Here is a 144,179-nt window from a genome sequence, read left to right as displayed (position 1 = left end):
ACCACACCAATGCATTTTTCTCACGTGAATCTATTCTTCCTTTTCCCTTCCTTTCCAGGGACTTGAACCTACCAGAAACAGAGGGGAAGTGAGAGATGCCACACAGGCTGGAATGCTGGAAAGCCCACAGTGCCCTTGAGGGGTTGGAAAACCAGGAATTCCTGGGCTCTAGCCTCCTACTCACCTTCAGCTTTTATACCTTTGGGCTGAACACTCGCATTCCTCCATCAGATGGCAACACAGCGGCTGAGAGCTGCTCGGCAGCGTTGCTGTTATTGTTCCACCTTTCTGCTGGCGCATCAGACCCCGTGCAGAACAAACGCCTGGGTGTCTGCCCAAGACACCCCCGTCCTCACAGCCCCCTGGCAGCGCTGGGGCTCGGGGTGCCAGCTGTCCCCCGCTCCGTGTCCCTCCTGCACGGCGGCCAGCGCAGGCACAGCGCAGAGAGACGGGGAAAGGCGTTTGGAGAGCTGGAGCGGCACCAAGGGAGCGGGGAACAGCGAGCGAGGAGAGCTCTTCAAAGAGGAACATCAAAGCGTCAGAGATGGGGAGAGAGCTGGGAATGACAGATCTGGTTTAAAGAGCCATCTATCTCGCAGCTCTTACTATGTAAATTGCTCCCGCTCGCTGGCTGCCGCTGCTGCTGAGGTAATTGCTGATGTTTTTTGGAAGCATTTCCTCCGTGCCAGGACACCAGGCCTTGTGGCCTGCTCTCACAGAGCTGGTGGTGGCAGGGCAGTGAGTTCCTCCTGGGGATGGCAAGGGTGGAAGGCTGGCAACTTGGTCTTTGCTTGGCCCGTTCTCCATCTGCCCTCCTTGGCTTCCAAGCTTCTCCAGAGCCTTCTCACTGTGCTGTTACCCTCACACTTCCCATCCCATCTGTCCACCTTATTGTATTCACTCCTTCCCATCCTACTCCTGCTTCCACTTCCTGCTCCTCATTGTCTTCTTCTGGGGCTCCCTCCCACCCTGGCCCCTTTCTGCCTGCCCAGCTGGGCACAGGGATGCCAAAAAGGCAGCTTCCTCCACAGCCTGACCAGCACAGTGCGGGGAAGGATGCTGGCCAAGGCTGGAGCAAGGATCATTACAATGGAGAGGCTGAGGAAAGTCCCTGCTGGCCCTTGTCAGGTTTATGGCAGTTGAATCTCTCAGTTGAAATGGGGTTAGAACATAGCACCCAGCCCAGGAGCAAGGAGGTGAATATTGTTTTTTGGAGTCTCTCAGGAAGCCTGTTTACCAAAGTCAGTTTCTTTCTTTGGAGAAATAGAACTAAGCATTTTGCCAGTGTCACGGCTTTGAAGCGAGCCAAGGCAAAGCCCTTCAACAGAGACCTCCCCTTTCCCTCCCAAGAAGACCTGACTCCAAGGTCAACCACACAGGCCCTTAGTGAGTCCTTCCTTTCTCTCCACTCACACATTTTTCTCTTTCAGCTCCAGTGTCTTTAATGAAAACTAAATAGCTTCCAGCTTCCTCACAAGGGCATATTCCCATGGTCACTTTGCCCCCTTCCACACCTCCAGTGCCCTCAGGATCAGCATGAACTGTGGGGTTAGAGGGGAAAAGCAGGTGAATCTCTGAGGAGAGTGGGAGACAGGGTGTTACTGCATGAGTAAGTGGAAGGACACAAATCTACTGTCTCTGGGAGTCTTCCTCAGCCTTGATGAAAACTCAGAGATAATGGCTCACCCCGACCCCTATGGAGAGCAGTGAGTTTGGATGCAGAGCTCTCCCAAGGGTTAAGATGTAACACATTTCCTTCCCTAACTTCATCTGTCTCAGTGGAGGGAATGAGGTCCTGAAATTCACCTTATGGGCTGAAAATGAGCATGAGAAATTGCAGCCCAAAGGGTCAATTTTCCAGAAATATCTAAGTACCCAGGAACAGGGGCTCGAAATGAAAGTGTCTCTTGAGCCATCTCTTTCCTTCACTGCTGTGGTGTGATAATAAGGTGCTTTTTATGTAAGTGACCTATTTTCCAGGGAAGCCAGTTCTCCAAGTGGGGAATTGGAAAATGACTAGTGCAGCAGTTTTGTACTTTAATATGTTTTCATTCTCTGTGAGCAACAAGCAGCTACTGTACCCAGAGGACAGAGGAACTGTCTGCTCTCATCAGGGATGCTCCCTGGTGCCCAGCCCAGACAGGAGGTGGAAGGCAGGCCCATGCCATGGGCTGTGCAAGCCCCTGGCAGGCAGAGCTTTCCCCTCATACCTGCTGACAGAAAAGCCTTTCCTCCCTTCCCAGCTGTTCTTCTGTGAAAGCTGCTAACGTGAGGCTAGAGGAAGAAACTGAGGGGACAAAATTGCATGGAAGGGGAATGGGTTGCTGGCTGTGGGCTTTGGGATGAGTTGGGAAAGAAGGGGTCATGGCTGGCTGTGAGCCCTGGCTGCCCACCCACAGTAGAGTCCCATGTCAGGGAAGGTGGCCAGGAATGCTGAATGAACAGGGAGGATGTAAAAAGAAGGAAGGTATGGACATCTCTGTAGGAGGCTGAGCACCAGACAGACACAGCCTGCTGGGAGACAAACTGGTGTGCTTCCAATTTGGTATAAGCCCAGAGCATGGCTTTAGGGCACAAAAAGGGTTACTTCCCCATCTTCCCCAGAAATCAAGCCAAACTCACTGTCCTCATCTCCCAGCATTGCTGTGTGACCTGAAGGCCACAGAACACCAGAAATCAGCGCTCTCATGTCCCATTTCCTAACCAAACATTTCTATAGTCAGAACACTGCCCATGAACCAGCTAGGTGGCACAACCAGATGATGCTCACAGGGAAGATGCAGCCAAATTTTCAAGACACGAGAGGCCCTGCTAAGGTTTGGGGCCATCCCATAACTGCTGGCAAGAAGGAAAGCGTAAAGGGGAGGGATTGGCACAAATGCTCTGTGCTGAACACCTGTAGTTTACTCCCACAGCAATTCTGGCTGAGGTATGGCTGTGTTCTCACACCTCCCCATGTGGTGCCTCTGCCTCCAATGCTTTGGCAAACACAACAGACTCTCTCTGCTTAGGAGAGGTCTAAGGAAGGAAGGAAGCTATTTGTGGTCCCCCAGCATCCTTCCCCACGGCTTTTGGAGAGCTGTGAAGCCCCCTGAGAGGAGCGTTGACCTTCTTTGCCTTGTGCAACCCCTGTTCTTGCCCGCTGCTGGCAGCTTGGCAGGAAGCTGCAGGATTCATGGCACTGTCCTCTTCCCCTCCACACCAGCCAGGCAGGAAACTGCAATTAGATTTTGCCCAGCAATGAAATAGTGCCAGAATTATATTTCAGTGCACCCCCAGGAGAAGGGGGAGAAGCATGGATCTCTCTCCCAGAAGAGCTCCCTTCACATCCAGGCACGCGGCACTTATGTCCCGCTCACATGCTAAGGGTTCTCCCTTCGCTAAAAACTTACATTTTTAAAAATTAAAAGCCGTGATTCTGGCATGAGAGATGCATTCACCAGGGACAAGTTTCAGCTCACCAAGCTGCTGTGAATCAGTAGACCCCTTCGCCCCTAGGCATCAAGAGAGATTAAAAACCATTAGTACACTAGAAAGACAACTGCGGTTTAATCAAAACATCTTGGGAGCAGCTTATGAATACTGTTAGCAGGCAATATTTTCTAGTGTATTTGTCTCTCATTAAGAAGAGCCTAACTTAAGCAGCTTCCTTTTGAGTTTCTGCTTTCTTAGGCTCGAATTTGTTTTAATTGCTAGCACACAGGCCTGGCTGACCATTCACTGCCTTCTGTTCCTTCTGTATCCATCACTGCAGTCCAACATCCCACAATTTTAGCCACGATGCTGACTGTGGCCTCTTTTGTTTACTGGCTTCCTTCCCCTGGTATTTGCAATTCTAAATAAATTGAATATTTATTACCAGCTCATCACTTTATACTGAGGACTGAGCTTCCCCCAACATGCACACCCAGACAGGCTTCCTGGGGTGAGGGGCACCTTCCTCTGCTCTGGACCCTGGGCTCCCTGCTCCCTGCAGGGGAGGGCACAGTGTCACTGCTGGGCTTGGTAGGGCTGCCTGCTGTGGCAGGGTGTCCAAAAATAAAGGGGCTTGTTGCTGGTACAGCAGTGGGGAGAGTCAGGAACTGGCTGTGGGTTGAAGGAGGCTGTTGCTGGAGAGAGAGACACCCTTCATTTCCAGCACTAGAGTAAGGGCTGCTTTTGCTCACTGGCCAAATATTTCCTGCTGGCCTCTCCTCCAGGCTGAGCTGACAGCAGCTGGCAGCACCATGCACAGGCTGGGAAAAGCCAGGCTGGCACTATCTGAGAAGCAGGGACAGGTCAGAAGAGTAAGGATGTGTTCAGGGATGGCTTCACAAGGGAACAAGGCTGGGAAATCACCGGGCTGTTGCTTCCCTTGTCCACTGTGCTGTAGCTTTCCTGTACATCCATGCACAGAGAAAACTGGACAGCCCAAAAGGAAGCTGCCACAGGGCAGCATCCAGCAAGGCGGCACCACCCTTGTTCCATGCACCAGCTGATGGGTATCCAGTCTGTGCCAGTTCCAGTCTGTCCCCTCCCATTCCTGCATCTGACAGCTGCAGAGAGACATCCTTCAGTGTAACCAGCAGGGACCATGTCCAAACCTCTGCTGGGGGAGGTTGTCCCAGTGGGGTACAAGTTACCTTCCTCCAGTGCCTCTCGACTCCACAAGAAAGTGCACAAGCTAAATACTTCAGAATTAAAATATCTCTTTTTTCTCTAAGACTGACAACTAAAGAAACCTCCTCTTCCCAAACACAAAATAATGAAACAACCTGCTTCCTAACTCTCCAAAGAAAAGTAAACAGCATTCAGAGTAATGCTGCTAAAAATGGAACAGCATATCCTTCTGTCATCCTTTTTCTGACAGAATTGCCATGATTTTCACAGCACTAGGCTAATATACACCATCTAACATTTGTCCAATCTTTTTTTTAATAATCCAATCATGGAGAAGTTTCCATAAGTTCCTCCAGAATCTATTTTACAGCCCTGATCTCACCACTATGAAATTCTCCCATTTTTCAGTCTACATGTTGTTATGCTTTATTTCATTGCTCTAGTTAGTCCCCTGCCAGACATCCAAAACACCATCAGAGGACTGCTCACTTGCAGCACCTTGACATGCCACGGTGTGACTTCTGTGAAATATAGGACTGAAATTTAATCTATATGCCTGTAGCCCCAAGCCATTAAGAGCAGGTTGTAGATTTATAACAATACACTTTTTCTCCTTGTCGCTGGCCCAAGGACTCGGCGGCTGCACCTGCCCTGCTGTGACCCCATGGCTGTTGCAGCCTGTGCTGCCTGCTTGCCTGCTAAATGCTGGCCACGGTGGCTTTGGGCTCATTGGCAGGCATGCAGGAGGAGCAAGGGGATGAGAACTCTTGTAAGTGCCACCTATACCCCAGCAGGCCTGTCCTGCCTTCCCACACAGTGGTATCAGCCTGGAATCCCTGCCAGGCAGGCAGTAGGCACAGAGGGATTTGGGCTCAGCCTGATCCAAATGGGAACAGCATGGGAGACACAGCCCAGATCACACCAAGACCAAGTCTGGCAGTTTAGTGGTACAGATGTTTGTGTGCTCTGGGTGACTGACAGCATGGAAGGTTCACACTGACCCTCCTTCCTTGCTAAGAGACTCACCAAGCTCAACACTCACATCTCCAGATAGGTCTCAGCTCTATGTGTCCATCCTGCTTTAAGGCACAAGACCGTGAGAAGTCTGAGAGTCGCTGCAGCAGCACTATGGAACACCCCAGGAAATAGTGAATGTACAGGAGGTCAAACTTATGACACTGCTCATCAAAGAGGCTCTGGGTATTCAAGGCTCTCAGTGGATAAGCTGGGCACCCCTCTCCCATCACCAGAACCACAGAAGCCTTTTTCCTGCTCCTCCCAGCCTAGCATGCTGTAGGAGAGGCTGATCATCACACAGAAAACACAAGCTATTTTATTTATCAAGTTATAACCCATGTTCTGGCTTCTTCAGTAGATCTCATCTCAAAAAGTCCTCAAAATCCAGATCAGGGTAAGTCCCGGGGTAATAGTAATGCTCCTGAGGTCTTTGTACTTTCTGCCAGCAGAAGAAAAACCCTCTTCTCTTAAGGAAACTGCTTTTGTGCCATTTTACATTTTGTGATCTCCCAAAGAACCATGTGCTAGGCAGGAGTTCAATCATTCTGAAATTGAGCATCTTGGGCATCAGTCAGGGCACATGGAAGCTACTGAAGAAAAGAGAGGCTGTTGCATGTGTCCAAAAGGCTTTTAATTAATGCCAATGTGGAAGATCAGGACACAGGAGTGGTGGATCCCGGATTACACCATGGCATGTCTTGGCACTCACAAAACCTACTTGGCGCTGTAGGGCACAGCATGCCACTGATGGACCTGCACACCCCAGGCCCAAAGTAGCGCTGGCTGTGCAGATGAGCCTGAAATGCTTGGAAACCCCTGTGGCCTTAGAGGCTGGGATTAGCCACTCCTGCCTCACAACAGAAAGCATTTTGTCTAGGAATTAGGGGTGGCATGGGGAATTTCCAAACACATGAAAGAGCCCAGCTCCTTGGAGGCACCATCTAATCTGCTTGGCTGCAGCTTTGGCGCTGGTGGGGCAACTCCACCCTGCAGACCTCCTCTAATGAGAATTCCTTCTGCACATTTCACAGATCTGCCACATATAAACAAGTAGGTCATTCCTGTAATCTCTTCATCTGGGTATTAAAAAGCTTGTCCAAGTTTAAGCTTGGGGTGTGTCATTCTTATTATTCCCAAGGGCTTCTGTTGAGTTTGCCAGGGGAAGCACCAAGGCTGCTAATGTTAATGAGGGCGCTCCCAATGGCAGGTGGGTGCTCTGCTTTCCCAGACTCTCCACCCAAAACGTGCCTGCAACAGAGCCCACCTGCCCCAGTCCCAAATTGGAGAGCAGGGATCTGGGAATTGGACAAGCAAGCTGCTTTTTTTTCCAAATGCAGAATGCTCTGAGTCTACAGTGAGGGACTCCCAGGTTCCTTCCAGTAACACAGGGATTCTTTATGAAAGAAATACTACCTGGCATTTAGCTGCAAAGTCCCTGATTTTATCAGAGAATATAGATGTGTGTGAACGTGTGGTGAGTGATGGTGTGTGAAAGCAAGAGGGCACTTTGTTAGCAACCCAGCCTCAGGAAACCAGAGCCCATAAGGGAGCTGACTCCAGCTTAATATTGCACAGCAAATTGAGGGTGCTTGTTGCACACAAAGCAATAATTGTATCTAGTCCAAATGAACTCAGCCATCACTCCAGGATATAGTTATTATTACTGTTAACGGGAAGCTAACACCAGTTACTGCTCTGAAATGAACTCTTTCCTTGTCTCCTGATTGGATGCCATCACTCTCTAGCCCCTAACAGTGATTGCTTTCCACAGCCTCCATCCGTTTTCTTTGCAACAAATACAGCTGCCTTGCTTTTTTGACTCCTTCCTCATTGCACTGATCAAGCTCACATTTCTCTCCCTCGATCCCACAGGCACCCATGGCCTCCAAAATGTGAAGCCCAGGCCTAAATTCTAAGCAGTGAATTTTTGCCAGGCAAAGGTACATCCATATGCTGTCATTCAAACACAAAGAACATCAAGCCACAGTCAAAAACTCACTCACAAGCCAGCAAGTGCTTATATCCAAAGAACGGTCTCCGAATGGTTTTCCCTACATAAATCCTGTGTTCTAGCATTTGGAATTTTATTGCTATTACACTGCCTATTGTAGTCTTCTAGACTAAGTCCAGAGACTTTTCTGCTCTACCCTTCTTCCACAGCACACAGGTCAGAATTAATGTCACCCCATGCCAAAGAGGAGAGCAGAGCCCCAGAGCTCAGAGGCCCCCGAGCTCAGTGGCTCTCTGGGGGATGCAGAATGGGTTGGTGTCACAAACCCTGTGTTGGTTTTTCCCAAATGCAAAGCCTCTACTTTTGACCATCCACTTTCAAACCCCGTATTCTCTCTCAAGGAAAAGACAAAAAGATTTCAGAAATCAACACGAAATCCTTTTCATGCTCTGGCTGAGATTCTCCTCCAAAGTACACACTGACCCTGGCTTCACCTTAAGTAATATATACATTTCCATAAATGTATATATTACATTTCCATAAATGTTCCTCTCAGTGGTGCAGACAGCTGTTTCAAGAGCAGTTGGCTGGTTTGCTCCATCAGGGAGCAGCACCAGCGTGGCTTATGCAAGCCTAGAGGGTGGCTGGGTGCTTCAGCTGGTGACAGTCCCTGCCTTGCCCCTTGAAGGTGCAGGTGGAGCTGGCACAGGACTCACCTCCACAGAGGAAGCTGGATTGGACATTCCCTGCCATGGCTCACGACCAGAGGGCAGTTTAGGACACAGACACGGCCTGTCTGAGGCTGGGGGAGAGAAAGGCAAAGGAGAGCCCTGCTCTGTCTTCATCAACCTACACAAGACACGGTCTGTCGTCCCCAAACGCCACTCCTGCCCTCTTCCTGCAAGAGTAAGAAAGCCACCAGGGAGCATGGGGAATAACCACTCTCCTGGCCCCTCCACCAGCAGCCCGCTCCACACACACATGCAGGGAGCACCCACGAATATCTGGGATGCATGGAGAGATAGAGCATGTGCTGCTCCATCATTCCGGGCACAGGTAGGCAGGCACCCAGCTGTTGGAGCCGACCAGGCTGTGCAGCCATCGCAGCCACAAAGCACTGCTCGGCCCTTCTCAAAAGCACCAACCCCTTCCCCCTGTCTGCAAACAGAGACGAGAACCGAGAGCCCCGTGTGTCGGAGCAGCTCTGCCCCTCGGGCTCGTCCCCAGCCCGCCTCGCCAGTGACAGTGCCTCTGCGCCATCTCTTGGCAGCTGAATTTGCATTTCCCCTACTGCAGCAGCCGCCGCCTTCTACAGTAAGGGACGGCCGGGGATGCTGACCGGGACCAGCCGCTTCGGCCACAGAAAAGCAGAGAAACAAGTGGGAAACGACCACCCAGAGCGAGGAAAGATACGGGGCCCTTTTCTGTCAGCCGCTAGGTGTTAGCCGCAAAGAGAAGAGGACATGGACCTGCATTTCCCCCTGCTGTGCGTGTAGAACAGGACATGTGCATTTATACAGGATGCAGGACATCAGACACCCAGCCGTAGCAGGCAGAGGAGCTGGGCAGTGAGCGCTGGACAGCGGAGGGTTTGACCCTCGCAGCTAGCTCTGACAGAAACATCTAGAAAGGGGAAGCCGTCTCTTTCTGAAATCAGAGGTTTCCTAAGCTCCTTCCCCTGTAAAACAGAACTAATGCACCGTGGCACTGGCTGACAGGTACCCCCTGGAACAGTCTGCAGGCTACAATTAAAAGCCCAGGCTGCCCAAGCCAAGCCCTGGCCTGGGACGTGCCAGCGCCTGGCTCAAGAGCTGCATGGCAGCTCACTTGTGATTCATCTGTGATTTTTTTCCTGGGCAGTCCTCTGCCTCCCCCAGGCTTGCAAGGGATACAACAAACGAAAGTACCTTGTGTCATCGGCTCCCTCTGTCAGCTGGCAAGACAGCCCTGCACACCAGCCAAGTAAGTTAATCAAGCAATGCTTAGGGGACCATAAATAGTTTGCACCAGTGTGATTTGTCTGACTGCACGGGATAGATATGCCATCAGCCAATTTGCCCACGGAGTCAGAAAGGAACCAGGCAGAGACGGCTGGAAAAGCCCAAGTGCAAAGTGAGGCTAAGAGAGAGAGGGAAAAAAAAACAGAGAAAACACTCTGACAACAACACTGACAGATGAGGGTTTTGGCAGCAATCACTGTGCGTGCTTTGTGTATCTCACAGCATCATTGCAAGGCTTAATTAAACAGTAAGGCTCTGGGAAGTTCAGGTGCTATGGGAGAACAAAGTGATGGCACTGATCCTGTGACCACCTGAAACGTGAGCTGCTCTGGGGAGAAAGGCGGGGGGAAAGATCTATCTTATTTAGATCAGGGCAATGCCAATGGGCTTGACTGACACAGGAAGAAGAATTGCACCTCTACTTCAAGAATATTTTTTATCTGCCCGTTTTGGGTACAAATAAGAGTAGAGAGATCATTTTGACAGCAGCGATGAGATTGCTTAGAAAATGAACCTGTGAAAATTGATTTCTGAGCTCTCTGTTAGGAGTGGAAAAGAAGAATAATTTCAGGTTGTCCAGAAATGCAGATTTTCCAGTTTGCTTGCTGACACCTACCATGGAAAAAAATAAACACCGTGGGTTGGCTAAATCCTTCCTTTGACACAGAAATTCAGTACCATTTACTTCATTTGGAGGGCTTATGTTTTGTTTTATGTTCTTTTTTTAAAAAATCACGTTTCAAAACAGAGCATTATTTCAAAATGAAAAAGGGAAATGTTTTGTTTAGGAACTGTGGGAATAAAACATTTAGATTGAAAAAAAGCCACCCTCCATTATTTAAGCCCAAACTATTTGTCGCACTTGACATACATTTGCAAATGGATTCAGTTGCCCTGAAAATTGAGGGGTTTTTTCCTTGCTGATAGCTGCTTCAGGGGGGTAGAGGGAAAATAGCCTATTTCTGCCTTGGAGTTCATTTGTTCCTGAAGCTCTTTAACTCAGCTGGAGTCAGAAATGTTCATCTTCACTGTGGGAATGACCAGGCTGTGCAAACAGCCTGCAGGCGAGGGGTGGCAAAGGTAGACTGTTCCATGCTTTGGCATCAGGAAGGCTGCAGTCCCTGCCTTTGCTCTGGTATCCTAACAGCCCAGGACATGAAAAAAAAATTGGGATTGCGCATAGAGACCTGCTGGGAAAGCCTCTGGCAGCCTGGAAATGCTGTTTTGCCACAAGGGCTGCAAAATGCACGTTTTTTTTCCAAACAGAGCAGCTCATCAGAGCTCCCCTCAGCACAGACCCCTGCACCACAGCATTGCTGGGCAGCTTTGTCAGGAGAAGCAGCAGCCACGTGTGAAGCCCAGCTGCAGGACACAACACCCCTTCCTACCAGGAGGGCAGCATTTCTCTTTATGGAAATGATCTTCAGCACTTATCCAACATTTCTGCTGCTTATTCTACTTTTGCACTTCTAATTAAGCTCCTTATTAAAGCAATTAATTCTCCAAACACAAAACTGCAGTGAGTGAAAATTATTACCAACCGAAGGCTGTTTGGTGGAGTGTGGTAAATGAGTCGTGGAGTACTGTAGCTTAATCCTGGTCCCCACGGATAAGGATTGTTGGAAGAAAGCCTTCCCCCACTGCTGGAAGGGTTTTTTCTGGGGCTCAGCAGGTGACAGGAGAGAAGAGAAGCGCACACACACCCCTCCCCTGAGAGCGGCACTACAGGAGCCTCCCAGACTCACTCCTGACAGTGCAGCCTAGGCATCCTCTTATTTTGTGGAGTGCTGTGTACATTAGGGTTTAATAACAAGCTCAAGATTTAGGACTCCAGGGCCTGAGGGCTGCTCTTCTACATTAGCATAACAGCCATGCAAAAACAGACAGGGGGCCATTCCTCCCTCCAGGAGCCTTCTCTTCCTCTCCACACCTTTCTCTCCCCAGGCTGCCAGCTCGTCTATACTTCACCCTGCCGGGAAGAACTAAAGCTTCTTCTTTCTCTATTTAGGTGTGATTACCTTTAAGAGCATAAGGAGCCTTTGCCCTACAAATCTACCATTCCCAAAGGCAGGCTGTGATAAACCCTACCCTTAATTCTGGTCTCCCTCAAAAGAAGAGGGGTGGGAAAGAAACAGCAATACAAGAAGGATAAGAAGTAGCTGAGGCTGACAAGCAGCTCACCTGGCACAAGGAGGGCAGGCACAACACTGGCTGCCTGGCTTAGAGCATCCCATGATCTGTCTGAGCCACAGGCCAGTAGGAAATACTTATAATACCTAAGAGACAAATGTAAGAAAAGTCCTCTTCCCCTCCTCACCCTGTTGACACCCATTATGTGGTATTCAAATTGTACCTGCTCTTTTTTTAGGGCAGACCCACCTGACCATCTAAAGTTTTCTTTCTCTCCCTTAAGCAGCTTCCTTCTCACTCCAGACGTATTGGTGTGAGCAAAGTACCTTTCCAGGCACCCACAGCAAGCATTTAGCAACCACAGGGCCTATCAGCAAAAAGGAATGAGGATGAGCTCCAGCACTGCTGAGCCAAAAGTGGTGCCAGCAGCTATCCTTTAACTTCATCCATCCCTTCCCAAAAGCTTTTGTTCTCTGCCTCTACTACAGTGTAACCTCCAGTTGGCAAAAATCCCTTTCCCACCACAGCTCCATTTTCCAGGGGGACATTCTCTGCTGTGGTTTGGCAGAGAAGGCAGTCCCTGAACTGGAAGCTGACTCAAGGCTGATTTGTTGCTAGTCCAGGGCAGTGTTTCCTATTCCTGTGTCTAATCTTCATCCCCAGTTTTACTTTCTCCAGTATCTGAACACAAACAGCCTATAAAGGCCCCATCACCCACACGATTTACCTTGTCACAGCCTTGATTCTGCAGCAGCTCAGGTGGTGTCCCACAGAGAAGAGTGGATGCCACGTGGGGTTTGCCATCCAGCAAATCCTTGCACCAGCCCAAGGGTGCTATTTTGATTAGCCAGCACACAAGACCACTGCAGAAAACGTGTGTCTTCAGCCAGGAAGGAGCCACTGTTCTCTCTGTGCATGAGCACATTGCAATAAGAATATTTCAGTTGTAAGAGGCATAAAAGGATCACCTAGTCAACTGCCTGAACACTTCAGGGCTCCCCAAAGGTTAAAGCATGCTGTCAAGGGAATTGTCTAAACGCCTCTTAAACACCGGCAGGGATGGGGCATCAACCAGTCTAAGGAGCCTATTCCAGTGCTTAACTGCCCCCTCCTTAAAGAAATGCTTCCCAAGGCCCAGTTTAAATTTCCCCTGGCACAGCTTTGAACCCCCAGCAGGCTCTACTCCCAGTCAGGCTACAAGCCCACATGCCCTTTCTATTGATTAAAGGCTTTACATCGATTAGTGCCTTCACCTGTCAGTACTGCCACACCAGCACCCGCATGCAAAGCAGAGATTCATTTTTCCTACCTATCAATAGTTCATGAGAGCTGGTGTTTTCTCCCTCCTCCTGCTTTTACCTGAGAAACACAAAGCCTTTACCCCACAGCATAGCCTGGCCACACTGCCATTGTCCCACCAGGGCATAGCAAAACGGGACACATCTCCAGAGATTAACAGGCTCTCAGTCAGTTAGGAGCAGCTAAACCTGTGCGAAACTCCAGAAAGACCCTATCAGCAGGTGGAATTTTCCTCTGGATTTCTGCTGTCTGAGCATTGTCATTCAGAGGAAAACCAGGCTGGCATCACAGCTGTGATGTGACATGCTGTGCCATGTGTTCCCTGGAAAGGGTCCTGCCTCTTGCTCCAAGCAGAGAAGCAACAGATCCTATCCGATTTTATGGCCATTTCTGTGTGCCAGACACAGAGCAGTGGTGCAAGGGAAAGGCTGCCGAGGAGCAGGCTGCAGCAGGGCCAAACTGGTGTCCAACTTCTAGAATTCCTGACTGAAGGCTCACCTCGTGCATCATCTGCAGGGTTGTGAAGGGGAGCCAAGCTGCAGAGGGTCTGCCTGCTGCTATGAGTGTTGCTGCTTTCCACTTGAATTTAAAACCAAATACTCTGGGCCGTTCTGCTAGTTGTTCTACTTGCATGCTTTGGGCTCCTCAGGCAAACACAAGATGGGCAAGTGTCTGTGGAGCTGCAGAAGGGAAGCCTCTCAGACAGCTGTGCCTAGAGCACGGGGGAGGCTTTACAAAGCATTAAAAACATGTGTTAAAGCCTGTCCAGTCTGTGGCCATGTGGATCAGATGTGATACACTGGCATCGTCCTCCAGCCTCTGCAAGCAAAAGCAGGAGGGAGCTGCCAAGCCCTGGAGCCCTGCTGTCCTCGGAGCCAGGAGGCTGAGGTGACAAAAGCCAGCTCAGGGCAGAGTCATTAGTCAAATTTCCTGCTGGCATTCCCTGCCGTGCACCATGGATGGCTTACAGCTGCAGTCAGCTTTTCCTTGCCTTGCAGGGCCCCCTTCTCCCAGGGCCAGTGATAAGGAGCACAGCCCCTGCCAGTGCTGTGCATGCAAGAAAAGGGCTTTGCCCTCCTTCTGTGCCTGCAGGTACCACAGTTGCTAAACTCGGGGACAGAATAAGATAAAACCTGCCTAAAGTGCTCCCAGACCACACAGATATTCTCTCCTGTCTCTTATGTTCAACAGTAGCAGCTGTAGCTCCAGATTTCCGTACATGGCCCTAGCCAATGCCAGACCTCCAGACTCTTTGCTTGAATGGTTAACAAGTAGGGGGACTTCCCAGAAATGCATTGCAAGTGTTAAGTTCCTCCACAGTAGACTGTGGCATGCTGAGGACCTCTTTCCCCTCAAGGTTTGAGTAATCCTTGCTTTCTCACCCCAGGCAGAGCCTGAGCACAGCAGCAGGGGATCTGCCTCGCTCAGGTGCCCCAGAAGTTCTGGACTCCACTGGCCCCTGGCTGCCAGGGGCTGCCCTCATGCGTCCTTGAGCAAAAGATGTCAACTTCCAACCTTGACATCAGTCCAGGGGTCTCTCCAATTTTGGTGGAGCTCAGGAGGTTGATGCCAGCCAAGGGACTGCCCTGTTGGATGTGTCAGTGCCTTTCTTTCACTGCCAAATGGATGACCCTGTTCTAAGGCTGCCACCAGAGAGACTGGTGCTAGAAAAAATCTCCTTTAGCCAAATAATCCCACTCATCTGTCTGTCAGGAGAGGAAAGAAAGCAGCAAAACACTTTGGGATGTCAGCCAGGCAACTGTCATAGAGCAAACAGCTGCCTGGCACTCCCCCAGTGACAAAAACATAGCAGCCTTGGCACAGGGAGGAGGAGGATGCAGTGTGAACCAGGCATCAAGCATTGCTTGGTCCTTGGTGTCTGGGGGGAGCACTGTGCCCTTCCAGGTGCTGCTGTACCCCCAAGAGCAGAGTCACATCAGTGCTGAGTCAAATCTCTCCCTCCCTTGTGCCCTGCCAGGGCTCTGAGGAGCCATGAAGAGAGGAAAGCAGCCCTTGTGAGAGCGGCCAGGAGAGACACAGGCAGCATTCCCGGGGGTCACTCTGTCTAAGGAGAAAGTGAGCGTAGGCATCAGCTCTTCTACTAAAAAACAGGAGTGGAAATACCAGTGCTTCCTGCACCAATGCCTCCTCCAAGGCTGAGGTCTTCCCATAGCATCTGCAGATTCTGAGAAAACCAGGAGGCAAGAATCCCTGAGGCAAGCAGGTCTCAGAAACAGACAGGATCATGCCCTCTAGGACACGCTACTGCATAGGGAAGGGGGTGGAGGAAAGGTGGCCAACCCAAACCAGCTGCCATCCTTTTGTCTTCCTTTAGCTGGTTGTCTCCTTGCCCTGGGGAAGAGGCAGGAGCAGCCAGGAGTTCTTCACATGACTCCCAAGTAAGTGCTTTACTATAACTCAGAAAACAAAGAATCACTACTTTGGGAGGCAAGGCAATAGCAAGGCGCTCATCTTTCATCAGCCTTTGATCTCCCACAGCTCTGATTGACCCCAGCAGAAAACATGGATGCACTGCACTTTAAAGGAAAAAAAAGTCTCTGTGTTATCTTAGCTATTCCCAGGAGAGGTTATAGCCACAGAAATTTGGTTTTTCACACATATCCACAGGAGGTTTGCACCCACAAAGACATTTCTGTTGGGTTTCTGGCTGATACCAAACACACTTTTGGGTCAATGCACACCAACATCCTCCAGGTCCCGTTTCATCCTGCAGGAGCCAGGGAACCACTTCTGATGGGAGAACTCATTTAAAAATTACTCCAGAAAGCTGATGTCTGTCTGCACTCTGTACCCCCTGGGAAAATGGGACCCAGCAGGCATCCCAGGAGGTTTGCTGCTGCTCCTGGCTCTTAATCCTTACTTGGCATTTCTTCCCACTGCCTAAGACCTCCCTGATGCAGAGGAGGTTTGAAGCCCTTCAGCTTTGAGCAATGCCAGCTGAATATTGAGGCTGATTTTCTTTATATAGATGCTGTTTTTCTCTTTCTATTAATGGTCTCTGAAAACTCCCAGGCCAATTGTTTGAGAGCAGATTTTATAGCTGCATGTGACAGTAAGGAGAGAAAATATGCTAATACATTCCCAACACGGGAAGAGAAATGCCAGGTCAGGCTGTGGGAAAGGCAGCAGCTTCCCTCAGGCAGCAGCCCTGCAAGGAGAAGCAGCTTTGCACAGGCAGGGACAGCAGGTCATCACCATGCCAGTGGCACACCTGGCTAGGAGGGGGCCTGGCTTGCTGAGCTTTCAAGAAAAGTGTGGCTTTCACTTGTGCAAAGAGTGGATTTATCATGGAATGAGTGTGGAGGCAGGAGGGAACAACAGACACTCCCAGTGAGTTTGCTTGGTCTCCATCCCTCTTGGCTGTAGGCACTGGAGTGAGACACAGCTGGTGACAGGAGAGTGTGAACACCTCAGGTGCACAGCCAGGAATGGCACCAGACATCATTTCAGACTCAAAGGAGAGAAATGCTTATTCCCTGCAGCTCAGAAAGGCAGCATTGAGGTGGAGATAAGCTGCTGAGGAAGGGAAATCAGACAAGAGGTTTCTGGACAGCTTTGGGGGTCAGATGGCTGTTGGGAGAAGGAATACTCCAGGCTGAATTTTCCCCACACCTCCTGCCTGCATGTAATTCAGAGAAACCTGAATTTTCACAGACTTCCCAATCAAATAATCCATGGGTTACATGCATGGAGGCACACCAACTTCTTCTCTGGTTTCAAGGAATTCAAAAGGTGAAATTGATTCTGCATATGTTAGGGAGTACTGAGTGCAGGATGTCATGTTTTCAATCACTGCTTATGTCTTGTTTACCATTCCAGCCCTGGGAAGCTCACTGAAAAGCTCTTCATCCCTCACATCTTCATTCATCAAGTAAGCTGTCGACAGAAGCCTGTAAGCACAAAGCTCAACCACAGCAATGGGCTTGGGAGACTGCTTTATTTTTAGAAAAAAAAACCCAAAAACACTTAAAACAACCATATTCCTCTAGAGAACTGACTCTAGAACCATTACTAGTAAAAGCTGCCTTGAAATAAAACTGCTTCTAAGGATAGCGTTTAGCAGCAGTTTCAAGAGCCCAGTACTCTCACAAAATTATCAGAGGGGAAGGCATTTTTGGGGAAGACATTCAGGGCCAGTGAGGGACTCCAGGGTAGGCAGCATAACTGGCCTTAGCTTGCCTGTCACTGCTCACAGCAATCTGTGATGCCTTTGCTCACAGGACCCAGCATTTCCCCTCTGGCTCTGCATAATGCACCGAGATCTCCGATTCCAAAGTGGTCTGCAGTGCACAGTTCTTTTTTCTCAGTAACTCTCTCATTATAGGCCAATTTCAACTTATAAATTCATTTATAAGCCAGTCCATTTGTGCAGACCGTCTCGCTGGAGGCAGATTTCTGCCTTTCTCCATCTCCCTCCCTCCCTGCTTCACTGGAGCCTCTAATAAGGGCTGGTGTGTGTGAATTCGGGACATCTCTTCTCTGCTGCTTGTGTGGGGCAGAGGCTGGGGCCAGGCACAGCCTCATCCAGCAGATGTGGACAAATTCAGGAAGGGGCAGTGTAGCTGTAACTGGGAGGTGTTCTTGCTGCCCAGCTGCCTCAGGGTACTGGCAGTAGAAATGATGGTGGTTTTTGCAAACACAGCCATGCCCAGCCCCTGCTGCCAGATCACGAGTCAGGGATGTGTTCCTCAGTGTGTGCTCACCTTGCTGCTGCTCCTTCCCAGACCTCCCCGAGGGAGCAGTGCCAACCCCAGGACATCCCCCCAGCAGGGACCCACCTGGCAGAGGAAGCACTTGCTTCAGATCACTCCATCATTGCCAGGACCCTTCCTATTCCTGGCCCTGGCCCTGGGATGCCTTCCCATTGTTAACACAGCTTCGGGGCATAGATCAAGAGTGTTTGGGCAGAAAACCAGGGACTGGGAGAGGAGTGCCCACCACCTTTGAGCAAGGAGAGGCAAGAGAAAGGGAAAGGATATGAAGGAAACCCATCAGCAAGAAAGTTGACCTTGCCAGGCTCAAAAAAAAAGGCAGGCAGCTTCTCCAAATGTGAATGGCCCCAGCCCCTCAGCTAAACCAAGTGAACCAGGAGGGGTTGACCCTAGCTGGAAGCTGACTCCAGGTCTGTAAAAATGGGCCATCATTCACCTTTGCCACTGTACTACTGAGGACACACTGACTGCAAGGCAGTGACCAGGAGGAGGAGAAGAGGGTGAAGTAACAAGCCATAGGAGAAAAGGAAACAGCCTCCAGTTGTGTGTGGGGCAGCTTTAGTTAAAGAGTCAGGAAGAGTAAAAAGGCTTACCTGGGTGTTGAGGAAAAGCCTGGTTAAGAGGGGTGAATTCATGCTGTGGACAAAGCCAGGCACAAAACATGACGAGCACCAGGGAAGGCAACTGTGCTGATGCCTTAAGAAGGCTGACCTGAAACCGAGATAGGACAGAGCTAGAGAATAAAGTAGGTATTTATTGAAAGGCCTTTAGGATACACCTTGGGCAGGACAAGAGCCTGACCAGGGCTACACCCAAGGTGGACTAAGAATGGTCACAAAATGCCTGAATGGTCACAAGGTCTTACACTTTTATAAGTTTTGGTCCATTTGCATATTGGGGTTTAATTGTCCAATTACAGCTTCAAGTTGTGAGGTCCCGTCCTTCTTGTTCCTCCCTTCAGCCACCATTGTCTGTGCTTTTAGGCCTGAAAATTGTCCTTGGTGTTCATCAGGAAAAGGATTTGTTTTGTCTACCTCCTCTGCGAAGAGTTGCTGGCACTTAATGTGAGCCTCAGAACTGCACCCCTGGGCAGCACAGAATCTGAAAACATGAAAGCTAAAATTAGGGCATCAGTACGAGGCCAATCTTGCACCCATCACACTGCAATAGCACGACTGTCACATGGCCATCACATGGCAATCATGCACTAATCAGAAACTTATTAAGCCCCAATCATGCAACGATCCTGAGTCGACCACGGGATGATCACAAGCCTGTCCTGTGCAGAGCAGATGCCAATGACGCACAGATCAGGTGAGATCATTCACACATCACCATCAACCATGAGCCCTTCACGTGAGGGTCACAAGAGGCTCACACAACAATCACATCGATGGCGCATTAATTGCGTGACCATCACACGACTGCGGCCTGTCCATCCTGCCGTGACCCTGCACCAGTCCAGCACCCCTCGGCCGTTCATCCCGTGCCGAGCACACGCCAGTGGCACGGTGGTTGCGCTGTCACCGTGGCTCGGTGTGCCCCGGTGCCCCGGCGGCGCTCGGCCCGTCCCGGCCTCGGGCACCGAGGCACCGAGCAGCGCCGAGCGGGCCCTCAGTGCGCCCGGCCTGGGTACCGGAGAACCCTCTTCCCTGGAGGGGTGACTACACACTGGAGCGGGCTGTCCCGGCAATCAGGGGACGGCCGTCCCCGCAGGAGTCCGAAAGGCGTGTGGATGTGGCGCTCGGCGAGCGCTGGGGCGGCGGCCGGGCTCTGAGCGCTCCTTTCCAGCCGAAAGGACTCGGTGATTTGGGGATCTCCGGCTCCCCGGCAGAGGGCACGGGCACGGCCCCGGGAGCCGCCGCTGCCAGAGCCCGCTCCGTGTCCCGGGAAGCCCCAGCAGATGGTGCCAGACTGTCAGAAAGCCTCCGGGAGCCGGCCCGGCTCTGCCGGGAGCTGCCGCCCCGCCTGCCCGCGGGCTGCCAGGGGCCGGGAGCGGGCCGAGCTTTCGGGAGGCCCCGCACCGAGCGGTGGTAACCCCTCGGAGCTGCGAGAAGGTCGGCATCCACCTCCTTCACCTCAGCCAGCGCTCCTTGGCCAGCGTCTCGTTGTTTCCAACGTTTTTATTTTCCACTGCGATGTTTGCTCCTCGGAATGACCAGAGCAATGCAGTTCCCCCCTCCCTTCTCTTGGATGACTTTGCTTTGGGCAATTTATCTCGATGCTCAGTGTAAAATTTTCCTTTGCACCATTTCATCCTATTATTCCAGAATAAATCAGGATCATTTCCATGTCAAATGCCAGCAGAGGAAGGAAAGGGAGAGTTTCATTGCTAAGGCAGCTCAGAGACTCCCCTGTGCTCAGGCACAGGGACAAACAGGCCCTTCCTGCTGACCACAGGGCTCCCTGGGCTTTTTGGGCTCCCACAGCAGTGATACCAAAGCTCTCTGTGAGCAGGACTGTGCCAGAGGCTGGTAAAGATGCACGAAGATGTGCCATCCCAAGGACCAGCTGCCTGGGAAATCTCACAGGGGTGTTTCAAGGGACAGCCAGAGGAATACCTCAATAGCCAGCACTGGTCTGGCAGGACTCAGCAAACCCATGGGCCTCCGACCCCCAAAATCAGGACAAATGTCACCAGGGACCTGCACACCAGGGACGGAAAACTGCTGGCCTTGAGCATCCACGTGGGCTTTGGTGCTCCCAGCTGGTGGTGATGCAGTCACAGCTAAACAAAAGCCAGCTTTTAAATTACTGAGCAAGGAGCCCACCCATTCCTCATCTACGCCCAGCTGCTAAGCTCACCCATGTGTTACTAAAACCATGACACCACTGTTCCAGGCACGCCCCTGTGACCAGGAGCCCGGGAGAGCTGAGTGAGCAGAGCCCCCTTGGAAAGCAGGGTTGGGACCAAGAGCCAATGCTCCAGGAGAGGACTTAGTGCTGGAGCCAAATGGCAGAGAGCTGCCTGCCCAGCTTTGCTTTCCCTGGCAAGTGCCCTCACCTCCCTCTCCACTCCAGGTCCTCATGCAGGGAATTATATCACCAAAGCCTGCTCTCTGCTCTGAGGGTTTGTCCCAAACCTGCCAGCTAGAGCAGCTGGCTTTGCATGCTGAGGACCTTCCCCAGTCTGACAACCAAACTGCTGCTTCTGGAAAGGCTGAGGAGCACAACAGCCCCAGCCCTCTCACACACAGCAGCCTCTCTTCTCTCTGTAGACACTCCCAAGCAGCGCCATCCCAGCCCTCTCCTCCAGCAGAAAACTCAGCTCTGTGTCCCCAGCCTTGACCTCAGGACGCAGCTACCTTACCTCTCCCCTGCCTTGCACTCTACAAGCACCAGCATCCATAATGCTTTCCTGCTTTTGGGGGGAATGCAAGTGCTTCAGCCTTGCTTTGTAAACATCCCTGTCTCTTCACGAGGCTGGGCCCGTGGTGCCTCTGGCTGCCAGGGTCTCTGTCCCAGGGCTGGGGTTTCTCCCTCCCCTCCAGCCCCTCCTGGCTGACACATCTGATCAAGTGCTTGGCAGCTGCAGCCTGTGCACGTTTGTGTGTCAGTGCAGGCACCAGCCTGGCTGGCAGTCCCCCTAGCAGTGCTGTGAGGTGTTTGCAGCCACCCTGCAGCTGCCAGCCTCAAAAGCAGCCCCAGATGAAGCCTCGCTCCAGACAAGGTTTATTTTCAGGCTGGTTTCATGGGTAAGGAGGCCTGATAGAGTGTTTTGTCCCTCCCCATGGATGTGTTCTCACTGCTCTTTCTTCAAGTTACAATCAAATTCGATAGAAAAGCCTGCAGTCTCAGCTATATTAAGGTCTCCCTGATTTACATCCCATATTTCCACAAATATGGGTAAGCAGAGAGAGGACTGAGACCCCTACCATCACACTGGCCTTTGCTCAGCTGCCACCAGGCAGCTACAGCTCTCCAGGGCACAGTTAAGTTTGTCCTCCCTCCCCACAGGGGCCTTTTTAATCAGAGGCTTCAGCATGTTCATTTCTCTCTGGGTCACTGCCACCAGCGGGGCCCTCAACCACAAACCACGACCTTCGTGCTGCAGTGAGAAAAGGTGAGACATCACCCAGCAGGAAAACTCTCGAGCTTGGACATTGCCACAGCAGAGGAATCGGGAGCAGAAAAATTGAGGACACCAGTGTGATTTCACATATTTAACCTCCTGATTATTCCCTCTGTATTCTCTCAGCTTCCAAATCCTCAGTTTTGCTCAGAGAGAGGGAGATTTCTCTCAAGGCTTTAAATCTCGGGATTAGATTCCTAGGAAATGCCTATTCACACTGATAGGCTGCCTAGCCTGATCTCCCACTGTAGCCATGGGAAAGAGCACACACAGGGTCGACCACTCCTGGGTTCTGTCCCCACCATCCTCCCACAGCTCCCATCCTCTCAAAGCCACGGGTGTGAGAGGGCACTTCCCATCCCTTGGAGTACCCCAGTCCTGAGCCTGTTGTCCTCAAATGCCTCTCACCCTGCCCAAACCTGCTGGGGCTGCCTGCCTCCAAGGGGCAGAGGACCAGGTGTCCAAGACCTGCTGCATGAAGTTGTGCTTCCTCTTGTAGCTTCTTCCAAAGAAGTGTAGGAGTTTCAGTGAGTGTCTCACAGTGGCTGTGCTGCGGGGTTGGGTGAACAGCTCCCTGTTTGCTGCCTGTGTGGCTTAGCAAGCCTTGCTTGTATTCCTTGACAGCCTCCTCCTCTTCTTCAAAATACTTCTTCAAAAACTGAAGTATTTTCACATCCCTCAGCTTTCAAAGGACACAGTTAGGGTTATGTGAGCCTACCTGCATCCCTGAAAGTGCCAATATAACCGTATTTAATTCCATATCCTTGCCTTGGTAGTCAGGTAGTGGCCCCAGGTGGAAGGCAAAGAACATATCCAAGGTGACCAATGAGACACATCTATGGAGATGTGAGAGAACTCAGCCTGAAAATCACTGAATAATCTGGTGTAGGTCTGGCATGCCCCCATCAGCTCAGGAGGCAACTCTTGACTGTGAGGACATAGAAGGTTTTAAAAGAAGTGAGATAAAGTCATTCTGAACACTGCTGCAAGACTGGAAGTGTGGCATGAGCAGCTTGTGCTGTGCAGCATGGTTTCAGTTGCTTGCAGTTTGTGTCGAGGTTTTGTGTCACACCGCAGGACTCTCATCGCACGTAGCCTGACATTTCTAGAGCAGGCAAAGGCAGCAGTGAACATTAGTGCATACATAACATGCTGGAGATATTGTCTGACTCTCCAGATGGGTTACATGAGGCAATAATGAAACTCTGAGCTGGCTAGACATCTATGACAATAGCAAGCAAGAAAAAAATTCAGTAGCTTGTTGGCTTTTCCCTGCACTTCAGGCCTTTGAAGGGACAGAGGTCATTTCACAGTGGTCCTTTCCTGGAGAATCTTCAAAAGTTTTTGTCCCTCCTTGATGAGTTCAGCCCTGCTGCAATGATATCCTTGATAAGGAGACAACAGGTAATAGTACCAGGAAACCTCTTTTTCCAGGCTGACATTTAAACAAAGGTGTTTCATGTGTATGCAGGGTGTGGAAGAGAAGCAGAGGGGACAAGGACAGGTGTTGTGCAGGGCTGGTATGAGAGATTTACCCTGGCAGTGAAAAGCAAATATGCATGACACAGCTGAAGGGAAGCTTATATGTCAACAGACAAACAGGAACACAAAGTGAGATGAAAAGTGAGCTAAAGAATATAAACACCATGGAGTTCACAGCACTCAAAGATGTGGAGTGATCCTATACACACATCTGTGTGCTGCTGTGCTCGGCCTTGCTGGGACAAGCCTGCCATAAGAGGGAACACCCTACCTTCCCCTGCTTCTTGCAGTGCTTTTATCTTTGAGACATTAAGGTGCTGCAGTAGCTGGGACTCAGCACCAGGTTCCAGGAGTTATGGCCAGCAGAATTCCCCCTACACCTGCTGGCACCATCCTGGTGGGTTCAGGCCTCCCTGGGAATTCATAAGGCCTGCTCCTGAGGATCTGGGTGGCTCCAAAAGTGAAAGGTTTTTAAAACACTTGTAGCCAGAACTGAGGCCAGAATGCTGCACTTGAGAAAGCTTGAGGAAAAAAACCATCCCAGAGTCAAGTCAAAATTATATTAAGAAACCCCAAAGTTTGGTAGCATGTCAAGCTCCAAATTAGTCACCTCTCCAGCTCAAAGAATGTGAAATCCTCTCTTGTCCTTGGAAGGAGAGCACCCCAGGGAGAAGCAGATCAAGAAATCCTTAGAAGCACTAAGGAAGCCTCAGCAGGCTGCCAGCAGCAGGGATCTACCTTCAAGGGCATGAAACTTTACTGCCTGAGGTAAACCAGCAGGTCTTTCATCCTGGGGGCGGTGGTCAAAATGAGTGATGTTCTCTGAAGCCCAGAAGAGGGATGTGAGCTGTCAGTGTGTGCTGTGCTTGCCATGACCATCAGCCTGCCCAGGATGAGCCCAGGCTCCTCTCAGGTTCCCTATGAAGGGCACCACCAAGCTAATGAGCTACTGAGCTCCTCATCACGGCTGGCCCAGCTACCAGTGTCTTCACTGGAGAGTTTTCTGTATAGACACACAGCTTCTCCCAGTTCACAGCCACAGACATTCGTCCCCTTCCGTGAAATAAATTTGTGTGCTGAAGCTGAGGAGGTTGGCAAACCAAAAAGCAGGGCACCTCTGGCCTTGGTGAAGCAGGTGGCTGATGGCCAGCACTATTTCAGACTGGCAGAGAAATGAAAGCTATCATTACCTGATATTCCAACAGCTCATGATTTAACTTGCTTGTGCTCGCCTGAATTCAGTCTGCTGCAAATCATAAATCCATAACCTCAGCCAAAACTAAGGGGTTTGAAGGAACTTGGGAAACTTGGGAGCAGCAAAAAACCTGGGGCCAGAACAGAAACATTGCATACAATTCACCTTACCTGTGTGTAAAGTCAGTCATACCCCAAATGTCGCTGCAGAAGCCCAGGGGTCCCAATGAGCACCTTGAGGTGGGGAGAATCCCACATTCACATGCTGGTGTAAAGCCAAAAGAGACGACATCACCACAGCAGAGATGGCAGGAATAAGGTGGAAAAAACATTTTTCATGGCCTTGACAGTGACCCATAGTCCCACCACAAGAGGAATTGCTTTGGAAAGCACTCTCACTGGGGATTTATGGGCAAACATGACTGTATATTTTACAGTACATTCTTATGGCCTCATCGGTCAATAATCTGCATTTAACTCAGTCCCTTCAGAGTGCGATGGGCCATAACGCTTGTGAAGCAGCTGCTACATGCTGAAATAATAATCAAGGAAGCAGAGGGCAGAGCTGATAATTGACTCTGCTAATGTGCAAGTCGGGACTTTGAGTTATTGATCAGATGTGCTTCAGTGGCTCAGCAAGAGCCTGGTCTCTCTGCCTGGAGGTTATCGACTCAGATGTTACCAAGAAGGGGGTACTCTCTTCCCCCTACATACTGCTTTTTTGGGTTGTCTCCTATTCTGGGTTTTTTTCAGCATTTCTCCTGGGACTGGTTTAACACAGACCCCTGAAATTGCCTGGCAAAGCAGTTTTGTCCCTGCATCTAGCCCGCTGGTGTCCTGCACACCCAGATCTTCAGCATCAGGGACATAAACACAATGCTGAGGAGACAACAACCTTCACCCCCTAGTACCTCTTTATAGCACCATCCTTGGCAACGGTACCCCTTTGAATCCATTGCTTCCTCCTTCAGGTCTTCAACCTACCTCTCTTCTCTTTCTTGAGTCACCTTCTTGAGCTTCACTGCAGGTTTGGCATGTTTCTCCCTGTCCCCAGAGGTTGCCATGGCTGATCAAGGCATGTCACTGACACCTCGTCCCACACCAACACTGACCACCTGCTCACCCATGTCTTGGCCTGTGTCAGAGCACAGTGATAAGCCACTTCCTCTGATGTTGGCCAGACATCTGCAGCCACATCTTGAATGTGTACTTGCAAAAAGTCTGCCAAAAAAGGTAACTAAGTTATGTCAGGCGGTTCTTCTTTTCCAGCTGGTTCACTGGTTTGTTCAAAGACTTGCACAAACATAGAAAATGTGGTTTCCTTTTACAGAATCTCTGCAGGTTGCACCTCTGAGCAGTCTTACCCATGTAAACTTCATGGCCAGTTCTCCTAATTTGTTAGGCATTGCATTCATTTGCATGCCTGTTTAACAGGCATGTGATTCTCCAGATCGGCCCAAGAGCTGATAAAAATGTGAGTAAAACATTCTCCAGCCTTTTTTTCTTTCTTTCTCTTTTTTTTTTCAATGTGTCTGGGGCTCTTTTTCTTCGATGAGAGCAATATTTCTTTTTGAGATATGGCCCTTTCAAGTTCCCTAAGACCTCTTGGCTGTACACCATCATGACATGGAAGTTTAATGATACTTACTGGTTGTTCCAGCTCCTCCTCTCTCAATCTCTGGTGCTATTTGCTCTTTGTGCAGAAAAGGGCAAGATCTGAGCAAGCACTTCTAGAGCCATGTTCATAGTGGATACTGATGTGAAGGAATTATTCAGCCCTTCAAGAACATATTTAGTTTCTTTAATTGCTGTCTTTTAAGTACAGGTGACTCAATCCTCAAATATTTAAGCAGACTTCCCGGTATGGGTTACTTGGGAAATCAATGTATTTATACCTCTAAGTTTCTGCATGCTTAAACTCATCTTCATCTTCTAAGACTGGGAAAAAATGTTTTCCAGTGAAGAGCATGAAAAGCTTAGTCTGAGTCGTCCAAAACCAGTTGTGAGATGCTTTGAGCAAGTGCTTTCAGAACAGTCTAAGAATTCAATGGAGAAAAGTAAAAGAGGATTCAGTTTCTGAAAGTTAGAGTCAGAAAAGCCATGTGCTCTTAGCAGGGGAAGGTAATGACTCACTGTAGTTCACTCCAAAAGAAGGGCTGGAGACTGTCCACCTTAGCTTCTCCATCACTGCAACATTATCTAGACCTAACACAAGGCATCCAAGTGAAAAGCCAAAACGTTCTGGAGGCCTTGCAGGACTAACCAAGACCCAAAAGCTGCAAGGTCTCAGGAAAATCTTTTAGAAGGTGACTAAAAGAGATGTGATGTGTGGCCTGGTAACAGGGTGGGGAAACAACCACAATGCTGAGCTGTTTGTCAGGTGGCAGCTGCAAGTCCCACCACAAGGGACAGCTAGTGCCAGTGGCAGTCAGTGGCACTGGGTGCGAGTCTTAGCTGCTCTCCAGCTCCTGGCACACACAGCTGTGGCTGGGTGATGAGCTGCTGAGCAGCACTGTAGTGCCCAGACATGTCCAGGCATAGGAGGTATTGGACATTAGCCCAGGGGATGAAGGACTCCTGCCTGGCAGGACAATATCCATGTGTGTTGTGAACCCAGCCACAGTGAGAGCCAGGGGCTGCACTGCAGGACAGAGACTGCCTCATACTGTGCCCCTCCTGACCTAGTGACACTTCCTCTGAGTTCTGGGTTGAGCAGGTACTCTTCCAGACCCAGACAGAGCCCTGACAAGGCAAACAAAATACTTCATTCTTGTGATGGCTCATGAGGCTGGAGGTAACACTGATTTTCAGCTATGAACCCCTACAGCCTGTCAGGTTCCTGCAGATAATAATGTTGGTTTTGACCACCAAGCCAAAAGCCCATTGACTCTTTCAGACAGTGGTTCCTCCTAGTTCTGCCATGGTTTGCTGATTCTCAGCATCTTGAAGCAATAAACTATGGTTTTTGTTTGAGTTTCATGTAAATCGTCCTGCAGCCTTCCTCTCCATTTCTTAACCAGACACCACAAGAAGGCTCTCATTTCCTTGTATGGCTCTTCACTGCTCTGTGGGTCATGGCTCTGAGGCCACTGTCCTGGGTCCCCAAGCCACTCTTTTTCACTTCCTCCTGAACAAGATTCAAAAGCAGAGGCGCATCTTCTTTAATTTCAAAGGAAAAGATGGGATTCAAGAGCCAGCTGAGCAGGTAACAGCTATTGGACTTCAGCTGGAAGTCTGGCATTCCTCGCTGCCCACCATCTCACCTCTTTGAGGGGAGGATGGCACAGGTTGCATTCCCCAGAATCTCACTGCAGAGTCCAAGCATTGCTTCCATCAGGTGATTGATTGTCCAATGGACTCTGCTTCCCCTCTGTTTGCGGAAGAGGAGCAGGATAGCTCCCAATTCAACCACAGCCTGCTGGATGCTGTGGGATGTGCCTATGTTCCTAACAGCACTTCTCATTTTCCATGTTGTCTTTCCAGCCAAATTTATCTATTGCCAGATGTTGCTTACCTTGCTGAGTCTGCAGCTCATGCAGGTGCCAGATTTTCATACGGATTTGTAGCAAAAAGTTGACAAGTCCTTGCAGGGTTGCTGTCACTGGCAAGGTGCTGAGTTGCAGCAAGGGAAACAGGAAGGCTCTTGTTCCAGTTACTCCCATGATGCATGAAAATCCAAGAAAAAGCCAGGCAGGCAGGAAAGTTATGGTTCCATATGGAGATTCAGGATGCCAGGGGTCAGATCTGCCACTCAGAGACGTGGAAGATGGGGATTTTGAAAAGAAAAATGGCATTTTACAACCATCAGAAAAATGTTTTCCAAATGCCAATGCCAGCTGGACAGAGCTTTGCCTGGAAAATGTGTAAATACAGGGCCTGCAGCAGCAGGCAGCGGATTTGCAAGGCAGAAGCCACAGCTTGGGTGTTGTTGGCCTCCCCCAGCCCCCCCACTTCCCATGGGAAAGGAGAAGCTGCTTCTCTGCAGGAATAAGAAGTGACACATCATGGTGCCTCAGGGTTCCTGTTGCATCAAACCCTTCCTGAGCGATGTTGCAATTGCTCTGTCCACCTTCAGCGTGTGAACAAGCCCTGCCACCCATGGCCAGCTGCCCTCTCTGCAGGGGGATGTCGAGGCCTGCAGCGTGGCAGTGACACAAACCCTGCACAGGAACCAGCTGCTCCCTGGGGTTCTCCTGGCTTTGGCTGCACGGGGGCATTCAGAGGGCCAGGGGGTCCCAGTGGACAAGCTGAACATGAGTTGGGAGGGCATCACTGCAGTGACAAAGGCAAACTGGACCAGGGGCTACATCCACAGGGACACTCCCAGCAGAAATACAGATGTGATTGTCCCATTCTCCTCAGTGCTTGTTCAGATCACTCCTGTCATCCTGTATCCTCTTCTGGTCCCCACAAGACGTAAAAACCAATGTTGATAGAGTGAAAAAGGCCAAAGGATGGCCACAAAGATGATAAAAAGGGCCGGAGATCCTTCAATATGAGGAAAAACTGAAGTAATTAGGTCTTTTTTTTCCTGGAGAAGGCTCAGAGGAAAACCTCCTCACAGTTTTCCAGGACCTCCAGGGTGGCTACAATTTAGACAGAGTTTCTCTCTTCACGAGGAGCCCCATGGAGAGCGTACAAGTTGCAAGAGGAGAGATTTCATCTTGATCTAACAAATACATTTTTTACAGTGAGAACAATCAATCACTGGAACAACCTCCCCAGGGATGTGGTGGAGCCTCATCACTGGAAGTTTTCAAGATGTGACTGGACAGGGTGCCAGAGAATCTCATCTGCACTCTCTCTTTACCATGAAAGGTTGAACCAGATGATCTTTTAATGTCTCTTCCAGCCTGGGCTGTTCTGTTCTGAGATTGGTCTCATCTTCAGACCCCAGCCTCCCTCCAGGTCCTTGCACCTCCTGACCCCTGTGCTGGCCCCCTCCCAGGCATTTCTCCTGCTACTCAGGGACACTGCCTCCCTCCATCCCTCCCAGAATTCCCTCCCTTGCCTCCTAATAGAGGGAATCATGACTGTGCCTTGACATGACAGCAGTGCTCTTGACAGGAGAAGATTAGTCTCTGCTTGCAGACCTCTTTTCTGCTTCTTTTCTTCTGCAGAAATCATTCTCTGCTTCTACTCTCACCTCCTCTTGAAAATACAGAGAATAAAAGGGGAGACAAACCTGCCACTTTGTTGCCCCTAACCAGAAGGGTGCAGGGAGTGGAAGAGGATGTATTTAGAATGCACCTGAAGGATTTTGGATATCCCACCCACATCCCCATTCAGCTCTTGGATCCAGAGTGTCATTTATTGCAATCTGTGCCTTTGCACTTCACGGCAGTCATCCTTTGCATGAGATCACACAACTTCTACACCCACAGCAGCACACAAATCACCAGTCCCAAGCCTATCCCAAATAAATCACAGCTAGTCTACTTAATGTAGAGAAGAAGTGGCACAAATCACCCACTGACCAAAGGGACCAGGGAAGTTTGAAACATGCCAAACATAGAAACACAGACTGCAGCTACAGGGCAGCTCCCAGGATGGGAGGGATGGCGTTGGTGGTTACCAAAGGGTTTCCCTATATATGTGTGTACACATTTCCACTGCCCAAAATTCCCTACCTGAATTTGGAAACAGCTCCACTCCAGCTCAGCAAGGAATATTTCTACCCTGGAGCTTCTGAACTCTGTCATATCAACAGGCACCAGATCTGGGGATATTGTTCTGGATGCTTCATCCCACACTATGGGATGCAATCTACAAATGGGATGGAGGCAGAAATGTCTGATCCAAACTAGCTGCCTCAATGATTCAGGATGAGTTTTTGGTCTTAATCCATTACTAAAAGCTGGACAGTTCTGAGTGCCTTACACGCCTGCTAAGGAAGAAAGTGCACCAAGGAGAGAAATATGAATCCCGTTTTTGTGCCAAAAGTAAATTCAATTTTGTAGAGAAACTGCATATTCAGTACAGTGCATCCAGTGATCTCTCAGCTCCAGTCTGCTCTTTTCCTTCCCTAACAGGATTTTCCCAGCACTACTTACCTCATCAGCTTCTCACTGGGACTAAGCCAGGAATCCCAGACAATCTGTCCTGTTGCCTCCAAACAACCTTCTGTCTGTAACAGGTCGGCAACATCCATATGTCCCACAGCCTTCATTGCTAACAACAGTCTTAGTCTTCTTCCTCTACACCAGTTATCAAAATATCTGAGGCAGAAATAGATGCTAAATTTCAGATCATTAGCAGAAAACAGAACCAATTATGAAAAAAATAGCCAAGAGTAAGAGATCTCACACTGGATTAAAAATAGGTTGGTTTTATTCATTCTCCTTGCTTCAACTGAGCATGCAAACTGCAGGCTTTGCAAGTTCAAAAGGGAAATGTGTCTGACTTGGGGGCCAGCAAAGCTGGTCTGTGTGGGGATGAACTCAGGTCTGAAGCACAGAGGAGGGTGTGTGCAGCTCCACAGTTTGTGTCATGGGCCTAAGATGCCTCGCAGGGAGCACCTGGGCAAGTCTGCCTGGGAAGTGGGCAGGGTTGGCTTTTGCACTGGGTGCCCATCCCTGCTGGGCATGAGGGGCCAGAGGTCTGAGGAGGCAGAAAAAGGGTGGCAAAAGTTGCTTTTCCCATGCAAATCTATTCAACGTTTTGGTCCCTGACATAGGTCATGGCCTCCTGAGGGATTTGAAATCATCTGAGAAGAAAAGCTGTCCATTAGGCTTCCCTCAGGTTTTGCTGCAGGAATGTAACATCCTTTGACAGCATCCTTCCCTCACACCTCGAAAAGTTTGGAGCTGAAAGCACCACCAAAGGAGAGGCATAACTTCTGCCACCACTAACGCGTCCTTTTGATGGTACCAGCATGGCAGGCACTGACTAAAGAAAAGAATCTGTCCCAAAGCAGAGAGGAGGGGAGGAGGAGGAGGGGAGGATGCCAGCAAAGCGAGCGTGGCTCTCAGCAAGCACAAGTAACAACCGAGTCTCCGAGAGATGAAGTGTCTTCCATCTCCCTGCCAGAGGAAATTTTGAGAAAGAATACTTTCCAGCTGTAAGGGAAAACTGAGGCTCAGAAGTGCTAGAGGACAGTTTCAGCTGCTGTTGCCTCTCTACTAAGGATTTGGGCTCCGGCACCAGGTTCACCATCAGTGACCACCACCACCCCAGGGCAGGCAAGAACCCCCTGCAGCCACAGCCTGGTGGGCAGCAAGCAGGGGGAAATGATTCATCTGGACCCAAGCAAGCCAAGAGCTTCCACATTAAGATGGAACACTGACATGAACATTACATGAAGATGGATTGTTTAAATGCCTTGAGAGTTTATTTTGGCTGGGACAAGCACAAGGACTCAGAGAAAGGAAAAAAAAAAAAAAAAGAGAGACAGAGAGAGAGAGAGAGAGTTTCCATGAGGATTATTTGTTCTGCATCATCTCAACAGAGTCCCAAAATACTATTATCACTAGGCTTAAGTTCATTTTTCGGACTCTGTAGTGCTGCTGGGAAATGCTTGGAGGAGGGTCTACAAATACATACCTCCCCAAATAAAAAGCTGGAAGATGATGTGAAATAGGGAATAAGAACACGGAAAGTTTTCACAAAGAAAAGTAGCTGCAGCTTGGCTACACAAGAGTTTCATGTATTCCAAGTCCAGTAAATGGAAATAAAACTGAGTCAAACCTTACACGTCCTATTAATTCAGCTAAGGATAAAGTCACAACAGAGAGGGAGGAAAAAAGATATTCAAAACAGTCTTAAATAGCTTAAACTAAACCAAATCACTTACCAGAACATACTTACAATAAAAGCAATTAGCATGCAAAATATTAAGAACCTATCCTGTCTTTAAAATATCTATGGGCCACAAATAGAGGTGCACAAAAGACAGATTATGAGCAAATCTCAACCTCTTATACCATCACTTCCCAAATTAATTATCTGATAATCACCATGGCATTCATTTACAGAATAAGTATCCCATTTAAAATTAAACCTCCACGTAAATAGAAAAGAAGTTAATTAACAAAACAATAAAGTACCCAGCAATGTAAAAACTCTGCTGACTCCACTTCCCAGAAGTGGCAAGAGTCTGATGGAACTTTGTGCTGAAAACTCTCAAACTGAGGCACTGGGGCCTACACTTCTGGCAGCAACACATGCTGTCATAAAAAATAAGTTCAAAGTTTGTCAGTGACAAGGAAGCACAAGAAAAACTGAATCCCACTTCAGTGCAGCTTATCCTTATTTCTACCTCCATCAAATAAAGCACATAAGCCTCCATGGAAATCACATGCTTGCATCTTGAGCTGAATAGGGATAAGCAAAGAACATGCTTAAATATTTTGCAGAATTAGATCCACAATCTTAATTTCATACTGCAGTAATTCATTCTCAGAAAAATCTGTTTCTATGGAAACTTATTTTGAATCCAGCAGAGAGATTTTTCCCTTTGATTCTCACTATTAGAATCAGTCTTTTCTCTTGTCTCTTTCTCTAGAGATATTCTAAAAAACCCAGATTTCCTATTTCTTTGCCTGTTTCACAGCAAACCACTATGTCTAAGTTCCCCTCCTTTGTTAAGCAGAAAAAAAAATCTCAACTATCTTATTGTGATAGTGTGAAGTCCTTGAATAGAAGATGCTATAGGAAAAGAATGGATAGTGGATAATCTAAAAGCTTCGTTTTGCCTAGTGGCCTACAGATTAGCATGATTTACTGTACTGAAAGGGGATTCTAATGCTTTTAAAAGCATTTTTAGAAAAAACTCCAACTGTTTGCCAGCCCTCCCTGTGCCCTGGCTAGGTGTGCTGTCCTTTCTGCGGGAGCAGGAACAGCCCTGCATGGAAGGTGTGAATGCTCTCCAGGTGTACACAGCAGCCAAATTTCGTTTTGTCATTATTTCCTGATAACTCACTCCTTTTTTTTTGCTATCTTGGCTGCTCTGATCATCATGCAGATGTTACATACACCTGGCTAATCTCACATGAAGGTTTTGCTTCTGAATGACAGTGGTCAGCTCAGACCTCATGGTTTCATACCTGCAGCTGAGAGTGGTTAGTTTTTGCCACCATGTCTAACTTTAGTCACCTGCACAAACACCATCTCCTGTTTTGTTACTCAGCCACTCAGTCTCATAATACCCTGTTCATTTCATCATTCAGCCCTTGTTGCTAATGCCTTGATTAACTTAATATTATCTTTCTTTGTTTAGCAATCATCCTCTTTTCCTGACCGTTTCTGTGTTCGTTGAGCAGCACAGGCCTCATCACTGGTGGCCTCCCTTTTCTGTCAGAACCATTTACTTTCTTTTCTGCCTGGTATTTTTAAGAAATAGCTTAGCCCTGCAAGGAGCTGCCACTTTTGTCCTATCATTACTTAGTTTCTGTAATAACGATGGACACTGTGGAGTCTCTTTTGGCTCCACACAGACTACAACCACGAGATTTTTCCCATTCACATGCTGACTCCTTCAAAGAACCTAATAGATTTGTGAGCCATGCCTGCCTTTTTCAATAGCCTGACCATTTCTTCCTTGCTCAGTGCAGAGGTCAATCCTCCCTGCAGGTCCCTCAGATTTCTCATGTCTGCCTGGTCAAGCACAGCAGCTTGCAGAGACATCCAAAACCTCTGAATACCCACAGGGGACATAGAACAAACTCCAGCCTCATCCTAGGACCCAAAAGTCTCGTGTTTTTGAAGAGTATAATAAATATCACCTTAGACATTCATTCTTCAAGACAATTCAGATCTTTCCCCAAAAGAAAATCAAGAAGCTGCCATTGTCCAGTATCAGCTACCAGTCTGCCAGGCCACTGCTTCTGGATTAATGACTCCATCCCCAGGAGCCTCTGGGTCTGTCCCAGAATATCTTTGTCGGTTGTCTTGCTGGAGTTCTATTAAAAACCCAAATGATAGCACAAAATGAACACCACCTAACCTCCCAGACCTTTGCCTCACCTGGAGAGCTCCCCAAATTGATGTCCATCCTGAGGAGGAGGATGACCTTGCATTGTCTGCACAGGGTGTGTGCCTTAAACCACAGGCATGTGACGCCAGGACAGCCTGCTCAGGCTTTCTCTCCAAGCACAGAGGGGCTGGAGGGGGCTTAGCCACAGGCACGGCTTCCCAAGGACAGAAAGCAGAGGACAGTGTGCCAAACAGAGTTAGCCTGTGACATCCCCCCTGTCCTTGCTCCCTGTCCCTTTAGACCTTCAGTAATTCCTCTCTGAATTGCCTGCCTCTCCTAACATTACCAGGCAGCAGCGTACGTCCCACTTCATTAAGCCTGTAAGCCACTGGCTGGATGATATCTGACTTGCATCCGTTTGCAATTTAAAACGGGCATTTGCTTCAGATCAAAGCAGCAGCGGCAGCAGGAACAGAAATTAGCATCTCGCAGTCTCTCTCTCCCCGGTTTCATTGCCACAGTGTGTCTCCCTCATTACCAGGGAAATGAAATGTCTTTACAGTTCAGGCTGCCTCTGCCTTTTTATCCCGCGGCCACCGCGTGAGGCATTACCGTCACATTTAACATCGATTGGTCATGGCCCTTCTCTTTCAAATGGGACAGTGGACCTCTCCTCCCTATTAGCATCCCACGAGGGGGCTGGGAGGAGTCACAGCCCCTCCTGGTATGCCGTACTGCTTCCAGCATTCACCCATTAATTCCCTCATGCTTAAAATAATGATAAAACCAGTGTTCTCCCCACAGCAGGTCAATTTTCACACTTGGTCGGCAGCCCTAGAAATGAATGTTCCTCTCACCCCTGTAAGGAGCGGGTACATCACAGGTACACACATTAACCTTGTCAGTCCCACACCACCACAACCAGCATCTTTTCTGGGGAGTGCAGCGGGCTAAAGGGACACTGAGCTGGTCCCTCCTGCCTGCTGTGGCAGCAAACTGAGCCAGATGCCACACTACCACCTCTCATCTCTCCTTCCCACCTTGAGCCTCACAGCTGCACTGCTTCTGCCCTGCAAAGCATTCCTCCTTTCCTGCCCTGTGCAACTGCGATTCAGTGTAACTGCAACTAGAACAATAATTATGTAATGCCATACTGTCTGCTGGAAGAAAAGAGGGAGGAGCAGGTGATTTGAGAAGGACCAAAAAATCCAGCAGCAGGCAGATCCAATGCAGCAGTTTCTTAATGGCTGAGGAAGGTTCAGAGTTCTATGAGTGGTTCTGCTTTGTCTAAGGTGCCAAAGACCAAGGCCAAAGGACACATGAAACACGCAGAAGCTGCAGGAGTCAGCTGGAATGCAAAGTGACATAAAGTGAGACCAAAGCACATAATAGTAAAAAAAAATGCTTCTTTTTATTTCCAGTTTTTAAATAATTTATCACAGGAAGAAAACTGAATGTCAGATTTCAAAACCAACTCAGAATTAACAGGAAGTAATGAAGAGATGCTGCCTGAGAGGGGGCAAACCAGGAGAACTCCAGTTCATTTGTTTTGAATAATTTATCAAAAGTTTGTCAACCTTCCTCCTCAGCAGCCTTGCCCTGGCAGTCCAGCACAGCACTGTACTCTTGTGCCCTCTGCTCCAGGGCAGCAGGGCAGGCCAGGAAACCCTGAGCCATCTGCCACAAACTATCTCCTTGCTTCCCACCCCTCCTGCCCAGCAACCAGCTCATCACCCACTGTCCCTGTTGCCAAAAAAGGTCCTCAGTGCAGGTGAGTCACTGGTAGGATCCTCTGTCCCACTGCATGTTGGATAAATCACTGAGCACAGGCTTTTTTCCTGCCCGAACGCAGGTGCCATAGGAGCATTCCAGGAAGGATACACAATGCAGGGGTTATATTCCCATCCATCCTGCCCTCACATCATCCATCCAAGCTGCAGGGGTGTGCTGGCCTGCCTGGGAGGCAGTGCTGTGCTGCTCTCCTCCTGCCTTACAGTTTCCATACCTTCCTATGAAAACCTTCCACACACAGCACAGCACTTCTGTTCTTATAGTCCCATGCAACCGCTTCCCAGTGGATTAATATCTCATGGACCAAGTTCTGCATTGCCCTGTAACCTTTCTAAGCTGCTTTCAAACCTGTGGAAGGACCCTGGATCTCCCTGCCACATGCTGCCCTCACACAGGACATTCATTCCCTGGGCAGGGTCACATGTGGGGGACAAGCTGCAGCAGGGCCACTGCTGTGCTGCTGCACTGTTTTCTCCCCTTCAGGTGGGGAATGGCTATAACAGCTAAATATATATTTTATCAGCTGTTCTAATTTATATCACAGGCTGAATTTGAACAAAAGATGGTGATGGGTGAAGGTGGTCAAGAACCTCAGCAGCAAAATCAACACCCTCCCCTGTCCCACCAAGCATCCACATCTCTCTCCCTTTTCATACATTTACCTCAGCTGACAGAATTGTTCTCTTTAAAAATAGGACTGTTTTGGAGCTTTTGCTGTGATAAGTTACAACTCTAAGTTCACTCATGGAAAAAAATACATCTTAAACACTTAGCTGAGAGGTCTGGCAGTGGCCCAGCAAAGCCAGTAGAAAAAATAGGGAAAAAAGCCCACCCATGCTAAAAACCACATTCTGCTTGCAGACCCTTTCATGAAGGCCCAAGGCACACTTAGAACTTAAATTAAAGCCTCTATATCTGCATGAATAGAAGGTTGCTGCTTCATGGGGCTCTGGTTAACTGAGCAAAAATGGCATAGAAGAAGAAAGTGCCCTGTTGATGGAGAAACCTCCCTCTCTCTGCCCACCTTTTTCCCCCCAGTCCACCAGACACAAAAATCTCGTGTTGCAGCAGTCAGCAGCTTTTTGTGTGCATATCAGATGGCAGAAAAGATGCCTCCACAGACCTACCAATGGGCTGCTGAGGTGGCTGAGTGAGGGGGACAGCACAATTCTGGGGGAAAACCCAGAACTCAGAGAGCTCACACAGCTTTAGGAAGCTGACCCACACATGTGGCTGCTGCAGCAGGGTGGGGGCTGTTCCCAGCACTCTGGGAATGAGTAGCAATTTAAATAATTCAGATTTTTGACTAGAAAGATGGTCTGGATGAGGTTCATCCTAAGCCAGATAAAGAATGGGCTGTCAAGCTATCTATTAGTAGTTTGCTGTGGTAATATCTGAGGAGATGTGAGACACCAAGTGAGGCAAAGAGGGCAAAATTACGTTTAAGAAGAGGTGGAAACTGAACACCATCTTTTTAACTATAATCTCCAGGGAGATACAGGGACAAAGTATTTAAAAATACTAAAAAGAATGCAAAAATACCCCATCTCACTACCTTTTTTGTTTGTTTGTTTTGAACAAAACCAAAGCAGACCTACCTATCTCCCTTGCAATAAGACTGAAAACCTTGTGGGAAGGGATAAGCAGCAGGCATCACGTATTCTTGACTTTACCAAGGTTTGCAGAGCAGGCTCCCAAGGTATTCTTGGGCAAACTAAGGAAACAATTCAAATGAAAACCTGGATAAACAGCACAAAATTAGCAGATAAGATGCGTGCATAGATTTATTGATAACAGTTGATAGTCAAAAGCAGTTCCTTCTTTCCTTTCCCATGCCCCAGCACACCTACATCTCTTTTCCATATTCCTTAAACATAAACCAGGCCCTGGGTGGCACAAGTCTCCTGCCTCCTCTCCTTCATCCACCTCCCACTTTCCACGAAACCTGTAGGAGTTTAATATCCTGGGAGCATCTGCTTCTCTGTCAAACAGACAGAAACCGGCCATGAGTTAAAGCTTAATGGAGACAGGGCTAAGACAGACGGCAGGATCTTCACAAACTGGTGCAGAAAGCTGTTCAACACCCCCATGAAAATGGGGCTCCAGTCAGAGAGGAAAAGCCAGCAGCCTCAACACACAGTGGAGACACAGCTTGCTAGACAGCAAATCTGCAGGAGAGGAGCCTGATGAGCAGGAGCCAAGCGCAAACAGTGCCGCGCCGTCACATGCAAAGAGAAAATCAAACATCCCACTGGGATGTGTAAACGGGACATAACCCACAAAGCAGGGGGGAAACCTCTGCAGAGAGTCCCACGTGCAGCTCTGTGCACTCACGCTGTGGGAGAGGCAGCTGGGGTCAGGGCAGCAAAGGGAAAAGCTCCACGGGGTCCAGAAAACATCCTGCAGGGAAAGGCTGAGCAAGCTGGAACCAGCCAGCACAGACAGAGGTGGCTAAACAGGGAAACACGAGCAGCAGTCTCCAGATGTGTGCAAAAACTGCATTTTCAAGGGACTGAAGCACCTGCCAGTTCTTCAGGATGAAGTCAAGCACCTCTCCTAATTGCAAAGAAAAGTGAAAGAATAAATCATCTAAAGGGGCTGTGGCGTCTCCAAATCTTTCTGTGGTCACAGGAAGCAGGTTTGTGTCTGCTGTGGTTTCTATAGAGCTACTTTGGTCTGAGGACAATGCTTAGATTGTTGCCCTGATTCCTGACCTTACAACTTCCTGGGACCACATCCCATTTTGCACAATTAGAGGTGGAATATCGCTTGGCTTATCAGAAGCCAGGACTGGACAGAAATCTGCTTTCTTCGATGCATCAGGCAGACATTCTTCAGGTAGCAGAGCTCTTTGGCCTTGAAAAGATGAGCCTGAGCTCACCTATACACCTTCCAGAGTATAGAGGAGCTGGCTTTTTTTATTACACACAGCTTTTTTTATTACATGGGACAACCTGGATGTGCCTAATACCAGGTCCCAGCTGTGCAGCTTCCTGACCCACAGACAGCCCAGGTACCAGGGGCTGGATGCTGTTTTCTCCTACAGCAGAAGCAAAGGAAGGAGCTGGAAACTTTGTACACTCATCTCTGAGATAGTTTGGTGTCCACATCTTCCTTCTGGGATCCAAGACTCCATGCAAGTCCTTTACTGGGTCAACAGGATTTGTTTTTTTGTGGATGGCTGCGATTCTTCTCCTCTGGACTTTCTCAGGCCCAGCCAGCCTTGCTCAGTCTTTATATTGCTGTGACAGGTTTTGTGATGAAGACCCATTTCATTTTGGAGATGATGCTCTTTGGGCACAGGCACTCTCAGAATGTGACAACGGGGATGTTCAAGAGCTTCCCCAGCAAAGAGTGGGCAAAGACAAGGACAGTGACTTAAATGGGACACTAATATTCCACTTCCAGGTCTTCCACTGGTTTTTAGCCTGGATACCACATAGATTTTGTCATGACACCTAAAATTAGCAGAAATGTGATACTTTTGTATAACAGTGCAGAAAGAGCCTTTTTTTCCCTTATTATTGTAGAGGAATAACACCACTTCCATCCACAGAGGGAGATGCAAGAACCTCAGAGGTTCACAACAAACAGAGTAGGAAACAGGTGAGTACCTAACCTAAAAGACAGAAACACTTGTTATGAAAATCCTATTTGCTTAGTAATTCCAGAGCTGCTTCATTCCATCAAAAGCAAGCATACAGTTTCAAGGATTTATTGCAAGATCTACTAAAAAACAATAAAAAGTCCCTCTGCAAGTACTCAGTCCTCCTCAGCTGTCCAGCTCTGCTCCCCCAAGTTACATCTGCCTCTACAGATCAGCTAAGTTTTTCTTGACCTCTTCATTCCCTTGCAGTTCCATCATCCATCCTGTCATGTTGCCCTTCTTGCTTTTCCTGGATTTGCAGTACCAGCAGAAGACACCAAGGACCAGGAGAAGGATCAGAACCAGTGGTAAGTATAAGATAAAGTTCAGCAGTGGTGGGGATGAGCAGATCCTAGACAACACAGTTGACTCTGAAGGAAAAAAGAAAGAAAAAAGTGAGGCCCCAAGCTAGTTTGAGTTTCTCTCTCCTACTGTTTCTCTAAGTTCTATTTTCTTAACACTTTTCCCTCAATCTTCAACAGCTACCAATTTTTAAGAATTCATACAGCCTACCTGAAGAGAAGGGGGAGAGAAACCAGGTAATTTGCCTCAATTTCTTGTCTGGGGAGGTCAGATAAGACCCTGTCTTGTTCATCTGAAACATCCCAACAGAAACAGCCCAGTTCTCCTGCTAACCCATTTCAGACTGGGCCCAGTAAGGAAAAGCAGCACTCCCTGCCTGGCACCAGTGACAGTGGGGTGAGGTAGAAGTCTGTCAGAGGCTGCACCACTGAGCAAGATGGGATAAGAGGAAAACAAAGGAAACCAGATCACGAGGTCCCTGTCCCCCCCAGACACCTGCCCCTCCTTGTGACTGCTGATCTGCTATCATATTTCAGCCCCACTGAGCTGCAGGCAGCTGGGAGCACCATCCTCATCCCTGGCAGCTCCTGCAGAACAGCTCCCCAGCTGAGGTGGAAGCTGCTGAGTACTTCAAAGATACCTGCAGCAGTGGAGGAACACACATGCACACACATGGCTGCCCCTCAAAAATAAGTTTTTTTTAAAGAGAGGGAGAAAGAAAAACCACCCAGCTATTATTTTGCCTTTTGTGGAAACCATGAAAACCTCTTGACAAAAGCGCTTATTCAAAAATTGGAGGAGAATTTACTAGCAGTTACTGAGCAATTTTAGCAATGGTTACTCCACCAGTAATGGGTAACAAGAGACAGGGGGAGCTGATGAAGGAGAAATCTTGAGTGCTTAAGAGAACTGTGATGGACAACAGCAGTAACACAACAGCAGGGGGGATGAAGTGCTGTCAGCCCCTCTCTGTGCAATTAAATCCAGATTAGCCCCACTGTAGGTGCAAAGTCATGAGAGCAGGCTCTGTGCCTGGCGCTGGGAGTAGCAGGCATAGGGGAGGGCTCTGCAGGGCCACTCTTTCCATGCTGGTCAGCACTGGGAATTGCTGCAGAAGCCGTGTAGGCACCCAGGCTGGCTTCAGGCATGGCAGCTCCAGAGCTGGAGGAGTGTACAAGTGCAAGATCCTCTCAGCTGGGTGCATCATGATTGATTTCACAGATTATATTTTTTCCTCCACATGGGTCATCTGAGCCTCCCATTTTCCCAAAGCAGCAACAACTCCTGCCTATTACCCTCCCCAAAACGCTGCTTGCCCCTGACCAAAACCTTTGCTTTTATTCAGTCGAACTTCTGCATGCAGAATCTAGTTCTACCTTTGCACCCAGGATGCACCCCCACTCCCCCCAAAGTGAACAGAGGCTTTTTTTACAGACCCTCAGTCTAGACAGACTTGCCAGAGAGTCACACCAAGAATTTTCCCCCCAGAACATTTAGGTTGTGTCCCCAGCAGGGCTCTGGGGAGAGGAGCCATGCAGGGCGATCAGCCCCTGAGCTCAGCAGTGTTACCTGGCGGGGTGGTGGCGAGCTGGGTGTACTCTGAGCGTGCCGAGGCTTGCAGAGCCCAGTCCTTCCCCTCGCTCTGCTGCTGCCATTTCTGCAGCCGGCAGTAATATTGACCCTCGTCTCCCCTCTCCACGGTGCCCAGCGTCAGGCTGAAGTCTCCGGCCGAGGGGCGGCGGAGGAACAGCCTCCGCGCCAGGCGCTCCTGGGGATACTCCACGGTGCCATCGCGCCGCACGCTCAGCAGGGCACTGTCACGGCCGCTGCTCTGCGCCTGGAACCAGGTGGCCGAGATGCGTGTGCCGGGCAGGAGAGCGCCCTGCAGCCGGCAGGGCAGCGTCACCTCCTCGCCCTCCCTGGCAGAGATGTTGTGGTTGGTTTTCTCCATCTGCAGCTCGTGCTCTGGGGGAAGAGTGCAAGCAGAAAGAGATGTTTGTAAAAACACTTCTGCCTGCATCCACAGGCTGATAGAAACCTTCTGGAGGAAAGTGTGAGGGGCTGGGATGGGCTCCTGCAGGAGCCTCTGCTGGACACCCACAGGCCCCTTGCTCCCATTCTCCGCGGGGCATCATGTCCCCACCCTCCCCATCATCTCTGCCCCCTGTGCAGTAATACTTCCTCCCCCCTCCAAATAAGTGATAAAGGCATCCTTTGGACCAGAAGCTATTTAGGAAGATGGAATTCTCTGATCCACTTTATTTAGGACCAGAGTGAGGCTGAGAGAGGGAAGAACTAAGCCAGGGAGACCCACCATGCATCCCAGAGGTGCAGTGATTAAGGTGAGAGCAGCTGAACCTCCAGTCTTGTTTCTTAGCAGCAATGTGCTGAAGGGTAAGGAAAACCAAATATTTTCCTTCAGGCTGCTCAGGAGCACCAGGTAAGGGCAGTTTCTCTATTCATGGCATTGTACAACCACCCAAGTGCACCAGGTGTTGCAGGGAAACGAAAAAGGCCACAATTCACTTTGTGATGAAGCATTCGACTACATCTGCCAGTAGCAAAAATAGCAGCTTGGTTGGTTTGGGAGGCTGTGGTAAATCTTCCTAATTCCCTATTTCCCTTTGAGAGGCACTGACAACTCCTGCATCCTTAAGCCTCAGATCAAACACAGGAGCTGCTGCTTTTCCTAAGCCCTGCCAGCTTAGGAGAGGCCTGGCAGGGGCCCATCCTAAGTTGATCCAACCTTCTTCAACAGCACCTATACAAGGGATAACACCTGCTCACCTCGGAGTTTGAACTTCAGTGTGGTCCTTCCCGACGTTCCCTCTCCGAGCTTGAACCAGCCATCCACCAGCCAGAGCCATTCCTCTACCACACAGTAGTACGTGTCCCCATCCCTGAGGTTTGCAGACAAAATATGCAGCTGGAATGTGTTGCTGGACACCCTCTGGCTCAGGAACCGGGACTTTTGTGCAGGAGAGCTGAATTCAGACCCGTATTCCAGTATGCCGTTGTAGTTGACCCTGACCATTTGCAGGGGTGTTGCATCTGCCAGGGGAGGCAGGAGGTACCAGGTGACAGCAAACTGCGAGTTATTCCGGGCCAACACAATCCTGCACTCAATGGCTGTGTTACCACTGCCAATTTCCACAGAACTGTCTTTCGTGGCAACCTGAAGCTTGCTTTCTAAAATGGAGAAACAAAACAATCATACCAGATGCAGCTGCCAGTACAGGAGAGGAATAAAGCTGTCCTGAGAGAAACACACTGAAAGGGGAGTGAGGAAGAGGGGGCACAGAGGACAAAGACTCATTAGGGGATGCTGGAGCAGAGGGTGGAGGATGGAGGGAAAGAACAAATCCACACAGCCTTGTTTGAACAATAGTAGGGAATCCCAGCTGGGTGTTACTGGGCAGGAGAGTAGCTAAGGAGGTGCCTTGGAGACCATGGAGCAGGAATAGGGGATAGAGGCAGCCATTGTGTTGAAGCTTGGAGGCAAAGCCTCTGTGTGAAGCAAATCTGTCTTCCATCAGCAGGTTCACACATACGTGATAAACCCAGCCCACAGCTTTGGAGACTGTGAACAAGTGCCTTTTGTCACAGAGAGACTACAGAGCCTCTGTGGGTTTCCCCAACAGTTGCCATGTCAGGTGTTTGCTGTGGTTATTAATCCAAAACCACACAACAGAGTCCTGCACACCCTCTGTGATCACACCTAGTCATTGCTCAGGGCTGTGCAGTTGAGGAGAGCAGAGGGATGGTGCTGCCTGCAGCTCCGCCCTCGGCAGCGGGCACTGCTGACACTGATGTGTCTGTGCTGCTCCTGCTTTGAGGGAACCCCTTCTCACAGCACATCACCTGTTGCTGGCACCTCTCCTCCAGCAGTGAAAAGGCTGCAAATCCGTATCTTTAAAGGTCCTTCAACCACTTCCATTTCCCCTCCATGCTGAGACTCTACCTCTGTCAGATGGAGTCAGCAGTCAGGGCAAGTAATACACACAGGTATCCACCCCTGGGTAGGGAGAAATTGCTCAGCAGGAGACACCATCAGGGTTTTAAGGGACTGCAGGCTGAGTTTCCATTCTTAGCACTTTTTGTTGCATATGAGCTGAGCAGCAGGACACCCTCTGCCACAGAGGCTGGGGACAACTGAGCTCCCATAAAGCCCCTGGGTGCTGGTTTGGGGACAGGCAGCAGAGGACACACTGAGATGGTCCCTCAGAATGTCTCAGACCCCTGCCCTTAGCCAGAGGCTCAGCAGGGCACTCTCCCAAAGGATGTGTTGGCAGCAGGTTGTGGAGAGGGCTTTGGGACAGGAGAGAGCTGCAGCTTCTCCCACAGGGGCTGAGAGGGAAGAGGGACACTGCAGGAGAAAGTCTGCATGTTTTCCCTTCCTTCAAGCATTTCTTCTCAAAACTCAAGCATCCACTTCAGAGGCCTTCACTGCCTCTCTTGAGACTAGTCAAAGCAAAATATCCCAACTGATATGTCTTTACGTCCTTGTAGAGCCTCTCTGTCTCTGTAAAATCTGCCGACAAAACCTTCCTGCTTATTCTTTTCTCTTTGTACCCCATTTCTCTTCCTTCTCTCTGCAGACCAAGACATTTTCACCAAAAGTTTGGCAGTTGCCTCCAGAGGCACTTGCCCGAGTTCCAGTATCCACTTATTGCCTCACTTCAGGGGTGAGGATTTCCACAGCAACACTCACTGGGATGTCTGGGAGGTCAATGCTCCCAAGGGATCAGAGTGCTGTCCTGCATTTCACAGTGTGTATTTGCTGCTCTGAAGAAACAAGTATGGGCAAAAAGCAGAAGAGAAGGAACCTTAACTAGGATAATTGTGAAAATTGTGCAAATTAATCAGATCCACCATGAAAATCACACAGACTTGAGCACACCTGGGAACTAGATGCAAGTTGATGTCTTAAACTCCAGTACTTAAAAGCATACCCATCCCAGAGCCAGCTCTGTGGAAGCACAGCCCTTCAGAGGGAACACTGGAGATACTCAAAAGCCATCTGGAGATGGTTCTGAGCAGCCTGCTCTAGGTGGCCCTGCTTGCACAGGGAGCTGGACTGGGTGACCTCCAGAGGATCCTGCCAATCTCCACCATCCTGTGTTTCTGTGACAGGTGAACTGATCACACTGGAAAAAATAAGACACTTAATTCTTAACTTCATCTGCTCAGTACCAAGGATACCACAGAGCCAGTCAGTGAACTGCCAGGGGACAAGGGGGCAGGCAAGGTCTGGCTTGAGTATGAAATCCACTGGGGCAGAAAATGCTCCAGAGAAAAAAAAAGCTACTAGAGCTCAGAGAGGCAAAGGAAGCACTGCCTTGAGCACTTGATTTTGATGAGGAAAATTGCTGTTACACTCTCGGAGATCACCTCGAGAGGAAGCAGAGCACTTGCTGCAAAGCCCCTTTGTTTTAGCTCCAGGTCTCCCCTCTCTCTACTGCCAAAGATCAATTACCAAAAGGGCAGAGCAGCTGCCTGCCTCTTCCTTTCTCACATAAAGCCATGGTGCTGTTTTTCCTTTCATTTTCAATTTAATTAACCAAGCTGAGCATCTCACTGCCCATCTCCCTGTGAGCCTTGCCTGCTGATGCTTGGCTTTCTCCTGGCCCAGGAGCAGTGGAGCAGGCAGAAGGGCACAGCCCACGTGGGCTGCTGGCCTGAGGGACACGACGTGAAAAAGACCCTGCAGCTCACTCCAGAGTGGGGGAAGCAGCTGCACTGAGAGGCTCATGGAGCACTAATTATGAGATCCCCCCCCAAGATGCTGGAAATGGAAAAGATCTGTCCTCCTTCCCCACCTGTTTTAATCTTTCATGGATGTCCCTCCCATCTGAAGATGGTCTGTAGACCACAGCAACACGTAAACTCCTAAAGCACCGACTGACATCAAGTAGTGAACAAAGTGCTGAACCAAAAAGTCAAGAACTCCAGTATCTCTGCAGGCTCCAGCTATAAGGTTTTACATGAGGGGAAGCAGGCTGGTGATTTTCATGATTTGCAGCTTCATTTTCTGCAGCTTCACCTCAACCCTATTGCTGCCTGAACTGGCTTCCTCCCCAGACTTCCCTACCTTCCCAAATATCCTTCACTGGCTCGTGCTGCCTTTCCAAGAGAGGTGGCACTGGAGCCAACAGGAACCTCCCACTGTTCATCACCCTCTCCCAGTTCCCACCATCTTTGCAGTGTCACAGTCTCCAGCAACAGCTGCAGTGTGTTTGGAGCCAAATGTTGTAGTCTCATGCTGCTACCATCTCCTCTGTGTAGATGCTCTGCAATTACACCTGCTCATTTTAATGCCATTTACCCTAGAGATGTGTGTTCAGAGATGCTGATTATTGTCACCCCTCAGTGCCACCCTGCCCCAGCTGGTTGTAGCTACTGTGTTCAACAGAGCATCCCAGCAGTCAGCTCCAAAGGGGCCAGGAATGAGTAACAGTGGAACAGGAGAGAGCATCAGAAAAAAGAGCCCAGACAGGGAAGGAAATGTACTAGCTTATGCCACAGGAAACCCATCAGTTAAAAAACATGAAAAATGCATAATTTCAGTTCACTGGGTTGTTATTCCAAAAATCCACAGATTTTAGAGGAAGGAGCACTTAATGCATGGGGAAAAAAAAAAAGGGGGGGGGGGGGGAGGGGGGGCAAGAATTCTCCTTTGTTGGCAGAACAGATACGAGGGCAAAAGAAAAAATAATAAACCAGGCCATATTCTCATGCCTGCCTCCAGAGAATCAGAGGCTTTGGCCAGGACCAACCCTGCAGTTCCTGCAGCAGCCCCAGCTGTGAGCAGGGCATGCTGACACCGTGGTGCTGCCAGGGGTGGCAGAAAGCAGGCACATGGCAGGGGGGCTGGGGTCTGTTTGCAACATCTCTCTTCCATAAGAGGACGAGGCAGGCTCCCAGCGGGATGCTGGCAGGAGGGATGGCAGCACAGACCCTGCCGGCAGGGGTGGCCATAAAAGGGAACGCTGGGCAGGGCCCTGCTGCAGCTGTGCCCAGCAGGAGAGACCTTCCCACGGAGTCCCTGGCACCCTGAGGCTCAGGGCTGGCTCCCAGCCCGGCAGAGAGGCCTGGTGCTTTCTCAGCATACCTTGAATATTCTGGTCAGGGAACACAGACATATCCCAGCATCAGCTTCAGGGGCTGCTGTCTCTCCACTGCCTCCCAGAACCTCACACCATGGGGTGTACCTTGTGCCCCAGACATTCAGCTGGGCTTCTTGGGGAGCACTACTTCTTTCCAGAAACCAGGCTTAAAATCCTAGTGGCAAGGCTGATCCCTGTATGCTTGGTGTAGTCTGCAAACAAATAGATACTGCCACTTGCCAGCACCAAATTTGCCTCCAAGGTTTTGTCAGGTGCTGAGGAAGCATTAGAACAGGCAGCACCATCTCCTGCAGCCCTGGGAGGTGACCCTGTTGGGGACACCCCAGACATCAGTGGTTCTGGTTGCCCCTGGTCATGTTTGATGGATTTAAAGTTGCAGGAGAGACCTCTGCTGAAGGCTCTGCTTACCTGGCAGCACTACCTTTATCTCCACAGCATTGGAGCTGGTGCTGGCTGCTGGCTGCCTCAGGGGCAGGATGTTCCTCCTCCAGACCTGCACCTCACACAGGTACCTCCCCTCATTGGCAGGCAAGGCGCTGTGGATGCGCAGCCTGAAGGAGGTGCCAGACTTCACCAGCTGGGCTCTCCACTGGAAGTGTGGCTGTGCTGTGCCCCAGACCACAGTGCCAGTGGGAAGGACCCGGATCAGCTCTTGTGAGGGACCCGTGGGCTGGCTGGGCTGGAAAAGCCACCGCACAGACACTGGCACCTCCTCCATGGCGTAGTTGGCGCTCACGTGGCAGATGAGTTCAAAGCTCTGCCCGTAGCTGACGGTGGGGATTCGGCTCCCCAGCATGGCGCGCAGACCAGCACCTGCTCGGGAGGAGAGAGCTCTTGGCGTGGGGACAGGAGTCCTGCCCTGTGCCACCCCACTGCCACCCTTCCCACACAGCCCCATCCCTGCTGCCCCGGGCACTGCACGGCCATGGCACCAGCAGTGCTGCTGCTCTTCTGCCAGTCCCACTCTCCACTTGGCTGCACTGTGCTCTGACAACCCCACGCAGCCCCTGGCCCTCTCCTACTTCCCACTTTCCCAGCCCAAATATCCCAGAAAACTCTGAGTACCCTCTTTTCCAGGGTCCCCAGTCCCACACCAGAGGAGCCAGGGATCCTCTGCTGATGCTGCTGTCCTGTTTGCTGCTTCCCTCCACAAAAGCTTAACAATTCCTGTGGCCTGACTGGTGGTCTCAGGCACCCAGCCCAGCAAGGAGAAAGGAAAACCACCCCAAATCACAGCCAAAAGCTGCCACTCCATAAAGCTACCCAAGAAGGAAGGACACAGCCACTGCACGCTGTGGTGATTAGCAGCTCCACACTCAGAGAAGGGCAGGAGAAGCAATCAGAGGCCAGCACCAGGGGTGTATCTCTGATAAATACCACCAGACAACTCAGCAAGTAGCTTTGTTGAACTTAATTGCTACACGTAATTATGCTACTAGAATAGATATTTTGTATTCCAGCTTAAGAAACAGGCCTGCTGAGTAAAATACTGCCCTTCAGGTCTCTGAGCATTTTAGCTATTGTCTCCCGAAACACACCATGGAGGACTCCAGCAACCTGGTAGAAATGGGGAAACTGAAGCACTGCAGGGCCAAATTATCAGCCCTAGGTCACTGTGCAGCAGCAGCAGCTGAGCTCAATGTCCTTTGTCCTACTGAGATGCATCCACCCGCTCCTCCATCACTGCCTCCATCCCAGAAACAGGGGTGGCTGAACTTACCCATGGAGCTGACCGTCACTGCTGCCTCCCCCTTCCCTGTCCAGTTCCGGCCTCGGGACCACTGCATTGCTTCACATCTGTACTGCCCACTGTCATCCTCGCCCAGGGTGCTGGGGATCTCCAGGGTGAAGGTGCTGGAGCTCTCCTTCTCCAGCCGAAGGCTTCCCCGAGTCTCCCTGTCCTGGTAGGCGCTGCCCAGGCTCCGGGTGCCGTCCTGCTCCATGGTGGCCACCAGCACCCTGCGCCCCGGCTGCTGCGGTGGCAGGTGCCACCAGCGCAGGGACACGGGGCCGGTGGCTCCCTGCACCTCGCACTGCAGGATCAGGGGGTCTCCCGCCGTCACCCGTGGAGTGCTGGTGGACACAGACAGGCGCAGGGGGCTCTCTGCAAACAACAGTTACCACCTTGGGAGGCTGTGCCCCCTAGGGAAAGCCAGAGCATTAAATGTAGCATTAAGTGGAAAGACTAGATAAATCTTGATGTTGGAAAAGGAGTTGGAGAATTGCACGAAATTTTCAGCAAGACTTTTGCTATAAATTTGGGGAAGGTTTTGTGGTTGCGGTTTTTTGTTTTAGTTTGGTTGGGTTTGGGGTTTTTTTGGGTTTTTTTGGGTTTTTTGTTTTGTTTTGTTTTTTTGGGTTTTTTGTTTTGTTTTGTTTTTTGTTTTTTTTTTTTTTTCTGTTTAATGTCTTTCTTGGGACATGGATACGTAAAGAATTAGTTAAAAAAACAAGTCCCAGCAGGAAGCTCCTGGTGCATCAGAACAACCATTATCTAGCTATGACAAGGAAACCAAGAGCCTCCTACACACTTTTCTTAGAGTGATTTCTCGCAAATCATCCATCCAAAACAGGGAGAGTACCCTGATGGAAATGGCAATGATCCCTCTCCCCTGACGTACCTGTTCTGCTGAGTTTTCCTGTGATTTTCAGGAGTAGCAGCAGATGTTGCTCACAGTTTTCAGTACCAAAGGCACAGGAGGACCCAGACTCCTCAAAATTCTACCTATTTGCCCCAAAACTTTCTGTGAAGAGACTGGACTAAAGGTTTACCCTTTGTTTGACAGCTACTATGTCTGTCACGCTAATATTTGCTAAAGCAAATGCTTTTCCCATTATCTATTAAAACTTTGGCATATTTGCACTCTTGCTGCCCCTGTCAAGATGAGGCCAGACCTAAAGCATTCCCCAGTCAAGGATCCCACAGACTTTATCCAGAAGAGCAGCTGTTAGGATTTACTAACCTACTGGCTTTACGTTGACCTGTATGCCTGATGACGCACTGGTCTGGACGCTGTGCAAGTCTCCAGGAGTCTTCATTTCTGACACAGAGCACTGGTATGTACCCTTGTCCTTCAGCCCCACCTCAGAGATGGTGAGGACATAAACTGTGTTGCTTTGCTTGAATGCTTGGAGCTGCCCCAGCTTGGCTCTCTCCTTGTATTCTTCCTCCAAAGTCAGTATCCCATGGGGGTCAACCTTGGCCACTTCCATCTCATTGAGGAGCCAAATCACTTCAAAGTGCCTGCTGCTGCTCTTTGAGGCTCCCACCACACAACTTAGCTGCAAGGTGTCCCCTTCAGAAAGGGAGCGTTCAGCAGCAGTGATGTCCACGGAGAGGTCTCTGCCTGTGGGCAATCAGAAATGGAGAGTGGTGGGTGGCCCTGCCCACGCTTCCCTCCTCCTGCCTGGCAGCACCTGTGGCCTGGCAGAGGGCAACAGGAGAGAATTCTCTGTTAAAACATTTTCTTTCACAAGAAAAGGGATCAGGACAGAAAACTTTGACCTGGGGAGAGGGTTGCCAGCTCTGGTGCTAAGCAGCAGCTGCAGGTGGAGCTCCCCCTTAAGAGCAGATAAACTGACAGAGCAGAGCACTCACTGGGACAACCTTTGGCCACAGCCACCCCCTGCTCAGCTCAGACATCCAAACTGAGCGCTGCCCTAACTCAGAGGCATCAGCTTTTGCAGGTGCTGTTCTGTCTCACATCCTGGAGCTGTTTTACCTCATGGAACACCTCTCCTGGAAGCCAAAAAGGGGCCGAAAGGGGTTTTATCACAGTGGTGGTTTTAACTCTGCTGCTTGTGCTAGAAAAAGGTGCATGAATTATGGGCATTAAAGCAGCTTGTCTGAATCTACTGTGGCTGTTCCTACATGCTGAAACTCCCAGTGGCTACTGTGGGTTGTGGGCAAGAGATGCTCTCCAAGCTGGAGAGGATTTGGGTTAAGTTGCTACAGAAAACAGAAAAGTCAAGATTTGTCACAGCATGGGGAGGTAGGAAGGATCCTACCCTATGGAGATCCTGCCCCCCATACCAATCAGCAGTAGGTGCTGAGCAAAGAAGGCAGTGACAGGGGGAAACTAAAGTCATCTTCCCCTTGGCAGACACTCTTGAGCAATCAGTCAGCTGTGTCCAAGCTAAGGATCCCATCTCTGGGTCCTATCATACCATTCACCCTCCTCTCTGGGCATTCAGCACCCCTGGCTCCTGACATCAGCCTGGCTGGACAGTGGCTGCAAGAGGAGACCCATTGGGTACCCCAAAACCCTGTGCCATGACCCCACAAAGCACTGGCATGGCCAAAATCCTGGAGGAAGAACTGAGCTCTGATTCCCTGGCTCACACTACTCTGTCTGCTTGGGTCACTGTGGTGCCACCTGAGTCTCAAAACAAGGGAAAGGTTACATGCTGCAGTTTGGAAGCAAAACAGAGCAGCTCCCAGACCACAAGTGGAAGGGCTCAAATAATTTATTGAAAGCAGAGTGCCCTGTGAATTTAAACACTGGTTCATAAACAGTTTGTGAACAGGAATCCCAGCTGCTGCAGATATGTTTGGCATTCCTAAATATTTGCTGCAGAGTTTATAGAAACTGACGGAGCAGTTAGCCATGGTCAGAGGGGTCGATGGCTCCCAGAGTGATGATGGGGTGATCAGCCCTGCAGCCTGGGTTCCCCCACTGGGTGCTGGAAGAAGAAACCAGCCCTGCATATTTGATGAAGGGCTTGTACACCCACTGCTGTCCCACCATGGCAATACCAGGAGCACCAATACTGCCACCATAATGCCCTCTCACCACCATCACTTCCCTTCTGCCTTTAATCATAACCACAGGATAAATACCAAACCCCGGCAAGGTTTCTCTATTTTGAAATGATCCCATGGCCCTGATGCCTGAATCCACACACTACCAGTCATGACAAGCCCTCTTCAATAAGAGGATGCATGGAAATGCACTGACTGTTATTTTTCCCTAAGCAGCAGCAGGCTTGGAAAGCCTTTGCTGCAAACATGCACAATGAGGGGAATAAAGCTTTGCCAGTCAGACAGGTTTCAGGAAGCAGACTGATAAGAGACCACACTTTCCTCCCCCTCCGCCTGATAACTTGCTCCCCTGAGCCATGTACAGAGTGCTTAGTTCTCACCCATCTGTTTCTTTGGTTTCCTGCTCTGACTCACCACCCTCACATGAGACATCAGTTCCCCTCACTACCCCAGCTCTGCTCTGCAGCCACCTCCACCCGCCCTGAGATGTGGGGACAGGGTATACCACTTCCACAGGCAAGGTTTCAGCGGGAAACTTGCTCCAGCTTTACTGCACGCTATGTTAAAAGGACACCAACTAGCCACATCCTTGCCTTGGCTGCTTTGAGCTAAAGCCTACTGGTGAGAGAGATTCTCCCTTCCCCTGAGCACAGCTACTCCCACACATCTGGGGGAAGAGCTGGGTGAGGGACTGCAGCCAGCAAGGTCTTGTGGCAGGAGGGATGGCAGACGGTGCTCAGAGGAATGGCCTAATAAACAGCAGCACGAGTTGCTCTGGAAACCAGCGGGCTGGTGGCAGCAGGGGCAGACAAGCCACTCTCAACAAGAGCCATGCAGCACACACAGCCCATCCCTGTGTCACTCCATGTCTGTGGCTGAGGCACAGTGCGGAGCAGCTGATGAGGGTGCACTTTTTTAAGGCCACAAGAGCCTGGAGGCAGTGCAACAACCCCATTTTCCACACGCTGCAGTTTAGCACTGCCAAGGATCCAAGTTGCTCTGGATGCATGCCTTGTAACACCTCGCACAGGTCTGTGAAGCTGGAGGCTTGCTGCTGGCATCACAGATCTGCCTGCAGAAACAGCCAAAGCACCAACAGCTCCTGAACCAGGGGCTGCCATGGCCCTGAACCCAGCCCAGCTCCTCAGTGCCCAGCCAGACCCACCAGTGTGTCCCTGGGCTGCGGCAGAGGCAGGTGAAGGAGCACTGAAATCTGCTGCTGTGGTGCCTTGAATGCACAGGGGAGGTAGAGTTTGCAAAGGCCTTACCCTGGCTCACAACTGCCAGCGAAGTCTTCTGTGTTTGCTTGCGGGAGATGTCCTTCCATGTCTTGTCAGGATCCTCAATCCACTCAGCTGCCTCACAGTACAGCTGCCCCTGGTCAGAAGGCTTCACTCCCCTGATGATGAGCTTGTACATGGTGTTCCCAACCTTGTTCAGCTGCACATCCCCCTCCAGAAACCTCTGCTCATAAGAGGGCCCTGGCTTCAGGATGAAGTCCTTGGAGAGGGTGAGGATCTCCTCAGGGCGGTGCTCTCCTGCTCCCTGAAGAAGGTACCAGCCAACTGAGAGATGAGTGTGCTGGGCAGTGGACTTGGACACCTCACAGGTCAGCTCCACTGAATCTCCTTCCATGAGAGTGAGGGCCTGGGGTGCCATGGAAGCTGAGAGTGTGTCTGGAATCACTGAGCATGGGGAAGAAACACAGAATCACAGAATATCCTGAGTTGAAGGGGACCCACAACAATCATTGAGTCCAGCTCCTGTCCCTGCATAGGACAATTCCCAAGAAACTGCAACCAGGGCCTAAGAGATCTGACAGCATAGGAGAAAAATCTTCTGTAGCTTACTGACAAGGCTTCCATCAGTTTATGTTGAGGTGTGAAGTGACTAAAATCTCAGCAAACAAACAAAAAAAACCCTAGTGAATCTCTTTGCAGTGCCCTCTTCAGTCAAACCACAGTTGGTATTAATTAGGCAACCCCAAGGAGATTAGAATCCATCCCCTCTCTATCCCAAATGTAGACTGGTGCAGCACCAAGATAAAGGAGAAAACAGGGCTGAACACCAAGTGGCAGTACCATACCAGCATGTGGACTTGGTGGGCTCACAGTAGGGCCTTTCCCCCTGTTTCTCCACCCCACTGGTCTGCAAAAGCTGCTACCTCCCTCCATGTGTGGGTATCCCACTTGGGTCAATTCCCACAGCCTGACCTGGGAAGACAGCAACAGTTAATGCACAGAGGCTAGAAACTCCTGCCTTCCTAAGTGCTCAGCTGTGACACGCTGTGTCTGTGTCAGGAGCTAGAGTCAGGCCATAGGAGAGCAGAGGCATCCTGTCCATCCCCTTGCTCTGGCTGAGAGGCAATAACCAGAGAACATGCAAGGGGATATCTGAACATACCTACCTCAGCCTCACTAATAATTCCTTTCCCCAGCTGTCCCTCTGACAGATGAACACTTCTCCCCAATGCAAAGGCAGGGACAGTAGAGACCTGCCCCACAGGTGATGGCCTAAATTTTAGCTTTCATGTTTTTCAGATTTAGGGTGCAGTTCTGAGCTACAGAAGTGCCAGTAAGCTCTCTTCACAGAATAGGTAGACAAAACAAACCCTTTTCCTACTGAAGATTAAGGACAACTTTCAGGCCCGAAAGCACGAGAGTGGGCTGAAGGGAGGAACAAGAAGGATGGCACCTCACAACCTGAAGCTGTAACAGTTAAACCCCAATATGCAAATGGACCAAAACCACTCATAAAAGTGTAAGACCTCATGACCAGTCAGCCATTTTGTGACCACTTTGCGTTCACCTTGGGTGTAGTAGCCCTGGTCAGGCCCTGTCCTGCCCAAGGTGGATCCTGGAGGCCTTTCAATAAATTTTTCACTAGCTTTATTTACCAGCTCTGTGACTAGTCCAGTCTCTGTTTCAGGCCAGTCCTCCCAAGGCATCACAGGGAGCAGGGCTCCGATTCACGACCCACCTGAGAGGTTGGTCTTGGCGCTGTAGCTGCCGAAGTACCTCTCGTCGGTGTTGGGCGTGTGGCACTCGTACTGGCCGGCGTCGCGCTCCTGCAGCTCGGTGATGTGCAGCAGGACGGCATCCCCCTGCAGCCGCTCCACGAAGATGCCGCGGCCGCGCACGCGCTGGGTGTAGATGGCGTAGGGGAACGAGGGGTCCACGGTGCTGACGATCTGCACCTCCCGCTCGGGGGCCGAGGGCAGGTAGATGGACCACTGGAAGTTCTGCTCCGCCGGGCCCTGGTAGCCGCTCACCTTGCACCACAGGGTGACGTGGGAGCCCTCCGTGCGGTACAGGGGCCCCTCCTGCACCATCACTTGCCGCTGGGCAGTGGTCAGACCTGTCAGCACACAGGGTGTTTGCAGGGGTACAGTTACAAGAACAACAGAGCTCTGAACTTTCTTGTCTCCTGTCACACAACAGAGACCAGAGCATCATGGCTGAGCTCATATGTGCCTGAAGAGCCTCTCTCAGGCAGCGCTACAGAGGAAGCAGCAACCAGGCTGAGATCACTGGAGGAAGCCTGTGGTGTGTTGAGAGGGCAAAGCTCTCAGGTCCTGCACTAAGTGTGGGAGACTGGGAGCAGGGGTACAGAGCTGATCACTGCTGGAGGAGGAGATGCAACGCAGAAGCTGAGGGACATGGGACAGTGGAGGTCAGCACCAGGCTGGCTGATACAGAGATGCTCCATAGGCAGAAACTGAGTAGACCACAGGAGAGGGAGTCAGCAAGAGCTCCTCTGAAGGCAGGAGGCAGCAGGAAGTATCAAGGATTCCCTCCATTTCTGCTTGCAGAGGGTCTGAGGATTGCAACCCACAGACCCTCCCCTTCCATATAGCTCCCGGCAGTGACATCCACTCTCTCTGGTGCTCAGCATGCACACCAAGCAGAATGCTCACAGGACATGAGTCCTGAGTAAAAAAAACAACTGTGATGGCCAGGGAAGGGAACTGGTGCTGGCACTGCCTAGGAAACCTTCAGAAATTCCCTCCCAGTGGAAGAGAGAGCAAGGTAATGCCCTCTACACCGCAATCAGCCATTCAATGGGGACGTGTATGTCCCCTCACCGAAACCCTCTTACGGTTTGGGCTCTCATTTTGGAGTGAAAACACAGTGCAAAAGGAGCACATGCTGATGCACCTCTTCCCATTGCCACTGAGCCAGAGCAGCAGTGGCTGAGCTCCCCCTGCCCTGCTTTCCCCACAACACTTCCAAGAAAGATCTGGCCATTGGGCAGGGCACTCACCCAGGAGGAGGAGGAAGAGGAAGGCATCTGCCAGGCACTGTGCCAGCCCCATGGGAATCCTCTGCGCTTGGATCCTCCCCCAGAGAGGCAGTGGTGGGTTCTCATGGACGATAGTGACAGCCACTCTGCTATTTAGAAAGTGGCTGGGAGGAAACTGTCTGTCAGTGGTGGTTTCCTCTGCTTAGAAGGGCAGGGAGAACTTACGGAGCAGGGTGCATCAGCAAAGTAACACCCTCTGGGAGGTGACAGCCAGCACCCTGTCCCCATGTCACCTGGGCCAGTGTGACGATGACCAAAGCCCCTTCTGCCACTGTGTCCATGCCAGTTGCCCACCTTTGGGCTCCTACTGGCTGTGGCTTTGCTGTCCAGCAGCAGCTCGTGGGCTAAACCTCTGCCTCATTCCTCCCACTTCATTGCATGGAGTAGCTTGGTCCCTGCTAACAGCGAGGAGGAGACAAGGGGCTGGATTCCAGGGAGCAGATTTCTAGGGCTGAAGAATTTCTAGGGCTCCAGCCATTTATTCCCCATGGCAGCAGACAGCAGCATAATGCTTTAGCTAGAGGTTAGCGTGGCACAGTGCTCCTTGAAGATGGCTTATGAAGCTCTGCCTCGTGGTGTAGTGGGGCATCTCTCCCACAGCACCCCCACCAGCCCATCCACTACACGATCAGGAGAATCATAACAGCCAGTCCAGCTTGCTTGTTGGTTCTTGAAGGATCACCACTGAGCCAGGAATTGGCCAGGAACTCTATCCTGTATGCACATCCCATGGGCAGGCACCTGGATGTGGGAGATCCTGGCCCAACACTTCCTGCAGGAACAATGAGAGCACAGGGAGCTGCACTGGAGGGCTCAGGTCAGGAGGCTCCAGCACAGTCCCAGGGGCTTGGCACATTCCCAGAGATAAGGGCTGTGGCTGCATTGCCTTGGACATGCTGCTGCTCCTGCTGGAGCACCAGGGGTGTCCTGGGACATGGTGGGAGGCTGATGGAGACACATCCTGGGCAGGGAAAACCCAGTCCCTGAGGTATGTAGCCAAAACACTAGAGATAGACTCAGTGACACTGCTGAAATTATTTGTTTGGGTTTTTTAGCTTGTTGGGGCTTGGGGTTGTGTTTGTTTGGTTTTTTGTTTTTTTCTTTTTTTTTTTTGGGGGGGGGGGTGGTTTTGGTTTGGGGGATTTTTGGGGTGGGGTTGTTTTCTTTGTTTTGGGGTTGTTGGTCCTTTTTTTTCCCCATGTGGCACAAAGCATTTATCCCAGAGCCCTGCTGCTCCCACTGCTGCCGGAGGGATTGACTGAATGACTTAATTAGCTCAGGGATTCACAAGCAAAAACCAACCATAAAACAACTCCTCTTGCTTGATCCCAGGAGACTTCCAGAGGGAATGAGATTCATGTAGCAACCCAAGACAAACATGAGGTCCCTCTTTTCCCCATTTATAAAACCAACTCATCTGACAGCCTGAGGGGCTGGGAGGTGGAGGCAGAGGCCCCTTGCTGCAAGGCTTGACCCTCCATCAGCCAGCTCCCCATCAGCTCCCCAGAAAGCCAAATCCAGACATGGGGATGGGCTGTGGCAGCAGGCAGAGGTCCCTGCAGGATTCCACCTGTACCCTGAGGAGGGTGTGTGCCCTGTGGCAGCAGGACACAGCCATGCACAGAGCCGTAACTGTGTGGTAGGCTTACGTTCTCTGCTGCAGGATTAAACCTCCCCATTTCAGAAGGGAAGGGATGGAGAGGTTTGCTTTCCAAGAGCAACCCACTGCCAGCAGTGCCCTGGGGGAATCATCCTGTTGACAGTAAGCCAACCCACTTACCACTTTGGAGGAGGGAAAAGCATCAGAAACATCTCTGCTACAGTGACAGAGTAAATGGAAAGGAAACTTGGAGTTCAACCTCAGTGAGCTTCCGACAGTCAGCGTGCACATAAACACACACTCGGGGACAGTTTAACTCCAAGCTTGCAACTCTAATGATGCATGAGTCACAGTTTACATTTGCAGTAGAGAAACTGGGAAGAATAGGATTGCCTGGGCCAGCCTTATCCCTGGCAATAATGATGCTCTGTGGACAAAACCAACAGATCCCTCTTCCTGGGACTGCACAGTCTAAAACGCACTCTCTTCCTCCCTGGGAAATCAGTGCAACCAGACATACAGCAGGGCAGAGTGAAGAAAAGGGACCAGAGAATTCTTTACAAAGACAGCATTGCCATTAGAGGCCACATCAGTGAGTTCAAATCTGTGGGGAGAAAGATTCCCTTGCCCTATTTTCCCAGGCATGACATCAGACATGAAATGACAGGCTAATATGCTTCCTGGATAGCACTGAGGGTCTCTGCCTGTACCTACACAGAGCAGAGGACTTGCCTCCTCTGAGCCAGGTGGTGCATATGCACAGGCACCTTCCTCCTGCCTCTCCCTCATCCCTTCAAAGGCACCCTTTTTGTATGTTGCTCAGCCACTTTGGGTCAAAGCTTTCCAGAAAAATGCAGCATGGAAAGTTTTATCAAGCCCACTGCAAGGAGGTGGAGGCTCTGCCTAAAAGAGCAGAGCACCCATCAGCAACATCCACTTGGAAACCTCTTGGCTAGACAAGTGTTGACACTTGCCTTACACACTGCAATGAGCCTGGGTGTTGGAGTCCAGGACATCCTCTTGGATGGCCTGGGACCTGAGGAAAGGAGTTTGAGCCCTGGACAGAGGGGTGTGGAGATGGTCGAGGGGGCTCGGAGACCTTGGCACAGAGCCCAGGAAGACACCAGGTTTGATTTTGATCCATGGGAAAAGCTTTCAACATTGCAGAAGTAATTACAAACTTCCAGGATGTGAAAATTGTAGTTTAGCACAGTAGATGATGTAGAATTTAATAGTTTTAGAATTTTTAGAATAGAAGTAAATGGGGACAAGATGGTGGAATTTGGGTGGTACCTTATGTACTTCTCCTTCTTCCTCGTCCTCCATTTTTTGGGGCGGTGATGGCACAAAGTAGTTAGAGTGGATTGGACCGAAGTAGAATGTCACTTCTGGTGTGGGCACTGGGCATTGGCACAAAATAGTAAACAACTAGTACGTAATTATCTGTATAAATGTTAGGGGACATCCCATCTGTGGGGCAGTCGCCTCGTGTCCCAGCTGCTGTGCGGACCTCGGCTGGGAGCAGAGAAAATTTTGAGATATCGAATAATAAACAACACGAGAAACGTGAAAACAAACCTTGAGGAGTCTGCTTTTTTACACGGACGCGACTCGGGGCTTTTTAGAGGGCCAAGGACTTTAAACCACCTAAAGCTCGTGTGAGGAAACCCCCCCGGCACCTGGGGAGAGATGGCAGTAAGGCAGGATCAGCCCCACATCAGGGTAGAAAGGCTGTTGTGGAGGTGCTGTTAAGGATGAAGGAGGTGACCCAGTGTTTATTTTTAGGGGGAGGAGTCTGTTGAGACCCAAAACTGATTAGGCAAGCACAGCGGAAAGGCTGTAACCCAGATCCCAGTCTGGTTTTATGGCTCCCAGGAGTTCCCTCACCCCATTTGTGTGCCTGGGGTTAGGGAAGCTGTGGTTTCCTGTGCCTGCAGCCATCACATTCATTGCTGGCTTCCACTGAAAAGTCACAACAAAAGCCACCATCCAAAGGAAATCAGACCTCAAACCATGTCACAGGCAAATCCAGCTTTGCACAGGAAGGGTTTTCAGCCACTGCCAAGGTTGCTTGCACTATGAGGAAATAAGACCTAGCTCATAAAAAGGAGCGTTTCCCCATGAGCTTTTGTCACTGTTATGCAATATCCCAGGTGAAAGCAAACTGCTGGAGGAGGGGCATGAGTTCCAGGGCCTCTGCTCAGCCCCAAGGATCTGCCACCTCCTGGCCCCATCCCAGCCAGCCCAGCTCTGCACAGCTCCCTAGGCACCAGAGCAGGTGGCAAAAGGAGACAGAGACTAATCTGAGACAGTGAGGTCCCGGCAGAGAGGCTGAAGGGGAAAAAGCCAACACAGGCCTTTTTCCAGCCCCCATGAGCTAGTGCATCCTGCCCTGAGGCAGCGTGGGTAGGAGCCCTGCTTCCCAAAGGCTGCCAGGAGGGGAAAGGCAGGGAAAGGCACCCGTGTGGCTGTAAACACCTCTGTGCCTTGCAAACAGCGGCTGCAGAGAGCTCCTCACATTTCAGGCTGCTCTTGTGACCAAACGGGGAGGGGGAGCACAGCCCAGGGGTGCAGGCTTTAGGCAGGCTCTCCAAAAATGCTGCCTCTGCCTCACAGGTCTCAGGAGCCCAGTCTCCCCCGAGAAATGCCACTGCCGTATGGGCACGGTGACTGTGGAGAGGCAGAAGGACAGGGAGGGATGGAAGCTGCAGCCTTGAAGCAAGAGGCTGGCGCCAGGCAGGGTGTGGGGACACGGGGAGGAGCGCAGCATTAGCCGGGATAATCTGGCAGTCTTGGGGGACGCGCCAGAAGCCTACAGATAATCAGAGGAGCTGGCGCAGCAGACTTTGAAGTCTGCCATCAGGTTTTCTCAGCCCGGCTCAGACATCAAAGGCAGCCGGGTACTGCCCCCAATTACCGAGCAGCCGGCCTGCTGCCTGCCTTCCCCAAGGCCGCCGGCTCAGCCGCGCTCCCCCGGGCACACTCTCTCGGCCACAAACCTCCTGACGAAGCAGAAATGCCCAAAGCCCTCCAGCTGCTGCTGGAGCCAGGCTCACCTCGCTGGGAGCTCGGCTCGCCGCCGCGTGGCTTTCACCTCGGGCTGCGGGAGCCGAGCGACATCTCGGTGGGTGCTGATCTCCCCACTGATGTACTGCGCAGCCTCTCGGTCCTAGGAAAACCAGACAGCCACAAAAAGAAAAGGGGAAGACTAGCAAAAGTGAAGAAAATAACAACCTTTTCTCGTGGCGGTGGGAAAGTTTGCCTCCTTTAGTCAAATCTTGCACAGCCCTCATGGGACATGGCTCCAATGCAGGGTCTTCATGAGCAAAACCCCACAGCAGCACCGAAAGGTTGTTGGGGCCAGTTTGCACTGAAAAAAACCCCACAATACAGTACAGCAACTGAAAATAAATAATTAAAACCACAAACAAAACAATTAGAAATTGAAATCTAAGAGCAGAACTGGTTGAGAAGCAGAGAAGCACCTGCCTTGTACAGTTGCAGCTTCTAAGGTCTGTGGTCACGCTGAGTATCAAACAGCCAAGAACATGCACAACTCCTTTTCAGTGAACTGGTGTTCACCCTTATTTGCACCATCCTTCCTACTGAAAAAAAAGAAAAAAGTCAAAGCAGAGTGCAGCCTGCCCTCCACAAATCCCGGTGATGCCCCTCTGCAGTGCACGTGGGGCCTGATCACGTCACTGTGCAGTCTCCAAGTGCAGCCCCCCTGCCCAGCCCGGCTCCTGCGCAGCACCAGGGGCTGCTCCACGCTGCCAGTTGAAGCAGCATCAGCATCTTTTACGCAAGCAGCATCATGAAAGGCTCTTTGAAGCAGAGCAGCAGAGGGAGATGCGCCTGGTTGTTTCAGTTCCCGGTGGACACAGCCAGGGCAGAGGCCGGGGAAGAGAGGAGAGAGGTTAACAGAGGGATAGGAGAGCAGGGGGGCTGTTGTTCAGGAGGAATTTCTGTGGGGGAACGCAGGACGCTGTTACGTGTTGGGAGAGAAACTAGGTTTTCATATTAAGCTGCTTATTTAGGTCTCTAAGTTATGGAGATTCTGCATTTCAAAACTAATTAGATTGACAGAGCTTGGATTCGATTACAGGATTTCCAGAAGCAATAGGGTTTGAAAAAAAAAACAAAATTAAAGAGCTGGCCTGGAAATGCTAGCAAGAGAATTAAACACCCATTGCTGCAACCAAGTTTTAAATACATCTAGGCTGGGAAAATGACAACTGCAGTTCCCAAAACCCACTGCACCAGTGGCTGCAGCAGGGGGATGCTCTCCTAACAAACCCAAGTGGAATAGGCACAAAACCATGTTTGCGAGTCCAAGAGGTAGGCAGAGGGTTCCAAGACACTTCAGGAAGCACATGCCTCTCCAGAGGCAGGGTGTGAAACTGGAAGTACATAGATTTTTCCCTGACCTAGGCTACTGAAGTGAGCAGAGCATCCAGGAGCTGTAGGCAGGTAACTGCAGGGCTGGAGCTGAAGAGGGAGGAGCTGGAGGTGCCATGGAGCAGCACTTGGGCTGACAGGGGAAACCTCACCACATGAAACCCCATCATCTATGTAGACAGAAAGTCCCATCCTTAGCAGCCAGGACACTGAAGTGTTTTCTGCACCAGAGGAGTGGGGCCAGCCCAGCACTGCTAACAATGTGGGATCATTACACACCTGTGCTCTTGAAATGACAAAGCAAGGGAGCAATGGCACAACTACACTTACAGCTCGCCTACCATCAAAGGCTTTGCTCATCTGCCTGAAAGAACTCCCTTTTTCCCCACTCCTCTGAGATCACAGGAATAGCAGTGGCTTTGCAAGGCCTAACAGCAGAGCTAGAGGGGCTCTTTTCAAAATCCCAGAACTGCCAGTTTCAGTTCCTGTTGAAGCTCCAGAAGCATCTTTTCTGTCTTTTCTTCAAGTATCCATATGCAGGTGTCCAAAGGAGCTCACCTTGTGGTCTGAGGGGTTTCCAGGAGAACCTTGCCTCCCAATGTAGTATTAACATGATGGGCTGGGTGTGTTTATCTACCAGAGAGCTGTACCTGGCCACACAGTACATTCTCTGCTTCCTGTATGTCACCCTTTCACCCTCCTTAGGTTTGGGAAGAGCACTCTGGACAACACCACCCCACGTAGCCCTCAGTGTCACACAAGCACCACAAGATCAGAGCACGCTGTAGGCAGTGCTGAGGCTGTTGCTGCTGCTATCCTCCATTTGCACTACAGAATCGTGTCTTGGCTATCGTCACAGAAAGGCTAAGTTATATTTACTCTGAGCCAAACAAATTCCCTTCAAACAAAAGGCAGGAGCTGCAGTGAACTCCAGGGAAAGCCTGCAGGGTACACTGCTTTGATTAAACAGAGATGGCAGGAAGAGTTCTGAATGTACACAGTACATCTCACTTGTTTGTGCTCCGATTGTCAGTCTCAGTGTGAAAGCAACTCCCCCTTCAACACTGCCACTGAACGGCTTGATAAAGGATAGGCTCAGTACTGCAACATAGCAGCAGCTATCTTCCTTTTGCCTGACACTTTCCACACAAGAGAGCCTGCAGAACTCCCCTGCTAACTCTCAGGGACTTGGAGAACACCTCTCACCACTGAAATGTGGGTCTCAGTCGAGCTGGGAAGAGGTGACACTCTGGCAACACACTGCTGCCACCACTGACACGAGGTAAAGGAGGGTTTAAAGACAGCAGGGCCATGCCCAAGGGTCCTGAGAGCTGCCTTGTTAACACTGTACACAGTCGGGTCGAGGAAAGGGAATTTAATGAATAGCAACTTACAAAAGACCTTTTCTGAAAAGACCTTTTCTGCATTCATCCATGCAGAGAACTGTAGGAGACAGAAAGAAGAGAGAGGAAAAAAAAAGGATAATGGCACAAGGCAAAGACATCTCAGCACGGACCTGAAAGGCTACAGGAAAAGCTAGCAACTTCAAAAGGACCTTAACATCTTATTTCTAATCAAATGTATAATTCTACCAGTCTGAGTGCTCTGAGCTGAAGGGGCTCTCCCTGAAAAACCAGAGATGGACATTTCTGATCTAGAGGAAGAGGCCATGCTTGTCAGCCTACAGTGATGGGGGCAGGGGAGAGAGTGGGCAGTGACACAAACCAGCTAGTAAGGTCTGCCCCTGCAGAAAGTCAAAACCACAATAACGTAGAAAGACACATTATCTCACTTTTTTTTTTTTTTTTTTTTTTTTTTAAACTGGAATACTCACCTTATGGCAATGATTTTGCTCCAAATACTCCAAGAAGCCTGGTTACTCAGTCTTGGTAAAGCTACTAGGAAAGACACCCTCAGAGGGACTGGACACTGTGGATAACACACATGGGATCTCAGTATGAGGCACAGTTGATTCCAGCAGCCACACAGCAGAAAAGCTGCCTGGCTGAACTCTAGGAGCCTGCAAAAGGATAAAAAACACAGAGTAGACTGGATTCATCCTGATAACCACCATCCAAGGACTCTTACACAAAGGCACACTTGTTGCACAAGTAACAAAATGGAGACAAAATCCATCCTGGAAGCGTTTTCACGGAAACATGGAGCTATGTTTGGTGAGAACTTGAGGACCCATCCATCACCTGCCTTTTGGTTGAATAATGACCACAGCTCCCTGCTGGGACTCCTTCTCTCCTCCCCAGGCCATCACTAGAGGGAGCTGGCATTACCTCATTTCTCTCAGCCCCTACCTGTCTGCTCAATACTTGTATAAAAGTATCTTGCCTAATTCCCATGCCTTAGGTGAGCTGTGCTTTACCCTACAACAATAGTGAGAAACAAGCGCCTTCAGGTTTTTATTCTGAGATGGGTATCTCGAGTAGCTCAGATAAATTACATTCTTTAATTACCTGTTTCTCAAGTCGAGGGTAGCTATCCTGGGTGTTAACAATGAATCACTTAGTTGTTATCCTGAAAAATGAAAATGTTCCGCACAGTGGTCGCTTGTCTGCAGCTCCCAGACACTGAGCAGAATTTGTGTTATGATAGCAAGCAGCTGGAGAAAGAAGGCTAAACCATCTTTCTTTGAAAGAAAAACTGTCCCTTCTGCTTTGGCAAAGGGAATATAAATGTCTCTTTGGAGTCACTTCCTCATCAAAAATGCTTACTTTCCTTGCATGTTGCCTGAAGTCCTCATGATGAAAGGGGCTACAAAACATTTGTGTGTATGTGCACAGGGTGCCAACCTTGCAGGTGATTCTGCAGTGGGCACTGGGCTGGAGTTCTGCAGCCTGAGCTCTCAGCAGATGATTCAAGAGCACACTCTAACAATGTACCCCTGCTCTCCTCCAGAGAGACCAAAGCCCAAAAGACCACAGTCCTTTAGATGCAGAGAGACAAAGGCAAGAAAAGGCTTCTGAAGGGAAGCATGAAAAACAGAAGAGGTAAGGCAGAGGGAAGAAAACACAGATTAAATCAGCAAACAAGTTTCAGGACAGCAAAAGGATGTATACTGAACACCAGAGGGGAGGTTACAACTACTGCATTTGCATTCAGAACATGCATTTGGCTGTAACCACACACAGCTTTCATACATCCAGGCAGGTGCTAAGCAGCATGGATATTTTCTCCATTTACCACAGTTCTAGCACCCCAGCCATTGGATATCATGCCAGGGCCTTTGTAGAGCTGAAGTCAGCACAGAGGCAGCAAGAGCTACAAAGGCAATACCAGTCCCATCCTCTCAGACATCCCTGGATGCTCAGATGCCCAGTAAGTGATATGTTCATCCTGCCAGCCCTGCTGAAGGAGCTCTGAAGTTCCTCCTCGTTCTCTCTAGCTCCACCCTTCAGGAAACTTTTAGGGACTTAGTGTCTTTGGCACTCCTTACCATCCATTAAGTATGTCAAACCATTGCCAGGATCATACAAGCAAGGAACTAAGAGGGCATTAAACCAGGTTTAAGTTGCCAGGAAGAAACAGAACTTAGTGTCCATTTGTCTGCAGTTTCATCACTCACCTCTGACAACAACAGAGGTATGCTCAGACTAAGTCTGTGGTCTGGTCTAAGGCCCAGCCTTTCTACCCCCTTGGCAGAGGTGGAAGCAGACATTCTGTTATGCTTCTGGTACTTCACGGAATGCAACTCTGCTGCCAGGGAGAGGAGAACAGCTTGTGTCTATGGCAGCTCTTCTGAGGGATCTGGGAATCCACAGGGCCTGATATCCTCAGTAACCCAGGAATTCCCCTGGAGCTCTCAGCATCAGTCATCTGCTGGCTACAGCACCATGCCATTTTCCTCAGTAGCAGAAGGAGACCTCCAGCAAAGGGCTGTCTGGCTGAAGGCTACACATGTGGCATTTAAGGTGTATTTGCCTCACATAAAAATGAGCAGTAGCTTTTCCTTCAGTTGGCACATCCCACAGCTTCAATCAGTCACTGAAGACTCTCAAAACACCATTTGTCCTGATACCTGCTGTGCAGACCTCAGCCCCCTGCAGTCACAGAAGTGTGAGAAGTCCCACAGGAAAGGCTAAAGCCACACATTTCCTTGGAAATTTGCATGACTGGGCTTCATCTGACAAAGAGGAGGCAGGTCTTCTCATGCATCCTGCTTGACCAGGCAGCTTCAGCCCAGAGAGGGATTTTGGACTGGCCCTGACCTGTGCAGGGCAGTCAGCCAGAGCCACAGCAACACCACCAAGCCCTGTCAGAGAAAAAGGACAGCCAAGCGTGTTGCCTGAGTCTGGTGTTATGAAAGCAGCTGAACTCTCAGGCTCTGGCACAGAAGTGCTTTTCAGACTGCCCCCATGGCAGCAGGCCATACATACCTCTGCCAGCAGCTGGCTGAGCTGAGCCCATGGCAGGTACAAGGTGGTCTTAGAGACTTGACACTCACTCATTCACTGCAACACCCAGGCACTCAACTTGGCAGGAACTCCTTTCATTTCCAGACTTACATTTTTCAGCTTTCTTTCTTATGACAAAACCCTAGCACATTTACAAGAACCATATTAAGACCCAGGTCATCCCAGGGGAAGGGGGAGGCAAGTGAATTTCATAAAAGCAAATTCAAACTTACCTGTGAGCTGTAACCAGCACAGCTCGAGGCCAAGGACTGCTGTCCCACACACACACACCACACCTTGCTGCTGTACATGTGTGGGCTGGACACCTACAGCTGGCAGAGGCTCTGCTGAGGGACCATTTGTGATGTTCCTGGATCTCAGCTGATGGCTCCTGTTGCTTCTTAAGGATTTAGAGCTTGGTGCCACTTCCCAGCCTCCTGCAAGCACACTCTGCAGAGCACATCTTTCCATCTAGAAAGAAGCCAAAGGTACACACTTTGCTGTCACCTGGCCCACACTGCAGCCTGCTCAGAGAGAGCATACAACACTCTGAACACAAACTCACCTTGCCAAAGCCTGCCTTGGCCTCCCAAAACCACTGCTGCCTCAAACAACTTCCTGCTGGAAAGCAAGTGTGCTGGTTTTCACTGGAATAAAGTTCTTTTTCTTCACAGTAGCTAGCATGGGGCTGTGTTTTGGATTTGTGCTGGAAGCAGTGCTGATAATGCAAGGATGTTTTCCTTACTGCTGGGCACAGCTTGCACAGACCCAAGGCCTTTTCTGCCTCTCACCCCACCCTGGCAAGGGACATGGCCAGGACAGGTAACCCCAGCTGACCCCAGGGATATCCCAGAGCAGAGGGTGCTGTGCTGGGCACATAAAACTGGAAGGAAGAGGAAGGGAGATCATTCAGAGTGATGGAGTTTGTCTTCCCGAGTCACCGCTACGCGTGACAGAGTCTTGCTCTCCTGGGGATGGCTGAACACCTGCCTGCCCATGGGAAGCAGGGAATGAATGCTTTGCTTTGCTTGAGTGCATGGCTTGTGCTTTCCTTATTATACCATCTTTATCTCAACACATGTATTTTTTTCACTTTTACCCTTCCAATTCTCTCCTCTGTCACACTGGTGGGGGAATGAGTGAGTGGCTTAATGGGGCTTGGCTGCCAGCTGAGACTAAACCATGACAGCAAGTCACCTCCTTGCTGTATGTTTTGGGTCTCTTTGCATGGTTGTTGGGAGTAAAAAAACCATCCTAAATTCAGCCATTGGCAAAGAAAGCAGGACATTTTCTTCTTCACTACTGATTTTCCTCTTGGTTCCTTGGAAACAAGAAGACTCATGAAGGGGTCAAGGAAGACTCAACATCCAATGCCAGGTTTTACAGCAGATATTAAATATACACTCCCAACTGTGACTCCTGGCCTTAGCTAATCAAAATAAAACTCTCCCAACAAAAAGGCTGACTTACAGTGGGGTAGAAACACAATAGACTCAGAAAATAATTATGCTTCTCAATTCATCCCAGAAATGTAGGCAAATATTTAAAACTTACTGTAAAATAGAGCTCATGCTTATTTTACAGGGTAAACAGTACTGGAATCAGGACTGTGAAGTTCACATTTTATACCTTCAACAATAGTGTCTGCATGCATGCAGGGAACAAGGGGAACTGCCCATAGCTCAAACATCCAGACCCACAGCACAGACATAATCAAAAAGGCTCGCTCTTTATTTTAAACACAAAAAGAAACATTTTACACAGCATTGTTAGAACTATTCAGTACCTGCATTCCAGAATTGTGCCCAAAACTTTATTTTATAACTCTGAAATCAAAACAAAAGAAAGAAAAAATATCTTGCCCTTCTGCTGTATGATGTTCAAGGTTGCCCTGGATCGAAATTCCAAGTGCCTGGAGGAATTTACCAGCTTAACCAGGAGATGTGGCAATGCAAACAGAGGAAGATCAATGTGAGCCCTTAGGATACTTTGACAATACCACAGGTTGCAGCAGGGAGGATATGGATGCTTGTACTGCACCACAGGCAGATAACTCTTCTGATACTCTGCAGGTTTAATACACAACCAGATGCACACACACCTCCACTCACACAAACCCTGGTCACACACAAAATAATAATAATAATAAAACAATAATAATAAAAACATGAAAAGTGACCTTGATTTTTTTTTTTCCCTTAGAGAGAAGATTCACACTCTATTTTTAAAAAAGGGGATAATACAAAATTGGCACAAATAGAAGGAAACCTGGGGGCTAAGTCTAGCCCATCAGCTTCTAGCCTTCCAACTACAGCAAATACAGGGTGGAATGGGATGCAGCATTGCCTTCCAAAGGGCTGTCAGCAGTACAAGCTAGTGGCAAACTTCCTTCACTTGGAGTGACAAAGGTGGCTTGTTATGGGCCGTGAAGAAAGGTCAGCATTAGATAAGGACACAGGACCTTTCACTAGAGAAGAAGGGAGCCCTGACCAAAATAACCCTGAGTTTTTTCCAGCAGGGAGAAAGTGTGCTATATTGTGTTTGGGAAGAGCTGGAGGTTTCCTGCTCATCCATTCCCTAATTATTGCATTACAGTCATGATCCTCTCTCCCTAAAACTTAACCAAGGGCATAGATAGACAAGGAGTCAGTCTGCCAGGACAAAAAGCAACTGATGCTGTGCTTAGAACTTCACCACCACTTCCACCCCTCCCAAGATGCCCCAATGGCACAAGCCTTCTGAGAAGGCAGATGTTAATGCAGGAAAGAAGCTGCTAGATCAGCCAGCATCCCAAACATCTGAATAGTGTTTTGTAACATCCAGGAAAAAGCAAGATTTCACTACTGCAGAGACAGGAGAGGAAAAAAGTCTTGCTGTCAAAGTAGTGTCTGAGTGAATCCCTTCCTGAACTCCCTTCCTTTGGAAAGCATTGCTACAGATTTCTGGGCTTTCACAGTGGAAGCTAGAGACTGCTTCTGCCCTGTTCTTTAGGAAAGGCAGCTAAGTCTGCCTGCAACAGAGGCCTATTCAGAGCTCTTCCAGAAAGAAAACATCACACCAGAAAGAAAAGTTCCCATGTACCTTCAGGCCAAAGTCTTTCAGAGGTTCATAGGTCTGGGGGTCTCAGTTTTGGAATACTACATTAAAGGTTTCAAAGAGACAAATAACAACTTGCAATCTCCATCTCTGCAAATTAAGCCCATTTTGAAGATGTTTCATATTCCTCTTTAAAAAATCCCTGGACAGCTCTATGCATACAGATGTGACTGCATGCATGTTTACACGCAGGACACAGAGCAGCCTTCTGGAAAACCCCTTCACATCAGCCTCAGAAAAAAAGTCACAATTCAAGATAGAAAAAAACATCCACACTAAGGAAACTTACCACAAAAACCCTTCATAGCCCAGATACCAGACCTGCAGTTCCCCTGGAACACGGAAGTGGGATGAGCTATTAGAAAAGCAGATTGTCTAGGACATAACTAATGTCTTATCAGGCAACTGCACACCACAGCCACTACCTTCCATGGATGCTCTTTACCATCTTTTATCTCTAAAACCATGGTAAGGATTGAGCCCGGGCCTCATCTCTGCATTTCTCACCCCTCCTGACGCAAGCCAAACCACGGCTGTGACATCAGATGGTGGTGAAGTCCTACTTCCTCGTTTGTTTGTACACAGTATCTTTATTCTGACCTTTATTGCTTAGAACACCAGCTGTGCTGGGAAGACAGAACTGCCTGGCAAAGATGCTTCTCCCTTCTCAGGAGCCAGGTCAGTGTGTTTGGAAGACCAAAGCAGGACTTCTGTACTATAGCACCGAGGAATAGGTCTCAAGCCCATGGGGAAAGCCCCAGTGCAGGCCCATGCTCAAGACCAGGGCCGTTGGCACCTGAAGGATTCTTGCTGCCCTCTTGGGCTTCCTCTTATTCCTACCCTGAGCTGCACTGCAGCTACTGCAGATCTCAGATTCTGCTCAGAGGTTCGAGGGTTACCAGTGAGTGACTGGCAGAAGCAGCACTGAAGTCTGGTCTGTGCATTTGGTAATACATAGTTTACACGTCTCTAAACATGATCACTTGGCCAACTGCAGATGAAGATCCATCTCTTATTATTTTCGTAAGTCACACCATCACCCGGGGAGCAAGGTCTACAGCCTCCCTGCTGAGGCCAGCAGAAGGCTGAGCCTTGTCCCTAGATACCATGTGCCCCCCTGCCACCAGCAGAACAGGGTCTCAGGCACGATGTGAGCAGCTGTAGTGGGGAGAAGAGAAGGTGGAAGGGTGGGGGAGAAGGTGGCCATAGGCAGACATCCATCAAATGCTTGTCTGAGGATTGACTCTTCAGGGTTGCCAAGTTAGTCCTCACTTACCACAGCTAACAGCTTTGAGCACTGAAAATAAAAGGTTTATAAAAAGTGCTTCAAAGACCTCCACCAGGCAAGTCACATGTCAGGATTAACTGCAATCTCTTGAAAAGCCAGGGAAGAGAAGGCATGCTGACAACCATAAAACAATTCTTTGCCGGAACAGCCTCAAGGTGGTTCCAGCTCAGGAACCTTCCCCAGCCTTCAACCCAACACAGAGAAGTGTCTGAGATACCAAGGTGGAAAGAGAAAGGGAACGGGATGGTGTGATGGGGACAGAGGGGAAAGGTAGATTGGTTAATACAGTGAAAGTCTAACACTTTTACCATCCTCTTTCCCATTCATCATCCTGCCCACCTTGCTTTCATACAGGGACAACTTTCCAAAACCACAGTGAGGGGGGGGGGGGGGAACAATGAACAAACAAACAAAACATTAATGAATTTTGTCACAGGGCCCTGCTGAAAGAAGGCTCAACTGTTTGCACATTAGAAGGACATAATCCCTATGCAGAAAGTGCTGCTGGAAAAGGAGAACTCCCAAGTTGCTAAATACGGCCTGATTGTTCTCAGGACTCAACGTGTAACAAGGAGAAGTTTGAGGTCCAGGCTGAAATCAGAGAGCAAACACATTGTATTGTCTGGGCCTGTAAGCAAGTGTCCCAACACAATCCAAGAGCCCTGTGAGTCTCTCCCGAAATGCAAGTGTGTCCAGCCCCGTGCTCAGTCCATTTCCATCGACATTAGCCGGCGACGCTCTCGCCTCGTTTCCTGCACTTCCTTCTTGCAGCACCAACGGGAGCTGCAGTAGCCAATGAGGCAGGACAGGAGTCCAATGACAGTGGCCAGCCCGATGCCAATCAACAGGGGGTACTTGAAAGCATTCAGAACTGAAAAAGGAAGGCAGGGTTGTTAGATATCACAGAGAAATTCAGACAGCCTCTTTATTTCCTCTTGCCTGAAAAAGGAGAAAATTCCACATTATTCAGTCAGGGGCAGATTAATTATTTCAGAAAGAAATTAGAAGGACTAATTTTCCTTCTTGATTTCCATCTTTCCAGATTTGAAAAATTGGTCTTTTAGTCTTCTCCCTTTCCTCTTCACCCTAATTCTTCCTCTATAATTTCAAAGCCCTGGAGAGGCTGGAAGCACCAGAAGAGCCTTAGACTGAGACAGCAAAGTAGAGTTTATTCTAAGAGTTATCCTATCACACATTTCTCCAAACAAAAGCATTGGATTGTTTCCTCATCAGAGGCAGAGTGTGGCTGCATTCTTTTTAACCCATTTCAAAAAAGGAAGGAGTGGACTCCTTTATGCTTTGAATTATTAGAATTACTATATATTTACTCTGTCTAATCAACCTTCAAAGCTGGTGCCTAAACAAAAAAAATTGATTTTGAAGTACCTACTGCTCAGTTAAAAGGCAGTAAGAGCTGAAAGGAGTTTAGAAAGTGCAGTTATAATAGTTATCAGCACAGTGGAGAGAACAAAAGCTTCTTGTTTATTTCAAGTTCAAGGAACTTCCAAAAATGACCTCTCCTGGAAATATCAAGAAAGCAACTAGTTCAAAACCCCTCCTGCATTCATTTTCCTCCTTAGCTACATGCTGAATACAGTATCTAGTCTGCAACCTCCTCCTCATGAAGTCTAGCAACACTTGCAACTCTGGCTGGAAAGTAGACAAGGCATAAAGTGCAGGGAGCAACATGTCTTGTCATTAGAGAGGGAAGGAGGAGTCATAGCTCTGATTTTCTCTTCCCAGATTTGACCCTGTGACAAATGTGACTAATCCACACACCCCATCTGCAAACCAAGGCATCCTCCAGCAGGCAGCAGAAGGGTTAACGTTGGAGAGAATACTGTGCCCTTGACTGAAAGATGCCTCACCTATGGAAAATATCACCAAGAGGTGATCAGGAAAGAAAATGCTCCAGTCTTATATCTATCAACTGTTTAGGCAGAACAGATTATTCTACTCTGAAGAATCTTGAATCAGAAATTGCTAACCATAAAAAAAAGATGACAAAATCTAATGAGATTACCAGAGGCACCTTTAAAAGTAGTCATGGGGAGTGTTTGCCACAAAAAGACATAATAAGGTGTTAAAAACTAAATTGACAACACATGTTTCAGTCTCTTACCATCCATTTTCACAGACAGAAAGATGGGTTTGGCTTTGATGTCCGGCTCCCGCTGCCACACGCCAGTGGCAGATCGCACCCACGGGGTCACCACGCAGTAGTGGTTCCCAAAGTCATGGTCCTCGCAGCCGTGCACACGGAGCCGGAATTCCAGAGGGCTGATCCTCTCCAGGCTGAGGTCACTGCTCCCATTCCTCCTGCTCTGTGTCACAATCCCCCTCCGGTCCAGCGAGGCCAGCAAGATGGGCTCTCTGTCCAGGGCAAAGGAGCGCACGGCGAACCAGGAGACATCAAAGGACATATCATCTGTGTTTGTGGACAAAGAAGAATTCAGATGTGTTGGTGAGTCCTGAAAAGCATTTTCAGGACCGTTTCTCAGCAGAAAGGTTAATCTGTAAGCAACACAGCCAGCACTGGTCAGACAGCAGAGAGAAAACAAAAAAAGAAAACAGAAAGAAAAAAGATAGAGTCCCCTGAATATGTCCTTTCTAGGAAGATTCAAGCAGTAAACTGCCATGAAATGCACTGACAGGAAGAATGGAGATGTACAGAAAGGGTGACTTACCACAGGGATGACACAGAAGCGATTTCTTGCTTTTCTGCCTGCAATTCTGAAATTTGTATTTAACTAAGTTTTTACCAAGCAGGCCTAGCATCATAAGAAGTTCTGCTAGATTCTTCTAGCATCTAGAAGTTCTATGCTGCACCTATAATGAAAGGGTTTCACCTATAGTGAAATATAAATATTTGCTAGCAGAGAAAGATTTGCAAGTCACCGTCTTCATGGGGGCCTACACAACCCCAAGATCAGAAAGCTCCATCCTGAAGGCCCCTTCCTTATATTTAGACTTTGCCTAAATGGACACGGATTCTGCACAGTGCACAAAAAATTACCTGCAACAGTATAAAATATTCAGGAGCAAAGCCTGACCAGGCTGCGTTAATACCTTTTTCCCAGGGTTGTGGGTTACTGTGACACATCAGACATGATGCCTTGTACAGGTTTCACCACCGAAAGACACAGTCTATAATATGGATTTGCAGGAACTTACACTTTTAACACAGCTGACAGGTAGTCAGAGTCTGTCAGCACATCCAGCTCGCTGTGTGTTCGTGCAAGGTCCTATTGATCTCATTAGCAAATCTCAGTCCTAAGCCTGTTAGGCAGTTGTAGCTGAGTATCTGCTTTAAAAATCACCACTATTCTTTGCTATCATGAGCCCAGCAACACCTGTCAGAGTCTGAAACCTGCCATGACCTACAGCACAGACAGGAAAGCCTGCTCACTTGCTTCCTCACCGGTCTTCCTCCCCGGAACATGAGCAAACCGATGGGCCCAAATTGGAAACAGAAGTTACTATTTCTGTCCTGAGTTTGGAGTACTGGTACAGTGTGTGCACACCTAAGGCAGTCCCAGTGATTCTTGGCAATGTATCAAACCTCCATTTTCTATTATTAAGAGCTCTGAAAAATACAGTACTAGCAATCTGAAATTTAAAACTGATCTTTTGTCTGAGTTTGCTTTTCTCTTAGACTTTCACATTTGGCCTCTAGGCTAATGGAGTAACTGAAGCCCTAAGCCTGCTGTTATACTGAAATTGTTTATAGATCTAAGTGAAGATGATTTTTAAGTCTCTATCAGGCAAGCTAGCACTTTGGCAAAGAAGGGAACCTTCATATTTTAAAGTAAAGGGAAGTAAAGGGACAGCCTCAGCTCTTTTACTTGAAGTATATTATCAGTCGGTCCTGTGCGACGTTCCTCCTTACTGCAGAAAAAAACCAAACAAACCAGTGTTTGGGGTATAAATAACTCCCTCCTAAGGTGCACTGGTTTTACACACATTTACAGAAACGAAACAAAAATATGAGAAAGCACATGTTACTACCAGAGGCAGTGTCTGACCAAACTGTTTTGGGATACCAGCCAGTTTCCTGCCCTGTCTGCCACAGCCTGGTGTTCTGGGCAAAGCACAGAACCTCGGGAGAGCACCTGGCCTACTTTGCAGCCCTACTGCAGGAGCTAGTGTCCCAATCCTACATGGGGCTGAGCATGTAGGTCACATGGACCAGCAGCCCTCAGAGAAATCCCTCTTGCCTCCCATCCTACAAATGCTACTATCAGTTACTTGGCAAAGCACCCGGATCACTTCCCTTGAAACCAAAGTTAATAAAAATTACCATAAACACATGTTCAGTCAAAGAGACCAAACTTTGACCTCTGCTTTGTGCACTCATCCAAGTGTCTATGGGAAATAGGGCCTCTGCTGGAGAGAGCTCTGTTTATAGAAACCACTCTTCATCCCTGCTGTCTGTTTATGCCAAATACGGTAATAGCACTGGTCCACAGGCAGTCACGTTGGGAATGACCAATTCCTTCCAAAGATCCATGACGCTTGCTCCTGTGTTTGAGCATATGGACACCTTTCAGGCTAAGTCAAATTATACTTAACACACCACTGACCTTGCTGGAAAGGGTTGAGGCAATAAATTTAGGTGTTAAAAGATAATAATAATCTAGTCTTCAGATCCTCAGGCAGCTTTGAAGAATTCTTTCCTCTGCATCTCAGATAATTTGAGGTTCCCCTCCCTTCACATGAATACAGGCACTTGCTGTCATTTTGAAATATTTGAATCTATCTTCTGTAATTACAACATGGGACAACAGTATTATGCCAACATATTTTATTAGCCAGTATACAGTTTGCAATTAGTGACTCACTACAGACAGTCAGAGGGAGGACTTGGCTCTGAGTACTGTGTCACTATCCTCCTTGAAATAGCTTAATACAGCAAAATCATCTGATTCATATCTATATATCTCTGGGTTTCATGCAATAAAAACACAGGCACATTTAGCAAAGCCAGTGCATAAATCAGGTCCTCTCTAAATATCAGAGATGAACATGCCTAGCAGCTACCAAGTGATAATAAATATGTAGATTCACTGACATAAAACAGGTCATACATCTGGCATCTGCACCATTCCACACACCTTGCATCAATGTTGACGAGTCACTCTCCATTTCTGACCCAAATCCACAAAAACTCCACTTCAAGAACCACACTCACACTCAATAAAGGTTTCTTTTCCTGGTTCTTTCTGTGCCACAGTCAGTAACATGGAATACCTGGCCAAGGTGCCCCACAGCGAAGCATAATATCCCAGTGTCCACGAGGGCATCAAGAACCTCAGTGCCACCAGGACATGCAACCCTAAAGCAACAGGGAGCACTGGGAGCTGTACACTTCAGAGCTCTGTGAACAGAGTTAACAGTGGTGCTGTGCTTCCTCCCCTCCTCAGCCAGTGAGGATCATCAACATGTAAAGCACATCTTTACGCACATTTCGATTTGACACACAGGGCTAAGCTGTCTGGGTCTTAGCTACTTCCCTGACCAATCACTCCTCAAAAGAGGGAATCCTATTTCTAGACCAGCTTCTTAGGAACCATACACTTCCACTGCTTAGAATGGAGCTCTCTCAGCATCCTGTTACAGTGTTGAATCACAAATTTGAGACCCTTTTTGTTTACTACATTTAAATGAGGTTGAATAGGGCTTCCTAGAGAGCTGAGCAAACCACTTCAAGCCATGTAAGAGGTAAACAAGCTGGTTTTGTTAAATTCTCTGGAGTGCCCACTGGGTCTGTCTGGAGCAGATTAAAAAAAAACCCCACATCTCCTTTCAGACACAGTAAGTAATACTTTTAAATCCCTAAGCACATAGCCCAAGAATGGGTGATTTGGGAAGTCCAGAGAGATCATTTGTGAAAATGTGTATTCAACAGAAGTATCAGAAGCAGCTTTTATATCTTCAGGGCACAGAAGAACTACTATTCCCCACTGACACACACACATATTCCCCTCGTATCAATTCAAAACACCAACCACAGCTGCCAAGCCAAAGGAGCCCTTTTTTAGATGGAGCAGTTGCTGCCATGTACTGGGCTTAGTAACACACACTCGATTTCAGCAGGGTCTCAAAGAAGCAGAGGAAATTAAAGCATGTACCAGTCACACCAAAACCTTTTCTATCCTTTTGAAAATTTCCCAGAGGGTGGATACACACAAATACACACTGCAAGCATTGTGAGTTGCCTCTACCAGGAAAGGATTCAAACCATAAGTGATGCCTCTAGAATAAAAAAATTAAAAAAAAAAAAGAAGGATAAATCTAACTAACAAATGGCACTGACAAAGATAACTGGTCATTTAGGTTTTCTTCAGCTCCTTGGAAGTACTTCATTTTTCTAATTGTGTCTACAAAGAGGGGGAGAAGAGGTGGCACCTGACACCAGTGTACTACAGGAGGCATACATACTAATCCATGTGTGTGCCTGCAAAGTTGAGCCTCTGTGTGCACAAGAGCAGAGCTGGCTGGCATACCACATATGGTCAAAGGGTGTGCATTTAACAGGACACCTTATGAAACATCCTGCTCCTCCTTTGCTCACAAGGGATCCCACATCACCGCCCTGCAGCAGGTCTGACACAACAAGTACAAATGAAAGCCACCATGCCCCTCAGAAGGGAGTCAAATGCATTTGCTCTTTTCTCCTTTCTCATCACATGCCCAAATGGAATGACCATGTCTGTACTGCAGTGATCTGTTTTCTTCTAGAAGATGCTGATAACTCGTGCCCTGTTTCTCTAAATGCCAGGTGCAGGCTTTCCCTAACAGCGTGCTTCATGTCCCCAGTGGGATGAGAGAGCCCTGTTATTTTCACAGTCTAACGTTCGGCACTAATTTAAAAAGCAAGTCCTCCATTCCAGTTGTGAATTAAATTGTGATACTGACACAGCACAAAGACAGTTCAGAGATGGGATACAGAGAAATAAGGTTACCAGTGAGGAACTACATCTGTTTGCTACCGTACAAGCCCTTCAGCCCTTCCTCTAACCTGCTCCATTATCCTCCTCCAGCTCCCAAGGCCAAATACACAGATGGATGAGGGAAGTCTGCACACCCTGTATAAATTCCAGCTGTTCCCTGCAGCTCCTCTGCCAGTCTCACCCAGAGGACCAGCAAGGACTGTGTTTCATCACACAGCATGACTGGTTAGGCCCGAAATCCTGCTCATCCTGCAACTGGAGGCTCAGAGCATGGACTGAAAAGCCCCCTCAAAGCACACCACAGTGCCACATTTTACTCCACTCTAGGTTCACTTGTCTGTGCCTCATCTGCTCCATTACTGACTGAAAAAGAAACAAACAAACAAACAAACCACCAACACGAAAGAAACAAGATAAAAAACCACCACAGATGGTAATGTCATCCAAGATGACATTACTCAGCTATGGAACAGATGACAGTGGTGACATTTAAGACTCTGTTCTGGTTGCCCATGACTGCTGGAAACAGCATCATCTCCAGATGATCCAGAGATAATCTATCAACTCAACAGACACTCACGAATCCCTGTGAAGTCATCAAGCTAAAACTTAACTGGGCTGATGAGCAGCTCCTCAAAAGACACCACCTTTTTACTTCAACCCTTTTGATTGCCCTTTTACTGTCCATGTTCCTCCCAGTCTCAAGGTACCAAACAAACCCATCCCAAACCCAACTGCAGTAAAGCACTGACAGGAGAGCCCCACTGCTACTAAGTGGCCTCTTTTCACAGCGTGGGTAAGGCTGGAAGGGACCACTGGGACTCATCTGATCCAACCTCCCTGCTCCAGAGTTATCCTAGAGCACATGGCACAGGATTCTGTCCAGCAGGCTTTTGAATCTCTCCAGAGAAGGACCCTCCACAACACCTCTGAGCAATCTGTTCCAGAGTGTGGTTGCTGTCACAGTAAAGAAGTTCCTCCTCAAATTCAGGTGGAACTTGTTATGTTCCAGTTTTCAAGTTTTAAGTGAGTCAGGGATGCTGAGGCCTCTTTCACAAGGCAACGCCAAGCTTATTTAGGCTGTCGAACACCAGCAGAAGCAGCAGCTGCTCCCTGTCAGCAATTACTGCTTTGGAAAGGAAGGCAGCTGCTCTGGGTACTGCCTTACAACAATACCTGTAAGAGCTTGAGCACACCTCAACATGGAAGGGGCTTCCTGCTGAGCAGAAGCCACAAGACAGGCTGAGGTAGATGCACAGGCACACATCGCTGCTTGCTGTGCCCAATATCCGAGGTTATGACTCTTTTGACAACAATAAAGTTTACTCAGCTTTTCCTCCCTACCAAGCATTTCAATAAAACAATCTACAGACTTCTATCATGTTTTCACAGGCAGCACACGACTGTAATCTAGCAAATTGCTTCCCTGCCACGCTCAGATTTAATGTAGAACAGGCATCTTGTAATTTCAAAGTAATGGGCCTTTACTAAGCCTGGTACTTCATCTCATCAGCTACTACATCATAAGTAATATTTTCTGCACAGCACCTCTTTTGTAGTGGTTTATGTGCAGGCTTTTAAGTAAGGAATGAATCATGACAAATTTATATTTAGATATATTCAGAGATATTTATATTTACATATATATTCGTAGATTTATTTTAAAGAGATGCTTATATTCATAAACAAACTATATACATAGTGACTCAACTCGCTCCAAACTCAAATTTTGGGTATAAGAGAGAGTTACTCTCACAGCATTTTGATGAAAAGCAGCTCAGACAATGCTTGGCAAGCAGCTAGGTTTTGAGCAATTCTCTGAACTTTTTAGCTCCCCATAAAAATTTGGTTTTTGTGTCTGCTACCCTTCTCACAGGAACTAGGTACTGCTTTTCTTTCTTCCACATAAAAAAGGATGCTCATCTCTGAAGGCAATAAACATTCATTTTGATATTTAGGCTGCAGCAGTCAATTATTATGATTTTTAGATTTACCTTAAGCCTTAAATACACTCTGAAGTGAGAAGCTGACTGGTCAGGTGCCTAAGATTTCTTTACAGATGAGAATTTTCTTCTAAATGGTTTAGCCAAAGGACTCCCTTTCCATTTAAAGGGAATAGGAATAGTTTTCATGGCCCATCTGATGGTTGTAGATTGAGGTTGCCTGAAGTGGGGTCAGTTGGTGGGGAAAGCAGAGGGGGATTTGCTGGTAAGAACATTTTTCCCATTCCCCTCAGGAGGTAAAACGAAAAAAATTTGCTTTAAATTGAGGTATGTTAAAGCAAGCCCACTGCCCTGTTTTTAACTAGTTCTACAAAACTGATGGTTCTCAACTCTCCAGCCTCATTAAAAGGGCATAGGGTTGTAACTTCTGAAGGCAAATGAGTTACAAGTGAAATAATTTTGCTGAAATACCTGGCTCAAGTGGCATTCCTTCCATTGTGATGATGCACAGCAAGTCTGCCACCTCACCCTGGTAAATCGTTGGGCTGTCAGAATGCACCGAGACATTGAACACAGGACCTAGAAAAGAGTAAAAAATAAAAGTAAATTATTCATGACAGGCTTTACTTCACTGTCCAACACCTTTCCTGCACATTTTTGAAGTATTTTCTCCTAGTTTGTGGAGACAGAGCTCTGAAGGAGGGATAAGCAGCCATTTAAGCTTTTTGTAAAATAGTTTTTCAGTTTTAGCCATTTAATCCTGTACTAAGACAAAGCAACCAAACTATCGTGCCAACACAGAGGCTGCTGCCCAAATCTGCCTTCTGCTCTCCAGCACAAAAGGAGCTGGTCTTCCACTGGTGACTTCTTTAAGAGCATGGGAGTTCAGATCTTCAGGCTAATCCAGAATGAATCTTTTTGTTGAGGCTGTGAACAGGAATTCAAGTTAAAGCAAAACAATGTCTTAACAATACCAATGGTTTTGCAGTGGAACTGGAACAGACAATACAAACAGTGCATCTGATAATACTTTTCTGTGGGTTTTGCTTCAGGCTCTGCTACAGATAGCTTCTTCTGTACATGTCTCAAAGCCCAAGGGTTAGTAACTCCTTCAGCTGCAAAGTGGTGATATCAATGGAAACCATTAGGCTGTTTTGAAATACTCAGATACCATGACAACACTGTGATGTTTTAAAAGACTTCTGACATACATAGGTTAAAAAAACAAAACTTGCCCGAATTTTGACAACAGCTGGATTTCTAGTGCAAAAGTAACAAAATCACAACTCCTCAGATATGTCAGCATTGCTAATACTGTCGATTTCACAGGGCAGAATCTGAAGAATGTACCAAAATATTTCTGTGATTTCTCTAACTGAGGTGAAGGAGATTAGCAGAAGGAAAGCTGATCCCAATGGTGACCTCCAGGATGACTTTGGGGGAAAGAGCAAGGGAACCCAAAAAGAAACTTGAGACTCAGATTACGAACCCTTTTTACACTCCCTAGACTCCTATTATTACCTGGCTCACCTACTTCTGGCACAGCAGCAGCAACAAAAAGCAGAGAAGGGTGGCTTGGGAGGAAAGAAAAGCTGTTTATTTGTTCTTCTCCACTTTCACCTGCTACTCTTTTAGTACAAGAATGTTACATTTCAAATCCACTGAAGATCAGTGGCAAACTGCTTTTGATGAAGAGCACTTCAGAAAATCATCCAAAACAATCCACTTGTGCCTTGCCCTCTCAACAGGTTTCTGTGGAAAGCTACCCTGACAACTGTGTACCATGGGGTGAGCTACTACATCATTCCCAAACTGAGGTTCTGGAGAGAAACTTGGATGTACCATGAAGCTAGAGCTATAACTTTTGGTGCAACTTTTAGACTACAAGGATCTGACTCTTTTTGCTCAACAGATAATACGCAGCATACTAAGAAATTCATTCCAATTACAATGCAATAATTACTTTTCCAGCTTTCAAAGTCCCCCCTCCCCCAATCTCCTCTGCCTCAGAAGCAGTTGTACTTTTGTACACAATGGTGGTCTGCAGACATAATCTGAGAGTTTGACACCATTTTGACACTAGAAGATCTTTCTTAAAATTAACACTGCAAATTACCCCCCAAACATGGATAAAAGGGTGGTAGAGATGCAATAGAGGTTATACATGGATTACCAACCAAGAGTCCTGTGTGTTTATGCAAGAACACATTGAAGGAAACAAGCGACAAAGAATACTGAGATCAGCTGCTCAGGTAGTGACTTTCACGAGCACAGCCCTAACTTAAGCTCAGCATGATGGGATCCTTTTCCTAGATGAACAGAGATTAATCTGAATGTTTCCTCAGCATCTATCTAAACTGGTTTTGTGTGAATTCAATTTGTTTCCTGACATTCACACACACACCTCCCAAACTATATTCCCCTTGCAGCCTATTTGATTATTTGTCCTCAGATAAATCCAGACATTTTCCATCCTTTTATTCTAAGTTGGGCAGACAGAAGTTCAAGGTCCTAGGGGATTAAAGGCAGCATGGACCAGGGCACTCCAGCCAGCTATAAGCAGAAACGTCTCAAGCTGTGTGTGAACTCTCAAAGAAAAGAAACAAAGAGTCCATCAAAATGTGCTAGGAATGTCCCTGCATTCCCAGCACAGTCACTGCTGCAGTGATCAAAGGCAGAACAGTACCATAATAATCCTGATGCTGTCCATAGCTCAGAGTCTATCCTGTAGCACGTGAGGTGACATCACATCAGGAATACAGGACCTGCTCTACTCCAGCAAATAGGCTGGATGCTGTGAGGGGTTGAGCAAGAGAGATGAACTGCATGATTCCAAGTCTGTCAGGCTAAGGATGGGCTACCTTATCCCTGCCCTGGCAGATTAAACAAGGAAAGACAGAGGGCACACAGGATTTTTCAGGCATTATTTCTAGGCTGGAAGTCCAGGTACCTCCTGAATTGAACAGACACTGCCTTCAAACCCTGGCAAACCAACAAACCCCTAATGTGGAGTGGAGTCAGAGCATTCCTGGCTGCTGGATGCCACAAGGGTAAAAGCTCAGTTGGTCACTTGGCCAGGGAATGATGTGGATCATGGAAACCCAGCACTCCCAACATACTCCCCCCGACTTGGTGACTCCTTTGGGTCACCAAGCACTTCTCCACCAGGCCTCCCCCATGAAGAGTCAAAACCTCCTGGCTGGAAGGCTCCAAGGCATCAGCTGCATTAGCATTTCAGGATCATGCTTCCCCTTGGTAAGGCACAAACAGCTCTTTCCTTTTAGTTATTTCCCTAGCAGGTAACATCTCACCTATAGTTATTTCTCTAGCAGGTAACAACTCTTGCAAATTACCATCTCTACCTCCAGGGAGAAATCACTGTCCTGTGCTAGAACTGGCTATCAATAAAGAGTCAAGAGATGTGTTGAGGGTTGTGCTCTTCCCTCTTCAGATGAAGAGGGAAAACATTTAATTGTTTTTTTTTAAACCTAAGCAAGATCAATTACACTGAAAGTTCCTCAGTTCAGTCTCAAAAACTGTGTGGCTGCAATTTCCTAGAGCTCTGTGTCTTCTTTGGGTGTATCTCAGGCCTTCTACCCACATGACCCATGCCCTGGGCCTCAGGCTGCCCTCAGGTACGAAAGGACAGAAAAAAGCACCTTCAGAGATTTTTCCTCCCCCCTTAAAAAACCTGAAAAGGCAGGAGGCTGTCTGAGTGCCCCATTCCCTCACCCAGTGTTCAAGAGGCCCTGGATCTGGACCACACCAAGCAAGGCTCAGAACACAAAAACCAAGTACTTTTCTTAAGTCTTTGCCCTCCAAGACAAAATGAACAAACAAACAAAAATACAGCCCCACACATGCACACACAAGAAACCGAGGCTAAACATCTCAATGCCAAGGTTACAGATACAGGCTTGTGGTAAAACAGGCAGCTCCCAGCAGACACTGATGACACTGGCTCAAGCACTTGTCAGTGGAAGGGTTGGGGAGGTGGCAGGAACTCTCTCCTTCAGTGAGATGTAAGCCCATGTTACATCAACACCGAGAAAAACAAGAGCTCTACAGACAGCAGATGATGTGGCTTTGGCCATCTTGCCACCTGCATTTAACAGTTTGAAATACTGTTATTGGCACCTACTGGCCACTGGGGAGAATAAACAAACCAGAGTTTAGTTTCAATTGCAGGGCTGACAGATCAAGCATGACCTGTAAAACTCATCAAGAACAAAGCAAAGTTAAATGCTGAAGAGCTGTTCATGAGCTTGAAAGCTGAGAAATAACTGGATTTTAATAACTTCAGATTTGAAGATAAGTGTCATTCCCTCAGACAATTTGGAAGCCGAAGAGCACAGATTTACAAAACAAAGCAGCATTCCCAAATCTAAGAGCTGAGCATCATAAATTGCCATATTCTGCTGAGACCTTTGATTTAAAATAAGCCAAAATATCTGTTCCTCACTATAAGTAAGGCCTTATATAAGCTTAGATAAAATCCCTAAAAGAAGTTTTCTTCTTTATTGAAGTAATAACAAAGTCATATTAATAATCATCTGCAGTCAGGATAGTAAGAGTTTTCAGAGCATTTCTTGACTCTTGAACACTTAAAAAACAGAAAGTGAAGAAATTGAGGTTAGAAGTTTACTAGTACAAATCCAGAAGTGCTTGAAGAGAAACTAGGTTCCAGAATCAGGATTTGTTCTGTGTACCTTTCTCTGAATGTTCTTTTATGTTTGATCTCAATGCTCAAACTGTTGATTTCATGTCACCAGGAAGGCAGCTCCAGGAGTCAGACCCTATAGTGATACAGTTTTCAGCTAAGAAATGCTATGCTAATTCTTCTACATATAAAAATAAAAGGAAAAAGTGTTTGTAAGCTGAACTAAGATTTGTTTATTACTTTGTGCTCAATCAGATTCACACTGAAGAGGCTGTAGGGTGGAAAAGAGGCATTCAAGTTGATAGAGTTAATTTACTCAACTTAAGTATTTACAAGTTAGAGACAAATTCTGAGCCCTCTTCACCTGATGTCACCCCATTTTCTCCCTGCTTTCCTTCCCTGCTCAGTAATCCACTTTAAGTCTGCAAGAAAAATGTGAAAAGGAAAGAGAATAACCGAGAGCCAGTTAAAATCCAGCTCTGTAACAGAAGAGGTCCTAATTATCTAGGGTCCTAGGTGATGTTTTGTCTTCTTTGATTGTCATTTTACACTATACTTCTCTGCAAAAATAAAGCATTGTCTCCCCAAAGACACAAGCCAGCTTTATTTCCCAGCCAAGTAGAGAAGAGAAAGGTTAAGTAATCTGATGATAACAGAGACCTAGGGCAGACTGTTCCCCCCAGGAAGCCCGTGCCCAGTCCATTACTGACCATGGGGGCTGGAATTCCTGCATGCAGCTTCCCTGCTTCCAATCACACAGCACCACAGACCACAAAGGGGGAAACAACTGAGGCAACTCACGAGTTCTGCATTGTCCAAAATATTACTCATCTCTGCCCTGGCACCAAATCATTCACTCTTCAACTGAGAATTCCATGACCTGCTTTTCTCCAGATCATAAGCTTCTTCACCTTCACTTTTCCAGACCCATGTCCTTTCCCAGCTTCTTCATGAAGCTGTTCCCTAACAAGCTTTGCCCCAAGCCTCATAATGGCTGTTACTGGAAGAAGCCCTCAGTAGTTAAGTCTGTGGTTTCTACTTCCAGCTACAAATTAATGCATACAGGCACAAAGGCACACAATGACAAAGCACGTTCCTGCCCATTAACAGTGGCTGGAAAATACCAGCCTTTCTTGCCAAAGAGTTTCTGCTGCACTGCTTTTCATTCATTTCCGTGATTAAGCTTTCTTTCCTTTAAGAATCTTTCTGCTCGCCTTTCTTGAAATTGAGTATCTCTTGGGGTCATTGCAGGGCATCGTTTCATTTTAATTGCAAGTTCAACATCAATACTCAGCTCATATTTCAGCAGCTCTTGGTTTATCTCAGCTCCCTCCAAACTGAATGATAATACATTGCTGTGCAATGAGCTCACATGCAGATGTAATCCAGAGCTGAAGATTTCATTGAGATATTTCCCTTACAAGTTCTCTTTTATTTTTGCCTCTCCAGAACTTTCTACCCTCTGCTGAATGGCACAGAGCGGAGACAGCTCAGAGCACAGCCAAGCTCCAAATTGTTCTCTCTCATAACACACTTCTCAACATGAGATTAAAAGCTTCCTTCTCCCTGCTTCCTTCCAAAGAAAGGAAAATAATTCACTTCTGTGGAAATCCATGAGAGTGTGTAGCAGGCAAAGACATTCTAAACACTAACCTGGGTTGCCCAGTTTATGGTGAAAGGGTTTGAAAATTAAAGGACAAATGCCAAAACAGAGCTTTTGAAGCTGTCTTCATACACTGGCTTGAGAAGAACAGCAAGAGACAGAAGACAGGCATGTTCCAGGCTGAAAGAAAGGCTCAACCAATAGCTTGGGAGGAGAGGATGCACTGGAGCAGAAACAGTGCAATGAAATTAAGAGAACATTTCAAGACACGCACTGGCAGCTGCTCTTGTTCCTCACATCACTGGGCAACCTTTTAAAAAAAAGACATGGCAGAACCTCTCTGTCCTACGCTGGGAAGACAAACAAAAAAGCACTGAGGAATATTAAATTCTTCATATAGGACAGCTTCCTCTGCTCCCCAGATAAGCTTATTTTGCTTACAGCAGCTGGACATACAAAAGGCATTCATTTTATGAAACTGGTCTAGTGACCCATGTTATCCATGAAGTCATACCAGAAGATTCACAAGATCCTCTCTGGTCTTAAAATATACTCAGCAGAGAACTATCTGCCGTTGACTGTTTGAAAACCAATGGCCTAATAGGCTTCTCCTCACCAAACTCCCCCATTCTCACTTTCAGTTCATATGGTCCAGAGGACAAAATCCACATTTCCTTTTTTTTAGTTCAGGTCGTTTCAAACAAATGCCTTTACATTAATATCGCAGATCCTTAAGCAAACAGAACAAATACGTCCCTCTGCAATAGCAAGTGGAGAAAGAAGAGGAGATGTCTGCTTGCAGCCAGCAAGTTCTGCCTTGAATGGAAAGAATCTGAGCAAGACATTTTCCACAGATGTTCATGGAAAAACATTTCAGAGCCCTGCCACATTTCAAGCCTATTGTGGCAGGAAACACTGAAGTTTCACGTGTGCAGTCCCCAGCTCATATATGAAAAGCTCACAGGCCCCTGCCACTCAGAGAGATCACATTGCACAATGTGTATGCATGCTTAAAAACCCCTCTTTGAAACATCACTCAGCTCAGAGAGATCTAGGAGAGAGTCGAATCGGAGAGAAGGATTTCCAGTCCCAGCAAGCCTCACCATCCCCCATCAAAGGGGAATCAATAAAAACAACTGAGAAAGAAATTCCTCCTAGGACTAAAAGCTTCACATAAAACCCTTTAAGGGCTTCCTTTTGCTGAAAATGCTGCTTCCTTATTGATCCCTTCCCCACTCCAACAGCCACGGTGGAAGCTGAAAATGCCGCCCAAGCCCAGGACTTCAAAGTATGGAGAAGACTGGAATACATCCTATTTTTCAAAATTACACTGCTGTACTATATTCCCTCCAGCAGTTATAGGTAAGTTGTCTTTCTGGTATTCTTTGAAAAATCAGTGCAACTGACTCCTCAACAGTTTTCCAATCAGGGACAAACACTCATAAGGTACCACACCCCACCCTCCATACAGCTCAAGATTTACTACACTGGTGCTCCCCAGCTTTTTTGCCCCCCCCCCCCCCCCCCCCCCTTTTTTCTTCCCAGTTGTCTGGAAAGCCGCACGTCCCTCTTCTTCCCTGCACTCTTCTGTTAGTATCTTCCCTTCAATTTTGGGGAAATTCTCCCTAGAAACAACTAGCTCCCTCAGCAGTTCTGCCTCTCACCATGCCCATTAGGGAAATTCTGGCACCAATTTTTTTTTTTTTTTTTGAAGAACAAGTTTGACAGCTGCTTGTGCCACAGGATGCAAGAGAAGGGTGTGATATCTGAGCTGTGCTTTCATAGCTGCTCCACCACTTTGCTATTTACCTCTGGCTCCCTGACTCAGTCTGCCTCAAAGACAGGAGACTTCAGCACACAAAACCAAAGTAACACACCCACAAACCATCTTCTGTCTTGTATACTTAATTCCAGATGATTTCCCAAATAATAACTCCACGGTTAGTCCATTCTAACTGTACTCATCACATGTTCTCATCGTGCCCAGAGGTGAATATCCAGCAGGGATATCTGAGTAACAGCTGAAGGACACGAAGTTCATCCACCAATTAAAGAAAATTGCAGGTATTTCAAGACAGATTTTGCTACATGCCAAGATTATTTTGGGAAACAGCACTCCAGCAAATTGTGCCAGGGATCTCATTTCTTCATTCTCTTGTAAAGAATGAAAGGCTGACAGGGCTTCAGGACCATCCCTCCCCCTGCTCCAGCCCTGCTACTGGAATTCACACATTCCCAGGGCACTTCTACACACTGCCTCCCTTTCTTCACTCCACGCTCCAGAAATCCTATCTGGGTGAAGGGGCTGGGAGGAGAGGCTGACAGCAAAAAGAAGTCAAGACTACAACACGCACGCTTCCCTCCCTTGCATTGCTCACAGGTTTCCCTCTGAACCCTGGGTGTCAAAGCATCCCAACAAACTTTTTGGATGGGAGTTCAAAGTGACACAAGAGAAGCAATGTTGGGAGAGGCACCAACCAACCACTTTTGAGCAGGGAAGTCTCCACATAAGAGCTTGGAGGGGAAGGGTTTGGGGCAGATTTTATTCTTGCTGGTTTCTTTTATCATCCCCTTTGCAAATACTATCTCCCACTGTGTCTGACCCAGATATGAGGAGTAATAAGGCTAAAACTGCAGCCCACTAAACCATCTTGAAAAATTACCTAAAACTGAAAGAAGCTGAGTCAATGTCCTCTGTCTGGCCATATTAGATCAAAGCTATATCTCAACGCCTCCTACAAAGTGACACCCTCATTGCCAGGCTGTCCTCCTATAATCAGCCCTTGTCCTTTTCCCAGTGTGCCTTATGAGCAAGTTCAGATCTTAGGAACCACATCATCTAGAATAATTACCTTAGACTGTGGATGCAATCAGAAGTCAGGCTGCTCTTGCCTAGACACAAACACATCTTCTAGATACACTACAGCCCGTTACTACCAGCAAAATATGAGCACGAGAACCCAACCAGGTCAAAACCCCACCTGCTCAAAACCCCACCAGCTTTGTTTATCAAATCATGAGAGGGACAAACTCTTCACTCATACATGCACCAGTGTTATAAAAACAGTTCCCACTGTACTTTCCAACAATATAACATGACAGAAGTCAGCGGGTTAACATCCATCTCTGATGATCCAAATCAATGCCATCCATCTCTCCCTCCCCCCAACATTATATTAGGACAGGCACATTTCTATGGAAAAGTCTCAACAGGCAGACTTTGTTACAGCTGAAGGTAAGGGTTTCAGTAAGCAACTGAGGAACAGGATGTCCTCCTGGGTACTGAAATTCATCCCAATTTGGGGAGCTTTGTAGTTCAGCCACTAGGGACCTCTAAGGTCTTGCAGTGGCTGGATACACTTACTGAGATGGCTAAAACGTTACACTGATCTGACCATTTTCTGCAATTACATCAACAGTGAGGTGTGCTCAGGGAATTTAATGCTATGCTAATAGAGTCTGTTTTGGAACAGAAATCCAGTTTATATTAATGTTCTTCCAGAGCAGCCACGGCTAACAATCTAGTGATACAGCTGGCAAATGCAGCAGCAGTTGCTCCATACTGAGAACCAGCTCTGAGCCTGCAGGACCATAAAAGCTGCATTAGTAGAGAAAAACCCAGGGGTTATGATTACAGCCAATTCATTAAACATCTTTCTGTAAACAATCAATAGCACAAAGGACACAAGTACCACCAAAGAAGACAAGCGCAGCTCTCAGCCATCAGGCCATTTGTTCCAAAGAGCAACCATTTCTGAGACACAGGGAAATCAACGGGAAAGCGTCACAGAATTCTCTCCCCTTCTGGCTTAGGCGCACGGCTGCCAGGTTCTGCACCAACCTGATGTCTGGAAGTCTATCTGGATAGGGTTGGATAAGCCGTTCACCGCCTCACGCCACATGCCGCCGCCGCCCGGAGACCAGGCGGTGACCACGCAGCGGTACAGCCCGGCGTCAGAGATCTGGGTCTGGTACATCCTGTAGCGGAACTCGTTCTCCTGCACCTTCTCCAGGACCACCCCGTCCACGCGGGTCTGGTCCGTCCAGTCTTCCAGCCGCACCACGGAGTCCTGGTTCAGGGAGATGATGCGAGTGGTTCCGTTGGGGCTCGACTGGTCCGTGAGGGGCTTCTCGGCCGTGATGAGGACGGAGTAGCGTGGTGTCTTGATGTTCTTGGAGGACACTTTGCATGTCATCTCAAAGGTGTGGCCTGCTACAAAGAATGGCTTCAATTTCACCGCCTCCACTGTAAGGGTGTAATCTGAAGAGGGAAGGAAATAAGCAGCAAGAGACGGTTAACAGATAGGTACGGGTATTTCTGCAGCACCATTCAGCCTAGAAGATTACAGACAGGAAAAGCTCCTTTTTTGGAGGAGCAAATCTCAGCACATTTATCTAAACATGTGGACAGCCCAGAATGCTACTCAACAGTGCACATGCACGCAAGTACACAATAGCTTGGGTCAAGATGCACGAATTCAAACACACACCAAATACTCAACAGATAACAGAATACACAGGTTGTAACAAGACAGGATTGTTTTATTCAGTATAAAGATATTAGACAAGATTCAGGGTCCCAGTTTTATACTGGATATGGAAGAGCACCCTCAGTGATGAGGTAATAAGGGCACTGCTGAAATACTCATGACTAATGACAAAAGCTGCCACTTGCTGAATTGGCAGCACTTAGTGTAGCATCTTTTATTTCCCTTGAAAATACACCCTAACAGCAATCCAGACACATTCAGCCAAAAACACACGACAAAAGTTGGTGGTAACAGAAGTCTCCACCCCAGGCATCCCCATACAGATTTACACACACCTCTGCCTCCGTGTCAGTCTTCCCTGCCCTTGCTTCTCACACATTTATTTGCATACAAGCCTACCAGAAGTCTTGACATTTCCCATTTGACATCAAGAATTCCAGTAACACTTACTGCTTAGTTTCCTTCCATTCTCTACTGGCTCCTCAAGCCAAAGAATCCCTTAATTACAGGGTTTGGGAAAATTATACATCTTGGAGCACAGCTCCAAGACACAAAAAATATAAGCTCACAGTGAAAAACTGAGAAAATGAGGAATGACTGAAGTCAGAATCAGATAAAAGGAAAGGGAGTTGTTAGTTTCCTAGCACTGTAATGAAAAGACACCCTGTAAATTAAGGCTCTTCTTAAGGAAGGGAGGGCTGGGGCAGAATACATAGAAGTAATAGTATTGCAAAAATACGGTCAATCCAACTCTCTGGACTTACTTTGCTGTACTTCCTTTATTTAAAAGAGTGTAGATCTGTTTAAAAGCGCCACAGAACCTCTTTATGCAAGTGGAAACTTCTCAAGAAAATGGAAATAAGCAATGGTGAGACTGAAACAATTTCTCAAAATTGAACTTAAATGCAGTAATATTTATGTCCTCCCCACAAGAGCAACAAGATACTTGTCAAGATTACATTTTGCAGTGTTTTGCCTTCAAGCAGCAGTTTTCACAATGAGTAAACACAGCCCACAAGATGAGAAACCTGGTATGACAACTTTAAATCAGTACTGTATAAAGCAGATCACAGTACAAAGCTATATAAAGAAACAGCAGGAGCATTGAAGGCTGAGATGCTTCTAGTGGTCTAGCTGAGCACAGAATTATTTGATACTCCACACCAAACCCCCCTCACACTTCCACCCACTAAGCAAGTGACAATACAACAGTTGTACATTTAGGCACTTGGTACAATCACAAATGAAGTTGTAGAGAGTCAGAGTCATTCGCCTCTCCTTTGTGAAAAGGCTCATCAGATATGAAATTCCAAACTTGAAATCCATTTTTTTCCTCATTCTGTGTCTGTGAGACTCTGATATTTCCTTCTTCAGCTTTTAGGAGCCCAGCACAGATCAGCTTTTCACATATTTTTAGGAGTATAGTAGGCAATTATATTTTGTCCCAAAAGCAGAAGCACAAACAGCTAGTTATACTTTTCTGGCACATATTGTTGCTTTCTAGGCCATATGAGGAGGCTCTGGGCAAAAATCCCTCCTTATTTAGATGTTCTTTATGTTGTTTATCTTCACATCCAGAGCACTGTGTGCTAGACACCAGAAAAGAAATCTTACATTTGGTCTCTGGCATATGTGCTTAGTATTAAACACCCTCACATGTTCAGAGTAGTTCAGCTACAGCTGAGATAACTCTCCCTACTACTTGGGCTTCAAATACCTTAACTTCCACTGTTCCCTGAGCCACAGGTCAGGCAGCAGCAGAAAGGACAGTGTCTTGTCCCCAAAAAGGGCGGAGCAGATTTTGTTCCTAGACGTCCTTTATTAGTTTTCCATTTGAAGGCAATAGCAAATCCTTTTACTAAGTATTTCGGCTAAAGGAAAACAAGAAAGGAGCGGTAGTAGCATGGGACCACAGCAGAAATGCCAATGGTAGAGTTTGTGGAAGAGAACAACTGGGGCCCAGAGATGCAGCTGGAAAACAGTTGATAGAGTTCAAAAGGGTTAGAAACTAGGATGCTGAACAGAGAACAAGGAGATATGTTCTTATGACAGTCCTCTCAAAGCATTTTTCTTCCTTTAAAAACTCCTCAGATCCTTAGTTTGGATGAACACACAAGGCAGGCACCCACTCTTTCTGTTAGACCATAAGAAATCTAGAACAGAACAGAGAAGGGGACACACAACCCATCACACACACCTTACTGAATGTTTCTTTTTGCAACAAAGTCAAAAAAAGATCAAAGGGATGTTTCTGTATGTGCCATAATATTAGAGATGTGCATATGTAGCAAAGTAAAACAACAACAACAAAGAAGGCACCATACCCTATCAAATAGAAAAACCTGGGTCACCACTCTTAATATTCTGGTTCTGTGCCAATATTGTTCTCTTTCAGTAGCAGATGAAATGTAATTAACACTGATTCACCCCCACCTAGAAAAGCATGTAGCTGTCTGTATGTGTAAGAGTGCACATTATGAGAGGGCAGCCCAAAGATTTGGCACTTATCTTAGAAATAACGGTAATCTGCACAGAAAATTAAGAGGGAAAGGAAAGTCTCTTCATGTTTCCTATGTTAGCAGAAATTACTCATCAGATCTTGCAGCATAAGATGAGCCAGAGAGGACGAATGAACGTTTTCTTCCAAGAACTGCAGCCTAAGGTCTCATTTCTAATCTTCTGGGAATTGCGAAGAAAGCAGTGTGTGTCTTGACCACTAATCTACACACTTGCCTGTCTGCATACATGCCTGCAGTCCCACATGGAGTTTCATCTCCTTCTGGTAAAGTCCATGAATGAAAAGCACAATAAAACACACTCTGCTTGGTTATATACAGGAGGCTGCAATCTGCAGTTTACTCTGGAAAGCACTAAGGGAAGAGTTCCTAAGTAAACCATACCCAAAGCTTGGGCACTACTCCAAGACAGAGGGCTAGCAACAGGAAAAATCTAGCCAAATGAGTCAAATAAAATTTGAGTAAACTGTACTTTGGAGCCTGGCAGTGCAAGCTTTTGCCTTCCATCACTGGCCAGTCCAAGTGGTTACACACTGTAAATTCTCCTGTTGCTCTTCTACCACAAAGTGTGTGCTCAGCTTCAAGAGCACTTCCTGGGTAGTGACCAAAACCAGTTTTCACCTAAATCTACGCCAGGCAAATTTCTAGAGAAGCCAAACAACTACAAGAGTAAGGAGACTTGAGAAAACAGCTAACACCCTCCCTGCACTGCTCCAACTCCAGCTGTTAAAGCAGCACAATGGCCAGGGCTGACAGCAACCTCGGAGCCTCACAGCCCTACTTGAGGCTGCTGACAAGAATCTCAGTGTTCATAAAGACCCCTTCATCCCCCAGTGCACTAAGGAGGCTGCAAGTACAGGAATGCAGCAGACGTCAAGGCAGTGACAGCTCTGCTGTGGTAGGAGGAGGTACAACACCCCAAGGTACAACTGCAGCCCCAGCAGCTCTGGAAGCACAACAGGCACACCAAAGCCTGCACTGCAGCCTCCACCTGAACACATCAACTGCTCATGGACACACACCTGGCTTCAGGAACTCTTGTCCCTACAGCCAGACTGGCACATACACATGCAGCTCAGTGCCATGGGGATTTCTTTGCCCAGGAGGAACTGTCTGTCTGTACCACATCGTGTCTGAGATACATCAGCAATGATAAAGAAAAGTAGGTGGCAGAAATATTATCTGTTCTCTATCTGCAGGACTGTCTGAAAGATTAAGGCACCCTTGCTCCCAATTAAGTGTGATGGGAGGGCCTGGGCAAACATTTAGGACAAGTAACATTATGTTAAATACAATTATTTTGTAAATTAAAGACAGAAGTATTAACGAAACCCCAAATAATAGTACCTTTGGGATTTGGAATTTCAATTAAAAGATAATGTTCTCTTCTGCTAAGTGCTCCATGCAGATAGAAAGTTGACAACACTGGTTTAGGAAAAAAAAAAAGCATTGATTCCAAGTTCCACTGTAAGCAGTATCTGTGTTCTAAATGTAAATCATATTTAGAAAAATAAAATTATCTTTTAGAATATCAAACTTTTTTCTGTGTTGAAAATCATTTACAGAACTAGTGAAAAAAGGTTTCCTCCTTCCTTCACCCCTTTTCACTGACTAGAATTTGTACTCTAAATAAGCAAAACATAATACAACTGATGTTTTTAATTTCTGAGATGAGACAGAAATGCCTTCTTTGTCTCCTTGGCAGGGGAGAAAGTAGAAGAGGGGAAGAAACATATCAGGCAGACTATGTCAAAAACAACAGTGATCTATGATAGCAATTGGCTGCATTTGCAAAGCTGAGTAAGCAGAAAGATGTGTGAGCATTACTGGTCCCCGTGGAATAAAACAGAAAACAGAGACAATAAAACCCCAAGTTCAAATGGGCAAACACACAACTTATTATACAATATACAAAAAAGGGGTTTTGACATCTTAACACGATGTTTACATTTTGAATAAAGGCTCTGAACACCCCTCTTTGCTGAGAGACCCACAGACACAACATAAACCCATTTCTCCTTTCTCAAGAATTCAGAACAATTGTTTTCAAAGTGAGATTTCTCCAACCTCCTCTCCCCAAAGCACTGCTCTAAAGTCAACAAAGAAGATGTGAGCAATGAAATAGATGGAAGAAAAGTCTCTGTATAGGCACAAGCTATCCAAGGAAGACGCAAATTTCTGTTCTCTCCTTAGGCAAACACGTGGGAGCCTGGCTGCTAGCTTTTATAAGCACTGGGAGCAGTTAGGGACTCAAATCACCAGAGATACTTGTCAAAACAACAGTCAGAGAGCACAGGCAGCAGCAGATTAACTCCTTCATAGCTGGTGGCTAACAGCACTGGGCTGCCAGCCTGGAGTTCAGAGGAACGGGATATGGCAGGGGACAGGGCACACAGGGAGAGGCATCTGGGGCTGCACTGCTGAAGGGGGAGTCAAAGGATGGAAGAGAAGGGGAAATCAAACCTATATTTCACCCTCCCCACTGCATATACATCTAACATTCTTTTTCAGGAGAGGAAGGTTTTTGCAGGAGAGCTCACTTTCACGTAATAAATCCCCCAACCCCAAGTTTTGCCAACAGAACGTACTTTTCAGCACGGGGACTAGAACATTTACATTCATGCTGCAAAATTAGCAGAGCTTCTGGAACAAAACCAGAAACGAGGGAATGTTCACACCTGTCACGGTTTGTTTTCCCTCAGAAATGTCAACACAGGCTGAGACTTTTCAACTCCAGCTGGTCTCTGTAGCTGCTCCGACGGCGACGATCCATTACACTGGCATGCACATACACACACTCCGTGTTGTGGCATAACACTGAACTAATTGTGACCAACACTCAGCATTAATGAGACTTCTCAGCCCTGCTGGAGAAGCCAGCTTCAGGGGTAAAAAAAAAAACAACCCCGAAACCCAAAATTACAAAAAAGACCTTTCCCAGGACCACTCGCTTGGTCCAGGGATGCATGGAATAACGTGCAAGCAGCCCACCACTTCTCTCTCCACTGAAGCAGAATCACAGCAGATTTCCAATTTGCTGTTCAGGGATTATCCCTAAACAACTTTAAAATTATTTCAAATTGCTTGTCTCTGAAATACAGTTCTCCGCCTGTGGATGCCTAAGCTAGACTGTTAAACTAATCTATCAATATAAATGCAGCTTAGCTAAGCAGTGATTTTTGACAAAGGCATTACATCCTAGGTCATCCTAACCTTTCTGAGGCTGTCCAAGGCCCTCTTGCATGACTTCACTCTCAGCCAAAAAAGTATCACTGTACAGCACATCCAGGAAACACAGATGCCATTTTGAACAAGACTTAAGCAACTTCAGGCAACTATTAAGATTCTAAAAATGCTCCCAGAATAAGTTAAATACTGACTAGAGCTAGTTCACTTCTGCCTAAAAAAGGTCAAGGTCCAAGTAAACCACTGAATTATTTTGTTTACCTACCCACTTATTTTTTGATGCTCTGGTAGTACTATGCCCATGAACATCCTCAGAATTTCCTTTTAAACATGGGCTTATAGAAGAGAAAAACAAAACCACAACTCTCAAACTGTCAGGCAGAGAAGACAAACTGACATTTCACTTTTCACCTCAGTACAACCCTGTTGTTAGCAACAAGATGCATCCTAAAGAGAACAAAATACTTCAAGCCATGAAAGCAGGGAATGATCACAGCAACACCACTGGATACCACCCCTGCCACTTCCAGCCCAGCTCCTGGAAGTCTCAGCAGCTTGGTGGAATCTCTCTTTTGATGGTGTGCCTTCCTTTGCACTTCCACTCCAAACTGTTGCATAAAACTGGTAAAGCAGCGATGTAAAATAAAAGAGTGATGTAAACTAGTTATTCCTCTCCACAGATGCAAGGCCTTTACACAAGCTGACAGTGCTTTTAAACCCTCATAAACACAGAATTCCATTTCCAAAGCCCATTAGCAGGCCTTCTGGCTGACAAGCCTATTCTCAGCCACCCAGGTGCAAAGTTCCTACCTTGTGTAGCCCAGAAAATGTTGACAGGTGTAGAAGTCACATCTTTGCTCTTCACCCAGCTGTTGTTGCGGTGCCTACTCCATGCTGAGATGACACAGAAATAATCCCCTCTGTCACTCTCTGAAGTCCACTGGATTCTCATACTAAAGGTGTCAGCAGACTTTTTATAGAAGATTATTTCCCCATTCTGAATCCTCTCTCTGCCCCTGTCCCCAGGCAGCAGAGCCCAGTCTGCATCCATCGAGGCCAGGAGCTCCTCTGCCACCACGTCGTCACCAGGCAGGTGCTGCCTGTAGTACCAGGAAACAGTGAAGCGGATGTTGGCTTCGGTGTCCTGCACGTTTGTGATCCTGCAATTGAGCTCTGTGGGGTCATCTGAAAACTTGGGTGTTTTAGAGGCATTCAGGAACACATCATAGTCAGGCTCTGCAGGAGAGGAAACAGAAGAAACAGATTAGAAGCTTCAAGAAGGGAGAAAACGGCAGAATTAATTAAAAGATTCAGTAACTTCTAACATCCAGTTTTAGTATCCGAGCTAAGAAGCCAAGTACCACAATATGCATTCTTCTGACAAGACCTTAGAACTTGGACTCTGGTTCTCAGTCTTGCACCAGTCTGACACAGGTTCCCCTAAGTCTGCATTTCCAAACAAGACATTCCATTTCATAGGTCTGGTCAGACCATTTCAGAAAAATCAGGACTAATAGATCTTGTTGAGCAAAATAATACCCTTCTTTAAGCCTGCCCTCAAGAACCCACCTGTGGGTTAAATTTCAACCCAGCCAGCCACTTTTTGCACCTGTCAAAAAGCCTGGGGCACCCTGCAGCAGGACACTGGTTATCCTCTAGCTTTGGACTGACCAGAGACACCCTATTTCCCCAATATCTTTCCAGAGTAAGAGGCCATCTTCCATCTTGAAATGCCTTCCTTTCCACGCTTAACCATCCCATTGTGTCTCTACAACAGTTTAAGAATGGTAAAAAAACAGCCCTTTAAAAGGCAAAGGCTTCACCCACTCAGACATCCAAACCACGGAACACAGAACACCACCGGCACTGGCCACAGGCAGCACCAAGAGGTGAGCACAGTTTATTTCAGTGGTCAGCAGTTCAAATAATACCTAGGTCAATAAATACTAAGTAGGATAAGAGCTGAAGATGTGTAGATCAGAAAAAGCTTCACAGTCTGAATAGAGAAGTATGTGCTGTACAGCTGTGAGGCTGGAATACCTCATGCTGGAAAATCAGTGTCTGAGTTTCAAGGGTTAAGAATGGGGCTGTTGTATTTAAATCTGAAATAGCTGGCTGCCCAAAGCCTGAAAGTGATAAGAGAGCCGCATGACTATTTTCTCTCAGACTACAGAGATAGTAAAGGAAAAAGATTACAGCAAGAACCTCACACCACAAAGGAAATACATATTTATTTACTAGTATTAGAATATTTTTGTCTTGCTGTCTACTATAATTCAGAAAAATGACCAGCTTCCCAACTGTTTGGCCAATACTCATCACACGGCTTTTACAGCCTAACTGTATTCAGCACTCTGTATTTATTTCCTGTTTTATGTTTTACTTGGCATTTTGCCCTCCTAGAAACAATTAACTGAAGCTATAATTGGGACAAAGATGGCAATCCAAGGCTAAAACTTAGGCTTAGCTCACCAACGAGCCAAGATAATAAAGCAACTTAATAGAACTGCTGTGGAAACTCTGTGTGCATATGCACTTTTGGACTTGAGATGCAAAGGATAAAAACAATTGTAGCAAACAAGCTGGGCTGCTGCTATGTCAGCCAGCAGAAAAGATCTCTCACCAGCGTCCTTGCATTTGCAAGAACAAGGGCATTAATACACACCAGACCCCAGAGAATCTGGTAATACTGACGGTGAGTTTCTGTGACATTAAGCAACATAAAATCATAAAAGCACTGCTTACAAAGTGTGTGGTACCTACTACCAGTGAGCATGTGGAGATTTCTGAACATTTTCAGGGTAAGTAAGGCAAAATAAAAAGAAAATGCACAGCACTTTGCACAGGTTATTAACGATGGCCAAACCCCACTTTTGGTGTAAGCCCCCTTAGATCCTACAGCTACACTACTCTTCCTTTCTCATTCACAAGACTAGCTTACTCCAGGGCCTCATGATGTATTGCTCACTCTACAACCCTCTTATCGTTCCCCCTTTGCCTCCCCTTCCCTCAAAAAGAAGGCATTCAAGACCAACTAATATTTTCACAGCAACAGAGACTATGAAAGCAGATGCACTTCTCGAGACAGGGACACAAGAAGGAAAAAGCTGCAAGAACCCCAAGTTCTTAGAAAATCACTTGAGGTTTGTTTTATTTGTGGACAGGGGAAGGACCCTAAGAAGAGAGTTTTCTCTTTGATAGCACCATTCCAGACAGGCACTTCACCCTGACAGACACTCAAATAGAGGATTTAGAAAGAATAAAAGGCTGGCTGGATAAACCTCATTCCTCCACTCTGTCAGCTGTCAAAGAACAGCCTCACTGACAATTCAATGACTTAATACTCCAGGAGCTCTTAACTTCCATTAAGGAGGAGGAGTTGGTGAATTCTGGATGCAGTTGAAAACCTCAAACGCCAAAAATTTATTCTGCTTTCCCTCTCCCTAGCAACCAAGCATCTGCATCTGCTGAAAAGCAGATTTTATTTTCTTCTGTTCCCAAATAATGCCACATTGGAATGGAAAGAGTAGTCCTGCAGGTTCAAGCAAGAGAGCTCATGAGCATGCAAGTGCATTTGTACACACATGAACACACGTGCATGACTGCACATGCACACAAGTGGGGGAAGGAGGGAACACTCACAAATTAAATGCATAATGTGAATGGCTGAATGAGGACAGGAAACGAAGACATTAATCACTTGTGCACTTCTAGTACACATTACAAGTGTACTTGGAGACGGCCACGGCTCAACTGCTCTGCACAGTGCTAAAATGCAACATTTAAAGTCATTGTCGATGGGATTTAACCTTATGGCACAGCCATTTATTGTTGAAAAACAGGCTCTCTGTATGCTGGCCTCATTCAGTACTTTCATGTTGGAGGAGCTCTGCCTTTGTAACTGGGCAGTACCACCAGTTTCTCATGACAAGAGGATCTGAAAGGGGACATTGAAAGAGTTTGGGCCTGGATGCTTGTATCCAGAGCTGGGAACAGGCACCAAGCACTACACCTCTGCCAGTTCACATCCAGTTTCATTCAGGCTTCAAATACCTTGTAAATTTTAGCAGGTGCAGATACCTTACCTACACCATTCTGCAACAACATCCTGAGTTTCACTGCCTCTAAATTGAAGCTATTATCTCTCCAAGAATAAACTAGAGAACTGATTGGGTAGGCTGACATATCTGGAACTATCTGGCATTTTAACTCCAGTTTAACTGAAGTTTCATTTTTAGTACTTCTCCCAGGTAACTTTACTTCTAAGGATATTTGCATAAAGAGAAACATGTATGTGAGAGAGATCCCTACATATTAGACAACAGATGCAAACAAAAGAAACATTTGTGCAGGAGAGATTGTGCAAGGTCCTCTCCCTTTTCTGATGGGGCCAAGGACTGAGGGATACATTACCCATGAAGTCTGACAGCAACAATCACTCACCTAGTGCTGTCACCACCACACTGACAGGTGCAGAGGTCCTCTCCACCACCTTATGCCAGCTCCCATTGTGCAGTGGAACCCAGATAGCAGCTTCACAGAAGTAGTAGCCAGAGTCCTCCACATCTACATCACGCACCAAGAGGCGATAGGAGTTCCTGTCCACATGGCTGAGGCTGATAAGGGTTGAATCACTGACAACAGAATCGTGGTCCATGCTCAGCAAGAGCTGAGCATCTGACAAGGTGTCGTCTGGTGATGCAGAAAAATACCACATCACCTCTGCTTGGAAAATACCACTTCTGTCTGTTGTGATGTTGCATGTAAGATCCAGGGAGTCTCTTTCGGTCACAGACACATTGCTGGTTGAGATGACCACATCTAGAGCTTGGAAAGAGAGACACAAAAATTCAAACAAAAAAATACTTGTTTTTATTTATCACTTTTAATAAACATAGTTCATTCTAAGTCATCCAGAACTTCACATTCTATAACAGGAGGTTCTGAACAGGCTCAGGAGCCCAACCCTCAAATGCCTGTTGGATATTGAGCTGAGTGATCTATTACAAGGGATTACACATTATCAGTCAAGCAAGGGATGTGTGATGAGGGCAGAGGGGAGAAAGGGAGGGAGAACAGCATTTTTATAACTCAACAGCAACTGGTCCATGAAGGCTTTGTCTCATCCACAGACTGCACATCACCTTTGCATAGCAGGAAAACGTGTACAGGATTTTTCAGTCTCAGAGGAGGGTCAAAGTGTTTTGGGACTATGCCTTATAAGACCAAGCAGCTACAGAAATTGGAACTCAACTTGGTTCCTGCTGACATTTTTGAGCTCCTCAAATAGAGCAGATTTAGATGAGAAGCAGCCATGGCCATACATTGGAGTCCTGGCTGACCTCAGGTGTGCTGCAAAAACATGAAATGGAAACCAACAGAAGGCAGCAGTAACTCGCTATACTGCTGATTTGTCCATTTACTGCTCAGAACAACGTACACTGGGGACTTCAAAGGAACACCAACAGCCACTCCAAACACACTTAGCAACCACTGGCCAGTGAATATTTTTAATATACATATCACATATGGTCACAGGCAGCATTCAAACAGGACCAGATACAGAATATTAAAAGAAAACCATGGAACCACTGTGTCAAGACCAGGCTACCACCTGTCTTCACTTGCTCATTGACTCGCTCTACACTGCCTGAAGATTAGATCTGGGTCTCAGTGCAGCACCATTCTCACAGCGTGTAATGCAGCTGCTCTTAAAGTCTCCACTCAGGCCAGTGGACAGGGCTGCTACAGCAGTGGCTCTTCTCAGCATGAGCAAGAATAGAGATACTTGCTTTAAACCACCAGCTGTGTGTCTGCTGAGATTAGTGACTTCTATGTAAAACCATGTTCTACTACAACATAGTTCCCCATCTGTATAAACTTCCTCGGACAATTTTCTGGAATGAGGCACAACACATGAAGGCTAGAGCCAAACTGAGTAGTCAGAACTGTTGCAAATAAACCCAAGCTATGTTCATTCTCACCCTTCACCACCTGATAACACAGAGCAGTCAAACTGTACAGAGGGTAGCAGGCCCCACCTGAGTGCTGAAACCAAGTCCAGATGAATCTCTCACTGGGACTCCCCTCACTGTCTTATCATGGGATTGGAATCAGCAGGAAAGCCTAGCTAATTTAACAGACTAATACCAGAATACAAAATAAGACTCATCTGCAAGGTTAAGAGCAGCAATTCTCCAAGCAACATTTCTGTCTTCATGAAAGTGATGGGCATTCACAATCTGGCAATATATGCACATAGAGGGACCTGGAGAGAGTTTACCCATAGGCATATAACCATTTACATCTCAAGTTCTTTTAGCATGCAAGTGCAGAGATTTCAGATGTCAGCACAAGATGCTCTTCAAGTCCTTCTACAGGATGTGTACACAGCATTTTGCTGGAGTATAACCTACCCCCCTTTAGTATAACTTCGAAAAAGCCCTCATGCCCCTGACAAAGTGCCAGCGCTGCTAATGACTGAGCTTAAAATGAAGGTGAAAAAACCCAAAGGAAAAACAAACAAAATCCCCACAACAAACAAACCACACACCCAAACCACATCAAAGAACTGTACCCCTACTGGTCTTGGCTAGCTCATGCTATTTTCAGCCACTGCTTAAAACCCACCTACTTAAACCAACACTGCAAAGGTGTGACAAAATCGAGAATTACAGCCCATTATTAGGTAAGTCCTGTGTCAGCAGAAAGCACCAGCAAGCTTTGCTGTGCAACAGACACCCTGAAAAAGAGGGGGCAGATTGATCCTGTCAAAATTCACAGGCTAAGTACCACCGAGACACTAAAACTACATCCAAATGAGCCAATCAAAAAAAAACCCAGACTTTTGGGTTCTCCCTATAGTGATTAAGGGATTACAAAAATCAAAAGATACTCTTCCTGTCTGAACAGTTCTGAAATACCATGATAATCTCATATTTCTGAAGGACCATCACTGCCTGTTTTTCCACCTATTGAGTGATAAGGTGCATCACCCCCGCCCTCCCTCCTCCAACCAGCAGTGATAATGCTAATGCAATCAAGTGCTTAGTGCATCTAGTCCTAAATCTGTATGGGCAGAGATATCTGGATATCCTCAGCATAGCGCTGCATGTATTTTTGTCTCCTTAGCCAAGCATGCAATGATGTGTTTAACAGAACCATTACTGCCCCAGACCCCTGCCAACACAGTAGAGCAATCAGACCAGCGATAAAAATCATTGGGTAATTTGCCCTGTTAAACTATCACTGCCTTCCTTCTTTCTCTTGATCTTTCCGTGCTATTTTAATAAACAGCATAAAGAAAAGCTTCACATGTAACACTGAATCACAAGCCACATCCACAGGGGAAGCACAGCTGTTCAGTGCTACGGAACCCTGTATTAATAAGAGAGCAGAGGGAAGGCTTTGGGTGACCAGGCGATATATACAAAGTTTATTTGGAAATATAAAAACCACGAGCACTCTGAAGTGAACAAAGGATGAGATAAAATCTAGGTCTAGGCATCTAAGAGGTTCCAGACAAACCTTCCATGCCCTCAACCCCCTTTTCTCCAAAATAAAGCTAGGAAAATTATATCATGGGTGTAAACAGGCCAGCTATCCAAACAGCACTCCAGGTTCTGCTGGAATGCACCCTCACTGTTCAGCTGACCCCAAAGCACCAGAGTGTGGACACAGCCCAGCGCTGTGACCGCAGCCCGCCAGGAACACTCACCGGTCCTCTGGATTGACACGGTGGCGATCTCCACGCTCTTCTCCTGGATCTTCTGCCAGGAGCCATCGGCCCCTCTGACCCACTCGCTCACGAGGCACCTGTAGGCCCCGCCGTCCGCGGAGGAGGCCTGGGACACGGACAAGCGGTACGTGTCGTTGGCGCCCGTGTCCAGGCGGATGTCCCCGCTGCGGTAGCGCTCCTCGTAGCCGGGGCCCGGCTGGAACTTGCCCTCATGAGTCAAGGAGAGGATGTCCCGCCAGGAGGACCCGCTCTTGACCTGCCAGGTGACGTGCAGGTGGGTGTGCTCCGGGGAGGTGGTGGTCGCTGAGCAGCGCAGCTTGAAGGAGTCGCCCTCAGACAGCCGGAGGGACGTCGAGGAACGAGCCTTGGAACCGCTCACAGACAAGCCGTCAGAAATCACTATTAGAGAGAAAAAAAACCAAAACAACAAAAAGAAAAGACCAAAAGATACAAGCATCATAAAACAGAATCAAGAAGAGAACACCCACAGTGAGCTGTTCAGATGTGAGGCAATAAAACCACCACAAAGCAACACCTTGCCAATCATTCCTTCCTCCACACATAAATATATTCCAGGAAGGAGAAAATTCAGCTGAAAAAGCACTCAAGGAAGTGCTCTGCTTTAAACAAGCCAAGACAAGAATTCATCTATCCTTCCACTCAATTTGCAAGACAAGAATTCATTTACCCTTCCATTCACTTTAGTTTCTCATCCAAAAGTCATCATTTTGACTATTCCCATACAAAACTAATCTTGATATTCATGTGAGTAAAAGATAAGACACAGGAAAAAAAAAACCTGTCCAAATTTAATACTGAAAAATGCTAAGTGATAGAGCAAAGCTAGAACAAGACTGTAGTATCAAAATGCTAAAGAAGAAAAAAGAAGATTACCTCCTTCATACAGAATGATCCCTAAATGACACTAAAACTGAGAGAGAAAACAGCCTGTGTTTTTTACCTGAACTTAGCTTCTCTACCCAGAGCCTTAGGGACATGAAATATTTGCAGACATCTTCAGAATACCCACCACTTAGTGTTTTATTTACATATTTACTAGACAGAAAAAAAGAAAAGTGGTGTTTATAGTAAACAGCCTCTCTTCACTTCTTCACCTCACTTGCCTTTTGCTATCATATTTCCCAATTTTAAATTCTGGCTTTAGGAGAATTAAAGAGCAATGATAATAAGAAGAAAGAAAACAAAAAAAATCACAATGATCATAAACAACAGAAAGTCAACATTTTTAAGGGTAATCAATATCAAAAACAAATTTAAAGCACACCTCACTCTTCAGAAATACCTTTCACTTGGACCTCTGCATCATAATTTCCCTGAACGGTGGCATCAGTGCTGGGCGTGGAACATTTGTATCTCCCTTGGTCAGCTGGCTGGATGTTCCTAATCACAAGTTCCACAGCATCGTTGCTGCTCCGTCTCAGTTTGATATCCCCGCGGCCCACGCGTTTTTGGTACTCCTCAGAGGTGAAGGTAGAATCCCAGGTACTCACTATCCGCACGAAGTCAGCCTCCCGGGAGAACTCCCAGTCAAAGTTCTGCTCACTGGGCCCGTCATAGTCACTCACGCTGCAGGGGATCGCCACCTCCGTGCCCACCACCCGAATGAGGGGACCCTTGGGCACTCTCACAATGCGCCCTCTGCAGAAAGCTAGGCGGGAGAATAAAGAATAACACACAGTCAAGGATAAGCTTCAAACAGGAAAGAAACAAAAATTAAATATGCCCAGGTTCGGTATCGCACTCTGCAGAAAGCAAAAACTAGTAAGAGCAATATTGCCCATTAACATTTAAATCTCACTGGAGTGGGAGCCTCTAAACACACCATTTTTAGTGTGGGCAATCATTGTTCACTCCTTATTTAATATCACATGAGATAACAAAATACTGAGAGAGATAATTGTAAACAGAAAAAAAAAAAAGATAACTAAGCATAGATCCAATGGATAGCAGTTTCTCTACTACAAGGCAAGTGCTACGTAAGACCATATGTTGTATAAACAACATTAATAAGTGGTTTTCATTACTACAATGAAGCCATAATCTAATCAGGAATTTTTATAAGACTTCTGCTGATACCATTAGAGAGTCTGAGGTAGGAAATTAACTCTCCCCTAGATTGAGGGTCATGAGACTTTTAAGTTGACTGTCTCCAAAAATGAGTATAGTCACAGCTGCCCTGAAGGGTCATGGCTTCTCTCACAAAGGTGAGATTCCTTGCCCTCCAAATTGATTTAAAAGTAAGAACTGATTATAACAGACACAGTTTGCTGGAGTGGATTTCTGCAACCACAAGTTTTCTCTTTGGTGAAAGCCCAGAACCCGGGAGCATGAGGAGAGCAGGCTCCCTCCAAAGTGGAGGAACACACAGTGCTTAGACCATGTTTTCTGGTCTCACCAGAAGGATAGAAGGACAGCAGCAGTTTTCTGCAGAAGGCTGGCAAAGCAGTATGTTATGCTCCAGGCAGAAGCGTGAACCACTTAAACAAGCCAGAGGACCTGGCAAAGACACAGCAAGAGACTCTTCTGATTTGGCTCTGTAGTCCAGAGAATAACCCCGGCAGCTGCACATGGATTTTGGCAGGTCTTTACTTCTCCAAAGAGCAAACTGCTTTGATTCATAGTTCCAACCAGAAAAATCTCTTAAGAGACGAGTACTACCTAAACTCAGCCTCCAAACATGAACAGCTTACTGCATCCCAGCACCTTCACATCCATAGTAAATATTTTAACAGCCAGGTAGAACGGAAGCCAGAACACTGAAGGACAGATCTTGATACAAACAAGTAGACATCTAACAACACCAGAAGCAATTGGACCAAAAAACTAACCTGAGATACCACAGAGGAAAAGACAAATTTAAACAAACAACCTCCCAACACACAAAGTACAGCATCCCACATCTGCTACATTTCACCAAGTCTATTGGGAAAGCCACCAGCTAGTGACATGAACACAAATATATTTGCTGAGCCTTTCCCTCCTATCATTGCGCATCATCTTGCAGTAGATTAGAACTCCACTTGCTGGCTTAGGCCCATTATGCCAATGGGTGTCCAAGTGTGGGCAAAAGAGCCTTGTGAACAGAAACCCCCCACTGAGGAACCTACTACAAAGCACAGCTTTTCCCCTCCAGAGCAGTGTGGAGAAGGATGTGTTAAAGAACAAAATTTCTGTGGGCATTTAAAAACTACACAAGCAGCTGTACATACTGAGCATAACTGCCAGAGAAAAAGCATCCTTTTATTTGCAGTTACAGTTCAGCAAACAGTTGAACCAAGGGCTGACAGTGCCTTTACCTCCCAGTTCAGAACTCTACCATGCTCTTTACTTTGCAGGCTGTTCACGTGTACAGGCTCAGTCATAATAGTCCAATTTCCTCACTGCCACGACCTTCTGTATTCAACATTAGTACTTCATTAAACTTATTTGTAATGCAGACTGGGGTTAATCTCCTACCCCTTCTATCCCTCCCAGAAGACTGTTATTATATACCTGATCAAGTGATTGACTAGTCCTAATAATGAAGCTGGACTTTGCTGCACCATTCACATGATCATTGGAGAGGAAAACCTCCACTGACAATGTATTGTTCCACAGACAGATGTCTTCAAGGACACATCTCCTGACCCAAGCACCATGCTAAAATCATAAAATCATCCACACAGAAAAACAATCTACAAAAAATAAAGCAAGCTACAGGACTCTGATACACTTCCTCATGAAGTCTGAAGTTGCATTCAATCCTTCAGCTTATCCTCTTACAGAAAGCAGTAAGAGCAGCAGGTAAGCTTTAAAGCCTGACAGTCAAACCAGCTTCCAGCAAACCACTGTGAGAAGTCAGCTCAGGATCCTGACTGAGGGCACTCTTCAAACACTGACATCTCTCCAGAAAATACTCTCTGGTGACACTAAAGCAAGCAGACAACACGGTTCTGCATGTGTCTTCAGCTGTAGACCCACATACCGTGCACTGCACTAATCCAATCTAGAGGTGACAAAGGCATGACTAATGTGGCAAGAGCTGCACATTTGTGTTTGAGATTAGCACTGACAGCTCAGTTCCTCTTCTTCCAAGGTCACTAAAGACCCTTTGACACTAAATGAAGGTAGGGGGTGATTAGCACCTTCCTAGGAAAAGGCAAACCAAAGTGAAAGATAGGAGCACAGGGAGTCCTCACCAGATCTGTAAAGCCATGACTATCCCCCTCCCCTCCCCACAGCACAGTCCCACAAGCAATTCCTGCTTAACTCAGGGCTGGAAGGAAGGCAGTGGAACAGAGGTGTAACAGAATTTTATACTTTACAAACAATAATATTTCTTATTGCTAAGATAAATCAGGATTCTGGTAAGGCAGGAGCAGAGGCAACATCACCAAACAGGAGAATGAGAACTTCTGGCAGAGCAGCTGCTCTGCCCTCTCCACAAGTGAGGAGAAGTGTGCACAGCACAGGCACTCCAAGGGTAAGCTGGATTTCTAAGTGACCCAGCAGGCTGGGGATTCAAGGTTCTGCCTTTGGTCCTGCAGCAAGACTATCCCCGGAGACTAAATAAGGTGTTACGTTCTTTGCTGTGCATTAGGAATTAAAATTTCATGTAACTGTGGCAGAAGTAGCTACAGACACAGTGCTACAGACACTGATCTTGGCAAAAGGTGAGCTCCACATTACTCTGGCAGCTAAGTGAGGAGCTTTTGCAAGTATTTTATTCTTACAGAGCCCTGTGTTACTTGCATACAGCCCCTCACCTTCCCAGAGCAATCATGATACAAGAGCTTAAAACTATGCAAATTTGTTGGAAACATTTATTTTTCGTGACACTCAATATATTTCACTGTTAATATACGGTGACAAGTTTTTAATGAATTCATCTGAATCCCATTTAACTATAGAAACAGATGGAAGAGGACAAAACAATGTATACACTAGTGACAGAAGAAAACAGACCTTTGACAATTCTGTATTTCTCAGCATCACTGATCCCAAAGATGTTTATTTAGTAAGAACTCAATAACTGGATCTGAGTTACTGTTGGACATCAAATTTGCCCAAGGACAAGGTAAACTGCCTAAATACAAAACTTTATTTTTATTGAGTTACCAGACCACCAGAGGAAATTGCAAGGAACTATTTTGCAAACAAAAGATAATGGAGTCCCTGTAAGGAGGACAGCACATAAACACAAGACACGGGATGTATTCTTTGGGTTCCTGAAACAGGTGACAGCATTACCAGGCAACACTGGTCCTTTTGCAGGGCTGGGCCAGAAACACACGAATGTAAGACAGCCACAAGAGTCCTTGTCAAGCACTTGATTAGAGGATTCTCCTGTGGGAATGCATGAAATAGTCCACTAGAAACATGGACAAAGTGTGGCTCAAGGTAGAATAATAATAAACTGGGGTCTACCATATTAGTAAGACAGGGGCAAGACAGCTCAGACATAGCCAAGGCAGTTTTGGGCTAGTATTTTTTCCCTAGCAATGGTTTATAAATTTGTTCCACCACCTAGATGCACCATCACATTGCTGGCATTAAATTAAATCCTTCCAAAAAGAAGAACAAGGAAGGCAGATGACTGAGTAGATGAGTCGTGAAGTCAATCCAGGCACACTAAATAGCATCTTGTCATTTTGAGGATAACCAAGAAAACAAGGCAGAAAAATTGTGCAGGATCTACAGAAAAGGTAGTCTGTGTAAACTCTCAAGAAGCTACGAAACTCCTCAAGGAAAGGGCTGGTTAGGGATTTCGCCTTGCATTAGGGACATGTGGAAAGTCTTCTAGGAGCTTCATTTTCATATACATTTTGCATCCACGTATCACTTAGGAAAGAACAGGACAAAAAGTAACCTGGGGAGCCTTCCACAAGGCTGAGAAGGTATTATTGTTGCAAAGAACACACTTGTGCTTCAGCACTCTTTCACAAGGTGTTTCCTCCAGCCTGCACTAGACAGCTCTATCTAATAAGAAAACATGTTCTTGTAGCAGCCCAGAGAAGGAGGTCGCCTCCACATCCGCCAGCCAAAGGAAAATGCAATCTGACATGCAGTAGGAAGCCAATTAAAGTCAAAAAAGTAAGAGCTAACGAATGAGTAAATTGGCTCAGACTAAGCACTCGAGCCTCTGCATCAGAAAGACTTAGAACACACAGTCCAGCTCCTCAACCAAGGCAGTCACAGGAGACACAGCGACAACTTTGCTGACGCCTTTCATCTCAAAAGAGCTTTCCAAACAAAAGGTTGTTTCATTTGCCAACTAAACATTACCATGTCTGGGAAGGAAATACCCAGCAGCCTTTTCAAATTCACAACCGTCTATGACAGGAAAAAAAATACTGCAGCCAACTTTGCAAATGGTGGTAATGATCCTCCCTCCCTGAACTCCTCCATTTATTTCCAGTCAAAGCAACACTTGCTGCAGCACTGTGGGAGTGGGCTGAGCAGGGGCAACCCTTCTTGTGCCACACCAGAGTGTGAGTAATGGATCCCCTACCATTACAGCTATTTCTAGCAAAATCCCAAATTTCTCACTTCTGTACTGAACTGCTTAACTATAGTGTTTGTGATGCATGAAGCCATTTTCCAAACTGAAGGGGAAAAAAAAATTTTTGCCTATTTTTTTTATTAGCCCACCAGAGTCACGCCCACTCAAATACTCTTCCTTCTCTTTCAAAAAAGAATTTATGAGGCTCCTGATGGAAAGCATTCAGCAACTTTCCCTAGCAAGCAGGCAGGTGAAGGGACAGGCAGCATACCACACATTCACAGGCTCTCCTCTTTGGAAGGAGAGCCAAAGCATATCAGCACACAAGATTATAATCTTTATCTCCAATCTGCCCCTTCTCCCCTTGCCTTTCCTCCCAGCTTCAACTATAATCAGGCAGCTACACATCAAGAATGTCATCAGTGACTATCTGGGAGAGAAAGAACAAGTTATACCAAACATGCCTACAGTGTTTCAAAACCTTTCAATACTGTTACAGCAATTATTTTTTAATATATAAATACTATGATTTTCCTAGAAGAGGAGCATTTAAACAAACATTTTACTTTGGTATTTCCTCTGCTTTTTAAATGTAGTCAATTAAATTTTCTATGCTACACTGTGCAGTCTGAGAGGAAAAACCAGAGATTAAGCAGAAAAGGGAAGTTCTTGAAGTACCAGAAAGGCAGCTAATTATCAAAATTTCCACATTAGTCTCAAAAAGAGAAGAAAAAAATCCCCAAAACTAATAAGTGAGATCCCTTACCATTTCTGCTTAACACATGACATCATCATATCGTTCTTTGCAGTGCAGACACACAGCAGGAATTGGGATGAATGCTAAATTAAGTGTTAGGTTATTCCTATTCTCTCCAAATTACAAAATTCAGACTGCCTTAATCAGCAGAAGCAACCCAGACTTTACAACCACCCAGCCTGCACAGAGAAGAAACAAGGGGCTCCTTTAAAAGAGATCAAATTTGACTCTCTATGTCAAAGCTGTAACCACCACAGTAGCCTGGGATCATCTGAGACACATAGGACTCCTCCCATGCCTTGCAAGAAAACAGTCCTGTTACACCTCTCTGACTGCAATACTCCCTTACCTTAAAAAAGCCTGATAGATTTTTATGGCTTGAAAGATCTGCAGCCTATCATCTGAAGATATCAGAGAGGAGCAAATGAAAGAGTCCGTGAGAGAGACATTTACATTGTTCTTTCCCAGGCGGCTAGGATTCTTTTTTTAGATAATGTAGAGCTCTTATCAAAAGGAATTAGCCTGGGTGTAATTGCTTAAAACCCATTATCTCTATCAGGATGAAGAAACGCATACTGCATCTTAAGTGGAGCCTCAGAAAAGCTATCAAACTGCAAGGCTGCTGGATTGTTCTTATCTCCATACCATCTGAGATCTCAGAAAAACCACATCTCCAGCACAGGGTGAAAAAACAAGCACCTTCCCAGCTAAACTCCACTTATACCATGTGGATTAACATTCACGTGAAAGCATGTGAATGTTGATTTTGCAGCACAGGAACAACATGCTTTCTTCACCCCTCATCCCCTCATCCACTACCACCAAGGCACAGGATTACAAAAGCACCTGAACAAACCATGAGGCTTTCACTAGGGCACAGTTCTCAGCTAGCACAGAACCACAGAATGGTTTGGGTCAGAATGGACTTTAAAAAGATTATCTAGTTCCAACACCTTGCCATGGGCAGGGACATCTTGCACTAGACCGAGGTGCTAGAAGTTTCAGCCAACTTGACCTTGAACACTTCAAATAATGGGGCATCCACAGCTTTTCTGGGCAATCTGCTTCAGTGTCTTTCCACCCTCATCATAAAGAATTTCTTCTTAATATCCAATCAAAACTGTCCTCTTTCAGTTTAATCCATTATCTCTTGTCCTATCACTACATGCCTTGGTCAAATGTCTCTCTCCATCTTTCTTACCAGCCCCCTTTAAGGACTGAAAGGCCACAACATGATCTCCCTGGAGTCTTCTCTTCTCCAGACTTTACACCCCCAATTCTCTCAGCCTTTCTCCACAGGAAAGGAGTTCCAGCCCTGACAGCAGTTAGAAGATCTTATAGTCTAAAAAGACAGAGGCAATAAGAGAACAATACTTCACCATATGAAAAACACTATATCACTGCAGATATTCAGCAGTTCTGAATCACTGATTCTGATCACTGACCAAAAAGATTCAGTTTGGAAAAACGCCACCAAACCATCTCACAAAAATGAAAGCCACCTTCTGTCTCTCCGCTAAGGCAGCTGCAACAGGCAGCACTTCCTCTCCTGCCATCTCTCAGGCTTTTGGGAACGAAGCACCGGTCACCTGTACAGCTCCTCCAGTTTGAAGACAAGCTGACTGGCATCTCTCACCCTGGCACATCACCCATTTCAATCCTGTGCCAAAACAAGCTACAGGAATTTGTTGGAGGTGCTTCTGTGGATTATTCATGCTACAGTACAAGGAGAAGAGACCAGTAAACTGTAGTGGACACTGAAAGGCAGAAATCAGGTTGCATGTGCAGGTAGCATTTAAAACACTATCACTGGCTCCTGACAGCACAGATTCCTCTGTACACCACTGGTTCCTGGCCACAGGGAGAGGTTTGCTACTGGAAGGTAGACCAGGGCATATGGCAGACAGGAGAGAAAGGAAAAGCCATACAAACCTTTCCCACCTGTGCAAAACAGGAGGCTACCTTCTAAAAGAGAGCAGCTCTTGGGAGGCACAGAACTGTGGCACCACTGGTCCAAACAAAACTTAAAAAAATAACCCCACAAAACAAACAAACAAACAAATCCCAACAAACCACCACACCTAGCAGGCAAAGATAATAGTAAGTAATACTAAAGATCATGTTTTAGATTCCCTGGATGTCAAACAATTCCATTACATATAATCTCTATTCCCTTTCCCTATCACTGACTGACAGTTAAAGATAAAAGGCTGTATTTAAGAACTACTTTTGACAAGTCTCTAAAATGCATCTGGGAGCAAAAAAATAATGGGGATAGGAAAAAAATCCCATGAAATGCAGGAATTAACATGACACATCTTCCTGGATCTCACCTGACAAACCTGCCCCTGCTAATGGCCTTCATTTACTGTCCTCCAAATTGTCTCACAGATCTCCATTTTTATCCTACTCTGACAGAGCAGCCCATTCAGGTTACCTGGTGACATCCGACCCAAAAAGTCCAGGGATTCTGGAAGTGGTATTTAGACTGTCACACAAGACAGGTGATTTTCTGTTGTTCTTCCTCACAAACAATTTGTGTTGCAGAGGAGAAGTTCAGTATGTTACATTCTAAAGAAAACAGCTGACAAAGCAGTAAAGCCCACAAGTCAAGCTTAAGAGCATAGTTGGAAAGCAGGCTGCAAATATTTCCAGAAATGCTGTATCTACAGCATCTTCACATTTCCTTTTGTGGGAAGGAAGGACACCAGTTAACAAATACCTACTACTAATGCCAACATGAGCAAGAGCAGTACTTTTAAAAAGTCCCCAAACTGGAATATACAGAATTAAAATCAGTGCTGTTCTGCAACATCATTAACTTGCACTTATCTCTTATCTTAAATCTTTCCCAAAGCAGTTGGAACTGAGCAGAGCAGTCCAAATCCATTTGTTCTATACTGCAATTTCCTCTGGGCAGAGACAAACCATTTTCTTTGCTCTGTGTGGAATGCAGCACACCACTAGGATTAAACTGAACTTTTGGAGGATTTTACTGGAGTAAACAATTGGAACAGATAATTTTTAAATCTGCATCTATGTTAACTAAAAATCACACATTGAGTGAAAATCCAAGACAAAAAAATCTATATCCTAGAAAGATCAAATTAAAACTCGATAAGCTACTACCATTTTTTTTTACCAGCATGACTTTACACAGGACATAGCATATAGCAGAGCTGGAAAGCTAAGAAAAAGCATTTGTGTAAAAGAGGCTTTTTACAAGATGCACAAATAGCAACATCCATGTGTTTCACAAGGCTGTAATTTGTATAATATATATATACATTTTAAAAAGGAATCCTGAAACACTCCCTCCTCTCCCCAAAATAATTTCCATTATCATCACCCTTTTTCCTCCCAAAGCAGAAAGCATTGATTTTTATTAGCATGAAGTAATCATTTGCTTTCCAAGTTATCTCTAATGCTAGGTAATAATACCAAAAAAACCCTTTAAAAATGCTAACAAATACAAAAAGTGCTGAAACCAATATAATGTATTTTACTTTTCATTAACAATTACACTAAAACTAAAAAGCAAAGCAAGAAAAAGCACAGACAAATGTTTGGAGTTGTTTTTTTTTGTTGGGTGAGTGTTTCTTGGGCGATTGTTTTGTCTTACTTTTAGATGTGAGCTTTTTATTTGGTGTTTGGGATGAAGGGAGGCAGGCCACAGGAGGTTTCCATCGTTGGATTTTTGTGTTATTTACTTGCTTAAATTTGGTGGCATTTGTCCACTCCAATTTAACCCAACACCCTACTCATACCAGACAAGGTCCTGTCTAAAGCCAATTTAAATCTAAAGGAGATTTGGAAATTAAATTTAAAAAGCCAAATACTTTAATAATCCAGATATTACTAATCTTAACCTGCACCTCCCCAAGAATTATTTTGGGGTTCACTTCCAATCTCCACAACACAGGCACTTATTTCCTAACCAGCATTTTACCAGATGAGTAAAGCCATCCTGGAGGCTCCAGCAAAAGCAGCAGCAGAGGCCCATCACAGAAGTCAGCAGCCACAATGCCAAATGACACAATACACACACTTGTGGCTCCCAGACTCTGCAGTTGGGATCCTGAAGGGCAGCTTCACTCTGCCTGCATCTGCTGTTGTGAGAGATTAAGGAACGAGGTGGCTGGGCAGCCAGGCTGCTGGAACTGCTGAACAAGGCAGCATATGGCACTGGCCCACCTTGGCTCCACACTTGACAACTGATTTGCAGCCACAGGAGCCGGTGGGGGGATGGAGCTCAGTGTTTTAGAGCAATCCTTTTCGCCTGTAATTTAATTTTCTAACGGTCTCATCTTCTCCGTAAATAATCTCCAAGCAAGCAGCCACATTAAAAATGCCAACAGCAGATGCACACAGAATGGATGTTATGGCATGGAAATGAGTGCCTGTGTCTTGTAGGACCATGTAGGTAAGTGCAGTAGCACAGCTATTGCCAGGTCTTTTTGCAGCAGATCTGCTTGGACAGATTAACCAACTAGACCAAATTTAAAAACCAGGAAGAGTTAGGAACAGATAACAACAGGCATTCCTAGTTCCAGGCTTAGTGCTCACTGTATCACACTGTTCCTTTACATAAAGATTTATGCAAAGATATGCAAGCTGGGCAAAAATGACATAAGCCAGTACAGTACCTAACTTGTGTAGTTACCTAACTTGTGCTCTAGCAACTGGTTCCCCCAGAGGACTTCACCTGGGCCCCTACACTACCACCATATATCTACACTGCTGCCTGAAACCTGGAGGCCAGTGTTTTCCAAGCCCTTCTCTCAAAGCCTACAGATCCAATTAGCACCTAAAAGCCAGTTTCAGGTCATGCAGAGCAACAGTGTTTAGTATGTTAATCTCTGTGAAGCCCGCATGGTATTTTTCTTCTGGACAACAAGGAATGCACGCATGCGTGCACACGGAGTATGATTTAAGAGACATCAGGGCTCTTCCTCCTTTAAGACAAGATTTACATAACTAATTCTGTAATTGAGAACAGGACTGCAAGGTATTTACAGTATTTGATGCTGCCGAGCTTTTATTATTTGCTGTGGGAGAGACAATGAGAGACTCTGTTGCCCCAGAAAAGATAGGTAGTCTCATCTGTAGCATTAAAAAAAAAAGCAGACACATGAAATTACCCATTTCAGGAAGAGATATTTTCCATTACAGAATTATTTCTCTCTTCCAAAGCAGAGGGTCAGCGGTTCAGTGGGAGCAAGAGAAGAAAAGAGTCTGGATAAGAAAAGAGATGAGAGGTCAGGGACATAAAACAACTTCTAGAAGGCACACAGGGATTCCAGTCAAGGTCTCTGTGCAACCCCCACACAGACTGTTAAACAAAATTGCCCCCAGATGGGTCTGCAAAACAGCTGGCTTTGAAAACAGGCATGCCACAGCACTCTTCATTATTTGAAAGGGACAAATACCAACACAAGACAGTTCTGGAAACACCGGGAAAAGCCTTACATACAACATTCAAATCAATACGGCTGGTTTCATTAAGACTCTTGAAAATTCAGAATAAAGTTTTAGGTTATCAAGGTTATTACTTCACTAATATTTAAACAGAAAAAAAAATCTGCATCACAAAGAAAATTAAGACTAGTATAACTGTCTACTTTGGCACTAGCACAGTCTTAAAAAGAGAAAAGGCTGTAGAGGGCAGCTGGTGCTAAGCCACTAAAAACCACACTGCATCTTTGGGGTGTTGCAATGTGCCAAAGATCCAAGACACCTGAAGCACAGCAGATATGCTACTGGAGTGACACTTCTGGTCCAGTTACATCCCAAGGAATGCTAACTGCACACTCAGATTGCTTCCAAGTAAAAAGCAAACTGCAGAAACTGGGAGAGTGAGGAGATTTACCTCAGAAATTCAGTCCTCGACAACCAAAATGATAATGAAGACACAACTCGTGCACTCTTAAAGGATGCTGAAAGGACTGTTCATATTTGAACTTCAGTGTGGAAACAGAAACTCCTCCCTAAATCACAAATGTGAGCTAAAGCCATGAACATGTGTGGCCAGGATTTGACATCCACCCACACTTCGCAGCATCACTTATGCCTGCTCAACAAATTTAACAGCCAAAATGTCTAAAAAAAGCATGCAAGAGTCAAAAATTTCCTGGCATTCAGTGCCTCCAAGAGCTTGAAGGCAAATTAGCTGTGTAATTAGCTGTCTGTGGCCCTGAGTCCTACCTCTAGAAAGCTGCTCTCATACGTGAAAGGAAACAGTATTGCATGCAGCTGCTGTTTAATTTCCTGGAAGATTAATTTTACTGGACAGAAGAAGAGACTTTCTGGAACAGGTGGGCAGGTATGTGCATGTGGGCAACACAGAAGATCCAGAAACCAGCAAAGCACTGAGCAAGCACCTAGTGACATTTAACTCCCAATTACTCAATCCTGGAGAAAAACAAACATTTCTGCTTGTTACTTATAAAGTAAGCAAAAAAAAAAAAAAAAAAAAAAAAAAAAAAAAAAAAAAAAGCAGCAGCACTCTGCTCTTGTGTGACCAAAGTTAACTACTTCTAGAAATGAAGAGGTTCAATTATCAAAAATGCCTAAACATTAATCTCCTGGGGAACTAAGCCTCCTTTCTAAAGTTCCAGGCTCACAGTCCTAAGTCTTCCATCACCTCTGAAAACCCTGCCCTAAATTCAATGCAGGCATTTTGTTACCTCCAGTAGCAGAATAGCAAGGTTCATCAATTCAGCACCTGGCCAAAGAAGACCAGCAGTCTTTTCATGTTCTCCATCACAAATTTAAAGTCTTTTCCCCTTTAGATTATATGCCAGCAAGTTATCACTATGATCTGCTTTGATTAACTTGCAGCATTTGCCGCAGTATCTACTTTTGCCTCTGCAATCAATCCTGAACAGCCTCCCTGGTACACACAGGAATAGGTAGCACAGCAGAATGTCACACATATTTAAGCTTCTGGGGAGAATTTGATGCCATTAGACATGAGAAAATCCACATGTAATAAAAGATTATCACAGCATAGTACCACTTGGAGTCTTAGCCAAGTCTTGGGGTTCAGCCTTTAGCTACCCACTTTCATTTCAGCATGCCCAAATACACATCTTAAAATGCTTCTTGTTATGCCTGCTTTCAAGAAATATATCTCTCCAAAGTAGATACTTTGCTGCTGTCTCTGGCATGTTATGCATTGGACAGTCAACACCAGAGGTGATGAAAGAGAAAGGGAAAGGTAACACAACAAGATTAGCTAATAGGTGCCAACACCCAGAACATTTCAGAAACCAACTTCAGAGGTAGCCGAATGCAACACCCATGAGTCAGCAAATACTTGGAGGAATTAGCCAAGGTTAAGCACATTAAAGGGAGGTTGGATGGAGCTCTGAGCAACCTGATCCAGTGGAAAGTGTCTCTCTCCATGGCAGGACGGTTGGAACGAGATGATCTGTAAGGTCCCTTCCAACCCAAACCATCCTATGATTCTATGAGGACACCACCTCTAACTTCAGAAGATCCCAAGCTACATATGATCATGAAATGATACACTAGGAAAGTAATATGTTCAGTCTTCTCTAGGCTTCCACTCGTGGCCACTGTCAAGAGGCAAGACCTGAGGCTAAATACATCTTTGGTGTCAGCCTTCCCCTTTCTTCTACAGCCTCAGGAAGCAGGAGCTTGGAGGCTCTATGCTTTTACCACTGATTGCTTTGCAGTAGAGCCCAGGCTGGTGACTAGGCTGGGCCCAGCAGTGAGAAGAGACAAAAAAAAGGAATGAAAGAACACAGAATTTTCAAGTAACTCCAAAATCAAAAGCGAGAGAATCCTTTTGAGCATGAAACAAGAGTGAAAGGCGGGTAGAGAACCAACATGACATTAAAATAGCAGGAGGAGGAGAATACAGTTTTTGAAAGACACCCAGAGGGAAAATGCTTAATTGTTTCTTTTCTGCACCAGTCTCCACGCAGAACTATTCTAGGTTACACTATTTAACAAGACAACCTACGCACAAAATAAGTAGCTGTTAATATTTGGGTGAAACTTGGGATATGCTGAAATTACTCGGTAACTAACACTTATAATCAGCTTACATTGAAACAGACAGCAGATTGCATGCACCCCAGGCATCCTCACATTTGCTGCCTTGGAAAGAACAGCTATATCCCACAGTACATTGTTCAGCAGAACAAAAGACTCTGCATATCCCAATGGACAGCACACCAGCCATTTTGTGGATCCTGCACTGGTGCACATCTGTAGCACGACAACTACAGACAAGACCTCTTGCAACTCATTGGAAATGCAACAGTGCACTGCTGACTAAGCCTCAGAAGTTTCCACCAACCCCTGTATTGATGCAAACAAAATTTTAATATCAATTGAAATTATGTCTAGTGCAAGCACAGTAGCTCTCTAACACCATGAGAACAGAAGGGGAAAGTACGTCACCAATTTAGAAAGTCAAGGGTGCTAAAATTCACCTGGAGAGCTGTAGATGGATTTGGCCACAAACACTGGAATTAGCAGTCCATGCTTTTAAAGCACGAGGGAAGAGCCTTAGTAGCAGCTTTTAAGTTACCTTTGGGATTTCTAGTGAACATCTATCTGAACTGTCCCTTTCACTTGAGAGCAAAGAGCTCTTGGGTAACAAAGGATGTCCTCACTGCACAGAGAGCCAGACGTATTTATTTTATTTTATTAATACTCCCCAGAGGTACTTCTGACTGGGCCCAGAAAACCAGAGCATGAAACACTCCTGTCCAACGAGCAGGGCAAGCCTTGCTCCCTGTGTCAGAACACATCCTGGAAGCCAAAGAGACCTGCTCAGCAGCCTTAGTATACTAGAGACCACACGAACTTATGGGAACCGCTCCAAGTGCAAGCACAAAACAGACCCAAATGTGAGAAAACAGAAAGAAAACAGAAATGTGACATGTATTTCTACCACACCAACCTAAACTGGAGAGGTATTCATTTGGCACCCAAGCCCTTAACTCAGGCTGAAAAAAAAAAAAAATTAACTGAAAGCCTGATCTCACAAGCATTAATAAAATAAAAAAAAAATAAAAAATAAAAAAAGTAAACCCAAACCAATAAACAAACAAAAACCAAATAAAAAGATAAGCAAGTAAGAGACTGAATTCTGTGCAGCACCAAGAAGTTCTCCTTGCTCACATACTTCATGATAACATCTGAAAAGATAGCATTGTTTAAGAAGTTGGTGCTATATCTAAGCCCCCTTGGGCAAAAGAAAAGGAGCTATGCCTTCATTAATGTTCAGAAAGCAGCACGGTAGACTGTACTCAGATTTCTCAATGGATAGTTTAAAAATAAAGTACCCTCCTCCCAGGCCTGCACCTAGCAACATCCAATGTCAGCAATATATAACAATAAGACTGACAAGTCTTTCATAAATAAATACAACAAAATTGTTTATTTCCCTTTTAATTTCTTCACTGTTTATAAATCCACACTTTAAAGTTTCTAAGTACTACTTATACGGTCTGCTCAATTTTTATTTTACTACACCACATAACCGACTGTGTTTCTGTCTTGCTGGAATGGCAGCCATAAGTCATGTTAACAGCACCAATATCCTACAGAAAATTTGTTTATTATTAGAGAGCAATCAGTATTACTACTGTTACAAGAAAATAACAAAATGCCGAAAAGGCACTCCTGCTGCTAGTGAAGATCTAAATGGAAGGTACACAAAGAATTTACAGGGCTCTAGTTTACTATATAACTTTGCTCTCACCTACTGCCTCCCCACTTAATTTTTCAGAAAAAAAAGAACGGGTTTTTAGAGATTAATAATCTGAGGAGCATTTCCCAGGAGCTTAAACCTGTTCAAATCCACAATACCAAATTATGATGTTCCAAAGAATTCAAGCAGAAGAGCACCTGCCTTAATGGAATGCAAGAGCAACCTACAAACGCTTCCACTGCTTGTAGTTTTATAGCCTAAGCCTACATGGAGTCAAAATGCAGGGCACAAAGCACACAACTAGATCAAGTTTTGCCTTTCCCCAGACAAAACACAGATTATTTCAAGACCTTTATTCCTTTCACAAGGAATAAGCAAGTCTTGGACAAGGGATTGCCTGGAAGTCTTAAAGTACAAAAGTCCAGTCTGTCCCTAGATTGAAAAGCAGCACTCTTTGCCTTTATTGTAAAAGCACATCCTCTTTACCAAAGAGAATTGTGTTTTTAAAAAAATGGTTTAATATTTGAGTAATTATCTTCCCTGGGCAGTCTTAAGGCATTCATATTTCTGCCTACCCTGTTCACACTACTTCACTTTCATCTCTTCGCAGTTCAATGCAAGAAATTCACTACCTGTCTATCACCTACAATTGCTCAGTACAATCAGTGAGTGCTCCCAGAATTCTCTGAGATCCTATTGAAAAAAATCTCTCTGCTGATGAAAAGAACCATCTTCATTAATCCACCTGGCAGATGTATTCTTCCCTTCTAATCATTATGTGAGTTTACAAATCTAACAAAGGTGTACTCACATCACATTATTCAGATTACAAATTCTCTGGGAAAAGAAAGCTCTTGGGCATGGTGCTGTAAATCATCAAAACCACTTCTTACTCCGAGCTGATACCCACTTTGAGAAAAGGTATGCACACAGCGGACTGCCAGGGAAGAGTCACAGGCATGGTCAGTCAACTGGTTATCGCTGAAACAAGCATCTGTTAAGCAGCAGAACTCAGTAATCAAAACCCTGTTTTCTGCAGGAAGGATGCATATTTATAGAGGGCAGCTCAAACTTTGAGTGAAAGCCACCCAGAGTATTGTAAGCCAAGGCTGTAAGTTATCTGCAGAGAGCCTGAAACAACAGCAGAAGCAAAAGCTGCATCTTTGAATGTCAACACTAGAAGCCAATAACAAATTTAACATCACTATTGTGGACTGTTTCAGGATTTATGTATTTTTATGGAAATGCACAAGTGCTGAATGTTCAGTTTCAGCTATCATAGTCAGACTAAGTCCATGAGGCAGTACTGGGGTTACAAGAAACATCCTATAGGAAAAGCTTAAAATGAGGCTCCCTAGTTTCTGTCAGTAAAAGAGAATAGACTTCAAAAATCTAACTTCCTAAGCTCCTGCTAAGCCTGGATGTCAGTCACTTAAATGTTTGTCCCTATTTCATCCTTAAATGCCAGAAACACCAATGGACAAGGAAAGAAAACATTCACAGAATCACAGAGCATCCCAAGTTGGAAGGGACACATGAGGATCACCAAGTCCAATTCTTGGCCCTGCAGAGGACACCCCAGGGGTCACACCATGTGCCTGAGCAGTGTCCAAACACTTCCTGAACTCTGTGAGTCTTGGTGCTGTGACCACTGCCCTGGGGAGCCTGTCCAGTGCCCAACCACACTCTGGGTGAAGAGCCTTTCCCAATATCCAACCTAAACCTGCCCTGACACCTTCAGGCCAATCCTTTGGATCCTGTCCCTGGTCACCACAAGGAGATCAGTGCCTGCCCCTCCCCTTCCCCTCATGAGGAAGCTGGAACCCCAATGAGGTTTCTCCTCAGCCTCCTTCAGGCTGAACAGAACAAGTGACCTCAGTTGCCCTTGCATGGCTTCCCCGCCAGTCCCTTCACCATCTTCATAGTCCTAATTCCAATTAGTTTCTATCTCAACACAAAAAAATCTGTAACAGAGGTAGGTGATGCTAAGAAGGGAGAATCCAGAAATGGGCAGCAGAACTTCTATATGACCCCCACCATAAATTCAAAGAATGTTCTGCCAACTATTTCATTTTTAGAGCTCATTCAGTTTTAAACTCCAGTTTTGTTATTACTTGAGACTTGTGACAGGAGCTTCCATGCAATGCATAATTCAGCATTCATGTGGCAAAAAATCATCAAAATTACAAGAAGTCACAGAATAACTGTGTAACAGTCTAGCAGTATTTATGTAACCACAGTAATATAAGGCAATATTCTTCAGAGACCTTTCATTAGACCAGCTGTTACAGTAAGAAGAAATGGCATACACGTCCTTTTTCTGAAACAGATACAATACGAAACTTTTGTAAAGTTTCACAAGCACCAAGATCCTAGTGAAAAAACCTCTCCATAGTTATACCTTTGCTATCATTCTGCCTCAATGAGCTCAAACACAGCTCAGCTCACATCCCACAGCCTCTCACAGCTCTGCCCATCACAAGTGTACACTCCAACACTTCTACCCACAGTGACGTTCCTGCAGAACAAAACACCCAAGATGACCCGACAAAATCCTTGCTGTCATTCATGCTTCTGATGCTGCAAAGAAGACTATTTAGGTAGAAGTGGATTCAAATGGAAGAAAAAAAAGACAGGCAAAAGATGACTTCATGCACAGAAACAGATGTTCTGAAAGAGGGCAAGAGAGAGATTCTGCTCTCCTAGGAATGCTAACAATATATATCACCAGATGAGCAGAATTCTGTCCAAGTGCTATTTAGGTTTCCCAGCAGGTACTCACTGCCCTTCACCCACTTCAAGACAAAGCACACATGCCATCTTTTCCAAGAAAAAGCAGAAGGTCCTCAGTACAGCCAGGCTACTCAGGAGACAGTCTCAGGCTCCTGTGGCAGAGGCTGCTGAAACAGACCCACAGGTCCCCTGAAGCTCCCACCAACCCTCCAAGCTATGCTCAGTGCATGAACCAGGGGTCTCTAAGAAGTGTCACAGCAGAAAAAGAACACAGGCAAGCCATGCTTCCTCCCCTTTGCATATCTCTGGAGAGTGCCCAAACCCAGCCATATCACTGCCCCTGAAGACGTCCTAAAGATCTGTCTGAAACATGGTAAAATGTACCAGGAGCAAATTTTATATCAAACTACAAGAGAAGGGTACATGAAATTGCCTGTGAGGAATTTAAAGATCTTGCAAAGACACAGAAACAATCATCAGACCATTTTCTGTCATTATCTGGTGACATACATCCAGGACAATACAAAGGTCCTAAAGGTACTGCATTAATTACCACCAGTTCAAAATCTCCTTGGCTTCATGTATTGAAAACAATTGTCACTTCATGAGCTTTTCAAGTTTCTAATACATATGAAAACAGCAATTGCTGGGGAGATGCAGAAGGAAGTGGTGGTGTTAACTAGTGCCAAGAAGCATTCAAATGACTTCAAAGGTCGAAGTTCTTCACTCACCCATGCAAACAGAACAGTCAAAACCAGGGCAGACAGGGCTGTCCCTCCTTGTGCATGTGTCAGCCACAGCCAACACATATCTGGCTGTTGTGTATCAGAAACTGGGTTCTGAGCTCACCCAGGAGCCAACCTCTGTTGCAGTGTTTAAATTCCAAGAAACATCTGTGTACTCATGACAGTCGCCTGACCAGAGCCCCGCTTTGGACTGAAATCCACAGTCCACAGCAACAAGGCAGCCCTGGCACTGGAGGATTAGTGCTGAGCCCAGACTGCCACTCAACTCACGTGAGGGCAGAACTCACGCTGGACTCGGCCCAAACCCACATATGCAAAGCGTGTTCTCGCCCCAATGCACCATCACCAGAAGTGCGACCAAAAAAAAAAAAAAAAAAACCACAAAGCCAGCACATTACTTTGCCGACAAACGCATGTTCCATCAAAGTCCAAGGTAAAGGGACTCATTCTGGGGTAGGAATTGTTAAACCTTACAAGTTTCAGTACAGAAGTATCCCATGCACTGCTTTGCATCCACTTGTAGGTTCATACCCTTGCCCAGATACACAAAGAGGTTTAAGGGTCTCTCTACAGCATCAGAGAGGGAGAAAAATCCCTCTATATACATAAAACCTAAAAGCTGATGGCTCACATCAAGAGGAGGGTCAGTGAAAAATACTTCAAGTTACCTTTAGCAAATACTTTCTAAGTGGCTGTGGCCTATCTCAGTTGATCCCTGGAGATCTATAAGGTAAAGTCTGGAACACACCCTGAGGCCTCTGGTCCTAAGCAGGAACAAGGGTTCCATGTGAAGTCTCATTTGTTCTTTGGCTATTTCGGAAGGACATCTCCACCCAGTAACTCTGTTCACAGTACTGCAATCTCCCCCTCAACCCCTCCCTTCCAGACTTGAAAGGCAGACACCAGCAACTCAGATGCCACAGCATACCCTGCAGCCACATGCATCACACTTCAGTCCTTGTTTTAAACTCTGCAGGAGTCTACAATTAGATATTCCATTTACCAACCAGTGATGAGCAGAAAACGTGGCTCAGAAAACCAAGGTACTTCAAGATTCAACTGCAGAGTTTTGAGAAACCTGTGGTTCTTTACCAAGGCTGTTTTGTAGTGATAACTGCCCCAGCACCACCATGTCATGCAGACAAACCTTCAACTGATTCTTCCATTTTAAACAAGCTATTCCCTCCCTTTCCTTTCTCTGTGGAAAGCATGCCCTGCTCCAGTTCTCTCTCCTCCCCTTCCTTCTCCTACTTCTAATTTCAAGCAACAGCCACACTTCTGTGCCCACTGACCCCTGGGTATTATCCTATATATGCTATTTCTCGATTTTTTTTAATAGCTAAACCCACAGACCTAGGGATGTCAGCAGCTTTGCAACTATTGACAGGTGCCTATCAATAGAGTTGCCAGCAGACAGGGCTCAGTCAATAGCTTTAGTGACCATTCAACCCAGTTTCATGATAAGACAGGGAAGATCCAGCCTTGCGTTACTTCCCACCTCCACTCACCAAGTGATTTTTGTCTCCAATAAGCTGTTATGCTCTTTATTTTCTCACTGATGAGGCCACCTCCAAGCACTTAAGCTCTGTTTGCCCAAAGGTACAGCATGCCTTGTCTAGGACCAAGCCCCGAGATCAAACAGAAACAAGGCTGATGTGATACACTCCTCACCCTGCATTAATTTATACCTCCAGATGAACTGGATGGGAACAAGAACACTGCACGTGAACACCATAAAGACACTTTACACAGACACTCACCATCCACTGACATCACCTCCCCAACACACAGTATGTTGCTGGGCTTCTAAAGAATATAGCACCTCTTCTGGGGGAAGGTGGATGTTATCTGGAGAAATATTACGGGTGGTGCTGTGAAAGCACAACATAGTCTGTGGCAAAGGCAAAAGGCAAAGGAAGACACATCACCTCTCTCACCCTCCAGGAAGAGGATTAGAGTGCAGACAGAAAGACTAACACCTCGCTGCCTATTCTAACAGTTTCCATTAACAAATAATTGCCTATTTTCACCTCAGTATTACTGGCTGCATTCAAGCACAAATCCATGTACTGATTAGACATGCATTTCTGAGGGGGAAAAAAAGAGTATTGGAACTTGAATTACCATTCTCAAATCAAGCAAATTCTGATTTTTTAGTTTAAAGTGAATATGTTTGGTACCCTGAAAATCTAGGAAGCATCCTCCATCAGTTCAGCATCTGTTTCATATTTAGAAGCTATTCTTTGCAAATGCAGGGGTCACACTGCTTTTAAAGCAACCTCAGCCAATTCCCTTTCGCGGGGCAGATTTAATAGCGAATTCCACTGCCACAGGATCCAGTGTGTAATAATGAAGGGTAGCGTGTCAATAGATGAAACTGCACACATCAATAAGGAGCTGGCAGAGGTCCCCGCGGATGCCTCTCTTGCAACAATCATTTTAATGCGTGTAGGAGAACAATGCGTTACAGCCCGCTCAAAGATTCCCCACAGCCACACTGCATCAAAGGCCCGCTGAAACACCACTCTAAAGCTCTGCACTTGGAGCCAGCAGTGCAACACGCACGGAAACAAAGTCCTCCACACTGGCAACTGTTCTTTTTAAGACTGGCAAACCTAAGCAGAGCCAGCTTTTGTCAGAGGACTGGATTCTCGCTAACCAACACGATCCCCAGCAATGGTTCCACCAAACTCTTTTTAGAGGCTACTGATGCGGCAAGAAGAGTGACTCAAAAAGCATGAGAGCACACAAACTGCAGGCATGAAGCTAGCACTGAGCAGCACAGCTAAACCACGTCTTTAAGAAAGGCAGAAAGGCAAGTCCAGACTAATCATGCCTGTTAAACAGAAAGAGTGGAATAAGAGCAGCTACAGCAGCAGGAGTTGTTTTATAGCCAGTGTGAAGTAAAGAATGGTGATGGATATCTGGGAAAAAAGCCTGAGAGAGGAACTGAAGCCAGAGAACAAAAGTTAAAAGCAACGCAAAGTTTACATTGATTTTTTTTCCAAGCTACATATAAGAAAGATGATATATATATACACTTTGTGTGCTACAAGCAGCAGACTCTCACAGCAGCTCTGATCAGTGATCCACACAGACCAGTACATCACTCCAGCATCGGCTAATTTGGCAAAAGGAGAGAAAAAAAGAACAGAAGGGGGTGGGGGGGGAAGGCCTTCACACACATTTACAGAAGTCAGAAACTGGAATAAAAAGGAGGGCTCCATTTCTCCACCCCCAACTGCAGTTGTAATCCTTTGACACCTTACAAGCAATGACAGAATGTTTTCTCTAGGGACCTGAGACTAATTCCCTATTAAGCTTTTACAAATTGATGCTTTTCCAAGTCTTATAATGTGGCCAAATTTGGACATTTTCCTACAAACAGCAAAAGCCACATTCTTGATGCAGAGTTAACACTCCAGCCAAATTTTCAGTTCTTGTTCTAAACCATGCTGTGCTAGAACTTATAAACTTGGCAGCTAAGATTATTATTGGTTCAAGAGTGACAAGGAAGAAATAGCTAGAAGCTACAAGAATCAAAAAGGAAAAAGAGAATTCACACTGCCACCTTCCCAAGTGTAACTATTGGAAATACTGGAGCTTTCTAAGGAAAGAGGGGAACAGTGTTTCCTGGGTGAAAAAAAAAAAGTCAACCTGTGGTAGACATGCAGCCCAGAAAATTTCAACACGAATGCCTGAAGTCCTGCAGAATAATAAACAATTTAAGAGATGGCACTCATAACAAACAGTAACAAGCAGATATACTACAGGCATTGCTGCCAGCCCTGCTTATTGGCAGCTGTGACAGATTGCCTGGGAGCTCCAGTCTTTAATTAGTTCTCATTCCTGAAGTTCACAAGTCAATTAATTCTAAAAACCACCCTCAGATTCTTTTTTAAAGGAAATCCTGTCCAGGATTCTCTGCCTTTCTTACCTCTTCTTCCCATAGCTCAGCTAACAGTTCAGATCTTTTAGAGCATCCATGCAAATTCCATCTGGCTGTGGAGATTATCACTAGTCAAATACTTCAGCTTGCTTCAGCAATTCATATTTCTGCAGCAGTATTTTGCCACTGCTGCATACAACAGATACTGCTCCCCAGCCTGCTTCTTCAGCCCCTCTTTCCCCACAACTTCCCTCCTCCAGGAGGAAGGCAAGTGAAATGGAACACCAACTGCAACACCCCAGTACCAGTTTCAAGCAGTCCCCATGGCAATTACGTCGACTCAAATCTACAAGTATTACATCACATTGCTTTATAACTTTTCCAAGACTCAACAAGGGCATTGAGCAACATGGGTTCTACCTTCTACCTAACTCACTTTAAACTATGGTCAGAATGCCATCATCGAAGTTGATTGCAGCTTCCACTGGAAACCCAGCTTGAATGAAAAAAAAAAAAAGGGCATCCTTTTTTCCTGTCTCAGACTTCATTAAGAAGAAATCAGTTCTGCTTTACAATTATGAAATCTTACGTGTATATGAATAAGCCAGCTTCTGATACAAAACTCCAAAAACCTAAGAAACTTTAAGTTCCTAAATTTCTGTCTTGCTTCCTATCCTATTTTACATATGCTGCTCATCTGGAAAGACATTATTCAAGACTTTCAGCATCTTAGCAGCTATTTGTCAGTTTATCCAAAAGCTGTTTGGTCTGAAACTGATTTTATATTTTTGCCCCTTGCAAAAGACAAGGTGTATTAAAAGTTTCTCATTATTTTTAAAGTCTCTTCTCAGTAGATACTTGAGTCTTGAAAGATAACTGAAAATTGAGGTTTTCTAGAAAATCAAGTGACAAAAAAAAAAAAAAGGTAAAATTGCAAACCTAGTATCCCCCTGATACGAGCTCATTTCTTCTTTAGAACAGGAAATTCTTACAACTTCAAACCTGCTTATGTCACAGTCTCTCCCTGTCTTGTTCGATCCAGTTTTGAGGTACCTTGTGCAGGTTAGGAACTGGGGTCATGCAGGAAACTGCTTATTATTCTTGGACAGAAATGGAAAGATCGGTATGCCTAGACAACTTCACCTCACAGGTCTCTATAAAACAGACTTTATCACTTACCATCACAGATCTGAGATAGCAGAACAAATATCAGAGGCCTGGTAACATCTCCAATAAAAGTAAAAAACGAAGTATTAAACAGATATTTTTATCTGCATTACAATATACACAGTGACTTTATGCTCTATCTAATATCTTGCTTTTGAAAGTACTAGAGACTTTTATAGACACTGACATAACCCGTACTTTGACCTAGCTCATGTTAGTAATGTTTTCCTCAAGTTCTTTCCAATTTAACTTTCAATTGACTTCTATACATAATCTGAAAGAATTCACCTTTTCAGACAATGTGTCCCCTTTCTGTTCCTCCCAAAACACAGAACTTCATACAACATAAAATATATCACTGAAAGGCATCTAAAGCCAGACAATTGAAATGCTCACTTTCTAAAAATACCTTATTCAGATATGTACCCATTTCCCTTCTAAAAAAAAAATATATATATACATTTCTGTTTTGCAGGTTAGTGTTTGACAAGGATTATGGAGATTGGGGAAAAAAAAAACTCCAACCCACAACAAGAAGAAGCAACCACACAGAAACAAATCAACCCATGAATACATTATACGTGAAAGCTGAAATCTCAAATGTCTCTGAATGTTTGTTTATATAACTAGACGGATGGATATATGTTATTTCTTAAGCACATTCCCCTCTAATCAAGCATGTGGCTGCATTTTTAAATGACCCCTACTGCTTACTTCAAATCTTGTTCAGGCAGGTTTATACCTCAGTTCAGGGATTAGAGCCAAATACAACAGAGGCTACCTAAAGAGAGCAAGCTGTTGCTATATTGAAATGTAGCCATCGAGAAACCTGGGGAACAAGGTCGAAGAATTTCAGAAAAAGCACCTAGGCTCCCTAAAAAGCAGCCCCAGACAGGCACCTACAAAGATGCGAGAGAGCCAGAGAAGGTGACTAATCTATCATCTGCCAACCCTAAAGAACTCGGGATGTAAAGGAACAAACACTCACTACACTGTTCACCCTTCGATTCCCACATGTTCCTGCAGCCTACACACCAAGAAAATACATCAGCATGACAAAGCCACAGGGAAAGTGCTTCCTCCTCAGCACCACCACCTGCCCTTCAGTGCCTCACCAACCCAGCTCCAACGCTCACTCCTGCGTGCTTCTAGCGCCTTAGCAGGCTGCATTTCCCCTTTGGGAGCCTTTTTAGCCACCTCCTAAGTCACAGGAGACAGGCAGGTCTAGCTGTAAGCCTTTTCTGAGTACCAGTGAAGATCTGAGCCTGCCTCCTTCCAAGAACAGGCAGGCAAAGGCCACCAGGGCCAGCCCTGGGCTCAGCCGCAGGTAAGCAGGCACCAGCAAGGGAAGAGGGAGCAGATTCCACTCTGACATACCTTGAACACTCCGTAGGCAATCATCCTTACATTGCTTCCCTGCCCTAAACCTTGAGGCTCTCCCGTTTTCTAATGCTCCCACTTTAGCTGCAAATGCAGGAAAAGATTAAAGAGTGCTTTTCCTTGAAGTGCATGATCACAATAACTTATACTAATTACCAAAAGCCTTCTATTGCAGAGCGTGAATTAAACCTTGATTCAAATGACTAATTGTTGTAGCTTCTAAGGAAAAGAAACAAAAATAATTTCAGACACGAGATGCAGGAAACAACTCCATTCATCTAAACACACAGCTCCTGGGGTTCTTCTGGCATGCTGGAACTGACTTTCATCATAGCAGACAGTGAGTGCCACACAGGTCTAAAAGGTGAGGAAGAAAAAGGCCATCTCTGGGAAACCCATTATCAGTGGTTTTCCCCCAGGATCTACTGAGTACATGTTCTTCTCTCACGCCCCAAAGCATTTAAACAAGACACTCTTTTTTCTCTTCTTCTTTTTTTTTCTTCAGATCCACTGAAATTATTACTTTGAACCTCAAATAAGAACCAGGAAAAAATCCAGGAGGTGGAACGCTTATTGTTTACTTTACTGCCTGAGCCCTGGTAACAATCAGATACTTGTTTTGGTTTTTGGTCGTCTTGTCCTAGGAGAGATGTTTTGGTTTCCAGAGCATTTCACAGGTTGATTAGGTAGATTGGCTGCAGAGTGAAATCACACATGAAACAGAGAGAGCAAAATGCCCTCATAGTGCCCTCCTTTCTCAGGATCTAACCACACCAGAGGGAAGAGAAGAGAGACTAGATCAAGCCTAAGTATCAGAATCCCAAAACCTCCTAACCAAACAGATTATAACTGTACTGGATCAAAAAGAAAGTATGAAAAAACATTCTTATTTGTCACAGCCAAATACTTCAGTCATTTGCATCCCTTTGCTGGATTGTTTTGTAAATATCTGAAGAAAACAGCCAAGTCTAAGCACTCACAAGGGATAAACTCATCTAGGTTCAGCTCCTTCCCTCCACCTCCCTTATACAAGAATTCCTCAACACTTGCAGCAAAAGCTCCAACCTGTCTCTCCATTAAACACCTGTTAGACATGGTTCACAGAAGCATACTTCTCCCATCCAGAGTGAGAGAATGACTACTTTCCAAACCTCTCAACCTTTGGAATATTTCATAGAAGTGATCAAGTAATGAAGGTCACTTCATTAGGTATCAGAAGATAGGCACTCTACAACACACATCACAAATAGGACTACAGTTCAGAGATTTTTCTGCACACAAAAACACTTTCAATTTTAAAAGCACCATTCCAATCACAAAAAAAAAAAAACATCTCCAAGAGACAATTCAGAATACCTAGACAAACCAGATCATGAACAATGGTCATGTATCACTGCATGAACACTTTAAGTTTTTCTAATTATTTCATCTTGAATTAAGAATGAAATAACTTTCCTGTTGTGTGTCATCCTTAATAGTTTTTACTTTTTGCTCCATGACCTTGAGCATCTGAGAGTCTTGATTTTCCGCTTGTCCTACTAAACCATTCTCTTGAAAAATCTTATTTCTGTTTCTAAACAAAAACACTGAAGGTGAGCTCTCTGGCTCTTGACTGTTTCCCCAGATGGCAGAATGCCCATCTTGAAAAGATAAACGAGATGACTAATGTCAGCTGCAAGTAAGAGAAAGCACAGTGGACACCTTTGTCTGGTAGGATCTTGTAGACAGAACATCCTCTGCCCCAACAGCCTGCAAGCAGCCTCAGGAAAAAGACTGGGACATGACCAGGTTTAGGAAGCTGACTTTTCAACTGCAACTCTCAGACCTGGCTATGAAAGATTCAGCAGCCAAACAGCGAGGAAAGTCTGCTCTGGCAGACTTAAGGAAAGAAAAAAAAAAAAAAAAAAAAAAAAGGTAGCAGCAAAGTCAAAAGTATGAGCACAAATTAAGTGACTAGAGTTTTGTTTAAAGAAGAGTGCTGGCAGCGTGGGGCTGGGCCACTGTTTAGCTACTCCTTCCACCTGAAATCTAGAAAAGGCTCCCACTTAGTACCTGCAATCAATCAAGTGTTCTGAATCATGAACTACGTAGAGTAACTTGTGGGACATGCTTGCTCGCCAGCACCTGACGTCCTTCTGGCTGCCCAGAGCCAACACAAAGCCACTTGAATACTACTGCACAGAGCCATCTAACCCCAATAGTCTTCTGGTTCTCTACTTTTACACTCACTGCTACCTTTGTAACAGGGTTAGTAACAATGCTACAAGTAGAACGCTGGGGGGGGGAGAGGAGGAAGGGAAGAAAAAATAAAAATCCCACAGCAACCCACCACCCACCCTTTTGTGTAGCGCTTGCTTGTCTTTATTCCTCCACGCTGCCTGGCTGGCACTGACACCAGTAAGGAACAATGCCACATGTCACGCTAACGACAGCTACACAATTACCTGAACACGGCGTAAACCATCACCTACACAATTACACACTATCTCCTAGCGGGAGAACTTCCCGGCAGAGGCAGCAAACCCCGGGAGCCCGCCGGGGAAGCGCCGCTTCCCGCACCCCGTGTGCCCGGCGAACCCGAGCAGGGTGCGGGCCCCTCCCGCAGCCCCGGGGGACAGCCGGGAGGGTCCCCGCCTCAACGAGCGGCTTCACCTCCGCCAGGTGAGGTTTCCGAGCGAAAGAGCGCTCCCACCCCGCCGCCACCACAGCCCACGCACCGGGTGCTTTACGAGCAACTACGGCCACACCGCCACGTTCCGCGGCCGGGGCGCCGCGGGACCCCGGAGCCCGCGGGAGCCCCCGAGCAGCCCCCCGCCACCAACCCCCGCTCCGGAGAGGCCCCCGAAAGTTTCGGGGAAATGCCCGGCGGGGATCCCCCGGAGGGAGCAGCGGGGGCCGGGGGGGCCGATTCCGCCCGCGGCCGTGGGCTGCCACAGCCCGGCCCCGCCGAGGGCAGCGCCCAGGCGGGCACGGCGCGGCGGGCCGCTCCCTCCCGGCCCCGCCGGCTACCTGCGGCCAAGGTGGCCGAGCACCCCTCGGCCGCCCGGCCCCGGCCGCGCACCCCCGGGCTCACCGAGCAGCAGCAGGACGAGGAGGAGGAGAGGCAGGCAGGACGCCCTCTCCCCGCGGTGCCCCATGCTGGCAGGGCTGCGCGGCGCCCCTCCGTAGGCGAGCGGGACCGCGGGCGCGCAGGCTGGGCTGGCCCGGGGGCACCGGCGGCGGCAGCGCTCCTGGGCCGGCCGCTCGCTGCCCTGCCGGCGCACGGAGCCGCCCGCCCGCCCCGACCGGCCGCGCCGCGCGGCGCAGCCAACCACAGAGACAAACTTTCCCAGCGCCCGCCCCCGCCCGCAGGTAGCGGGGGCGGCGCGGGATCCGGCGCGGCCCGGCCCCTTCCCCTCAGGCGGGAGCGGGGGAGCAGAGCGGGGCCGCTGGCCGCGGGGCGCTCCTCGCCGAGCGGGGCCCGGCGGAGGACGGCGCTGCCCTCGCCGCCTCCCTCCCTTCTTTCCTCCCGGGGCTGCCGCCGCCGCGCACACGTGGCCCGGGAGAGCCCCGGCGCGGGGAGGGCGGGCTCGCCCGGCCGGGAGCGTCCCTGGATCCCCGGAGCGGCCCTTGGGCGGCGTGGGGCTGGGGCACTGCTGGGTCTCTCGTTCCTGCCCCGGCTGCGGAGCCCGTCCCAGCCCGCCTCACGGGGTGGGGTCCCCTCGAGTCCGCTCCCGCGGCGCGGGGCTCGCCCGTGCCCGCTCTGCTCCCATCCCTGCGCACGGAGCTGCCCACACGTGTGCGGTCCCCGCTGGCCCTGTCCCCGAACACCGCCCCGGCCGGGGCTGCCTGCTGGGCTGCGGGCCGCCCCAGGCCTCTCGTGCCCCCTTCCGTGCGTGAGTGGCCTCAGGCAGTGCCGGGTTATCCCCGTCGTGTCCCCGGCCCTTCCACGGGCAGCAGCGGGGCCTGCCCCTGCTGGTCGTGGCCTGGGTTGGGAGATGGAGAGCGCAGACACCCCATGCCCCAAGCACTTCGTGGACAAGGTCACCGCTCCCTACCCCATGGTGCCAGGCAGTCCCACAAGCAGCATTCCCCCTTTTAAAGACTCTGTTTCTTTTCCCCTGCTTGAGATCCCAGTTAACTCAATAAGGGGCTGCTGCAGCATGGCATTCGTGCCACCAGCTCCACCGCCCTTCTTCCCAGCCTGCTCAGAGATTTTTGTTTGCTCGGGGATTTAATTTCCTGTTTGTTTGTAAAAACAAAGAGCGGAGGCACTGGGCGGCTTCTCTAGTAGGTCGGACAGTTATCTGCTGGTTCAGGCCTCTTGGCCCATTCTCTGTGATATCTATGCTCTCCTTGGGCACGTCTTACTGTCTGTTGTCCAGGCTCTGTCGTGGAGAAGGATCCCTGTGTGGGGAATCTCTGGGGCCTATGGATGGTTTGGGGCAGCTACTCCTGCACAAAACAGCTGGTATAGGCTTTATTCTAGGTCTCCAGTGCACCTTGATCTTGAGTATGACTTGGCTTGGGTGAGGTTGTTTGCTCCCAATAACAGGAAGTGTGTGCTGTGTTCTTGACTGAGCATGATTATCAGACTGGATTTTAGGCTGGACTTTGTCATTTCTTCTGTTACACTTTATGGGAGAGAGGATGCCTGATAGGAATGAAATGAGACCTTCCTAGAACTGATGAGGAGAACTTTCACCTCCAACCACAGTTACCTGAGCTCCTGCATGGAGTAGATCAACCTCTTTGCGGAGCTGCAGCCACGAGCAGTCTGGGGGACACTTGATCCTGTGCACAACAGAAGTTCTCCTAGCTCCCAGACAGCAAATGAGGGTGAATCCACAAATGTGACTGAGAAAAAACTGCCCAGACAAAACAAGACTGTCTTCAAATATGTTCACAATGCCCTCATATCTCTGCTTGTTCTTGCTGCTTGTTTCCAGTCATTCTGCTCTCCTCCTTTAGCCCGCTTTTAAATACACCTTTTCTTCACCGGAAAATACCACTTCTATAAACCAAGACACGTCCCTTACATCAAATTCAAAAAGCATTTTAAAACATGACTCACCCTCACTAGTCAGCTTCCATCACACTGGTTAAACTCCTGATCCTTCATCAAACTTTAGTCCTGAAACACTATGCTATCCGGAGCATATTCTCAACAAGCATCTCTCATTCTTTTCTTTCAGTAAGAACCACTTTTCCCCCACATAGAGTCAGACTTCCAGACAGAAGGGCCACCATAACCCATTAATCTGACCCATATACAAAAGTCATAGATTTTTTTCCTCAGCAGCTGGATCAAAGTGAGTTAGAAAGACAACATGTCTTAAAGACTCCAAGTAATGGCAACTGCCTTTTTCCACCTACTAATTTATTCCAATGTTTAATTATCCTTGCTGCTAGGAAATTGCTTCTTTCAAGGTTGAATTTGTCTAACTTCAACTTTGAGACATCAGAACTTGTTATGCCTTTGCTTACAGAACTGCACACCCATCCCATTTTCATGGATAAATAACTATACATGGTGCTTCTATCACTTCTTGTTTAACTGAATAGATTGTTTTCTTTGAAGCCTCACATTGTAAGATTTAGTTTCAGTCGCTGCAGATTTTCTGGACTCCAGTGTTTCTAAGTGGTTTTTTGACTTGCACCCACCCACCATGGGTACAATGTCATTGTGGTCTATACACACTCTATGCTGTGCACAGAGTAAAAGTCATTTCTCAGTCATTGTTTTCCCCCTTCTCTTATAACTAAAAATGGAAGTAGACCATTTCCTCTGCTGCACAAACGGCTTGTGGAGTTCGTTACCCATGTTGAGTCCCCAAACATCTTTCTGTATCTGTGTTTTTCCTGAGAGCATCTTTACCCTGCCATTCATCAGTACATGGCCTTGCAGCAGGGTGTGTTAAAATACCTTCTGTAATGTTGTGACCATCTAAGCAGGTGTCTGAGATCCCTCATTCAATTTGAGAGTCGTTTCTCCAAGGCTGATAAATCGCTACCACAGATGACAGAAAGAGCAGGTCTGAAGCTGACCACTGTGTTAGTCTACCTTCTCCTTCAAAGCCTGTTTTCTTCTCCTTTCTGTGTGTCCTACTTTCGGTGGATTGTTACATGTATGTGATTATGTCATTTTTCCCCCTTGCCAATTCCATTTTGTATCGTTCAGCTATGAGAGCCAGTCTGAGCCAGAAGCTTTCTCCAACTTCAGACAAATATCTTCCTCTGTTTTTGTGCATTTTCCATGTTTATTCATGAGCCGCAGAGTAAATACATGGTCAGTTGTTTGTTTCTCAGGAAGGCATCCTATTTGACTTTCAGTGTTTAGCATGTTGTTGATTTGAGTAGATAACATGTATTTATTTATTGATGATGCTGTAAAAATGCTTGCTTACCTTTCTTCATACCTACATTTCTGCATAATGTATAGGCTGAATGTATAGTGTCTCTCATTTGGGGGTGACTAGGTTAGCCAGCAGAATTTCAGGGAAGGATCAAGATTGGAGTGTTATATTAAACACATTATTATTCATGCACACATTCATGAAACATGAACACGCCCTGATCCTAAAGAAGCCCACACGCAACCACTCCCTGCTTGCACCACTCCCCCAACATACACTTACTAGTTTTTGCAAAGTTTATCTCCTGACAAACATGGATAAACAACTTTTGCTCTCCCCACCTTTTTGCCTGAGCAGCAGGGGACAGGGTGAAATGTCTGTATGTGAGATCCACATCCAGCACAGAGTGCAAGGGTAAAGAACATTTAGAAGGGCTGATCAACAGCAGAAGGACATGGCCTGATGAGGACCCAGCACCCTGCTTAGGGACAGAGGTGCAAAAGTGCTCCTCTCATGCAGTGCCGATTGCAGGCTGCAAACCTTAACCAGGGGAGAAATCTTTTGGTGCCATTGCCTGGCGTGCGGCAGCCAGGAGCTCTCCACAACAAACAAGACCCGTGGGCAGACGGACAGGTAGGTCCATGCTTGACTGCCTCGTCAGCAGCACAGCATCCTCTAGGGCAGGAAGGGGGCTCTCAGTGGCTTCCAAACTGTTTGCATGAGAACCCTGGCGAAAGGGAGCCACAACACAAATGTTGTCCTGGAGACACCTGCGCAGGGATGTGTCGTCTCATTTGAAGACCATTTTCTCAAGAGCTAGGGACTTTATCTCCACCCAGCATGCTGGCGAAATTCCACATTGCTTGATTTCATTCCGCCCCTAGGTTCCCTTTGTGTTTCCAAGCGGGCACAATACTCGTCTTCATTTCCTCTTCTCAACTCTTGTTAAATTTCGCCTTGCTCCAGTGAGCAGATTGCGTGTTCCAGCCAAGGGGCTGCCCCGTCACCGCTGTGGCTGACGTGAGCCCCGCACCCTCAGCTTTGTGAAATGTTTCCGAGCATACCTGGATGGAAAATATATGCCCCTCTGTCATTCCCCTTTAGCAGCTGAACAGAAATATGGGCAACAGTAGAGAGCTCACAAAGAACTGTGAAAAACTCAGCTTGCCCATTTATGTATTATGCATTAAAACCTGTCTCTATTGAGCTGTCCAAGATAAAGTCCTACTGGCATGTGATCAAAAGCGTAGGAAATTACCTTGATTTGTCCTGGCTTGAGCTGGCTGCCTCATGTAAAAGTATTTGTGAATAAATTATTTGCAGATTGATGAGGAAAAAGTGCGTAATTTATTTGATGAATATTGTTCAGCTGGCTCTTGAGCTAACCAAACCATGAGGAAAAAATATTGGTGAATGATTTATTTGAAAATCTAGTTGAAAATTGACAGGAGAAAATGGTCAAACAATCTGCCACTATTATTCAAATTCCCTAGACCTGGATAATATTCATACACTACTAAAGCACACCCCAATGCTTCAAGCCATGGCTGTGCAGAAGGTATTGAAATATGAATTCAGATCTTCAAATCTATACTCGCCTTCTCCTTAGAAGAGATTGTCTTCAACCACAGACCCAAAGGTATCTATTAATGAGCAGAGAACAGATTCTACATTTGCAGTTATTTATTCTTTTTTATTATTAAGACACACTGGAAACTCTCTTACTTGATAGAACAGCAGTGAAAATTGAGTACCTTTTACTCCTCTACAGCCTACCTTCAGTGGATTTCTAAGCACTTTACAAATTTCAATGGGTTTAATGTTACAGCTGTTCTGAGAGGCAGGAAGGCATAGTGAAATCCAGGAAAAGTAGAAAGCACACACCACAAGCTACAGGTTTCTTTACATCATAAACTCTCAGACTTTGTGAGCATCTTTAGACTAGATTCCTTTCAACAGAGCACACCATTCAAAGACTTACCAGATTTTTCAAATCTGACTGCCTGAACTTTGTTTCCTAACTACTTAAGCACTCATAAACACGCTACATGCTGAGCTCTTGTTGAAATTTGGTGGAATTTCAAGCACTAAATACACGAGGAAAACTTCTATGTGTCGTGATATTTCCATGCATATGTGCAGATTTAGCAGCACAATCTCTAGATGATTGGTGGTCTCACAGGTTAGAGCCATAATAGCTGCCAAACAGGCAGGTTGCAGAAAGTTGCCTGTGGCTGTGGGTTGCACATCATGTTGCTGTCACCACATGAGCAAACCACATGCAAAAAGGTTATCCAACCTGTTATGCAATAAATGGCACATCCTCCTACCTCCTGCCTCCCTCTTGCACTTCCAGCAGCAGGGCTGCAGTCCCTCTGTTGCTTCTTGGCTGAAATGGTGAATGAAATATGAGGGGCTGCACTTCAAAGCGCTGGAGAGATGTTAAAGATCTGATGTTAGATGTTATGGCAGCTCCCACTACGGCATGAACAGTAAGGATAAAATCAACACCCCATTCAAACTACTGGACACTTTCTTGTCAACTTGAGTGCAGACAGGATTTGATCTCTAGTACCGAACTGAGCCTCAGCAACCAAGGAATTAGGGAGCAGAAAATACATTCTAAAGCAGTACATGACAAAATTATCCCCTCAACAACTTCCAGTCTGAGCTCCTACAGAAGTAAATACTTAAATAACCAATCTAAAAGATACATATTTTTATATAAGGAAGACTGAATATCAAATTAAAAATCTGCTGTTGGCCTTAAAACAAATAAACTATAAAAGCAGAAATAAATATTTGTATGATTGCTGTTGATCATTAGAGGCAGTTTAAAATCCAGCTTTACTCAGTGTGATTTTTATTCTCCTTCCCACTGGCATGTCTCCTCTCTTGAACTAGGAAAAAATCAAAAGGAGTCAATTTTGCTTTCAGGTTTTCTCTCTTTCTGCGATGTGACTGCAAAAAATCATAGGGGAGGATATTGCTCTGTTTTAAAGGAACAGATTTCATTAGATACGGAGAAGGAAAACAATAGAAATATTTCTCTTGGCATTTATTTGTTTTTATATGGATTCTCCTAGGCAAAATTGAAGTCACGAGAGAGGGGAGTCTCTGCTTATAACATGGACAGGTACAATTCTTACCCTGCTCCAGATTCACTCTTTTGATAATGACCAGTTACACTTCATTTTGGGAGCTTGCTTTTTTTTTGGTAAAGTCAATCTGAGCTTAGCTCTTCTTTGTGTTTTTTTACCTGCAGGACTGCTGTCTTCCCACATCAGAAAGGCTCAAATCCTTTTCTGACCTTGATTGCAATGTGTAGGACATCCATGCGATGAGAATAAATCAGATTAAATCAGAAGCAGAACAGTGCATTTCTTTGTCAGGTCCCAGAACTTCACATATTGTTGCCTTCTATTACACAAGGCCGTTCTGAGACACAGAAATTATGGAAACAAGAAGCCAGGAGGTCTCTGCCTATGCTAGACTGAAATGCTACACATAATATACACTGAGCTGTCACCCATTATCCTGAGTTGATTTAAAATAATCTATAATCCAGGGATGAGAAATGAGCACCATAGGATGTGGCAAATCCTTCTCATACAGCAAGACAGTGTTGTCATTATACCAGACCATGAAAGAAGAAACACACTGTCTCTTCGAAAAAGGACTTCTAATTTCTTGAACACTACGGCTAAAAGAATCTTTTCGAGTCCATTTACATTAACAGGAATTAATTAAGAGATTAGGCTAAGGCTGGTGATTAGGGCCCTGTCTAATGTGAGAGATGTGGGCACACTCTTTATTAACAAGAGCCTAGAAACAGGAAGGAGGCTTCACACCCCCCATACATAGAAGCTAGTGCAGTCACTGCATTCCAAGGAGCTGAGATCTCAGTACAAAGGATGATCCAGAAGTCAGTCTTCTGGGGATCTTCCCTCCCCTTGATGGGACTAGAGGAGATGCTGTGAAGAGAGCTTTGTGTTCTCAGACAAAAAAATATCTGGGAAAGTCAGTGAAGCCTCAATGTGTGTTTTTCAGGTTAATTTCTAACTTGCAGTGCCGAGCAAAGAGAATAGAGATGCAAAATGCATGCAAAATAAAACCAACATAAAAGTTCAGTGACAACTGGCATATTGAAAACCTTGCTTCTAACAGAGTTCCAGGAACCAACTCAGAGAGCTTAATGCACAAATAATAAAGGAGAGCAAAGCAACCTCTATACTTATATATTCCCAGTCCTTTTGGCATCCTAATAGTCCAGCATCTCCTGCCTATTGCAATTTGCTCTCCTTTCCTCTGTTGTTTTTTTTTTTTTTTCACAACGAGTGACCAGCTAACTAGCTATTGAGCCAGCAGAGACAAAAAAAAAGGTCAAAAGCTGCAGATGTCTCAGTGTCTGTGCCCAGGGGACATCAGATAACAAGCTGTTACATTCTGCCTGCAAATCCACTGGTTGACTTGTTATTCTTGAGTGTCTGCGTAAGGCCTCATTGATTCTAGTTTGGCACTGTGCTGTTGACCCTGCAGCGTTTTGAGGAGATCTGCAGTACAAAAGGCTCATCAGCTCAGCCAGTACATCTTCTGTGAGTCTTGGATAATGGTCAGAGAAGTAACTCAAAGAAGCTGTGTCTCACCCCAGACCTTCAGCTGAGCTGTCAGCTGAGGGCTCCTGTTCTCTGCTAGGACGCTCCATACCACCTGGGCATTGGCAAATCTTTCATCCTGGAAGATGGGCACTTGTAGAAGGTGCTCCTGTATTGGCAGAACAGGGAATGTGTCTGCTGACCATGTGGTTCTTCAGGACACCCCAAAAAACCCCAAAAGTCACGAGGTAAACCACAGCACAAAGTCCCCATGCCTACTCAGTGACAGCAGACACTGCAAGTGAGGAAACACATTCAGATCCAAACCACAATATATGAAAGTCTCACTAATTTAGACCCAAGGGACTTCAGAAAAGGGCAGATTTTGGCTCTCTGTGAGAGCGCAGTGTGTGCATATAAAGTCACTGGAAAATGTTCAATAAGGCTACACATACTGTGTCCCTCAAAACACACTTCTGTGACTGGCAAGTAGTGGCTGTTATTCATGAATTGCACATCTTAAAGCAGAATAAGAAGGGTTGATAGAAACAGCATGAATAAATCCCATTAGCATTGTTTTAAGGAGACCTCCACTCCAGCCCTTGCACAGATGAGTGAGCAAAGCTGGGGAGGTCTGCACAGGGGCTCTGACTATTTTCTTGTATCTCTTAAGGAAACAGCATTTCTCTGTTGGTGGAAGGGACGAGAGCCTGTACATTCCCGACCACTCGGACTCCCCATGGGCTTTCAGGCCAGCTCCTCACCCATCACCATGCTGTGGAGTGGTGTTTCATGCAAGATGACTTCAGAGCAGGGGGGATTGAGGAGCAGGGAAGGACTAGTGCAAAAGGAAATATCACTGCATTTCCAGAGCTTGTCACGGAGGATCAGGACAGCTGGGTAGCCTTGGAGACAGAAATTGAAGGTGTGTTACGGGGATTTACATGCTGGTTTTGGAAGTCCTGTTTCAATTTAAGATGATTAGCAATATCTGTGAAAGCCCTCAGGAAGCTGACTCCTTTACGTTTTCATAAAGGCGTCAGACATGGCATAGCCCCTTTCTTTTAGCAAGAATTTCCTAGCCAGTGGCTGGAGAAATGTGCTGCTTTTCTCCTTGCTGTGACTAGGCAGCTGCTGTGCTCGCTAGATTATAACCCAGGCTGCATGGGAAGATTTGATTTAAGGCAAGCCTGGCTGATGACTCTCTGCATGTAAAACTTCCAAACAAGGAGGAGGGAGCAGCTGCAATTACAGTTTTCAATTGGGAAGTGAGAAAATAGAGATAATTTCCATTTCTACAGCAATGTGAATAATTATCAAAAAGAAAATGGTTGACTGGCAGATAGAAGCCTTGCTCCTGCTACCTAGAGCAATGGGCCAGTAGCAGCAGCACAGATGAAATCCTTGGACAGAGGAGTCCACTTCTAAATTTTAAATCTCCTTTCCTCATTTTCATGTTTGTTTGTTTTTCATTTTCACGTACTTGGAATTTACATTACCCCACCCTGCCCCTAGAACACTGTGAATTACAGGGTTTGCATGTGAATACTGCTTCTGAGATTTCATGTTGCCTCTGCTTACATCTCAACACCAATCAAACAAGATTGCAAGGCATTCAGGCACTAAGCCTCCATAAACCGTCCCTTTCTAGATTGAAATCAACGCCGTTTATTCTCAAGAACGTTTGAAAACCAGCCATGTTTAGCAGGTGATGGGCCCTCCCCATGAAGTTGCTGTGACATAGCACTAGTTTTCAGGTGCTCTCCTGTCTCAGACAGGAACTCCAGCAAATTTCATGTATCCAGAGACTGGCAAATCCATGGCAATAGCCTTCTGAAGTGCTAATAAAATGCCAAGCCAATTCTGGAATTATACTCTGGCATACGCTTGTGGGCTTATTTATCTGAATATTGCAATGCTTCTGCTGGCAGCTAAAAGAAGGTGGTGCTCCCTGTGAGTAACACTGGCTCAGCTGGGCTGCCTGGCCACTGCACAACAAGAAGTCCGGTGGAACTCAGCTGGTCTAACTAAAAATGCACTGAAATTCACTTAGCTGACAACACTGAAAATCCACAGGATCCTAATTAGAATGATCAAGTAGTCAACTTTAAAACATCGGTACAATCTGCTACCGAGCCCATAGGCTCTCAGAAATAATGAGCATTAAAGGAAAAAAAAAAAAAAAA

At 46.7% G+C, this 144,179-nt stretch overlaps 2 protein-coding genes across 2 annotated transcripts; both read right to left on the bottom strand.

Annotated features, from left to right (window-relative positions):
* Positions 1 to 39,881: 39,881 nt before the first annotated feature.
* CD101 (CD101 molecule) lies at positions 39,882 to 56,334 on the bottom strand. The gene is made up of 9 exons (XM_066338338.1): positions 56,283 to 56,334; positions 54,999 to 55,376; positions 53,288 to 53,704; positions 50,221 to 50,604; positions 48,978 to 49,361; positions 47,666 to 48,070; positions 42,918 to 43,319; positions 41,700 to 42,095; positions 39,882 to 40,198 (listed from the first exon to the last, which is right to left on the bottom strand). The coding sequence occupies exons 1-9, from the start codon at positions 56,332 to 56,334 to the stop codon at positions 39,993 to 39,995; spliced, it is 3,024 nt and encodes a 1,007-aa protein (XP_066194435.1). The 3' UTR covers positions 39,882 to 39,992.
* Positions 56,335 to 68,433: 12,099 nt separating this feature from the next.
* On the bottom strand, positions 68,434 to 131,084 carry PTGFRN (prostaglandin F2 receptor inhibitor). Its single transcript, XM_066338334.1, has 10 exons — positions 131,061 to 131,084; positions 130,820 to 130,883; positions 105,502 to 105,867; positions 104,178 to 104,597; positions 100,904 to 101,287; positions 97,271 to 97,696; positions 90,110 to 90,529; positions 80,477 to 80,584; positions 73,232 to 73,537; positions 68,434 to 71,980 (listed from the first exon to the last, which is right to left on the bottom strand). Exons 1-10 carry the CDS (start codon positions 131,082 to 131,084, stop codon positions 71,814 to 71,816), a joined length of 2,685 nt encoding a protein of 894 aa, XP_066194431.1. The 3' UTR covers positions 68,434 to 71,813.
* Between the last annotated feature and the right edge of the window lie 13,095 nt (positions 131,085 to 144,179).

This window comes from Sylvia atricapilla, chromosome 2 (genome assembly GCF_009819655.1).
Source record: "Sylvia atricapilla isolate bSylAtr1 chromosome 2, bSylAtr1.pri, whole genome shotgun sequence".
NCBI lineage: Eukaryota > Metazoa > Chordata > Aves > Passeriformes > Sylviidae > Sylvia > Sylvia atricapilla.
This window is presented reverse-complemented; position numbering and strand designations above follow the sequence as displayed.

Excerpts from the sequence above, each read along its gene's own strand:
- CD101 (XM_066338338.1), bottom strand. The coding sequence starts at position 56,334 with ATGGGGCTGGCACAGTGCCTGGCAGATGCCTTCCTCTTCCTCCTCCTC. Across the intron at positions 49,362-50,220 it reads GGTCAACGTAAAGCCAGTAG|AGAGCCCCCTGCGCCTGTCT; the intron begins GTTAGTAAATCC and ends TGTTGTTTGCAG. Across the intron at positions 43,320-47,665 it reads GATAAAGGTAGTGCTGCCAG|AAAGCAAGCTTCAGGTTGCC; the intron begins GTAAGCAGAGCC and ends TCTCCATTTTAG.
- PTGFRN (XM_066338334.1), bottom strand. The coding sequence starts at position 131,084 with ATGATTGCCTACGGAGTGTTCAAG. Across the intron at positions 90,530-97,270 it reads CATTTTCTGGGCTACACAAG|ATTACACCCTTACAGTGGAG; the intron begins GTAGGAACTTTG and ends TTCCCTCTTCAG. Across the intron at positions 71,981-73,231 it reads TCTGTCTGTGAAAATGGATG|TTCTGAATGCTTTCAAGTAC; the intron begins GTAAGAGACTGA and ends TTCCTTTTTCAG.